This window comes from Cupressus sempervirens, chromosome 9, assembly GCF_028749045.1.
Source record: "Cupressus sempervirens isolate cs-2001-9-10 chromosome 9, ASM2874904v1, whole genome shotgun sequence".
NCBI classification, from domain to species: domain Eukaryota; kingdom Viridiplantae; phylum Streptophyta; class Pinopsida; order Cupressales; family Cupressaceae; genus Cupressus; species Cupressus sempervirens.
In genome coordinates this window covers 323104932-323249110 of record NC_143126.1, presented here as the reverse complement: position 1 = coordinate 323249110, position 144179 = coordinate 323104932, and the positions used below count along the sequence as shown (strand labels likewise).

Genomic DNA, 144179 nt, shown 5'->3' with positions numbered 1-144179 from the left:
TTATTACCATTGTAGAATTAGAGGAAGGAAATCCTTCAAAATCTTCCTTTCCTATCCTTGAGCTCTATTACTAATTATAGAGGAAAACAATTAGACTCCATGATAGAACAAGCTAGTCATTAATTTCTCTCAGATGACACTTTTATCAAATGAAGAGAATTCTACCAATTTGCATGGATAACTAACATTGGAAATTTTGAAGAAAGGTGTCATAAGAGTAAGGCATAGCATCTAGAAATGGAAGAGGTATTCACAAGGTCAAATAAAGGAGGAAATGATGCAAGAGCTTAAAATTTTGACCCCTAAAGAGGGAAGAATATTGATAAGATCATCTAGGGTTTTGCTTTTACCAAATTGGGATATTATAGATGCAATGATTTTTAATACTATTACCAAGAAGTTAATTGTTGAGGAAAAGGTAAGAAAAGAACTTAGAAGTGTTAAATTCAATGAAGATCATGTTGCCTTGGTAATTTGGTCTTTGAGAAGAGGATCTAAAGCCAGTTATTCTCATCTTGATGATACCAATATGATTGGAAACCTAATTTTTAAGAGTGTGGAAGATACTCCAAATGATTAGGCTACAGAATTGAATGTTGAAATAGCTAACCTTATGTTAGCTATAGCCAAGAAGGAGAAAAAGAAAAAATTAGAATTGTAAGAAAAATATAGACAAGTTCTAGATGCTTACAATAAAGAAGTAATAAAGAGAATTGAGCTTAAAAATAAGATGATAGGGTACCAAGGACAATTTGGCAAACCTAGGATTACTTATCCTCATCCTCAAATAGATATTTTTAAGTCAACTCCCCTCATACAGCTACCAGACACAACACAAAGGCCTCAATATTACATAGCAAAATATTTTAAAGAGGAAAAGAGTAAACTTTGGGCATTGCATGTGGAATTAGACATCTAGTATGAAGATAAACTAAGGAAAACAATTATGTACCTAGTAGATAAGATTTGTTGGCCTATGTTTTATGAAAAATTGGAAAGAATAATGAGCATATGGAGTGAGCTAAAAAGTAGTGAGGACGCTTTGAATACAACTATGAATAAATGTCATATCAAGGACAAGGATGTTACTCTCTTATGTTTCCATTTTTTTGATTACATAAAAATAGGTTTTAAAGGACCCAAAACCTTTTTAAAAGTATCAAAGAAATATAAACATAAAAGTTCAGATAATAGAGAGCCTTTGAGACCACAAAGAAAAATCCACAAAAATAAGATGCCAAAGTACAACTATGTTAGAATTGCTTTAGAATAACTCAAAGGGGGGGTTGAATCAATTATTCAAGGTCCAATTGTCCAATTCAAACTTTTCACTAAGTTTAGTGAAACCATTCAACCATTCATTCATCCAAGATTTAGTTTATCTAATGAACAAGTTACTATAAATCAACATGCAAGTATAACACACAAGAAATCAACAAATCACACAAAGATTTACGTGGAAACCTAATTTGGGAAAAAACACCAGTAACATGCTACTCAATTCTCACCCTTCTGAAGTGATGCCCTACAAAAGGTCTACCCTATTAAAGGCTTACAACACATTGTTAAATGTGACCTTGTTAGAGGATTTAAACACCATGTTAGAAGTGGGCCTAGTTAGAGGACTTTAGAACATTCACTTGGATTCCACCCTGTTAAAGGATTTACAAATGGTTGTTAGGCCAACCTAATTCCATAGGATTTTCAGATCTAATACAATTTCTAGAGAGTATTAGAAAATCTTGACCTAACTACAATATACAACTTATCTTGTAGATTTCAGATCACTTCTCAGCTCATACCCTTGCCTAGCCTTCAATCTTTGTAACTCTTATCACCTTGCCTTTTCTTTCAAGCTTTGTTTCCTTGAGTCTCCATACTCAATGTACCAATGCAATCATCTCTTCATGACCACTCGTAGAAGTAGAACCTTTGTGCTCTTCCTTCTCGTAGATGTCTCTTTGACACCCTTTCAACCACTTCATAGATTTGGTGTTTTAGCAAAAATAGTATCAGTAGCTCTTTGCTTCTTGTTCTGTGACTTCTTAAATAGAAGTCTTGGAGTTCCTTTTCCCACTCAATTATTCCATTTTTCAATTTCAATTTATATGGATTAGGTAGGATTCATTGTATCCAACCCATATTCTATTTCCTCTAGAAACTTCTTGAATAATCCTTTAGAATTTGCCCAAAAATGGTTTACATAAGATTCTATACCAACAACTCATCATCCTTATCTTCCAACTCATTCACAAAATTCAATGCAACCACTAAGTTGACTAGATTTGGAAAATTTTCATCATTTGAAATAGTGCAACAACTCAGAACTAATGAAATACTAGTGCTTGGCACATACTATGTTACTCGGCATCAATTGTGTTTTTCTTGATGCTCGGCACCTAAAGATCACTCAGCACCAACTGAAATTTTTTTGATGCTCAGTACCTAATCTTTACTTGGCACTTGAAATCACTTGGCACATACTAGAAATGTATGTTACTCAACTTCTTAAGAATTTTCTCGACTTCAACTGATTTTCTCAAAACCTAATAACTTTACAATCAACCTTGTTACAACTTCTTCTTCCAATGTATCTAAGTATGACCAACCTTTGTATCTTTGAGCATGTCATCAATACATTACTTAAACATTGTCTTAAATGATCCTTGCACTTCATTACAACATCATAACTCAACCTTTCCTTTAGGTGCTCTTGTTACATCTTGTTGATCAAATCCTCTTCATCAATCAACTGAGTGATAGTACTTGGATCTTATAAGAAAATATCATCCCTACAAATAGTCAGTTTGACATCAATGGAAAAAAAATGATTGAAAACATTCTTTTGCAATAATCTCCCTCTTTGATCTTCAACAACAATGAGCTTTTCAATTAGATTCCCAACAAACTATGCATAAAAAGATAGCAAAAGAAAAGAAAAAAGGACAACACCTAGATAGCTACAAGGTATTCAACATGTCCATAGCTTGATTTTTGTAATGTTCATGTTTACCACAAAAGCTTTCATATCATCCAAATTGTTGGCTTCCACTCCTTCAATCTTCATGGAGTTAGCCCTTGTGTATTTTCTTGAGCCCTGGTCCTCATTCACAATAGGGGAATCTTGGCCTTTAGTCTATTCCATCTTATTCAATAGGATATTGAAATTATCAACTATAGTCTTCAAAATAATGCAATTTTGATCTACTAGTTTATTGATTGTATTTTCCATGGTACTCACTCTAGCAACCAGACCATCCATCCTCTTTTGCATCTATTTTATTGACTGGTCAAGGTTCCTATTTTTGGTTTCAATTATTGGCACATGTTTCATCAAGTTTTTTACCTCTTTCACATTACCAACAACCTCAAATAGCCTATCAATGTGCTGACCTAGTGTACGCTCCCCCTTGCCATCTTGTTGAACTAATCAAAGTCCCTTCATAAATCCTATATTTTTTATTTAAGTGTGCCAATATCCTTCATAATTGATCCTAGGTCACCCATGATGCCCTTTAGGAACCCTTGTTCATCCTCTTCCCTTTTATCAAAGTAGTCCTCCTACTCCCCCTATTCGTTTCTATCTAGGTCCACCTCCTTGAGATCATTTTCATCCCTCGCATCCTTGGCAGCTCCCTTTTTTATTTTTCTTTCCATCCGTGTAATTAAGGGTTCATCATCAGAGGGGAAAAAATCCCTTTCCACAACCTTTCCCCTATTTCCTAAGACCTTTTCCAAGATTCCTCTCTTCTAAAAGCCCTTCCTCTACTCCTTGTAATCACTATCTTAATTTGATTCACTTTCCTCACCCTTCCTTTTCTTCTTGGAAGAGCTTCCCATATCCCCTTTCTTGTTCTTCTTTAAGTCAACCTCATCCACCTCATCCTTGGTATCCATATCAAAGTCCTCCTTAGAATCACTATCATCAGTCTCATAATTGAGCAATTCTTACTCTAGTTGGGTCACTCCACCTTTTTTGACTTTAGTAGGTTCATTATTAAAACCATTAACCCCACATGGCATGGGTTATCTCCCTTAGGATCATTTTTAAAGGCAAGAATATAATTACCCAGATATTGTCTGAGGTAAAAAGGAAAATTTATCCTAACCCTATGACTAAATGGTTAACCAACATGAAATGGTTACCATAAATCTTGGTGAAGCACCCATATAAAGTAAGATACCCAATAATCACAAACATCAAAAATCTCCAAGGGCAAGAAATGGAACTACGGCTAAAGTAAGAATTACTTATTTTCACTAGTCTATTACATTCCTTAGCTAAATCTGCAAACTCATCAACCATCTGATCTGAGAGCTTCCTATCCTGATAGAAGTTGATACCCTCCATATCTAGCCCCGTAGCTTCAAATATGATGTCTTCAAAGACCTCCATTCTTTGATTCCCCATCAAAATAGTCTCATCTTTCCATGTTGTTATGAAATGTCAGGTTATAGCAAGGTTTCTTCCATTCAATTTTTTCGTAAACCATTAAAATTCCCTTGCTCTAGAATTTCCTAGATTTCCTTCTTATTCCTCCGCTCTTTGCAACTTTCCAATTCAATTCTTTTTCTCCTTCCTTCCATCTTCTTGTCTCTAATACAAAGTTTCTTTATTCTTAGAAAAACCCTCTGCAATAGAAAACTATAGTCAATATCACAGCCAAGGAAATTAATGGGGAAAAAGACCCACAATCTATGTGGCATTAATTGGTAATAAACTATCCTTCTCATAATATCCCACCACTTCCCAATTCTACCCATATAATAATTACTCTTTTTTGGTGTATCCGTCATTACTAAAATACTTTTTCTTATTTCTAGCTTTGCCATGCTTAACCAATAAACACTCCTCAATAGGTATGATATCATTATGGTTCCATATTAACTTGTCATCACTCTTGCATACCACATTAGCTGCCCAGTCAGCAACATGGTTCGTTTCTCTATAGTTTTGAGTGACAACAAAAATTTCAAAGGAACTAATAAGCTCAATGACCTTACCTATAATATTATTAATAGTCCAGGAAGGAATGGAAACTTTATCAAGACAATTAATTATATTAAGGGAGTCCCCCTCAAGCCATATCTTATTCAAATTCAAACTTTTTGCATAGTTAAGACCATATAGGGCCACACTAGCTTCTGCCACATGGTTTGTTTGAGCTCCAATAGGAATGGTCATTCCACCCACTCTATCTCCATTCATATTCCTAATGATGATACCACAACTCGTAATTATTGGGTTTCCCTTCGAGGCCCTATCAAAATTTATCTTATACTAATCCATTGGGGGACAATCTCATCTAGCTAGATCCCTAAGGTTAGGACCACTTTGCACCAAACTGATACCATATAAATTCCAATTCTTAAACACTAATTCTTCACAATCATTCTAATGTCAGTGTCCTTCTCCAAGGGATTTGATATTCTCAATCACCAAATTCATAATCTTGTAAAATAACTTATCTAGATTAGATTTTAATCCCCTAAAAACCTATCATTATGTTCCCTCCATATGCCCCAGGAAAGGAATGGGAGAATAAAATCCCACAACCTAAGGTGTTAGTAGAGGGAGCTTTCCAACCATTGAAAAAATCTTGAATTGTAGCAGGGAAAACCCAAGTAATATTCAATATACCATAGACCTTTTACCATAACCTTCTAGAATAAGAATAGTGAATAGTCATATGGTTAACCATTTCAATATCATTCTTACAGAGATAACATCTATTAACTATGTTGAACCCTCTCTTCAATAAGTTATCCATTGTCAAAATTGTATCCTGCAAAAGAATCCAAAAAATATGTTAACTTTGGGTGTCATACCTTTAAACCAAGCTTTATCCTAACAAGGCTCATGATGCTCTTTAAAAGCATTAGCATACATTGAGGATACAGAAAAAAAACCATTTTGAATATATAAATCTATATTAGAGCATCCTCCTCATCACTTAAAAAGATAGAATTCAGAATCTTGTTGAGATCATTCAAGTTTCTATCCACTCTCTTGTGTTCCACCCAAATATTCTCCTCCCAACAACCTTCAACAAAAATCCTAAAGAGATTATTACATTACTCTATAAGACCATTCCATCTTTGATCAACACTAAGGGGGTGATCAAGAATCTAAATACCATCTCAAAAAAGAATAGTCCTCCAATTTCCCACCTTCCATCTAGCCCCTTTCTTAATAATCTGTTTATTTTTTTGAGCATGTTTCCAAATCATTGACCCCCTTGAAAAGTCTCATTGTTAAGAAAGTGTTTAAGTTCTTGATTCTCCATATTGTATTTATCTTTCCAAATATCACACCATTCACCTTCCTCTTTATGCCATCTCCATAACAACTCAGTAAGAAAAGAATCATTCATTGTGGTAACTCTTCTAAGGCCAAGGCCACCTTTATTAAAAGGCATACAAACTTTCTCCCAAGAAATCAAGGCCAATCTTTTCTTTTTTCATACCCGTCCATAAGAAAAGATTTTGAATGTTGTCAATTGCCAGAGAAAACTTTCTAGGGATCTTAAAAACACTCAAGGCATGGAGTGAAACATTTTGTAATATGGATTTGAGGATAATAACCTTACCAACCTAACTAAGGAAGGAACCTTTCCATCCTGCTAACTTCGAATGAATTTTATCAATCAATGAACTCCAAAAGATCTCAGGTGGGTCCATATAAAGGGGTAAACCCAGATAAGATCCTGGCAAGGTGCCAATATCACACCCAATAATTCTTTTAATTTTATTATGTCTATTATTATTAACATTAATGAAATATATCACACTTTTATTTTGGTTCATAGTTTGACTAGATGCTTGCCCATAATCCTCCAAAGCATTCTTTATGTTTCTAGCATTTCCAATAGAAGCTTCTCCCATCACTATTGAGTCATCTAAAAATTGTTGATGAGAAAAAATCAACTCTTTAGACAAGGGTTTGAGACCAACAAAATCCCCCATAGACACCATTTTTTCCACAAAGCTTCCCAAGAATTTAGCCATTAGAATGAAGAGGATAGGCAAAAGTGGATTGCCCTACATCAAGCCATGAGAATCTTAGAAAAAAGGAGTTGGTGAACCATTCACCAACATTGAGAAAGTAGGAGAAGAAACCAACATAAGGATCAAGTCCCTAAATCTTATATTAAAACCAAAAGTTTCCAGCCCTCTTTGCAAAAAATCCCAGTCCACCCTGTCATAAGCTTTGGATAGATTAAACTTAAGAAGAAACTCTGCTTTCTTGGATAAAGTAAGTGAGTAAATATTTTCATGCACTAAGATAATAGAATCCAAGATCTACCTACCAAGAACAAAACCATTCTACTACCTACATATCAAATTAGGAAGAAGAGACAAAATTCTAAGAGTTAGCACTTTCAATATAACTTTATAAAAAGAATTACAAAGACTCATTGTTTAAAACTAGTCCATGCTATCAGCACTTGGCTTTTTTGGAATCAAAGCTAGCAAGGTACCATTCAATTCTTTGAGAATTTTCCTAGAACCAAAGAAATCCTTAACCCCATTACAAACACTTTCATAGATGATATACCAATACTTATGGAAGAATAGGAAAGGAAACCCATCTAGCCATGGAGCCTTCTCTTCATTAAAGGAGAAAACAACCTTGGTAATTTCTTCATTAGATGGAATAGAATTGTGGAATTTTTTTAATCCTTAGATATACAATTTAGTATACATTCTAGGAACATATTCTTCTTCTCCTTGTCCAAATTGGGATCACCTTGCAATAAGCTATTGAAAAAATCTGGCTTCCCTTTTTATAATCTCTTCATCCTATGTAGTACCTCCATTAGCATTGAGTCTAAAAATTCTATTAACCATCCTATGCTTCAAATTAGTCATGTGGAATTATTTAGTATTCTAATCCCCTTCAAAAAAAAAATTCTAGATTGTTGCCTCGAAAACATTTCCTCCTTAGTGATAATATCATGTGACTCGGTCAATTTCACACTCTCTTCTTCCCTAGAAATAGTCTCATATCCATCAACCTAAATACTTTCTTGAATCTCTTTAAGCTCCTTTAGAACCTTCTTTTTATTCTCAAAAGTGTTCCCAAAATTATCCTTACTACATATTTTGATATTCTTTTTAACATTTTTTAGCTTACTTGCAATTTTGAACATGGAAGTACCCTCCACATGAATGTTCCAACATTCCTTAACAAGATTTTCTAGTCCTAGATGGAGAGTCCACATTTTTTCAAACCTAAAGGGATAATTCTTCTCAAAGGTTAACAGATCAGCCATAAGAAAAATGGGGTAGTGATCTAAGCCAATACGAACCTGAGTAGAAAAAGAGCATTTACATTTTAAAAACTAATCACTACTAATAAGACCTCTATCCAACCTTACCTGTATTAGGTCCTTTCCAGTCCTTTTATTAGTCCAAGTATAATCAATCCCATAAAAATCCATGTCATACAATAGTTGATTATGAATAAAATCCATAAAATCCAATTTGTTATCCAATTTTGTCTAACTTCCTCCCATCTTTTCATTTTCTTTCAAAGGAGTATTAAAATCCCCCATAATAATCCAATTTTCCTCCACAAACCTTTTTCTTTGATTGGAGATATCTTCTGATAGTGTTTTTCTACCCCATTTAGAATTTGGGAGCATAAAAATTAGTAAGCACCCATACAAAGCCATCCTTAGAATTGGTAAATCTATTATTCATCATATTTCTATTCTAAGAGATAAATTTTCCCTTAATACATTTATCATTCTAGTATACTACCATACCACTTGAGACCACATCAAAATCATTCCCAATAATCTTATCTCTCTGAAAAACCAAGAGACCTTCCACTTTATCCTTTAACATTTTTGTTTCTTGAATTAGTACAATATCTTGTTTTTTATCCCTAATCATATTTTTCATAATATGTTGCTTGTGAGGATTATTTAATCATCTAATATTCCATGATATGAACTTCATTTCTTATTAAAAAATTTCAAATGTAAGATAGTCCTTTGACTACCATCTGCTAAACTTCTATCAGTCTCAAAAATTATTCTCTACATATTAGATGGTTAATCTAATGATAAAGGAGATAGCCCAACATCTCTAGCCTTAATACATTTACCCATTGATGTTGTAGGTAGACAAAAATCCCTAGCCTTATTGCTCTTAAACTCACCTTTTTACTACCTTTGCCTAAAGGTGTGCTAGGGATATCTCCTTTCCTATTATTCCTATTTTTTAATAGAGCATTTTCTTTATTCTTTTTGGAAGAAAGATCCTCATTTTTATTTTTTTATTTATTGATTCTTTTACCCCCAACTTGTGCCCATTGTTATTGACTAGTTATCTTGTGGTTATATGGGAAAATCTTATTCAATTCAATGCAACTAGAATAGGTTGTATATCAATTTTCTATTTCTTTTAATTCAATGAATTAAATAAATACTTTAGTAATATAATAGGATTTCTAGGCAGTAAGAAGGATATGTGTAAGAATTAGATTTAGGGTAAATTGCTAATAATATTGATTGTAATGTAATCAATTAAGTCAAAATAATTGAATAGACTCTAAATCCAAATGAGTGAAGCACTGGTCAATTATTTGAGTTTGTATATGAAGAGATCATGAATAAGCATCAAAAAAAATCTCAAAAAATCAAATTAATTTTGCTTTAATGTATGAAGAATATCATAGCTAGTCAGTACTTGGTTGCAATTAATTTTTGTGTTTTGGTAGGCTATTGTTACCTAGAATTATATGTAAATCTAAGAAAAACTATGACAAAATATTTTCTATAGGGGATGAGTGTTGTAAAATAATATCAGTAAATGAATGAATTATGAAGATAATATCTAGTTTTGAAATCATTTTATCCCTCAAGTGCACCTGCCTTGGTTTTGCAAAACCTAAAGAGTAGAAAAACCTTGTGGTTTTGTTAAATTTGGACCCAAATTTGAGAGCTCTTTAGTTGAGCATAGAAAATAGCTAACCGGTATCAAACATTTTGTTGTTTGGTAGTTTAAAAACACCAACAAAATGGTGACTCTCCTAGGGAATTGTTTAACACATTCTTATGTATGAAAAGTACTATAGTCTTTGGGCATATAAGTATATGTGATTCTTTCAAGGAATTGCCTATGGTCATCTTGGATTTTTCTAGTGAAAAATCTTGAGAATTTTTTTTAAAAAAAGAGAATGACCCAATACCATAGGTGCAGGCTGATGTATACTACCCTTACAAATGATTCTCATATGTTAAGAAATAGTTGCAGTCTTGTATTCTTTTTTGATTGGTTTCCTTATGTGTCAAAGTTATCTCATATTATCTTGTAATTTTTTGTCTAGTTCAAAAGCTATTTCATGTTATATTTTTCATAGGTTAGAGTGGTGACTCAATCAAGGTTTTGAAACTAGTGCTTATTGACAAGTAATTTCCATAAATGGAAAACAAGAGAAAAAGTACACAAGCTTATACAAGAGCCAATCCAAAAGTACCATTATATATTGATTTACCCCAAGGTGGTAGGAAGAACCAAAATAAGAAGAAAGAGGATTTAAATCCTACTTAGAAAGCAAGGGATAGTATATCTATAAACTCTCAATACCAACCTATGGTAGGGAGAGAATGTTCTTTATTAAGTATTGAATTAGAAACCACGAGACTCTTAGGAAAGATGTTTAGTACCCCACTACAAGAAGAGTGAGCCTATTAGGATAAAAATGTGTCATCAGTGGGAGATGCATTGCATAGACCAAATGTGATAGAAGAAATGAATCATAGGCTAGCATATAAAAGTGTTATGGGAGAGCCTTTCAATCCCAGAATAGCTCCATATGTAGAAATGAATCTTATAGATCTTGATAATCCTATTGATTTAGAAGCAACTTCTATAGATCCAAAGAAGTATACTTAGAAATAGGAGCCCTAAACAAATGGATTGCAAAAGAAGAGGCCAAACATGTTCATTTGGAGAAGAAGAGAGAACAAGCCACCTTGAATGCTCTCATTGAGAGAGATAATTTGTTTAAAAGGATGGCAGCCCTAAAAGAGCAAAACCAAAAACTAGAAGAAAGGACTTCAATTTTTCATGCTGATGTTTTGGAGATGTAGATAGTTTGAGATCCAAGGTTTTATAACAAGAAAAGCTCATAAGCCAAAGGCAAGAACCTGTTATATCTCAAGTTCAACCCTATAAGCTTGTTTAACTAGACCTTGTAGATTTGACTATAAAACCAAAAGATAAAGGAAAAGGTAAGGTTATAGGGATCTAGATAAATGAACCTCAAGTTGTAGCAAATAAATCTAAAAACTCTCCTATGTCTAAGATGGATTTGGATCTAGAGAAGGCCAAAAAGGAAAGGGAGGACTTAGTGAAAGAGCTTAAGAAAGTTGAAGATGAAGCCAGGGTAGCAAAAAATAGAATGAAGATCCAATTCATTAAATCCAATTCTGCCTTAGCCTCATGGCCTAATTTATCCACCTAAGTCACAACTTCTATCCCTACTTGTGGACCAATATTCCCTAACCAAAATGTGTCTCAATCTACCCCTACTTCACCATCTACCACTAGTGCCTAGATTCTTGTTGTTCAAATACATTGGTCTTAAACCATTGTCTAGAACAAAACCAATATAGTAAGTACTTCAACTACTTTTTTTTTTCATAAGAAACCTATATACATGGATAGTTATAGACAAATTTCATTCTTAGGGATCCCTGGTTTCCCACATCCAATATCATTTAAACTTAGAGAGAAGGTTGTGAAATTCTTAGGAAATAATGTTGTAATAGGTGAGGAACATTTAAGAATTTTTATAGAAATGCTTAATGATTTTGAGGTAGAACATGAAGATGTGGTTATGAAGCTATTTGTACACTCATTGACTAAATATGCAAGGGACTAGTTTAGAAGATTACCAAATGATAGCATTAACTAATGGAATAACTTGGAAAAAATATTCAAAGAACAGTATGGAGATAACACTAATGTTGGTTTCATGTTGAATGATTTCAAAAACATCAAAATGAACCCTAATCAATCTATTTTTTATTTGAATGTAAGATTTTAAAAGGGGATATATAAACTTTTCAAGTAATGAGACATAATGAAGATGTATGTCTCACTACATAATTCAATGCCTTTGATAGTAAAATGGCCTATCATTTAAGAGACAAAGATTACAAAACCTTAATAGATGCTTACAAGATGGAAGTCAATATTGAAAATAATAGGAAAGCATCTGGTAGGCTAGGAAGAAGTAATGACACAAAATTATTCAACCCTAAGAACAATAAGAAGAAAAATGATAAGTCTCTTGTAGGTAAGAAACCTGAGGAAGACATAATGGGCCAAGTTTTTAGATTTTTTGAAAAAGATGAACCCAAAAACTTTTAATGCAAATAAATCTAATGCTGGTGAAAAATCCCTAGTGAACAACAATCATTTCAATAGGCAACCAAGAATGCAAAACTACCCATACACTACTCCGTGGAAATATGGTAAACCTATCCCCAACCAGACTCAAAATATGAAAGATAAGGGTACCCCTAACCCTCTGCAAATAAAAACCTACCAAAATGATAGATGATGTGCCATGGTGCATCATATGCCAACCATCTCATCCTTAGACTATTGTGTAGTAGCCCAATCATTTGCTGCAAATCAGAGTGTGAAAAATGAAGAGGAAGAAGAAGAAAAGGACCATGATGATGTAAGCTACAATATGGCTAATGTGTGTGATGATTATGAAGATTCTAATCTAGAAGAGCATGAAAATGATGTTGCTAATTAGAGAACTATTTACCAATTACAACATCAACAATTATTTTTAGATAATGAAGACTATGATAAAGATAAGGTATGTAATACATTATCTGATGTTGGTCATATAAATTTGAGAAATCCTTCTAAAGAAGAGGTTGATAGAATCATAGCAGAAATGATATCACAAGTTCATAACAGTTATAATTTGAGAAGTAGGACTCGTAACAATATAACTGGAAAGCCTTCTAGCATCATCATAAAAAATATTACTCATAATTTCAAGGATGATAGTAAGAAAGATAATGCAATGACAGTAAGGCTAAGAAATGGAAGCCTAAAAAGAAAGTCCAATTTAAGATAAATGAGATAGCTAAGACAAATGAACAAGAAAGGAATTAGAATTTGATGTTGATAAGAAAGTAGTGGTGCATGTTGTTCAAAAGATCTCAGCTCCAAGTATTCTTGTAAAACCCAATGTATATGATCCAATTGAAATAATATCTATTTTGTCTCAAATAACTATAAAAGTTCCTTTGTCTAAATTATTTAGAATAGATGAGCATAAGAGTAAAGCTTTATCATGTTTGAGTGGGATAAGTACCTGTAGTGATACTATTGAACAAAAAATCATACATCAAACCCTAGTAGTGGTTGATGATAGTGGGATCATTTCAAAAATTCCACAAATGTTCTTATATGACTCATTTATAGCTTACTTGTAGGATATTGATCCACTTTTTCTCAATTTGGTTATAAAGGGAAGAACTCTAAAGAATTGCATGATAGATTTAGGAGCATCTAGTACTATAATTCATCTCAAAGTTATAGAAGCCCTGGGTTTACAAGTATATAGGAAAAAAGGTAGATGTAGAGGCATGGATGCTAGGGAAGTGCTAGTTATAGGTACTATTAATGTATTACCTTTCAAATTAGTTGCATACCTTGATGTAGAATTCACAATGTTAGTCCTTGTATTTGATATTCCTCCACAGTATGGAACATTTCTATCTAGCAAATGGAGCACTGCTATGGGAAGTAGCCTACAATGTGACTTATCCTATGCCACTTTTCATATATGTGACAAGGTTGTTAGGGTAGATAGGAAGCCAAGGGAAAATCATATTTTTGAGGATTATGTTGATAAGGATTCCACTTGTGTAAATGCATTCAGAGCATAATTAATTATCCAAGTTGAAAAACTCCTAGCTATAATTACCCATGAAGTTGAGTGTTGCATGTATTCATAGATTTTGTGGACTATGTATTTTGATGGGGCAAGCTCTAGAGAAAGTTCAAGAGTAGGAGTAGTTTTTGTATCTCCAAAAAAGAACACTTTTAGGTATTCATTTACTCTAAACTTTTTATGTACTAATAACATAGCTAAGTTATCTTACTAGGATTAAGAGTTGCAACCCATCATGGAATAAATAAAAGTTGCATATTATTGGTGATTCTGAATTGTAGTCTCCCAAGTAAGAGAGACTTATGCATCCAAGAATAAGATATTGAAGCAATACAGAAATGTTGTATGGGACCAAATTGAGTTATTGAATGCCTTTGGTATCTCTTGGATGAAGAGGAGTTATAACAAGATGGCTGATATGTTGGAAAATGTAGCTATTAAACCAAAGGATGTATCATTTGTTGGGATTTCATTGACTGAAGTACAAAACTAGCCCTCAATCCCTAATAATATAGAACATTAGCAAGTTTTTGAGGATGATAGAGATATTCTAAACTTATTGTCAAATGAAGACAAGTATCATGGTCAAGAACTTGATTGTAGTGCTCTAATTGAAACAATGGATAGGAAGGAGACAACCTTTGGCCAATAAATTTTGTAGTTGAAAACTAGAAAAGTATCCAAAGGATTGGTAGTTTAAAAGCATGTTCAATAACCAAGATAGAAAGAAGTAAGGGGTTAGGGATCACAAACCACAAGAACTTGAAGAAATAAATTTTGGTACCTCTAAAGCCCCAAAAAAGGTTTATATTGATCAGAATCTATCTATTGAAATTACAAAGCCTCTAATTGATTTGCTAAGAAAGTATAGACATGATTTTGCATGGTCATATGATGACCTCAAAACCTATAGAGAATAATTGTTTTAGCATGTCATACCACTTAAGGAAAATGTCAAACCTTTTAGACAAAAGCAGAGACTAGTAAACCCCACCTTAGCTCCTAAAATGCAAGAAAAATTAGTGAAGCTAAGGGATGGAGGAATAATTAAGCCAATTAGACATTCTACTTGGGTATCAAACTTAGTGCCTTTCAGAAAGAAAAATGGAGACATAAGGCTTTGTGTGGATTTCAGGAACCTAAATATTGCTTCCTTAAAAGATAACTATGGTTTGCCAAATATGGAAGCCATGCTGCAACAAGTGACTGGTTCAAAATTAATATCTATGATGGATGGATTCTCGGGTGACAATTAGGTTCATGTAAATGAAAAGGAACAATTTAAGATAGGTTTTACTACCCCATGGGGAACATACACTTATTTAAGGATGCCATTTGGTTTAATCAATGTAGAAGCAACTTTTTAGAGGGCCATGGATGTAGCTTTTCAAGAATACATTGATAAATTTATGGTCCTATACCAAGATAATATTACAACATATTCTAAGAAGGTTGAAGACCACTGTAAACTTTTGGAGAATTTTTTTATTAAAGCCTTAGAATATGGAGTATCTCTAAACCAAAGAAATGCACATTTAGAGTAATAGAAGGAAGATTGTTAGGTCATATTATGTCAAAAAATGGGGTAAAAATTGACCCTAAAAGAGTAGCTTCCACTGATAAAGTTCCCAAGCCAAAAAATGTAAAAGGAATACAATCATTTTTTTGGAAAGTAAATTTCTTAAGAAGATTTGTTACTAATTTTGCTGAGATTAGTAGATCAATATCTAAAATTCTCAAAAAAGGAGCTATTATTAGTTGGGATGGTGGGCCTTCAGGAGATTTTTAGGAAATTAAGACTGTCATAAAAAATGCACCAATCCTTAGGACTCCCAATTATGCAAAGCCAATGCATATATTTTCCTTTGCATCTTTTCATACTGTGGTAGTAGTCCTATTGTAGAAAAATGAGTAAAGGTATGAGTAGCCTATTGCATTTTTTAGTAAGTCCCTTCACCCTATAGAATTGAAACATGAGATAAATGAAAAATAGGCTTATGCTTCAGTAAAAGTTGTCAAATCCTTCAAATGTTATCTTGTAGGTGCCATTGTTATAGAATTTGTACCAAGTGTAGCTATTAAGGATATTCTCTTTTAGTAGGAATTATATAGAGGAGGTTCAAATGGATTAATACATCCAAATTACAAAGTTGGTGAGAGGTCAAGGATTAGAAAAACTCATGGCTCATTCAAACTTAGATGCCAATAAGATAAACATGGTAGCAGATGATTTAAGGGTAGGTTTATGTGACATGGACCATTGTTAGTGGTACACCAATATCATATATTATTTGCAACTCATGGAAGCTCCACCTCACCTAACAAAAAATGAAAAGAGAAGCACAAATTTGTATGCAATCAAACACATTATTGATAGAAATAATCTATGATGGAGGACCTTTGAAGGAGTATTACTAAAGTGAATTGATCAAGAAAGATCTAAGGAAATATTAAATGAAATGCATTCATGAATATGTGGAGGACACCATATGGCTAAGAATACTACTCACAAGATAATGAGAGTTGGATTTTGGTGGCCTACTCTTTTCAAAGATGCATAGTTACTTGTCTTAAAATGTGACACATATCAGAAATTTGTAGGTAAGCTAAAGTTTTCTAGAAATTCTCCTTGAAAACTAGTTGAAGTTCAAGCACCTCTTCAACAATGGGATATGGACTTCATAAGTGAAATTTCCTCTAAGTCAAGTACTAGTTACTCATGAATTCTAGTAGCTATAGATTATTTTACAAAGTGGGTGGAAGCCATTCCTATAAGAAATGCTACCAGAAAAGTGGTGAATAACTTTCTTTTTAATAATATCCGTACAAGGTTTGGATGCCCCGAAAGGATTGTAACTAATAATGCAATGTATTTTAGGTTAGAAGAATTTATAAAATTTTATGATAAATACGGCATAACTAGGTCAACATCCTCACCTTATCATCTCCAAGGCAATGGACAAGTTGAATCTACCAATAATCCTTGAGCTTGTTAAAAGTCATAAAAAGGACTTTGGATGATAACAAAAAAGCATGGGATTCCAAGTTACATCTAGCAGTGTGAACTAATAGGGTAATAGTAAAGAAAGAAATAGGTGTTTCACCTTTTAATCCTATATATGGAATCCAACAAAGAATGCCCCAAAAAAATGTAACAAGTCTAAATAATTACATTTATATGTATAATGCAAATGTCACCAATGATATGCGAGAAAGAATGGATGGATTGGTAGGATTAGCAAAGACTAGAAAAGAAGCCTCTCTCAGAAATACAAAATTACAAGTACAGGTCAAACTGTTGTTCTAGTTTTCCACTAAAAATTGTCTTGATAAATCCTTGATGAACATTCCTATTCCCATTCAAAAATTAGGTTTTATATTTGTTGTTAACCCTAGAAAATCCCTAGTTTTTGTTAAGTTTTTTTTCCAATATTAAGTTTTTCCCCAGAAAGCCTTTAAATCACATTCACATGGTATGCCTTTTTTTACAAAAAAAAGTGCATGGGAAAAACTCTTTTGAATGCCCCTTTTATTTCTACCAAGTACCTTTCAAATTTGTTTGAATTACCTAACATTACCCTAAGTCTCCATAACTTTTTTAACCCAATATTTAATCTTAATATTTGTGTGGGTTACATATTTTGTTTGAAAATTAGTTAAATCACAATGACCCTTGATCTGAAATAGATCAAGGGTTGTCATTTTGTTATAAATGAAACTTATAAAGTTTTTACCCTTGGCAACATAGCAACATGGAGACACATGTCCATGGGACCTAGTGAGAAGCACAAGGGTTCAAAGGAAAATTTGCATCATTGATCAAATGGTTAATTAATGAGCCTCACTTTGTCACCAAAGAAATTTATGGCTCTTTATTCATTGTGACATAGTGATAACTCAACATGTGGAATATGGTGGGACTAATCTTTGCAAAAATTTCCATGGGTTTCAACTCATCAAAGGGGTGCCAAATGTCAAATTTCCAGTTTCCATGAGTGATATACTTTGACAAAGACAAGATGTTGGTACACACCATCAGATCTTTTCAATATTGATGGTGGTCGCTTTTTCACCAAAGGAATTTACAAAGTTTTTACCCTTGGTGACATAATGATAGATTGACACATTGCATAGTGAGCCACCTTCATAAAAGTTATGTACTATCATCTTTGATCATCCAATGTGCAAGAAATTGAGGGTTGTCATTATGTTGCCAAAGGAATTTTCTCGACTTTTATCCTTGGCAACATAGCGAGAACCTGACATGTGTTTGAATACATAAATGAATAATATGTAAATTTCTAGTAAGGAGAGAAAGGGTATGCATGGTAAATCTCAATTGGATTGAACAACTCCTAGGAAGGTTGAAGTCAATTCAAAATGCATTTTATTTCTTGATCATTGGATTTTTGTAAATCAATGACTTGTTTTCAAACTCAAAGAGGAATGCCACTCTATTTTTTCTCTACAACCCATTTATGGGAATTAAAGCTCCTCATGCAAACTAATATAAGGAATGTAGTGCAAATAATCAGGAATTTCATCCTATGAATATATTTTTTGATTTCAAAGAGCTTGAACCTTTTGAAGAATTTGGTTTTTTCTAATTAAGTCATAAGATTTTTTGTATCAATGATCCATTGCAACATTCAGAGAAGAAATAAGAAGAATAAGTAAGTATCTTCATCTACATATAATTAAAATAATTATGGTATCTCCTCATTGTTGTTCCAATATGCCTCCAAAAAAGGGTTTTTTTTGGAAAAATTGAATATGCTAGTAGAAATATTCCTGATAATTTTCTAGAGAAATTAAATGAGTCTACTAATGAATCTACCCAAATAAAGAAATTAGTTCCAATAAACCCTAGACTCTGAATTGCAGATGGTCTATTTGACAAAAGAAATTAGACTAGAAATGCCATAACTTCTAAAATAGAGTTATAATTATTTAAAAAGTGGTTTTTAGAGAGGAAATTGTTTGCCCCCCATGGATATATTTGGAATGTTGACCTGGGTAAGTTAGTAGTTCCTAGATTTTTTATGGATTTAGACCTCCTCACTGTTGTAGGCCAAAATTATGATCTAGTAACTAGGATGATGAGGAGAATAGATGGGGAATGTTTGATGAAAATTATTGTAGAATAAATACAAGAAGTTAACTAAATGGACCCTACCATAGATTATCATGAGGTCGTTGATTTACAAGGATTGGAAAAGGAATACTTATCTCACATGGATCAAATTAGTCAAGGGCATTAAGAGGAGACTTGGCCACAATTGGAAATCTAACTTTTGTTACAACATAAACTAAAGAGCCTTTCAAGAAATAATTTTCAGATCTAGGGCTATAGATGTCTATATGACTTTGTGTAGGGTAACAATTTGTACCAATAAAGTTTATGTATATGATGGTTTAAATTTCTTCTTTTGGTATGGATATTATTTTTTATTTTTCATCCTTTCTAGTAGAATTAATTTACATAGGTCTAATTGGAATTGAAAAGGGAAATTTTGAGAAAACCTTTGGTTTTTATTCTTTGTTGATGCATATTTTTTTGTATAAGGGGGTTACTTTCTTTGAAAAGGAAATGATGTTAACAAGAGAATATGACGGAGAATCTCTGTCAATTCAATTATGGAATATGGATATGACTTGGGATGTAGAATATGCTAGTTGTAAGGTTTTATAGATATTTTGCATTTAGATTGAGGAGTCTATTATCAAAAGATAACCCCAAGATACCTCAAGCACTCAGGCCTATGGATAACCCTAGTAGTTTGAAAGTTTCCCATAATTGGGTAGACATCATACCATATGTAGCATCAATAGTTTTCAAAGTATATGGATTCCAAGGAACCCCACATGTGCTTTCCTAGAAAGTAGCTCTTAAGGTGGGAGTAGCTGAGGTGTTATGGTAGTTAGGTGGCTTGGAAGAAGTAGAACTAACTGGTAGGTCAAGAGGCTCTCTTTTCCCATCTTGTACAGTTGCTCATCAATCTATAATCACAAAGGGTGGTTGGTTTTTCCTTTATAAAAATTTAGACCCATACAAAATGATTGTCTCCCATGCTCATTTTAATGATAGTGAAGGGTTTATTGAAATATTCAGATAGAGGGCTAAGACTAGTGCTCAAAAGCATCAGTCCTATTTCCCTAAATATGTAATAAGAAATGAATTTTCTCTCTAGGAACAAGAGATTAAAAAGAAAAATGGAGAGTCTCTTCCAGGGTCTTAGAATTTATTAATTGTTTTGAGAAAGATTATGGCCATTTGGAAAATGCAAAGACAACAACGAACAAATTGAATAAGTTGATGATCACCTTTTCAAAGATCATGGAGACCATGAATGAAAAGGAGACCCTTTTTATCAATTCTTATCCTGATAAGGCAAGAGAAGTAATGAAAAGGTTGTCTTTTACCCCTATAGTAGACTTATGATGATTGATCATTCATAGAAGGTCTAGCTATAACATCACCAAGAACAACAAGCATATAATTGATAAAGGGAACCAAATAGTTGGATCAACTAGTACTATTTTGGAAGAGAGGCCTAAAGAGCCAAGGCCCAAGAGGCAAAAGATAGAAGAAAGGAAAGTGTCCCAAATAGAAGACTACACACCCAATCAATCTCCTTTGCATATAGGAGATATGCAGCTCACTATAGAGCAAATAGAACAATTAGGATCCCATGGGGGATTGTTTATTACTATTATAGAATTAGAGAAAGAAAATCCTTACGAATCTCCCAGGCTTAGCCTTGAACTAGTTGTTGCTAATTATAGAGGAGAATAATTAGACCTCATGAAAGAACAAGCTAGTCATGAATTTCTCATAGATGACAGTTTTGTCAAATCAGGAGCATTCTACCAATTTACATGGAGAACTAACATTGAAAAATTTTAAGAAAGTGTGATAAGGGGAAGGCAAAGCATCTAGAAATTGAAGAGGCAGCTTTACAAGATCAAATATAGGAGGAAATGATGCAAGAGTTTAGCAATTTGACCCCTAAAGAGGGAAGAAGAATGAGAACATCATTGAGGGTTTTGCTTTTACCAAATTGGGATATTTCAAAAGCAATGGTTTTTAATACTATTATCAAGAAGTTAAGTAGGAAAAGGTAAGAAAAGATCTTAGAGGTGTTAAATTAAGTGAAGTTCATGTTGCCTTGGTAATTTGGTCTTTAAGAAGAGGATCTAGAGCCAATTCTTCTCAGCCTGATGAAACTGATATGATTGGATACTCCAAATGATGAGGCTATAGAACTAAATGTTGAAATAGCTAACCTCAAATGAGCTACAACCAAGAAGGATAAAAAGAAAAAATTAGAATCACAACAAAAATATGAACAGGTTCTAGATGCTTACAATAAAGAAGTACTATAGAGAATTGAGCTTTAAAATTAGATGATAGGGTGCCAAGGATAATCTAGCAAACCTAGGATTACTTATCCTCATCCTCCAATTTATCCTTTTAAGTTAACTACCCTCATAGAGCTATTAGATAAACCATAGAGGCCTCAATATTACACAGTAGAAGATTTTGTAGAGGAGTAGAGCAAAATTTGGGCATTGCATGTGGAATTAGACATCCAATATGAAGATAAACTAAGAAAAATAATTATGCACCTAGTAGATAAGATTGGTTGGCCTACATTTTATGAACAATTGGCAAGAAAAATGAACATATGGAATGAGCTAAAAGGTAGTGAGGACACTTTGAAACCAATTGTGAATAAATGCACTAATTGTGATAAGGATGTCACTCTCTCATGTTTTTTACTCATTAGTCTATCTTGTGAGCAATTACTTGACTAATGATCTTTCTAATTTTTTTAATAAAAGAATTGCATCACAAAAGAGAATCATAAACTATCTCTCAAAATATACTAGTAGAAACTTTGAGCTTTTTCCTCCTGCACTCCAAAAAATAGACAAATTAAAAGATAAAGAGGAATGGGTCAAAGAATTGGGTGACTTGTTATGCCTTAGACTCAATAGGGTTATAAATAAAAAGGGCCCATGCATGGTTGGAAAACACAACTAAGGAAGTTGTTAAGGTTCAAGTATTCTATGATTCTTTCAAAGAGGAATTTGTTGAAATAAATAAACTAGGAGAATATGTTTTGAAGAAGCAACATAAAGTATTAAGTGTTAATTGGCCAGATGATATACTTTTCAATAAGTGGATGGCAAATCTTGTACATTCAAAATAGTTAGTATTTAGTGAAATTAATGAAGATGAGGTGGACCAAGATGAGTTATAAGTAATTGATGCACCAATTAAAGAAGAGGAAGAAAAGGATTAAAATCAACTGTAGAAACAAGTATAACAATTTTAATTGATGACTTGGTAGCAAAAGGATCAATTGTATCTATTAATCTATTAGTATATGATGACCTAGACGGAGAGCCACAAGTTAAACTTAGCTTCCAAACATCATAACCTAGTCCATCATAGGAAAATCTAATGGTCCACACATCAAGGACTAAAAATTACATCAAGGTCAATCACAAACTCATCAGCAACAAAGAAGCTACAATAGAAGTGGTCACATAAAAGGAATATTCATGATGAAAACCATTCTATTGCACCAAATTTTGTCTCTTATGATAGTAACTTTTTGTAACTATCGTTTCGTCTTAAGGATAGCTGTCATTATTCTCTAGGCTTGAAGCTCATTGCATCTCATGCTATATAAATGAGATCACAAGGCTAGAGAAGGGGTTTGATCTATTATGTAATTTTTAGTTTTTGCTAGGTTTACTTTTAGTCCAATTTTCTTGATGTCAATTTTGTGATGTATTTTCAATATGAGAATACATGAAGATTCAAGGATCATGTTGTCTTGTCTTGAGTTGTTTTGAGTTTTGTTCCAATTTCATATGATGTTAAATGAAAATTAATAAAAAGATAAAATACCACCATATATGTTTCCTTTGAGTCTTGTTTGCATTGTTATTGACTAGTTATCTTGAGGTTGTATGGGTAAAGCTTATTCAATTTAATGCAGCTAGAATAGGTTGTATATCAATTATTTTTTCTTTTAATTCAATGAATTAAGTAAATGCTTCAATGATATAATAGGATTTCTAGGTAGTAAGAAGGATATATATAAGAATGAGATTTAGGTTAAATTGTTGATAATATTGATTGTAATTCAATCAATTAGGTCAAAATAGTTGAATAGACCCTAAATCCCAATGAATGAGACACTAATCAATTGTTTCAATTTGCATATGATGAGATTATGAATAAGCATTAAGAAAAATCTCAAAATATCAAATCAATTGTACCTTAATGTATGAAGAATATCATAGTTGGTCGGCACTTGGTTGCAATTAATTTCTATGTTTTGGTTAGTTGTTGTTACCAAAAATTATATGTAAATCTAAGAAAAATTATGACCAAATATTTGCTATAGGGGATGAATGTTGTAAAAGAATATTAGTAAATGGATGAAGTGTGAAGATAATATCTAGTTTTGAAATCATTTTATCCCTCAGGTGCACACACCTTAGTTTTGTAGAACCTAAAGAGTAGAAAATCCTTATGGTTTTGTTGAAGTTGGGCCCAAATTTGAGAACTCCTTAGTTGAGCATAGGAAATAGCTAACCCTTAAACTAAGTTTTTCCTCATCATCTTGGTATCAAGTATTTTGTTGCTTGGTAGTTTAAAAACACCAATACACAATACATTCTTCTCTCCACAAATTTCCCTTATCACATCCAAAACACAATATCAAAACAATGGCTTCAATTGAGCCCATACACGATGAAATATCTCTTCTCCCCAAGAGAAGAGGCTCTCAACTACATTATTGAGCCCACTAACCCCTTCACCCATGTCTTCTCTTCCCTCCAAAGGGTGAGTGAATCCTTCACACAAAAAAACAACATTCTTCTCAAAAAAAATCAAAAACATCAAAGTGCAACAATACATCATATCCTTTCAACACAAAAAAACAACAAATTGCACAATATGCATTCACATTTCTATGTTAACATAATTGCAATACCATTATTCTATTGGAAAATAGAGATGGAGTAACTGAGAGGGGAGGGGTGAATCAATTACCACAAAAATAAATCCATAGATCCTAAGATGTCTTAAAATATAGTTGTTGTTGATACTCAATAACCACACAAATGAATGCTAAAACTTGATAGATGTTCTATTAACTTATTGAACATTTAAAGTGATTAACATGTATGCATTAAGAAATAACATGAACACAAGAGACACCAGATTTAACGTGGAAACCCAATTTGGGAAAAACCACCAAGCAACTAGTTACCAATTTTCACTCTTCTGAAGTGAGCCCTATTAGGAGCCAACCTTGTTAAAGGTTACAAAACACACTGTTACGTGTGAGCCTATTAGAGGATTTAATCACCCTGTTAGAAGTGGCCTTGTCAGAGGTCTTTAAAACAATTCAACTGAATTGTCACCTTGTTAGAGGATTTACAAAATGGTTGTCAAGCCAACTCTGTTAAGAGGTTTTGAATTAGTGTTACAATGATTAGAAAGCAAGAATGAAGTGATCTAAAATATATGCAACTTATCTTTGCTAAATATAGATCTCTGTTCTGCTTCACTAGATCCTCACTAATCGAATGCAACTTTGCAGCTCCATAAGCATATCTAATCCCTCTTCAACATTTGCTCATATATTCAATATTCACTCATTCCATATCCATATATTCGCACTCTTATTCATCCACACTCTTACATCTTATGAATTCACATCTTGACCTTTCATATATACCTTACAGATTGTCAAGTCGGCTCAATTACAAGTTACAACAAATGAAAAACATTAAATTAGTCAGCTACACAAAACAATTAAACTTAATTCTTTAGAACAATAAAATTCTTCATTTCCCGACCTTGCTTGGTGACCACTGCTCTAGAATGCTTTCCCCAGTGTTAACCAAGTGAAGCTCGGTAAACACTGCAAACCTTGCAACTTCCTTCGGAGACTGAGTTAACTCGGTAAACACTAACCTTCCTTCTCTTACCAAGTGAGCTCGATAAAAGCTAACCTTCCTTCGCTTACCGAGTGAGCTCGGTAAAAGCTAACTTTCTCTTTGATGACCAAGTGAACTCGATAGACATTGAACTCGATAAACATTGACTTTCCCTTTGTTAACCTTGGGAGCTCGGTTAACATTAACTTTCTGCTACAAGATCCTTTGATGCTCGAGTGAGCTCGGTAAGGGATAACTTACTGTGTAATGTTCAAGAATGTTCAATAGACACTGTAAATTGCTTTACTGACTGCCTGAGCTTCGTAGACTCTATCTGATGGCCGATATGACATTTGTGTAACATCAAAGACAATTAACAATTAACAATTGTATCCAACAATCTCCCTCTTTGGCATTGATGGCAACACAACATGTCATAGCAGAAATGAAATTTGAAAACAGGTCTTCCTCTTATATGGCAACACAACATGTCAACATAATGATTCTCCCTCTAAGATAGAAAACTCTCCCTCTTACAGTAATCTCCCTCTGTGAAGGAATTACATAGCAAACTCTTTATATTTTGAACAAATTTCAGAGAGATATGACAGTAAAACTCTCCCTCTTTGACAACATGTGCCAAAGACAACTCAACTCAAATGAATTTCAGTGTACCTTTAGTACTGATTCATATGCAATATTTCCTGGTTATGCTGCATCAACTGATAGATCTTCAATCTGGTATGAGTTGATGCATCACTAAAACTTTATTTTAGTGAACTTTAGATAGGGGAGTGACCCCTAACTTAACTCTTAGATATAAGAATGCATCCTTAGGTAATGGTTTTGTGAATATGTTAGCAATTTGTTCCTTTGTATGAACATATTCCAATCTAATCTCCTTATTTTGCACTAATTCTCTGACAAAATGATATTTTATTGCAATGTGCTTGGTTTTGGAATGCATCACTAGATTCTTAGATATGTTGATTACGCTTGTATTATCACATAACATAACAACTGGTTCTTTGATTTCCATCTTCATGCCTTCCAACAACTATTTAAACCAAACAATAATAGAACAGTTTACTGCTGCAGCAACATACTCTGCCTCTGCTGTAGACTGAGATGTACCATTTTTCTTTTTGCTTGTCCAAGAAACCAACCTCTTTCCAAGAAAAAATGCACCTCCACTTGTACTTTTTATGTCATCAAGGTTTCCTGCCCAATTAGCATCAGTAAACACTTTCAAATCCAAATTTCCTCCAAACTTATACCATAAACCATACTCTTCAGTTCGTTTCAAATATCTTATTATTCTTTTGATTGCCATCATGTGATTTTCTCTTGGTTTTGCTAAAAATCTTGCTACAATACCAACTGTAAGGGCAATATATGGCCTAGTATGAACTACATACTACAACTTTCCAATCATAGATCTATACAATGTTTGATCTACTTCTTTTGATTCATCTTCCTTGGTAAGTTTTAATCCAATACACATAGGAGTCCCAACTGGTTTACAATCTTCCATTCCAAACTTTTTCAATATCTCCTTGATGTATTTTGATTGAGTAATGTAGATACCATTTTTATTCTGTTGAATTCGAAGACCAACAAAGAATTTGATCTCACCAAACATAGACATTTCAAATTCCTTATTCATTTGTTCTAAGAATTCTTTGCACAGATCATCATTCTTTGTGAAAACGGTATCATCTACAAATATTTCTGCCAAGACAATCTTATTATCTGGTCTTCCTTAACATACAAGCTACTGTTATCATTTGTTCTTTGAAAACCAATCCGAGTAAGATAGTTGTGCAATCTTTCATACCATGCTCTAGGGGCTTGTTTCAGATTGTACAATGCCTTGTGTAATTTTCAGACCATGTTCTTCTTATCTAGATCAACAAAACCTTCAAGTTGTTCAATGTAAACCTCTTCATCTAGTATACCATTGAGGAATGCTGACTTGACATCCATCTGATAAACTTTGAATCCTTTGTGAGTAGCATATGCTAGTAAGGTTCTGACTCCTTCCAATCTTACAACAGGAGCAAAAGTTTCTCCATAGTCTATTCCTTCTACTTGAGCATATCCTTTGCATACTAGTCCAGCTTTGTTTCTTGATACCTTACCATCTTCATCCAACTTGTTTCTAAATACCCACTTGGTTCCAATCACATTTTTATCTTTAGGCCTAGGTACAAGAGTCCATGTCTTATTTTTCTCTATTTGCTCTATCTCTTCATTCATAACCTCAATCCAACTATCATTTTCCAATGCATCTTTGACATTTCTAGGTTCAAAATCAGCAAGTAAACAAGTACCTTTCAACTTATTTCTTGTCATGGTTCCTTCAGATTTATCTCCAATGATCTGATCTATTGAATGATGTCTCCTAACATACTTAGCTAATACAGGTTCCCTGCCTTTTGAATGGATTTCATTATTATCTTCTTGCATTTCAACTTCAAGTTCTATCTATTCTAGCTCGGTAGATACTTGCTCGGTAGACACTTGCTCGGTAGACACTTGCTCGGTAGAGACTGAATTTAACTTGGTTTGTTGTGGCTCGGTTTGAACTTCCTGTAACTCGGTTAAAGATGACTCGGGAGTAGAAGTTTCCTGATTCTCTGATGTAACTGGTATTGTATTAGGTTCGCTAAAGACAAACCTTTTATAATCTTCTAATTCCCTTTTGCTTTCTTCTTCAGTCCTTTCTGCAAATTCATCAACTTTTACATGTGCACTTTCTATGACTTTGTAAGTAGACAAGTTCAAACATCTATATGCCTTACTTTTGCATGAGTATCCAAAGAATATACCTTCATCACCTTTCACATCAAATTTTCCTTTTCTAGATTCTTTCAAAATGTAACATTTACTTCCAAATACTTTAAGGTAACTTATATTAGGTTTATAGCCATACCATAACTCATAGGGGGTTTTAAATGAGTCTTTCTTCAACTGTACTCGGTTCAAGGTATAAACTACAGTGCTGATAGCTTCCTTCTAGTATTTGATAGAAATGATCTTTTCAATCATTAAAGTTCTTGCACAATCCATGATGGGTCTATTTCTTCTTTTAGCTATTTCATTTTGTTGGGGTGTTCCAGGGGCTGATACCTGTCTTTTGATTCCTCTTTCAATGCAAAAGTTATTAAACTCATGTGAAATGAATTCTCCACCTCTGTCTGACCTCAAGCATTTTAATCTTTTCCCTGTTTCCTTTTCTACTCTGGCCAAATACCATCTGAACTTTTTAAATGCTTCTGATTTGTTTCTTAGATACATGACTATCATCATTCTTGAGTAATCATCAACAAAAAGAATGAAGAATTTTTCTCTAGTATAGCTTTCAATTCCAATGGGTCCACATAAATCAGTATGCACAATTTCTAATATATCTTCAAACTGATAATTTTTACTTTTAAAACTAGTCTTTCCCATCTTTCCAATCTGACAATTTTTGCATAGACCGACCTCAAGTTTTTTTTATGTTAGGAATGCCTCTTACTTTCTTGAACTTTCTTATTTTTACCAAATTATCAAAATTTACATGACACAACCTTTTATGCCATAACCAACTTTCTTCTACTTGAGCAATGAAACATGAACATTCACCTAGTTCAAGATAGAACAAGTTACCTTTAGTTTGAGTACCTGATCTAATCAGCTTTCCTTTGCCATCCAACAGTCTTGCTTTACCATGCATGAATTCTACTTTGAATCCATTATTGAGTTGTTGTGCCACACTTAACAAATTATGCTTTAGTATTTCTACCTAATAGGCATTATCACATATAAGTTCCTGGGTTAGAGAGATTCTTCCTCTTCCTTTTATACAACAAGGTTCATTGTTACCAAATCTTACACTGCCACCATCATAGTTTTCAAAGTATTCAAACTTAGTTTTGTCGCCAGTCATGTGATGAGAACAACCACTATCTATGATCCATGTATCATTTTTGCTCATATGAGAAATGAGTGCCATTTCCTCATCATTATCAAATTCATCTTTCATAGCAATGTAGACAATTTCATCTTCTTCTTCATCATTAGAATCATTAGAATCTTTAGCTATAAAACATGTTTTCTTACCTTTATCCTTGAATGATTTGAAATCTTTCTTGCCATTCCATTTGTGATCTTTCTTTTCATCCTTATTCTGCTTGTTTGGACACCTAGCAACAATATGACCAACTTCTTCACATGAAAAAAAAATTAGGGGTACTTTACCTTTGTATTTTCCTCTGCCTCTAGAATATTTCCTTGCTAGAAGGGCTTCAATTACTTCAAGATCACTAGCTAAACTTTGGTCTGATTCATCTTCACTTTCTGATTGAGATTCCTTTTTCTTTTTGCCTTTCTCCTTGAGTGAAATTTTGGCTTCAAATGCTGATTCAATGTTCTTAGAAGCTGGAACATAGTTATCAAAGTTGTCAAGTTCAAATGTAGTCAATCTTCCAACTATAGCCTCTAGATTTATCTTGTGATTTGCTTCACATCTTCTTTCTTGAATTGTAGAAACTCTGATTGCATAAATGAGAAGCAGAGTTCTAAGAACTTTACTTATAACTATCTCTTCACTGATATCTCCTCCAGAAGCTTTGATTGCACTGGCACATGCTTTAACTCTTTCAACATATTTTGCAATGTTTTCATTCTCTCTCATCCTCATTTAATCAAATTGTTCTCTCAGACTTTCTGCTTTGGCTCTTCTAACATTATCATCTCCTCCATAGATTTCTTTCAGCTTTTCCCACATTTCAAAGGTAGGTTTTCAATCCTTAATATCATCAAATTCTTCATAACTCAGAGTAGATGCTATATCTATCATCATAATATTGTGAGTCTTCTTTTCAGCAATATCATTAACATATAGTGTACCAGCTGGTTCTGCATATTTTCATCAAGGTATTTTAGTCCTGTGTCTCCAATAGAAGCTAGATGAAGTCTCATCAACCCTTGCCATGCTAAGAAGTTATTTCGGTTAAGCCTTGGAATTTCCCTCTTGTAAGACATTCTGATCTTTAGCTTAGATCCTTCAAATCTTTCCTGCAAGCACCAAAAGCTCTGATACCAATTGTTTGAAAATAGAGATGGAGTAACTGAGAGGGGAGGGGTGAATCAGTTACCACAAAAATAAATCCACAGATCCTAAGATGTCTTAAAATATAGTTGTTGTTGATACTCAGTAACCACACAAATGAATGCTAAAACTTGATAGATGTTCTGTTAACTTATTGAGCATTTAAAGTGATTAACATGCATGCATAAAAAAATAACATGAACACAAGAGACATTGGATTTAACGTGGAAACTCAATTTGGGAAAAACCACCAAGTAACTAGTTACCAATTTTCACTCTTCTAAAGTGAGCCCTGTTAGGAGCCAACCCTGTTAAAGGTTACAAAACACACTGTTAGGTGTGACCCTGTTAGAGGATTTAATCACCCTGTTAGAAGTGGCCTTGTCAGAGGTCTTTAAAACAATTCAACTGAATTGTCACCTTGTTAGAGGATTTCCAAAATGGCTATCAAACCAACTCTGTTAAGAGGTTTTGAATCAGTGTTATAATGATTAAAAATATATGCAACTTATTTGAAATATATGCAACTTATCTTTGCTGAATACAGATCTCTGTTCTGCTTCACTAGATCCTCACTGATCGAATACAACTTTGTAGCTACATAAGCATATCTAATCCTTCTTCAACATTTGCTCATATATTCAATATTCACTAATTCCATATCCATACATTTGCACTCTTATTTATCCACACTCTTACATCTTATGAATTCACATCTTAACCTTTCATATATACCTTACAGATTGTCAAGTCGGCTCAATTACAAGTTACAACAACTGAAAAACATTAAATTAGTTAGCTGCACAAAACAATTAAACTTAATTCTTTAGAACAATAAAATTCTTCACTACTCGACCCAGCTCGGTGACCACTGCTCCAGAATGCTTTCCTCAGTGTTAACCAAGTGAAGCTCGGTAAACACTACAAACCTTGCAACTTCCTTTGGAGACCGAGTTAACTCGGTAAACACTGACCTTCCTTCGCTTACCGAGTGAGCTCGGTAAAAGCTAACATTCCTTCGCTTACCGAGTGATTTTGGTAAAAGCTAACTTTCTCTTTGATGACTAAGTGAACTCGGTAGACATTGAACTTGGTAAACATTGACTTTCCCTTTGTTAACCTTGGGAGCTCGGTTAGCATTAACTTTCTACTACAAGATCCTTTGATGCCCGAGTGAGCTCGGTAAGGGCTAACTTACTATGTAATGTTCAGGAACGTTTGATAGACACTGTAAATTGATTTGTTGATCGTCTGAGCTTGGTAGACTCTGTCTAATGGCTGATATGACATTTGTGTAACATCAAAGACAATACACAATTAACAATTGTATCCAACATATTCAAGATTAAATGGAAGAGAAATTTCATGGCATGAATCACCAACCTTGGTCCAAGAAAATAGAAATGAAAGATGAGTAGAGTTCCCTTTGTCCTTAGCTTCAACTTCTCCCATAACCCTAATTATCTTTGAAATTAGAGAGTGGGTGAATAGTCAAATAGTTTTTCCCAAGCCCCCTAAAAAGGCCTCAAAACCTCTAATCCACATACTAACTCAATTATGGGAAAAACATAAGACCCACTTTCACTTACACTAGTGCACCTTCTAAAAATGAAATCTTGGCCAAGTGTGATGGTGAGGATAATATTGTTGAAAATAATTGATTAATTATGTATTGTCTTTGATGTTATACAAAATGTCATATAATTGCCAATTAGTATATGCTAGCTCACATAAGCATTAAAGATTGTTTTGTGTGTCTATGAAGCATTCTTGTGTATGCCAAGTTCAAATGTCAGTGTCTATCAAGTTCACTTGAGAGACAAAGGAAATTTGGAAGATAATGAGTGCTAACCAAGCTCACTCGATTACCCAAGGTAGTTGACAAAAGGTAGTATCTACCAAGTTCAATTGGGAGACAAAGAAATTTGGCATGAGAACTAGTGTTAACCAAGCTCACTTGGTTAACAAAGGAAAATCTATTTTGATTAGTGTCTATCAAGCAAGGTCATCTAATGAAGGATTTTCTTGTTTTGGCATATTGAGTTCAATTTATTTATTTGTTGGTTATAGCTAACTAAGGAGATGAATATTAAGTATTCCAAGTTATATTAAAGCTGACTTAACAATGTGTAAGAAATACATATAAGGTCAAGTGGAGGATTGAATGTGTGCAAGTATGTGAGAGAAGACCGGAAGATGCCAAGAGGAAGCGAATTTGAAGGATAAGAAGAATATCCTTGTGGAGCTACAAAACTATATTTAATTAGAAAGGATCAAGTACTAGAGCCAGAATTGAGATTTGTAATCAGCAATTCAATTGCATCAGAAATCATGTCATCTCATTGTTACTCTCTAACCATTGTAGCAGTAATGTAAATCTCTTAATAGAGTTGGCTTAATAGCTATTTGTAAATCTTCCAACATGGTGGCATTTCTATTTGAAGTGTCTTGAAGACCTCTAACAAGGCCACTCCTAATAGGGTGACTAAATCCTCTAATAGGGTAATACCTAATAGTGTATTTTGTAACCTTTAATAGGGTTGGCTCCTAACAGGGCTCACTTCAGAAGAGTGAAAACAGTAACTTGTTGCAATTGGTGGTTTTTTCCAAACTGGTTTTCACATTAAATCTTGGTGTCACTTATGTCCATTCTATTTTTTAATAGGTGTATGCAACTAAGTTAAATTTAAGTTTAATCATAATCAAGCACATTACTATCAGTATATTCAGTTATTACCAAATTATAGTTGATTCTCAGTACTTGTCGAGTTGTAGTATTTGCTAGTGTTAACTAAGTGCATGTGTGTTTGTCGAGTAATAGTAGAATACATTTTAATGAAAGTTTATGCTTTGATTTGTATTGACATCTAATGGATCTAGGATTTATTTTTGTATTAACTAATTTAACCCTCCCCTCTCAATTACTCCTCTTATATTTCCAACAAATATTATTTACACAACTCAATTTTCGAATTGCTTAAGGAATGACTTATTTAGAGGGTCTCCAAAGTTATCTAGACATTTAAATGGTGTAATTTAGACCCCTAACATGTTATAATATCAAATGGGTGCCTTAGTTTCACTAAAATGACACATTAGGACCATTTTTAGGTCCTCTAAAATCACTAATGAGTTTGAATTCGAAATTAGACACATTCATGTTAACTTCTCCCAACACTCTTCCAAGAAGGATTAACTTGAATACTTTATGTAGGTTAAATTTAGGTCAAGTGACTTCGTGCTCAAAACCCTAAATGACATATCATCTACACATGGACAAAAAAAGTGACAAGTGACACCTTAAGATACATTACACATCACAATGGCATGTCTCTAATTGCACATGAATTTCAATTTACATTTACGAAATAAACACATAACGATGAGGTTTCAAATATTTCCAATAGATTCTACCTTGGCTTTACCATCTCTTGGTTGTCCAATTAAATTTCATGGTTCAATTCCTTGCAGACTATACTCAAGCATCATTAGTCCAATGGAAAATCATATAAAGATACATGTACATATGTGTACAATAGATTAACATTACATAACTGCATTCACATTAAACATGCATATTGATTTATTACAATTAGTTTTACTTTTCTAAATATTGTCATATGAAATACTTATAATATAAAAATATCATAACCTACACTTTAACATTAATTCCTAATTAAACATTACCAATTTAACATTTAGAGTGTCATCATGATTCATTTTCTATCACAATAGTGAAATACTAAAATCATATCCATCAAATCATTAAGCATATGAGGTAGTTCATAGTACACCAAATGAGTAATGATCATTAAAATATAAACATCATAAGTAAATGGGTAATGTAAGTCACTATCCAACCAAATCAAAAGTGTGTTAAAATATCGAGCCATAGTTATCAAAATATGAACTATAAAGTATCTATGCTATGATGGGTCGAGGTGAGGCTCACATAGTATAAAGTGATTTGTTAAGAATAGAAACTACTTTTCTTGTTGATATCTTTGTTCTTATTCTTTCATTTTTTGATCTCTCTCTTGGATCTTATTTCAATTTGTACTTTGACATGGTTTGTTAACAACTTCTTAGTTTTCCTTCACTATTCACTTCACTTAGCTCAACAACCTTATTTAACCTTCCTCAACTTCACACAATGATCTCTCCTTAGAAATATGATCAATTTTTTTTTTGAAACAAAAACCTAAAATTATATTGTTCTTCTCCTTAGATTGATTTCTCAATGTTTCCAGATCCTTCCATATTTTTCTACTTAATCAGAATCATCAATCTTATGTTTACAACAAAATTTAATTATACAATGAATTTAGACACATAGAAAATATAAACTTGCATATAAATTTTTGTCCATCATTATTCTTCATCAATTACCTTTGTCATATCCTTCTTGAATTTTCTCAGTCAAAGATATCACAACACACTTTGACTCACAATTTAGAACTTCTCAAACTTTCCATATTTTTGTCAAAAGTCAGTCTTAGATTCCAATCTTCCATACTTCTTCATCTAAATGTCACTCGATAAACATAAAATTTACTTGGGAAACATATAAATTGGTTAATACTGACTCACTTTGGCAAAGCTTCATTTTATTTCTTCCTCTACCGATTTCTTGGGCAATATTATAGTCTCTCAATGAATACAGTCTTGTTTCATTAACTTTGTAACTTAGTTAACCTTGTAATCTTCAATATATTTTAATAATACATTATTTTAAATCAATAAAAATATTAATATATTATCCTTGTCTAGCTCATTCAAGTACCCATTGAATAAGTTACATATCATTTATGTCTTCATCATACTTTCTTCAAATCATCTTCACCAATCTAATGATATGTTACTTTCCTAAGTCAGCATAATGTCTATCCAAATAAGAATTGACATCAATGACAATATAATAACTGATATGATTCTTTTACATGCATTTATAACATCATTAGCTAAAAATCTCCCACTATTAATTACAATATTAGTTGGGGCTAACAATTTTATCATCAAATGTACTCATCCTATATCATCATCAGCAAGAATATTCAAAATTTCTCCCTCATAGAATATCATATATTTAGTTTTAGCTTTTTCCTAATACATGCTTTCCCATTTTACTCATTCATCATTAGATACTCTTTTTCTTTGCAGATTCTCTTCCCTTTAAAATTAATGTCAAAGTTAACTATAAGTTCAAATGTTAAAATATATAAAACCTTGTGGTTTTACCTTGTACCTAGTGTTAGTTTGTGGTGACTAATCAAGAAAGTACTATACATACTTCATAACCCTAAAGTAGTTTAATACTTGTATAAAAGGGCTAAGGGTTAGGGATTACTTCATAGTTGTGATGTGGAAATTGGTTCTTGTGGTGGTATTGAGTCGTAAGGGATTACAAATTGTAATTAGGTTGTAATCACTAGATTGTAAAAATATTGGACTTGTTGTTTAGTGGACATTGCCCAAGGATTGGGTGAACCACATTAAATCTTGATGTCTTGTGTTCTTTTCTATGTGATCGATTATTTACTGATATTAGTTATATTTGTATGTAACTATTATTTCTATTTGTCATTTCATCCTAACTAGTGGTATTAGAGCCTAGTGTAATCACCTAAAAATGGTCATCTAGACTATTAGCCCCCTTTTCAACATTTTGGCTAAATTAATTTAATCATTTACCTAGACCAAATTGCTAATAATCAATTTATTTGATTATAACCTATAGTTTGACTATGCTATCCTAAGTTCATTATTTGATTAAAAGAACATGTCCCCTTTTAATTAAATAAAACACCCCATTCTTCTAACCCACTTAAAGTGCACACATAAAGTCCTTTTTCTATTTTACAATTAAAAGAAAAGGCTCATGAGACTTTTGTCTTATATGACAAGTCAACTTATATTCTATTGGTTGACTTGTGTGTGCACATGGATCACACCTATTTTTGAATTCCACCGTTGATCATCCACCATCTTCATCTTGATCTCTACCATCCATACATCTTTAAAAGGGAGAGAGCTTTCCCCCTCAATCAATCCTCATTTGAATATTGTTATGCTGCAGGTTTTCTAACAGGTTTCTTTGGAGCTTTGTGGAGAACTTCTATTTCTTGTCTACATTCTCTTATCCATTGCATCATGGAATTCTAGCTTAGCTCAGCTTTCATTTTTACATGTAGCTTAATTTCACATATCTTAATAATGGTATTGTAACACTCTCATCCATGCTTAGAATAGCTGCATTTTGCATATTCATTCTAGCTTAATTTTCATTTGCATTTCATCCTTGAGGAACTCCTTGAGACATTTGCATTCTTGCATCTTGTCTTTGGAACCTCCCATTGCATGGTTTACTAGCAAGAAGAGTATCTCTAAGGCTCATCTGAGAGCTTTCTTATTTTTGAAATATACTCTTTTTCACTCCATGGATAGGAAGCTCTAAGCCGGCATCCAAGCATTCCAACTCATGAAATCATTTGGATAGAATGGTTTAGAGTGGGACACTTTCGAGTGTACATTTTTGGTGCCCATCGTGGGGCTTGAATCAAATTTCTAGCTCTGTTTTCTTTCATTTCTTATCTTTTATTTTTTACAGCAGCATATTGGATCTAATCAAGTGCTTTTTTAGAATTATCACTTTGGTTTTAAGGCCAACCCATAAGTAGATTGGTTTGAAGGCCAAAAATCTAGTTGGTTTAAAGATTTAATCATATCTTTTAAACCGCTTAAAGTTTGCTTCTAAATTTTTTTTGGCAATTTTTTTGTGTTCAAAATATTTCAATCCAATTTTCAAAGCATTTTGATGTGATTTGCGAGAGTTCTGATTTTTTCTTTGTTTTTCATAAAAAGCCATTTCTGATCACAAATTAGTGCATTTTTCAGAAAAACTTACATTTTCAAAAATATTTTTTAATTCTAAGAGGGTTATTATCTTTGTGTTTTTATTTTTGAGGTCATATTAGGGATCAAAAACCCGATTTGATAAATCTAGCCTGTTTTGACAAAATTGGTCTCTAGGGCGCAAATGAAGAGATTTTTTTGAATTTTTTACATTTTTGAAAAGCTATCTAATTTTTATTAGGGGTCTCTTCTTTTCACTTCTATTTTTGGATCCGAAATCATAGCAAACAAGTCCAATCTTGTTGACTAGGTCAAAAGCAAAGAGTAAAAATGAGAGCATTTGTGATTAGTTTGCACTTTCTTTGCATACACTTGATTGGAAGATAACTTGGATATTTGAGGCAACTAACCACTTTTTATTGCAGTATTTTATGTTATTTCACATTAACTTGTGGTGCTAACAAGTTGTGATTGCAAGTTTTCATCCTTGTGAAAAAAAATTGAAACATTGCATAAAAAGAACGCATGTCAAAGCTTCAAATGCACAAGGGCTACTAACGATTGTTTGTAGGGTTGCCCAACGCATAAAAACCCAATTTTTCTTGTTCTTTACTTTTACATGTGCAGCATATACTAGTTTTTTATTTTTAGACACATTAAAACTTACAATTGGGATCTTTTGGTGATAGCAGAGTATGCTCTTCACCTTTGTGGTGAATCAAAAATCTTGACTTACCATTTGGTTTCAAGAGTAAGAGACAACTGAATCTTCCTGGCATGTTTGGGAGAAAATTATTGGAATAGGAGAGTATGCTCTTCACCCTTGTGGTGAATCAGAAATCTTGACTTCCGAAAGTTGATCCACTCTTTGTGTAGTTAGAATCCTTTAGAGGGTGTGCTCTCGGACAACCTGAGAGGAATGACCCAAGTGGGGACAAGAAAATTACCCAGCTCTTCCAACCCACTATAAACTCAAGGCTATCAAGGACACAAAACTTTGTAGATGTAGTGTTTGTCTTTTCCTAGTGTGATCACTTATGGGATTCCAACCATAGGGAGATCGCTAGGCAAGAATGCTTAAGGTACTCTTGTGGTCACAAGATTGGTTACTCATTGCAAGGTGAGGTGTCCCATAATTGGGAGCAAGAGGAACACTATGAATGGAAGCCCTATCTAAACACCCTAAGTTAGTAACTACCCTTTTTTTAGCCGCTCAACTTCTTGGTGCAAGGATCGATCCTAGTGGACCACCCAGATCATCCCAAGATTTTACACTCACCATATGTGTTCCATTGGTTGTGCTTATTGAACTTCCATGACAAAGCCAATATCTCTTGTGGTAAACCACTTGGTGTGAGGCAAAGGAGCATCAAGTGTGGGCCAAGTTGTTGAGTAATGAACCATGACTTCTAGGTAGATATTGCTTGATGTGTTCTTTAATGTGCTAGACCTATGAAAATCTTTTGAACATACACATGACGATAGTTCTAGGGATTTTTTTTTAAGACCTCACATATGCTTGTATCATGTAGGGTTGCTTTCTCCCTTGCTTGATTGTTTGAAGACTACTTCATGTGTCACTATCTTGCTTGGAAAGAAATTATTTTTGAACATCAAACTTGCTATGCTATTAACTATTGTCAAACTTTGTCAACCAAGTCAAAGCATCAAGTCTTAACATTTTTTCTTGTGTTGCTTGCTAAGGGGAGTCTCATCATTTGACTTTGATTTGCTATGTCTCTAGTTCTTGAACATGCTTAAAGTGGCTCTTTGGTCTTAGTGCTCTTGGTCTTTTTGTCTTCATGGTCTATGTCTGCTTGCTAGTTATCCTTTTGCTGAAATGGTTTCCTTGATTTCTTGACTACACTCTTGGGTTGGAGATTTGTTCACTTGTCACCCTGCTTGCTCTATCTATTTGGATATTTGGGCATCTTTCCTAGCTATTGACTTGAGTCATTCATGTCATAAGTTTCTTGGACATATTGTTTGACAAGTCGCTTTAATCTCTCTCTAATATCTTGGCAAGTGAACACTCTACATCCTATAGTTTCAACATCAAGTTATCTTCTAGGCTATTTTATGCTTGGCTTTGCATCTAAAACTATGGGATCTAAACCTTGTGCTACCAAAATTCAACCAAATATAGATGATCATGATATCCTCCATGTCACTAAAGAGTTTCAAGATCTATATGCACAATACAAAGAACTAGAAGAGACAAATGATCTTTCTTACCTTCATCTCTCTAAGCGCATGATAGAAATGAAGTCTAAACTTGAAAAAAGGTTAGAGGAGAAGATTTTATCATTAGATGAATCTTCCTTAAGGTCTTTACATGCATGTGAGTCACCTTCTTTGAGGTCATCCTCTTCTTCTAGGTCTACATGCTCTACTTCAAGACATCAAATGTCTTCATCTTCTAGATATAAAGACCTCTTTAGAGAACAAGCAAATGATACATCCTTGGAGCATACATCAAAAGTTCATGATAAATCTATCTTTGACCAATACAATGATGAAGACATGTATGCATGCTATTCACTTGGGAAGCAACCAAAGCACTCTAGACATACTTTTGAGAGAAATTTTACTCCCTTGGGGAATTCTTATGATGATATTTTGAGAAAACTTCTTGGCACCAAGCTCATCATGTTGCCTAAGTCTAGCTCCTATGGAAATCCATTCTTGGATACCTATTGTGCCTATCATCAATCTAATGACCATGCTACTTCTTATTGTATAGAGCTTAAACATAAAATCCAAGATCTCATTGATGATGAGATTGTTGATTTTGGAACCTCTAGTGACTCATGTGTTGAGGATACTTCTCTTGAGCAAGATTACGTTGATGAACCTATGTTTAGTAGTGGCTCCATTACATCTTCCACTTCTTCCAACACTCATGCATCTCCCAACACTTCAAATCTTTCCAACATGCCTCCATCAAATAAAGAACCTAATGATTTCCACATTGACTACGTGTATCCTCAAGGGCTACCTCTAAAAGAAACTCAAGCTAACCTTCACTTGGCTGCAAACCTTTTCCATGCTACTAATCCTAAAAATCCTCAACCTTCATGCACTACTATTCCTAATCCAAACACTACTCCATTCACTCTTCATTCTCCCTTGTCCTTAGAAGTGGCTCCATGTCAAGAGGACTCTCAAAAAGAAAAAGCTATAAATGTCAAGAAAGATCAAGATCAAGCACCCTTTCATCTATTTCAAGATTTTTCCCCTCCATATCCTATATCTTGTCCACCTCCTAAGTATGATGAAGATACCACTTCCATTATCTCCCTTGAGCTTACTGAAAATTATGAGAAAAGTTCTCTTCGTATGCTATCCAAAGCTACTTGTCAAGATCAAAGTGTCCCCTCATGTTCTACTTCTCCATATCCACTTCAAAATTGTGCTAAAGCTTCAAGTGCTACTATTAAAAATGTTGTTCCTATCAAAGGTACTCATGATTCTATTGATGGCTTTGACCATGTTGCTCATTCTAAAGATGTTGATATCCCCTCCCACTATCCCTTTGCATCTTCTAAATCTATCCTTGGTCCTAATCCATCTAAGCTAAAGCATTCAAACCTTCCATCCATATTGGGGCCTTATGTTCCTCCATCTCCTACATTCACTCCTAGCTCATTCCCTAGCTCTCCTATATTACCTCAAGATCAACAAAGACACTCATCCTTGATGACTTTTCACCCATCTATACATCTAAACCAATCATATCATCCTTATTCATCCACAAATCCCAAGTCCTTTGGAAGTGAGAATAAACATAAGAATCCATTGAAAAAGAAAGATCACTATGTCCCATCTAATCGACATGTGAATGCTAAGAAGGAGAATTCACAAAAAAGACTACAAAGGTCCACTATTAAAAAAGCTAAATCAAAGAAAATATGGGTTCCTAAACCCATTATTGAAGAAATGTGTTTTGAAGTATCCAAAGGAAAATCTAAAGCTATATGGATTCCCAAGTCTCTTTTAAAAGACTTGAATATTGAAAATAATTCAAAGTTGACATTCAAGCTTCTAAAGGCTTCCATTCCATCTTCTTCCAAAAATCTTTCTAAAAATATTCCAAAGCCTTCCACTCCACTTTTGTGCAAATCTCTTCTACCACCTCATACATCTAAACCTCAAGCTACTTCATCCATGATTCCTCCATCATTCCAATACCCTTCAAGGTGTGTGTCAATGTTGATCTTGTACAATATTTAAACTACCCTCATGAAATCCTCTAAAGCTTACACTAACTTTCTATACATGAACTATTATCTTCCATATACTCTTCCTACTACCATTTCTCTTTCATCACCCTATAAACATCTTTGAGCATACCTTTCTATGGTCTTGGCTTATCATGAATTATCTTTTCTATAGGAGCATTATCTACATTCAAACAGCTTCAGCTCTTTCTAAAAATTCAAAAAAGAAAAAAAAAGAAAAAAAATGTGAAAAAATGAAAAAAATAAAAATGTGCCTTGGTGAAAACCACTTCTTGTGGCACTTTGGTAGCAAAAGTAAAGAGAAATAAATTTATCCTATGGTGAAAACTACTTCTTGTGGTACTTTGGATAAGTATCATGATGAAAACCTGGCAAACAGGCATCATGTGTAATTCTTCCATCATCCATCTATCCCCTCTTCTCTCTTTGATCTTGACAATGTTGAGCTATCTTTGCATATTGGCTATCTTATCCATGATATTTTCTATTGTGCTCTCCCATTCACTCATAGCCTCCATCTTGAGCTTTATTTTTATTGCTCTATCCCATTGCTATCCTATCTAGTTGACCCCTTGGTCTTGATCATAATAAATCAAACATGGTTCTCATAGGCCTCTTGACATGTCTGCTCTCTTGGATTGCATGCTTTCATGCTATCTCTCTCATTGGCTTCCACTGCTTATCCTACATGCTATCTTACTCATTGGCTTCCATCGCTTATCTTATATGCAATCACACTTGTTGGCTTCACCACTTATCCTACATGCTATCTTTCTCATTACTTCCATTTCTTATCCAAAACATGCTTCATATGACTATTTCACCTTTTTACCTAGCTTGGGTACTCTTGAGGAGTCAGTTCTTGAGGATCACCTTCACTTGCTTCACATTCTTTTCTTATGCATTATTGCTTATCCACTGGCTTGTTTCTCCATCATGTCCTATACCTTGCTAGACATTAGGAGAAAATGATGTGATCTTGCTCGAGAACTAGTAATCTCTAAAACCTTCTAAAAAATCCTAAAAAATCATATATGATGCTGAAAAAATCCTAAAAACTAGAAAATGTCTTGAAAAAAAGATCTTCTTAGTGAAAACCTAGCAATAGGCACTTTGATGTATCACCAAAAAAATAAAAAATACAAAAATACAAAAAATTTGGAAAAAGTCCTGAAAAAAAATCTGTCAAGTGGTGAAAACCTGGAAATAGGCACTACTTGAAACCCTCTCACCTATGTCTATCGGTCTCAATCACCTATTTTGCTACACATTTCCTAGCTTGGAATTGTTTCTTGTCCTCATCTCAAGGGCATAACTACTTAGCCTTTTTGAGGTATTCTTGTGCATTTGGGTTTCTTTGACAACTCACAAAATAGTGTTTCTCAACACTTCCCCCACCTTGACATCAAGTGTTTTTCAACACTTTTCAGATAGTTTACCTACGGTCTCCGATGTCACAATCTTTCTCACTATCAGAATCAAGTCTTGAAGAAATGGCCAAGTGACTTACACACACACACTTTAACACTTAAACAACTAAGCTATGTTGATCTTTATCTACTTTGTGTGTTGTCTATGACAATTTATTTACTACATGTTCCATCCCTAATAGTCTTTCAAGGATGTCATTGACTAGAAGACTGGGGGCATGGGGCATGTTTTCTTGATTTATGCTTGTGGGTATACTTTGTTTGTCTATAGTGTTGTAAGCATTCGTTCTTGTCCTATTCAACATTTTGACTTACAAATGTATCATCCTTGACTATTGTGCAAGACCTCACTCAAGGTTTATCCTAGCGCTTATGCCTTGATACAAGTGTAATCTTGCTAAATTAAACTTAGGGAATCTAATCTTGTAGTTATCTTGACTTACATGTCTTTGATGCTTAGATTTGATTTCCACATACCTATCTGATATCAATCATATTCATATCCTCATAGTTATACTAGTGATGGTTGTATGATCTCATGATGTCCCTAATAAATGCTCAATGATGAAATTAAGAGTCTAAATGTTATGCACTTCTTGCTGGTAAACCACTTTGCATATTAGCTTGCATTTTAGGTTCATTTTCTAGCTTAGTCTTGCATTCTTGCATATGGGGAGAGCTCTCTCTTCATCTTTTTGTGGACGTATCAGCTAACTCCTTTCATATATTTTTTTACTTTCTTCTTGTTCATGTCTTTTCACCTTCTTAATCTTTCACTTCATCTCTTTTCTATCTTATCATCACATTATATAAATTTTTGACCTCTTAAATAATTTCAATGTCCTAGATTCATTTTCAGGATTGAAATCCAAATTCGAGTTCATCTTGATGGTCAAAATTGTCTTTTAAAATTCTACTTTCTTCTAAGCAGTTAGCTGACCTTTTGAGGTCTAATCTTCGAATCATCACTGGGGCATCTTCATTTCTTCATCTCTTCATCATTTTCATACTTCATATCTACTTCAATTCAATGTTTCATGTCTAAAATCACCTTTCTACTCATTTTGACCTAATTTTTATGCTATATCCTTCAAGGTTAACTCTAGTCAAACTAGGGCTTTTTATCAGTTTCTTATAGTCATTCTTGGGTTCTAATAATCTATCTGTCATCTTGGACATTGCTCTATTCTAATTTTCTCATGTCTAGCCAGTTTTTGCATCCCCTTACCTCATTTCAATTTTGATCCTAAGGGGGCAGAAATACTCTATTGTTGATTGTTACAGCTATCTATTTCTTAGGAGCATTTGTTTGACCTTATCATTTGCTCTCAATCTATTCGCTTTGCTAGATGTTAAAATTCTTTTTGGATCCTAACATCATCTTCCTAATGTTCAGTACTGCTGCTATCAGGCTATGCATTTAGGACTTGCTATCTATTTCTGCATTTCATTCTTTGAAATCAAATATCTATATCTATCACCGCCTACTTGGCTTTCTATTTTCTTTGACATAATGTGTTCCCAGATCGATCACACATTAGTCAAATAGTGGCAAATGTAATCACCTAAAAATGGTCATCTAGACTATTAGCCCCCTTTTCAACATTTTGGCTAAATTAATTTAATCATTTACCTAGACCAAATTGCTAATAATCAATTTATTTGATTATAACCTATAGTTTGACTATGCTATCCTAAGTTCATTATTTGATTAAAAGAACATGTCCCCTTTTAATTAAATAAAACACCCCATTCTTCTAACCCACTTAAAGTGCACACATAAAGTCCTTTTTCTATTTTACAATTAAAAGAAAAGGCTCATGAGACTTTTGTCTTATATGACAAGTCAACTTATATTCTATTGGTTGACTTGTGTGTGCACATGGATCACACCTTTTTGAATTCCACCATTGATCATCCACCATCTTCATCTTGATCTCTACCGTACATACATCTTTAAAAGGGAGAGAGCTTTCCCCCTCAATCAATCCTCATTTGAATATTGTTATGCTACAAGTTTTCTAACAAGTTTCTTTAGAGCTTTGTGGAGAACTTATATTTCTTGTCTACATTCTCTTATCCATTGCATCATGGAATTCTAGCTTAGCTTAGATTTCATTTTTACATGTAGCTTAATCTCACATAGCTTAATAATGGTATTGCAACACTCTCATCCATGCTTAGAATAGTTGCATTTTGCATATTCATTCTAGCTTAATTTTCATTTGCATTGCATCCTTGAGGAACTCCTTGAGACATTTGCATTCTTGCATCTTGTCTTTGGAACCTCCCATTGCATGGTTTACTAGCAAGAAGAGTATCTCTAAGGATCATCTGAGAGCTTTCTTATTCTTGAAATATACTCTCTTGCACTCCATGGATAAGGAGCTCTAAGCTGGCATCCAAGCATTCCAACTCATGGAATCATTTGGATAGAATAGTTTAGAGTGGGACACTTTTGAGTGTACACGTAGCTGTTTTTCAATTATCCTCTGTAAGAAAGTCTCACAGTTGAGTGGGAGTCTCATAGTTGAGTGGGTGTCTCATGATCAAGTGCGAGTAATGGCAGACAAGGGTAAGTTGAGGGTTGATAGGTTTAATGGGAAAAAAATTTAGTTATGAAAGATGCAAATGGAAGACTATCTTTATCAGAAGGATTTATGGAAGCTGTTGGAAGGCAAAACCAAGAATCAAGAATCTATGTCAAATGATGATTGGGATCTTTTGGATAGAAAGGAACTTGGAAGCATTCAATTATGCATGGCATCATTGGTGGCATTTAATATTACAAAATCAAAGACAACAGAAGAGTTGATGAAAACCCTAGCGACACTATATGAAAAGCCCTCCACTTCAGACAAGGTATTTCTCATGAAGCGTTTATTTAATACAAAAATGGTAAAAGGTGGATTTGTTGCAGATCATCTAAATGAGTTTAATACTATTACTAGTTAGTTATCTTCTATGGGTATCAATTTTGATGAAGAAATTAGGGCTCTCTTGATTTTGTGTTATTTTCCTGAAAGCTAGAATGGCTTGGTAGTGGCTATGAGTAATTATATTCCTAGATCTAGTACCCTAAAATATGATGATGTGATCAGTATTGTTTTGAGTGAGGAAACTCATAGGAAAATCTCAGGTTGATCTACATCAGCAAGTGCTTTGAATGCACAAAGCAAGGGCAGAATGACAAAGAATAGAACTAATTTCAAAAATTGTGGGAAATCAAGACAAAATTCAAAGGGGAGGAGGTCTCAATCAAGAGGACTGAACGACTGTTGGTACTGTGAGAAACAAGGGCACAAAAAGAAAGATTGTTCGAATTGAAAGAAGAATGAAGGAGATAAACCAAATAGAGACAAGGAGGCAAATGTGGTAACAAATCCAAAGAGGATGCTTTACTTTTGTCTTTAGGAAGTGTTGATGATTCATGGGTTTTAGATTCTAGTGCTTCATTTCATGCTACACCTCATAGAGGTTATTTCATTGATTATGTCCAAGGGGATTTTGGACTCGTTTATTTGGGGGATAATGAACCCTGTCATATTTTTGGAAAGGGAAAATTTAAGATTAAGTTGTAGAATGGCAATAATTTGCTACTACATGAGGTAAGACATGTTCCAAGGCTAAGTAGGAATTTAATTTTAGCAGGGCAACTCGATGATGAGGGTTGTGTAGTTACTTTTAATGATAAAAATTGGAAGGTTACAAAAGGTTCCCTTGTAGTAGAAAAAAGTGTGAAAGTAGGCATCTTATATCTTTGTACAGGTCATATTGTTCCTTCTACTTTAATTGTTTTAAACAAAAATGAATGTTTAGGAACAGTTGTTGCAGTTGAGTAGGGAGAACAAATAGCTGTTGTAAATTTTGATATAGTGTTGTGGCACAATAGACTTAGGCACATGAGTGAGAAATGTATGAAAGTACTTCATTCAAAAAATGTTTAACTAGTTCTGAAATGTGTTAATATGGATTTCTATGAAATTTGTGCATATCGAAAACAAAAGAGAGTGAGTTTTGTGAAGACTAAGAAGAAAAATAAAAAGGAGAAATTAGAGCTTGTGCATACTGATGTATGGGGACTAGCTCAGGTATCTTCCCTTGGTGACTCTCATTATTATGTTATATTTATTAATGATGCAACTAGAAAGGTATGGATTTATTTCCTTAGATAGAAATCTAATGTATTTCAAACTTTTAAGAAATGGAAATGCTTAGTTGAAAATGAGACTGGTAAGAAATTAAAATGTCATAGATTTGATAATAGTGGTGAGTATTTTAGTCATGAATTTGAAGATTATTTCTCCACCAATGGTATTCATAGATAGAAAACCATTCCAAGGACTCCACAAGAAAATGGAGTGGCTGAAAGCATGAACAGGACAATAATGGAGTGTGCAAGGAGCATAAGGTTGCATGTTGGGTTGCCCTTACACATGTGGGCAAAGGCTATTAATACTACTATATATTTTATTAATAGAGGTCCCTCTACTCCTTTGGGTTGTGGTATTCCAGAGGAAGCATGGACTAGTAAGAAGGTGAGTTATTCTTTTCTCAAAACCTTTGGATGTGAAGCTTTTGCTCACATAGATTCTAAAAATAGAACCAAGCTGGAATTTAAGTCAAAGAGATGTGTATTTTTTGGATATGGCATTAATGAATTTGGTTATAGGCTTTGGGATTTTGAAAATCATAAAATTCTAAGAAGCGGGGATGTCGTATTCAATGAGAAAGTGTTGTACAAATATCTATTGCAGCAACATGAGAAGAAAGAAGATGATTATGTAGTGCTGGATGACACTCCAAAAGATGATGTTCCAGTCATTTCTCATGATGTGCAATAATTGCAACAACAAATACCACACACACCAATGAATGTTAGATGATCAACAAGGCAAATTAGACCTCCAGAAAGATTTTCTCCCTCTTTGTATTCTATTTTACTTATTGATGTTGGTGAACCTGAATGTTATGATGAAGCTATGTAGGTGGATACTAAGACTCAATGGAAGTCTACAATGAAATATGAAATATATTCTTTGTTGAAGAATAAGATATGGGAATTATGTTAGTTGCCTATAGGTAAAAAGGCTTTATAGAATAAATGGGTTTACAGGTTAAAAAAAGAGGATGGAGGTAAGAAAAGATTTAAAGCCAGGTTAGTTGTAAAAGGATTTACATAGAAAAAGGGCATTGATTTTGATGAGATATTTTCTCTTGTTGTTAAGATAACTTCTATCCATAAGTCTTATGGCTACTAAATATTTGCATTTAGAGCAACTTGATGTTACAACAACCTTCCTTCATGGTGATCTAGATGAAGAGATATATATGGCTCAGCCATGGGGATTTGAGGTCAAAGGTAAGGAGAACTTAGTGTGCAAATTGAAGAAAAGTTTATATGGCTTGAAGCAAGCACCTTGGTAATGGTATCTAAAATTTGATAGTTTTATGCATGAGCATGGATACAATAGGTTTCATTCAAATCATTTTTTTTTTTTTCAAAGGTTGGATGATGATAGCTACATTATTTTATATTTATATGTTGATGATATGCTTGTAGCTAGGTGTAACATGGATCATATTAAAGGGTTGAAATGCCAGTTAGCACATGTATTTGCTATGAAAGATTTGGAGGCAGCAAAACAAATCCTTGGTATGAAGATTTGCAGAGATAGGAAGAATAGAAAATTGACACTATCTCAAGTTGATTATGTTGAGAAGGTGTTGCTATGTTTCTCTATGGAGAATGCTAAAGCTATTAGCACACCTTTACCTAGCCATTTGAAGTTGACTAAGGAGATGTGTCCCAAGACACAACAAGAGGAGGATAAGATGTCTAAGGTACCCTATGCTTCAACTATAGGAAGCTTGATCTATGCTATGGTATGTACCAAGCTAGATACTGCACATGTAGTGGGAGTTGTTAGCAGGTATATAAGTCATCCAAGAATTGAACATTGGAATGTGGTCAAATGGATTCTCAGATATTTGAGAGGAACATCCAATAAGTTTTTACACTTTGGAGGCTCTACTACTAATTTATAGAGCTATGTTGACTTGGATTTGGCAGAGGATATTGATACCAAGCAGAGTACTACAAGTTATGTCTTTACTATTGGTGGGGTAGTCGTGAGCTAGGTTTCTAGTTTACAAAAGGTTAATGCTTCATCCACTACAAAGGCAGAGTATGTAGCTACTAAAAAGGCAGCCAAGGAGATGGTATGGCTTCAATTCTTCTTGGAAGAATTGGGACACCCTTAGAGGGATAATTATTTATTTATAGATAGTCAAAGTGCCATTCATCTTGCAAAGAATTCAGCTTTGCATTCCAAGACCAAACACATATAATTGTGGTACCATTTCATTCAGTCAGTTTTGGAGGATGGACAATTAAAGCTAGACAAGATACATACAAATAATAATCCAATAGATATGTTTACAAAGGTAGTAACAAGGGAGAATTTGAACTCCTCTTCAGCTTCGATTGGTCTTCTAGATTGAACATGAATAAAAGAACAGTAGAGTCTAGGGTGGTTTGATCTAGTGGGAGCCTCATGGAGTAGCGATATAGCTATAAGATCAGTCTCCAAGTGAGAGATTATTGTTTAGTGTGGAGCCTGATTAGTCCCCAAGTGGGAGATTGTTAGTTTGTGGTGACTGATTAGGAAAATACTGTACATACTTTATAACCCTAAAGCAATTTAATGCTTGTATAAAAAGGCTTAGGGTTAGGGATTATTTCATAGTTGTGATGCAAAAATTGGTTCTTGTGGTGGTATTGTGTTGTAAGGGATTATGGGTTGTAATTAGGTTGTAATCACTAGATTGTTAAAATATTGGACTTTCTATTTGGTGGACATAGCCCAGGGATTGGGTGAACCATGTTAAATCTTGGTGTCTTGTGTTCTTTTTTGTGTGATCTATTATTTTTTGATATTGGTTATATTTGTATTTAATTGTTATTTCTATCTGTGGTTTAGTCCTAACACTTGGAATGTGCTATTTAGTTCAATTTCATTGCACTCATCTTTATAGTGTTAGGATACTCCTAAAGAGTGAACTCATGCATCAACTCCAAAAATATATTTCTATTTATCCATCAATTGATGCAACATGCATCTTCACTTAGTGGAGTTAGATAGGGGAATTATCCTTGGTTTATCTCTTAGATATCAAAAACATCCTTGCAAAGTGGCTTGGTAAAAATGTCTTCTATTTTCTCATTCACATATTCAAGCCTCACTTGTTTCTCCCATACTTTCTCCCTCAAGTAGTGATACTTGATTGATATGTTCTTTGTTTTTGTATGCATCACCAAATTTTTTAATATATTTATTGCACTACTATTGTCACAATAAATAGTAGTAGGCCCAATTATCTCTTCTTGTATACCTTCCAATAGTTTCTTAATCCATACAATGCAAAAACAATTTATTGTAGTAGAAACATATTCAACCTTAGCGGTTTATTGTAAAATACAACTCTATTTCTTACTTAGTCATGTTATCAATCTTTCTCCTAAGAAGAAAGGTCCTCCACTTACATTTTTTCTATCATTAACATTACCAACCTAATCAAAATTAGTATAGACTTTAAGTATTAAATTATCATCCTATTTTTACCATAGTCCATAATTGTCAATTACTTTTAGATATTTGAATAGCATCTTCATGTTATCTCTTTTTAATTAGATGAGAATCTAACAACAATACAATAACATGTGCAATATCTAGTCTATTATGCATAACATACTATAACTTTCCAATAATTGATTTATATTGTGTCTTATGTGTTTCAACTAGTTTAGAGTCATCCATTCCAAATGTTTTCAAAAATTCTTTTACATATTTAGATTGAGTAACATATATTTCATGCTTTATTTGATGAACATATAGGCCAATTAAAAAACTAATCTCACCAAACATAGACATATCAAATCCATTACTCATTTGATTAGAAAATATCTTACATAACTTGTTATTTCCAAAAAATATATATCATCCACAAAAAAATCAGCAATTAACACCATATTTTCATATTCAAATTTCAAATATAGATTTTTGTTCTTCTCTATATGATCAATTTCTTCATTCATAGCACTTATTCAATATTCATTTCCAAGTGCAACCTTAACTATTGTTGGTTTAAACTCCACTATCAAACATGTACTATCCCTTGCCTCACTTCTTTTCATTACTCAAATACTTATGTCTCCAATGATTTTTTTAGGTTAATGAGTCTTTTTTTTAAATTTCAGCAACATGGGTTTAGATCTTTAATTATTATAATTTTCTTCACTCGGTAGGGTTGCTACTTCCTACCTGGGTTGTACTATCTAGTACTCAGGTTGTAGTATATATAACTTGGGTACTACTATCTTGTGCTTAGTAACTCTTTATTATAACTAAGGTACTATGTCTAGTGCCTCTTCATAAACATACACAAACTTATTATAATCTTCAAGTTCTTTCTTTCTTTCCACATCATTCTTGTTATGTCTTGTCCAGGATCCTTGAAACACAAGGATAGAACATGCACTAAATTTTTTTTTCTTAAGATAATTACTTAACAATAATATAAAGTAACCAAGTGCTAGAATGAAAATCTAAATAAGATAATAAAATAGGGACCATGGCTAAACTCAAATGTCCACCTACACTAGCAAAAGTCTTACAAACACTTCCAAAGATCTCCATGCCCAAAATTGTTACTTAAAATATAGAGATCACACAAATCATGGGAATACCCAAAGGTGATCTGGATAACATCCATGGATCCCAAAAGTGGAAAATTTAACTATCAATCCAAAGAAAGGTGTTCTTTTTAAGCCGAAAATAAAAGTTCTTAACATGGTGAAACATGCAAGTCCATTTCCAACTAATCATAACATAACAAAGAATAGTAAGCATTGACTCTCAAACAGTCTTGCACAAGATGAGGGATCAAGGTTATGTCCACTCATCTATTGGACACCATGCTAAAAGAAAAAATTTGGAACCCTAAAATTGGCTAGTCTAAAATCCTGATGCCCTAAAATCTAACTACGACTAAAATCTTAAAGCCCTAAAATTCCTACAATCTTTGTCTTAAATTTAGGAGCGTTGGAACCTATCTTAAATGAATCAGCACATATCTAAAGTATAAATTAAGTATAAAAAATCTATTATATTTAATAATATATTTTATACATCTTGTCATTGATATGTTTTGATCCTAGAAGATGCAAGACCCAAATGGGTATCCAAAACTATAAGTTACATCTTCTCAAAGTGTGAGCAAACACTCACTATTTTCTATGCAAAAAAATAGCTTTAAAATTTTCACAAGTTAGGATGGACTCTTGTGCGAGTATTCTCCACAAGTCAGCCAAGTTTCCCTACTAGGATCATGTGAGATTTTTCTCTGACATCAGAGTATATACATACTCAAATCAGACTTCAATCTTTCATGTGACTATATACATACTTACGTGAGGCTTCACCAAGTGTCATGAGATAATTCCCTTCCCAAGAAACAAAAAATCAATAGCAAGAACATAATGCAAGAAGGAATGCATGAAAATATGAAACCTCCACACTAGGGAGTACTAGATCTATGTAGATCAAGGAATGATCACACAAAAGAATGAAAGTAAATCTAAGAACTTAAATGAAGCTAAAAGATACATTGTAGTAACATACATGCATCGAATCTACATCATCAATATAAAAAATGAACATAAGCAACATTGTGGTGAAAAGGAAAGAAGACACATGTGATATAACCAACTCAATTCAACTAAATAAAATCAATTGTTCTTGTTTCCTCCCCACCATAGTGGCCTCATGAGACCTCGAGGGACCTAACCATACCCCCAAGCATGAAACTCAATTTCTAACAAGATATTTGGAGCTATTCCATGAGATATTTCTTACCAATAAATCATCCATTAACATAACATAAAATAAGAAACATCTATCATGATAAACTACCAATGGAATTACTAATCTTAAGCAGTGGTAAGAAGTTTTCAATATGAAATGATATAACATAATGATAAAGTAATGCATCAAGTAACATAGTAGACACTATCTCAACATAATATCAAATGAATACAAAGAAATCCATAAATCATAAGGAAATATACTATGAATACATCTAAGTACCAAATGAATATCTAGCACCATCCTCAAAATGGAAGTATTTGTACATTGATCCCTAGTGGTGGTACAAGTAGTTATGCCTTCTAATCAGATGGTACCCATAGGCCCATACTTTTTATGCTCATAGAGGTAATGACTCGACTACAATCATGTAAGAAAATTACTCATTGTTAGCACACACACACCAATCAAGAACATGATTCCAACATCTATATGATCATGAAGATAATGTATTACATCAGGTCACTATTCAAATATGCTAAGGATAACTATGAAGGGATTAAAGTGCAATGTAATTTTCTTGGCATCAAAAATCCCAAGCTAAATTGGTATGGTAAATCAACTCCCTTGAGAGGCCACACATAGTGTGGTAACATCAACCCTAATAGGAGGCCACACACCGTTGTATGAGAAAATCAACTCCCTCAGAGGCCACACACCATTTCCCTTGTGTAGTATGGTAAATCAACTCCCTTAGGAGGCCACATACAATACAATTATCCTCTTATATTACCATTAAGTTTTATTCCCATTAATTAATTTGGTTATCACTTGTCTAAAACAAATATTACAAGGGTTATTTGTTAGAATTGCTTTAGAATAACTTAGAGAGGGGGGTTGAATAGTTATTCAAAGTCCAAATGTCCTATTCAAACTTTTCACTAAGTGTAGTGAGCCCATTCAACCATTCATTCACCCAAGCTTTAACATTTCTAACTAGCAAGTTACTGTAAATCAACATGCAAGCATAACACATAAGAAATCAACACATAACACAATGATTTATGTGGAAACCTAATTTGGGAAAAACCACCAGTAACATGCTACTAAATTCTCACTCTTCTGAAGTGATGCCCTGTGAAAGGTCTGCCCTATTAAAGGCTTAGAACATACTGTCAAATGTGACCTTATTAGAGGATTTAACCACTTTGTTAGAAGTGGGCCTAGTTGGAGGACTTTAGAACATTCACTTGGAATGCCACCTTGTTAAAGGATTTACAAATGGCTATTAAACCAACCTAAGTCCATAGGATTTTTAGATCTAATACAATTGCTAGAGAGTATTAGAAAAATCTTTGACCTGACTATGACATACAACTTAATGTACACTAGAAATGTGTCACACTGTAAACCATTCTATCCAAATGATTCCATGAGTTTGAATGCTTGGATGCCGGCTTAGAGCTCCCTATCCACGGAGTGCAAGGAGTTAGTATTTCAGCATGAAGGCTCTCAGCCAAGCCTTAGAAATGTACTTCTTGCTAGTAAACCATGCAACGGGAGGTTCTTTGAGACAAGAGCAAGAGTGCAAATATCTTCAATGAATCCCTCAAGAATGCAATGCAAGTATGGAAAATAAGCTAAGATGATAATGCAAAATGTAGCTATACTAAGCATGTATGAGATTGGTACAAAACCAAATATTTAAACTATGTGAGATTATTGCAAGAAATCAAAGTTAAACTAAAATGCAACTATGCTAAGAATGCCATATGATCTTATGCTAATGTGATGGAATGAGAGAATGAGACAAGAAATGAGAAGTTCTCCACAAAGCTCCAAAGAAACCTGTTAGAAAACCTGCAGCATAACAATATTCAAATGAGGATTGATCCTTTGAGGGGGAAAGCTCTCTCCCTTTTAAAGATGTATGGATGGTAGAGATCAAGATGAAGATGGTGGATGATCAATGGTTGAATTCAAAAATAGGAGTGATCCATGTGCACACACAAGTCAACCAATAGAATATAAGTTGACTTGTCATATAAGACAAAAGTCACAAAGCCTTTTCTTTTAATTGTAAAATAGAAAAAGGACTTTATGTGTGCACTTTAAGTGGGTTAGAAGAATGGGGTATTTTATTTAATTAAAAGGGGACATGTTCTTTTAATCAAATAATGAACTTAGGATAGCATAGTCAAACTATAGGTTATAATCAAATAAATTGATTATTAGCAATTTGGTCTAGATAAATGATTAAATTAATTTAGCCAAAATGTTGAAAAGGGGGCTAATAGTCTAGATGACCATTTTTAGGTGATTACATTTGCCCCTCTTTGACTAATGTGTGATCGATTTGGGAACACATTATGTCAAAGAAAATAGAAAGCCAAGTAGGCAGTGATAGATATAGATATCTGATTCCAAAAAATGAAATGCAGAAATAGATAGCAAGTCCTGAATGCATAGCTTGATAACGGTAGTACTGAACATTAGGAAGATGATGTTAGGATCCAAAAAGAATTTTAACACCTAGCAAAGTGAATAGATTGAGAGCAAGTGATAAGGTCAAATAAATGCTCCTAAGAAATAGATAGCTGTAACAATCAGCAATAGAGTATTTCTGCCCCCTCGGGATCGAAATTGAAATGAGGTAAGGGGATGCAAAAACTTGCTAGACATGAGAAAAATAGAATAAAGCAATGTCCAAGATGACAGATAAATGATTAGAACCCAAGAATGACTATAAGAAATTGATAAAATGCCCCAGTTTGACTAGAGTTGACCTTGAAGGATATAGCATAAAAATTAGGTCAAATCAAGTAGAAAGAGGATTTAGATGTGAAAAGGTGAATAGAAGTAGATATGAAGTATGGAAATGATGAAGACATGAAGAAATGAAGATGCCCCAGTGATGATTTAAAGATTAGACCTTAAATGGTCAGCTAACTGCTCAGAAGAAGGTAGAATTTTAAAAGAGAATTTTGACCATCAAGATGAACTCAGATTTTGATTTCGATCCTGAAAATGGATCAAGGACGTTGAAATTAGCTAGGAGTGCAATTTTTTCGCAATTCCAAGGAGTAAAAAAATTAGGTCAAAATGAGGTTAGAGGCTATAAAATGGGTCCAAGTGTCATTTTCACTATTCATTTGTCTTTTTGTGATTTGAGAGATTTTGTGTGGTCCACATAGCATCATGGCTCAGGCGAACATTCCTTTTCATCGACACCATTTCGAGCGCAGCCGGTTGCACAACCGGCCAGAGCGATATGGGGCGCCGGTAAGTGACTATCTTTTTGTTGCTTTTTCGAGCTTTTTGTGAGTTTTTCGCACATTTTCAAGCTTTTTTGAAAAAAAGTTGCACGATACTTTTTAAAGTATCGCACAGCTTCAGAAGTATTATCGCGCGATACTTTTTTCGAAAAAAAATGTCGCACTGCTTAGGAAAATGTGTCGCTCGAGGGACACCCAAATGTCGCATGACATGGTACGAAGTATCGCACCATGTAAAAATGTCACACTACTATTGAAAAAAGTGTCGCACTCTTATTTAAAATAGTGTCGCATGACACTGTTTCAAAAAAAAGTGTCGTACTTTTTTTTTAAAAAATGTCGTATAGATAGTTTTGTTATTTTTTTGAATGCTTTTTTCTTCGTCATGTGACTATTACTGATGATTGCTTGTTTTACCTAGACAGGAGATATTCCTGGCATTACAGATTAGAGCTCCCAGGGTGGTTGGTTTACGCGTTGTGCAGCATTTGAGCGATGAGGAGCAAACTGCGGTAGTGGCTATGGGCTTGCGCTGGGTTATACGGATGCCCCATATTCGGGCAAACCACGGTTTGTTGTCTGCGCTGGCAGAGAGGTGGCATAGCGAGCATAACACCTTTCACTTACCGACCGGCGAGGCATCGATTACTTTGGAGGATGTATATAGCATTTTGCGAGTGCCATGCCATGGCGAGCCAGTAAGTTACTTGGTTAGTAGTTTGTTGATTTAGCCATTTCAATGTTGGATGCCAGGTGTACTGATGTTAAGTTTTCATGATGGTACAAGTGTACTATGATACGACCCCGACAGAGGGGCGAGCGCGAGTGCAGGAGCTTTTCCAGGATGTGACCATTTTGGATCGTCACTTGAGTTGGGAGAGATTGATGACTGAGTATGGATATGATTATCCTTTGCCCAGCTTATTATGTTCTTTGGTAGCCCAGGCCCTGGTGACAGACCGAGGCCAGAAGGGCTTTCCACTAGGATGGGGTCGGCTGGTATATGATCTGATCTCCCAACCACGTAGGATGGCATGGGGGCCTGCGATATTCACATAGATGTACCACGAGCTTCATGAGATAGTATATCATGAGGGTGGATCATGGGCATGTGGAGTAGTGTTAGCGCAGATTTGGGCTTAGGAGCACATTTTTGTGATCCGACCACAGGTGCAGCCACAAGAGCGTAGCCAACCATACATTTTTTGTTATAGCGGTTTCATCCCACAGAGGCATAGTGGAGATGTGACCTATTATCGACGCATGTTTGATGAGCTGACATCATTCACATGGCGACCATACCGGGAGTGTCAGCGATGGTCAGATTCATGGGAGTTAGATTACATGCGGTATAGCAGACCACTGGTGGGTCGGAGCACAGACATTGTGGAGCGATTTGTGATTAGTCGCGTATGGCAACAATTTGTAGAGCGACAAGTGGTATCAGTGGAGACTACTACCTATGCCCGGATGCGCATAGATGAGGGATTGGGATGGTTGCCGATGTTGGACTATCATATAGCAGTTCGGGATACCGCAGCACTAGTGGCGACTCCCTGGGATTATCGCCCAGATGTGGCAGATGCAGGGGCTGATCTGGGGTATCTTTATGAGATGCAGAGGCACCCATTCCCCCAATTCACACATCTAGATGCAGCACTTGCAGGAGTGGGAGGTGGAGGTGGCAACGGAGGAGGAGGAGGCGGAGGAGGAGGGAGAGGGGGGAGGCAGATGGAGGGGGAGAGTTCTCGAGCAGGGCGGAGGAGGATGCGAGCGCAGGCGAGGCATGCGGCAGAGGGGTCCTCAGAGTCAGAGGAGGAGAGGGTGCCCTTGAGGAGGCGGCGAGCAGTGGGGGTGGAGGCACCTGCAGAGCAGCTGACAGGAGGAGAGGAGGAGGTGCCCTTGAGGAGGCGGCGAGGGGTGGGGGTGGAGGCACCTGCAGAGCAGCCAGCAGGAGGAGATGAGCAGTGTGTGAGGATCCGTGCCTTGGAGGCAGAGATGCAGGCACTTTGGGTGACTATCGCAGTATGGGATCAGCAGCTGATGGACGAGCGAGCATGAGCAGATGAGCTGCACCGAGAGTGGGATGCTGCAAGACGAGAGGCAGCGCATCATGGTGCCCGAGCTGCCTACTATTATGCTGCCTATAGGAGTGTGGTGCCACCAGGACAGGGTCTTCCTAATTATTTAGAGCGAGCAGGCAGATCAGAGGGTGCAGTGCAGGCACCAAATAGGAGACAGGCTCCTCCACCAGGGCCAGCACCAGCCGCGGAGGGTGGCAGTCAGACATGACATTGTGTTTTGATTTGTACCTTATGTATTTTTGAGACATATATCCAGATTTTGGATCTCACATTTGTATATGTACCCTGACACATTTGATATATATATGAGATACTGGGTTTATTGATATTCTTGTGTACTTGTCTCAAAAATGTATGTTTTCAGCTTTCATGTGATGTTTCAGTTTTTTTGTTTCCAGCTCATGCATGTGTATATGCTTATGTGTATTATTTTTGATCTCTCATATGGGTGGTATAGATTTAAATGTTTTTGTGAAAATGTGACACTTGGATAGATCGTATGTGATGATTTTTTTGGATTAACCCCTTGTGATGACAGGTAAAGAAATGTAGCGAAAGATTAAGAAGGTGAAAAGATATGAACAGGAAGAAAGAAGTATATGAAAGGAGTTAGCTGATATGTCCACAAAAAGATGAAGAGAGAGCTTTCCGCATAGGCAAGAATGCAAGACTAAGCTTAGAAAATGAACCTAAAATGCAAGCTAATATGAAAAGTGGTTTACCAGCAAGAAGCGCATAACATTTAGACTCTTAATTTCATCATTGAGCATTTATTAGGGACATCATGAGATCATACAACCATCACTAGTATAACTATGAGGATATGAATATGATCGATATTAGATAGGTATGTGGAAATCCAATCTAAGCATCAGAGACATGTAAGTCAAGATAACTACACGATTAGATTCCCTAAGTTTAATTTAGCAAGATTACACCTATATCAAGGCATAAGCACCAGGATAAACCCTAAGTGCAGTCTTGCAAAATAGTCAAGGATGATACATTTATAAGTCAAAGTGTTGAATAGGACAAGCATGAATGCTTACAACACTATAGACAAACAAAAGTATACCCACAACCAGAAATCAAGAAAATATGTCCCATGCCCCTAGTCTTCTAGTCAATGACATCCTTGAAAGACTAGTGTTAAAGTGTGTTTGTGTAAGTCACTTGGCCATTTCTTCAAGACTTGATTATGATAGTGAGAAATATCACGACATCGGAGACTTTAGGTAAACTATCTATAAAGTGTTGAAAAACACTTGATGTCAAGGTGAGGGAAGTGTTGAAAAACACTATGTTGTGAGTTGTCAAAGAAACCCTAATGCACAAGAATACCTCAATAGGCTAAGTAGTTGTGCCCCCAAGACGAGGACAAGAAACAATTCCAAGCTAGGAAATGTGTAGTGAAGTGGATGATTGAGATTGATAGACATAGGTGCAAGGGTTTCAAGTAGCGCCTATTTCCAAGTTTTCACCACTTGACAGATTTTTATTTTTTTTTCTTTTTTTTTCTTTTCTTTTGTTTTTTTTTTTTTTTTTTGGGTGATACACCAAGGTGAGGTTTTCACTAAGATGATCATTTTTTCAGAACATTTTCTAATTTTTAGGATTTTTTTCAGGCTCATAGATATATACAAGATAGTTAAGCAGCAAGCTTCTAAGCATAGAAGCTTCTAAGCATAGAACTTCTTCAAGTGTAGGATGTTGATAGGTTCCGCAAGTTCTTCGCCTTCTGAAGTAGACAACTGGTAAGCACCAGACCCAAATGCTGCTATGATAATGTAAGGACCCAACCAGTTAGGTTCAAATTTCCCTTTCTGTTCTCGATTTTGCTGATTTTTGGGATTCTCTCTAAGCACGAGTTCACCAACTTGGAACTCACGAGGGTGAACCTTTTTGTTATATTGTGTAGACATGCGCTTCTGATAAGCTCTCATGTGATCAAAAGCAGCCTTGCGCCATTCATCCAAAGTCTCTAATTCCTGTACTCTCATAGCTCTATGATCTTCATTGGTTATTAACCCATGTAAGGAGACGCGCAAAGAAGGTATCTCGACTTCTAATGGGAGAATAGCCTCAGAGCCATAGACTAGAGAAAAGGGTGTAGCCCCTGTAGGAGTACGAATAGAGGTTCTATAGGCCCAAAGTGCCAGATTTATTTGCAAGTGCCAATCTTTCCCAGACTTGTGAACTGTGCGGTGTAGGATTTTCAGCAGTGTTTTATTAGAGGCCTCAGCTTGGCCATTCCCTTGGGGATAGTAAATGGAAGACCAGTGTTGTTTAATTTGAAACTTTTTGCACAACTGTTTTAAGTCTTTATTTTTGAACTGTCCTCCATTATCTGTAACAATAGAGGATGGGATACCATATCGACAAATGATGTGATTCAGTATAAACAGGGCAACATGTTTGCCTATAGCAGTAGATAATGGTACAGCTTCAACCCATTTAGTGAAATACTATGTTGCTGTGATGATGAATTTATGACCGCTGGATGAGCTTGGATGAATCTTTCCTACCAAGTCAAAGGCCCATTGCTGAAATGGCCAATATATCATAGAAGGGATTAACTCTCGCCCAGGAGCATGTATCAAGTTACCATGGAGCTGACATTTCTGACAGGACTTTGCATAGCGCACAGCATCAGCTTGCATGGTGGGCCAGTAATAACCCGTCCTAAGCAATTTTCGGGCAAGTGCAAGGCCATTAGAATGCGCCCCACAAATGCCATCGTGGACTTCGGCAAGTGCCTTCTCGGACTCTTCTAGCTCTAAACACCTAAACAACATTTCGTCTAGACCCCTCCTATACAAGTCACCAGAGACCAAAGTGTAGTGTGAGGCATTATGAAGGAGTTGGCATTTTTGGTTGCGCGTGAGGGTTTTGGGAATAACCTGATCACATAGGTAGGAGAAAATAGCCACATAGCAGGAGGAATCGTGACCCACAATAGTGTAGATCACCTGGTTATCTGAAGAATCATAGGCTGGATGACGCAATTCTTCCACCAGGAACTCAAATTGTGATTCATGTTCTTGTAATTGTAGGATAGATGCTAAGGTGGTCATAGCATCAGCAGCCTTGTTTTCTGCTCTAGGAATTTGTTGGAATGTTACAAAGGTAAAATAGTTCCTTAGAGCATCTATCAACTTTTTATAAGGGATCAATTTATCATCCTTTGTTTGATATTCATTATTCACTTGGTTCACAACCAGTTGAGAATCCCCATAGATGTGTAGCTTAGTTATTCGCCATTCAAGGGCCATTTTGATCCCATTTGTTAATGCTTCATACTCTGCAATATTGTTTGTACATGGGAACAATAATTTGTAGGACTTTGGGATCGTATAACCATGAGGGGAAACAAACAACACCCCTGCTCCTGCTCCATTCTGTGTATGGGATCCATCAAAAAACATTTTCCATGTTCTATCAGCAATGTTCATGATTGAGGCATCTGGAAACTCAATTTGTAGAGGTGCTACATCTTCAAGTGGGAAGTCAACCAACTGGTCAGCTATGGCCTGTCCTTTGATTGCCTTACGTTCAACATACTGAATGTCAAATTCGGAAAGAATCATCATCCATTTAGCAAGGCGACCAGTAAGTGCAACTTTACTTAATAAATATTTCAAAGGGTCTATCTTGGCAATCAAGTGAACTGTATGGGCCAACATATAATGCCGAAGTTTCTGGGAGGCAAAAACTACAGCAAGGCATGCCTTCTCTATACTTGTATAATTTAGTTCATAAGCCACCAAAGTTCGACTAATATAGTATATGGCTCTTTCTTTACCCGTCTCATCACTTTGGGCTAAGAGTGCTCCTAGAGAAGAATCCGTAGCTGAAATGTACAGAATCAAAGGTTTTCCCAGAATGGGTGGCATCAAAACTGGCGGTTTTGCCAAGTAGCCTTTGATTTGGTCTAAGCTTTGTTGACAGTCACTGTTCCAAATATGGGTAGATCCTTTATGCAGATTTTTATTGAAAGGTTGAGCCTTATTAGCTAATTGAGAGATAAATCTTCTTATGGATTGTAGCCGTCCTTGAGAACCTCTAAGCTGACTGATAGTCTTTGGTGGAGGCATATCCATGATAGCTTGGACCTTTTCGGGTCAACCTCAATGCCTTTTGCTGAGATGATATAACCTAGCAATTTTCCAGAAGTGATGCCAAAGGCACATTTTTTTGGATTCAACCTAAGTTGGAATTGTTCCATACGGTCCAATATCAAACTAGGGTCTTTGAGATGTGTGTCTCGTTTCTTTGATTTCGCCAGTGTGTCATCAACATAGTCTTCCATGTTTTTATGCATCATATCATGAAAGATGGTTGTCATTGCTCTTTGATATGTAGCGCCAGCATTTTTGAGCCCAAAAGGCATGACATTTCAGCAAAAGGTACCCCATGCACATGTAAAGGCTGTCTTTTCTTGGTCTGCTAGAGCTATCTTTATTTGGTTGTACCCAGAAAATCCATCCATGAGTGAGTACATCTCATAACCCATAGTCATGTCCACTATCATATCGATGTTTGGTAGTGGAAAGTCATCCTTGGGACACGCTTTATTGAGATCTCTAAAATTAGTATAGACTCGTATGGATTTGTCATGCTTGGAGACAGGTACAATGTTGGAAATCCACTCAGCATAATCAATGGCCCTAATGAAGTTTGCATTCAATAGTTTTTCTAACTCTGTCTTGACCAGTAGAGCCACATGTGGATGCATTTTTCTTAACTTCTATTTGACAGGCTTGACATCTGGTGAGATTGATAAGTGATGCATGATGAGATCTGTATCAAGCCCTGGCATGTTAGAGTATGTCCATGCGAAGTTGACCTTCTTGTCTTGAAAGAACTGAGCAAACTGTGTCTTTTCTTTGTCTGACAAAGGTTGAGCTACATGGATAATCTGAGGACATTCTTTTGTTCCCAAGTTGATAGGCTGTGTAGGTTTGACTAGAACCGAAGATCTATCCTGGAAATAGATTGGCAGACTACCAAGTACCTCATCCGTAGGTGCCTCAGAGAGGTTTTCACCATTAGATACGTCTTTATTTTTACTTTTTTGAGGGTCAGACACCGCCACAATGTGGTTTTTGCCGTCTGATCACTTATTTTTTCTTTTATTTTTTGACTGAGGTACTTGAAATCTGATTCCGTCATGTTAACCGTGGGTTCGCTGGTGGAAGAAATGACAGGTTCAATTGCGTTTAGATAACAAGCGATATCATAGTCATTTTGGAAAGATCGTATTTTAGGTTTTTGATTTTGGATAGACCAATCTATGAGCTCTAGGTAAATTAGCGAGAGTGAGGGAGAAGTTTCAATGTGATTGATATGGAAGGAGTCATCTCTGGTGACCTGTGAAGTTGAGCCTATAGAAAATGTCACAAAAGAGTCCAGCTCAGGAATAGTCCTAGAGGAACTAGCGTGATCCATTGAGACATGTTGTGAGTCAAACTCATCTGACCTCATACTAGACCGTTCGACTACATCGGGTTGGGTTGCATAGGCATGAATGACATCCACCCCTAGCTCACAAGATGCATCAGAGAGGCTTTCCCATTCATACTCATGAGAATCTGTACTTTGACCCCTATTTATGAGATGAGCAATATTCTTCCTAATTCGTCCTCTATTTATGTCCTCAGAAGTAGACCCTTCTTGTTCCTATTGTTGGGAGGTAGAAGCTTCTTCATTATTAGCAGTAACTATGTCTTCTCCCCAAAGGAGGGAAGTGAGAGGAACAAAGTCTTCGTCTTGTGTAGTAGTAGCAATTACGGGAGAGTCACCATCCTCTGATTCACTAGACATGAGTAATCTTTGACTACAGTTTGGTGTATTATTGTCTAGCCCAAAGCCTAGACCAGTGGTGTCTCGAGCATCATGACCTTGAGTGTGACTTAAAGGTTCAACTAGAGCATTCTTACAACTAGTTAAGGACCCGTGGCCCTGGTAGCCCATTTTTGTCAAAAATTTATAGCCTTTTCCATATTTTTTGGTAGAAATAGGGGTAGTCATTGTAACCTCCTCGTCTTCTTCTTCTCTGTAGATCCAGTCCCTAATGGCTTGTTCTTCTTTCTCTGCTTCCAGTGGTATGGAAGATTGCACAAAAGTGCCAAAAAGTGTCATAGCAAAAGCATAAGACTTCTTTGCAATAGTTGGTTTTCCATAAGACCGAGGGGAAATTGGTAAGGCAGCAATAGAATCCAAAGTATATTTGCCCATACCAAGGCTCATCATTTTCAATTTTTGTTCACATTCTGCGAAGGATGGTGCTAGCTCATGAGAAGAGCGATTGTGCGGGACTAGCGTTTCGGCAGCAGATAATGTGTTGATAGACATGGAGTTGTCACTGAGGACAACTACTTCAGTACCATTAAAAGGAAACTTAATGCATTGATGGTATGTAGAGGGTACTGCTTGCATATTGTGAATCCATGGTCATCCCAACAACAAGTTGTACGCAAGTGGTATGTCTAAGACTTGGAAGACGACATTCTTCTTAACTGGACCAACTCTGATTGGTAGTACAATTAGACCTTTAGAAGGCCTTTCAACCTCATCATAGGCCTTTATAGTGATCTTGCGCTTAGGATCGATGGCAAATTCAGACATGCCCAATTGTTGGATTACATTGAACGAAATGATATTTAACCTTGCACCATTGTCTATCAGGACTCGACGGACGTGGGTACGAAAGATTTGAACTTCGATATGAAGAGCAAGGTTATGGGGATGACTGAGAGCTCGGTCATCTTCTTCAGAAAAGGTGAGATAGTGAGGCGAGGAGATGTGGTTAACCATAGCTTGGAATTGTTCTGCATCAATATCTGTGGGAACATTGGTAGTATGTAAAGCTTGCTCAAAGATATCCCTGTGCAAAGGAGATAATTCTAGCAATTCGAAAATGGAGATTTGTGCTTGCGTGCATTGCAGTTGGCTAACAAGATCATAGTTGGAGATTTTGGAAGTAATTAGTTGTTTAGACGATGAAGCATTTTTAGGATCATTAGCAACTTTTAGGACAACCTTAGATTGCCCCCTAGTGACAGCGTTGAGTGGTTCACCTTGAGAAGATGAAGACTCAGCCACCTGGAGTACCACCTTGGGTCTAGTATCAGTATGATTTTGAGGAGTGGATCGTGTCCTTAAGACCACTTTTGGTCGTTCATCTTCAGCATCATAATTTGGCCAGTTCTCATTGTTGGAGCTTGCCATACATACGTATTCAATGGGCTCAAGCATGCTTATAACATTATCAGTGTCAGCATAAGCATAAATGATTTTGGCGTCATGATTCTTTTTGGCAGCTACCCTTGAGGTCTCACCCTTTTCATATTCAAGTAATGGTTCTTGGAAAGCCTTATGATCAGTATTCTTAACAAGGTCATCTGTAACAAATTTGCCAGCTTCGATGAGGTCTTGAATTACATCTTTGAGTTTGAAGCAATTCTCTGTGTTATGTCCCTTACTTCGGTGATAACTGCAAGTATGATCTTCTCTCCACCATGGAGGTCTAACAGGTGGATCATAAGGACGTGAGTTATCTGGCAAGGTGACCAATTTGTTTGCAATTAAGGTTTTTAAAACCACTTCATAAGGTTCGACCATAGGTGTATAAACACGTCGCTTCTTTGCAAATTTAGAGCCTTTGTCAAAGGTTTGTGGTTTCGAACCTTCTTGTTGCTTTGCTGCATAGATGGCATTGGAAAGGTTAAATGTAGGTTCCTTAGTCTTAGGGGTGTCCACTACTCCGTCATTGACAACATACTTGTTTTTGTTCCAAGGTTTGCCTTTGTCTTTACTGTTCCCATTGTTAATTCTATCCTTGTTTATGGTAATATCACCTTTTTTGATAGCAACATCCTCAATGCGATATGCACTTTCTACCATGGCGTTGAAGGATGTGAATAACTATTTTCTTAGATCAAAGTATAATTTGGGTACAAGCGTGTTGACAAAGATGTCAATTTTTTCAGCCTCGGGCACTTGCCGAGGATACCGAGAGTATAAAGATCTCCATCGTTGAAGGTATATTGCAAAAGACTCTCCTAGTCTTTGTTTGATGTTGCATAAGTCTAGCACTATCACAGGATGTTGAATGTTGTAGGAATATTGCTGGATGAAATGTTGCACAAGTTCGTCAAATGTTTTAAGAGGAGGACTCAATTTTGTGAACCACTCCATAGCTTGTCCTCTTAGACTCCTAGGAAATAAACGCATAAGAAAGGTGTCTTCATGCATAAAGTCCATGCTAATAGCATAGAAATGTCTCACATGGTTGTGAGGGTCACCATTTCCATCATATTTGTCATACTTAGGAACCTCTATATCCTTAGGAAATGGTAGCATGTATAGACCCCTATCAAATGGAAGAGCGCAAATTGATTCAACAAATGATGTCTTAGGTGGCTCTTTTGAAGTTTGCAGTTGTGTAAATTGTTTTCTTAGTTCTTATATTTCTTCCCTTAAGATTTCAGCCTCAGTGGGCTCTCATTTTGGGATAATATGTTCAACATTAAAACCTTGAGGGAGTTTCCATCCCCTAGCTGCCATGTATTGGAAGTATTGGTCTCCATTTTCCTCTAAAGCTCTGAGCATTAGTTTTTGGGCAAAGCCATCTTGTTGAAATTTGATCACATCTTCGCTAGTTACTTCTTCATCACTATCATGATGAGATGGTTTAGGTGAAGGACATGCGCCGACGGCAACTCTAGGAGTCCTTGGAGGCGTGTGATTACCATCATTATTTTCAAAGGGATTTCGAGGACAAGTTCCTTTATATCCTTCGTAGCGTGCCTGATTGTCAGTTTCAGCTTGTTGATTTTCTCTCTCCATAGCGTATATAGCCTCCAAAGTCTTTTGGGTTTCACACACTTGTTCTTCTAAGCGATGTTTAATTTCATCAGGATGCACCACAGTGACTATACCACTTGTACCCTCAGGTGTCTCAAAGGGTGTACCAAATGGATTTTCGAAACTATAAAGTGGGTTGTGTCGAATGTTAGCTATTTGTGTTTGATCAAATTCGAGGTTCGTATCACAAAGTTGTTTGCGAGGACGTTTGGGTGGTATTTCCAATTGTTTGAAAATGAAAGGCGTGTGGCTATTTTTACCACCTTGATATCTAGTTGTGACCGGCATGTAAAGAGTTGTCTTTGTTTAGTAGGACAAGAAAAGTGAGCCAAATTTGAAGCTCTTACGATCAGGACTAGTCACTTGTCAAAACGTGATTAGATGGCTTGTTAAACAGTGCTCAAGATCTTACAGCACGGGTGACTCGAGCCAAGCGGACAAGCGAGAAGCTCAATAGTGGATAGCTAGAAAGATAATAGCTGAATTTTGACAAGTGATTTATCAAGACATTTCAAGACTTACATTCGACGGACTAAACCCATCTTTTCAACTTAGGATGAATTCTTCACACACTGATACATGACCAGGATCAAGGGTGACTAGCGTGACGCTCCTTAGACCAAACAAATCCGACGGCAAACTCTGTTTTTGACCCAAAATGACTCTGGGCGATACTTTTTCAAAAGGAGGGCGACATAAGTTCAGCAAATAATGTCGTGCGACAGAAATTCAGGAACAGTACGATACTTTTTGTTCAGGCGACAGATATTTATACCAAGTGCGATAGAATATTAGACACAGTGTGACATAATTTACTACTGACGTGGGACATAATTTTTGAAAAAAATGTCGCACGATATTTCTTGTCAAAGCGTGCGACAGAGTGCCAGTTTTGTGTAAAAAAAGTCAATTTTTTGGTTTGGGGTTCGTTTCAATTTGTCAATCAGACAGTCATTTCAATCAGACAGCGTTTCATCTTAGCTTGTATCAATAAACAGCAAAGTTTGCAAACAGTAAGTGTTGTAACATGTCTTCAAAAAAATTGATCAAGGGTAAAAACAACCTTGTCAATACGCACTTGGGATATCACAACAGCCTTTCTAATAACTCTTTATCGAAATGTTTATGTTGCAAGAACGTTAACATTGGTCAAAACATAGAAAACAATAGCCAAGCAATCTACCTTAGAGTCACGGTTCATTACTCAACAACTTAGCCCACGCTTGATGCTCCTTCGCCTCACACCAAGTGGTTGCCCACAAGAGATATTGGCTTTGTCATGGAAGTTCCATAAGCACAACCAAGGGAACACATATGGTGAGTGTAAATCTTGGGGTGATCCGGGTAGTCCACTAGGATCGATCCTTGCACCAAGAAGTTGAGCGGCTAAAAAGGGTAGTTACTAACTTAGAGTTTTTAGATCGAGCTTCCATTCATAGTGTTCCTCTTGCTCCCAATTATGGGACACCTCACCTTGCGATGAGTAACCGATCTCGTGATCACAAGAGTACCTTAAGCATTCTTGCCTAGTGATCTCCCTATGGTCAAAATCCCATAAGCGATCACACTAGGCGAAGACAAAAACTACGTCTACCAAAGTTTTGTGTCCTTGGTAGCCTTGAATTTATAGTGGGTTGAAAGAGCCAGGTAATCGGCTTGTCCCCACTTGGGTCGTCCCTCTCAGGTTGTCCAAGAGCAGGCCCTCTAAAGGATCTTAACTATACAAAGTGGATCAACTTTCGGAAGTCAAGATTTTTTATTCACCACAAGGGTGAAGAGCATACTCTCCTATTACAATTGTTTTCTCCCAAACACGCCAAGAAGATTTAGTTACCCCTTGCTTTTGAAACCAAATGGCAAGTCAAGATTTATGATTCACCACAAGGGTGAAGAGCATACTCTCCTATTACCAAAAGACTCCAATCACAAGTTTTATGTGCCTATAAAAGATGAACAATTTATTCAATGTCGCACATGGAAACAAAAAAAAAAGCAAGTTTGGGTTTTTATGCTTTGGGCAGCCCTGCAAACAACGTTAGTAGCCCTTGCACATTTGAAGCTTTGACATGCGTTCTTTTTGTATGCAAGGTTTCGATATTTTCTTCACAAAAAAAAAAGCAACCTGCAATCACAACTCGTTAGCCCATAAGTTAGCACAAAATAATCATAAAAACCGTGAATTAAACCTCTGTAAAATAGTTTAGAAATCTATTTAAAGACGACAGCAAGCCAGCTATGAAGAAATTTGATCAAATTCCTCAAGGAACGAGCAAAAAAATGTCAGGCGATACTTTTTGCTGAACAAAAGTCGCGCGATACTTCGCAGTATAAGAGGGCAACAATTTTTGTCTAGGCGACAGTATTTACATATCCGTGCGACATAATTCTGCACAGAGGGCGACAATATGCAGGTTGCAAGTGCCACACTATTTCCAAAAAAGTGTCGCACGACAGTACTGTGAACTGTCGCACGATACTGGAAAAATGTCGCCCAATACTGCGACTGTAAAAAAAAGGAAAATACAGAGTAGTATGGAAAACGTGAGCAAAAACAAGAAAAAATAGGGCGAAACATACAGTCCTGCCCCACAGTGGGCGCCAAAAATGTACACTAGAAATGTGTCACACTCTAAACCATTCTATCCAAATGATTCCATGAGTTGGAATGCTTGGATGCTGGCTTAGAGCTCCCTATCCACGGAGTGCAAGGAGTTAGTATTTCAGCATGAAGGCTCTCAGCCAAGTCTTAGAAATGTACTTCTTGCTAGTAAACCATGCAACGGGAGGTTCTTTGAGACAAGAGCAAGAGTGCAAATATCTTCAAGGAATCCCTCAAGAATGCAATACAAGTATGGAAACTAAGCTAAGATGATAATGCAAAATGCAACTATACTAAGCATGTATGAGATTGTTACAAAATCAAATATTTAAACTATGTGAGATTATTGCAAGAAATCAAAGTTAAACTAAAATGCAACTATGCTAAGAATGCCATATGATCTTATGCTAATGTGATGGAATGAGAGAATGAGACAAGAAATGAGAAGTTCTCCACAAAGCTCCAAAGAAACCTGTTAAAAAACCTGTAGCATAACAATATTCAAATGAGGATTGATCCTTTGAGGGGGAAAGCTCTCTCCCTTTTAAAGATGTATGGACGGTAGAGATCAAGATGAAGATGGTGGATGATCAACGGTTGAATTCGAAAATAGGAGTGATCCATGTGCACACACAAGTCAACCAATAGAATATAAGTTGACTTGTCATATAAGACAAAAGTCACAAAGCCTTTTCTTTTAATTGCAAAATAGAAAAAGGACTTTATGTGTGCACTTTAAGTGGGTTAGAAGAATGGGGTCTTTTATTTAATTAAAAGGGGACATGTTCTTTTAATCAAATAATGAACTTAGGATAGCATAGTCAAACTATAGGGTATAATCAAATAAATTGATTATTAGCAATTTGGTCTAGATAAATGATTAAATTAATTTAGCCAAAATGTTGAAAAGGGGGCTAATAGTCTAGATGACCATTTTTAGGTGATTACACTTAACTTGTAGATCTCAAATCACTTCTTAGCTCACCCTTGCTTGGCCTTCAATCTTTGCAATTTTAACAGCTTGCCCTCCTTTCAAGCTTAGTCTCCTTGCATCTCCATGCTCAATGTACTAGTGCAATCATCTCTTCATGACCACTTGTAGAAGCAGAGCCTCGGTGCTCTTCCTTCTCCTAGATGTCTTCTCCTTGACACCCTTCTAACCACTTCATAGATTTGGCTCTTCAGCAGCAACAATATCAGCCGCATTTTCTTCTTGGTCTATGACTTCTTAAATAGAAGTCTTGGAGTTCCTTTTCCCACTCGATTCTTCCATTCTTTAATTTAAATTCATATGGATTAGGTAGGATTCATTACATCTAACCCATATTTTGTTTCCTTTAGAAACTTTTGAATAATCCTTTAGAATTTGCTCAAAAATAGTTTACATAGAATTCTATACCACCAGCTCATCATCTTTATCTTCCAACTCATTTATAAAATTCAAGACAACCACTTTGTCAGCTCAAATTTGGAAAATCTTCATCATTTGAAATATTGCAGCAACTCAACACTATTGAAATACTGGTGCTCGGCACATAGTGTGTTACTCAGCATCAACTATGTTTTTCCTAATGCTCGGCACCTAAAGATCACTGAGCACGAACTAAGATTTTTTTGATGCTCAGAACCTAATGTTCACTTGGCACCAACTAAGATTTTCCTTTTTCTAGGCTCCAACTGAGAATTTGCTCAGCTTCAACTAGCTTGCTCAGCACCCATTGGTAAACTTAGTTTAAGCTTTGCAGTCAACCTTATTACAACTTATACTTCTAATGTTTCTAGGTGTGACCAACCTCTATATCTTTGAGTATGTTATGAATACATCATTTAACCATTGTCTTAACTAATCCTTGCACTTCATTACAACATCATAACTCAACCTTTCCCTTAGGTACTCTTGTTACATCTTGTTGATCAAATACTCTTCATCAATCAACTAAGTGATAGTACTTGGATCTTATAAGAAAATGTCATTCCTACAAATAGTAGGTTTGACATCAATGACAAAAAAATTATTGAAAACATTATGTTAACAACAAACTTCCTTCTTTGTAACAATCTCTCTCTTTGATCTTCAGCAATGAGCTTTTCGATCAGATTTCCAACAATCTCCCTCTTTGGCATTGATGGCAAACCAAACTGATCAACCATTAGACTAGACTATTCATCCATAGGCTAACTAGGTTAGAACAGTAAGTCAAATGCCAAAAAGTGATTGTATTATCATCAATTTTCACATCTTCTACTATTTTGATTACTTCACTTGTGCTTCTCCCTCTTGGTTGTTGTATCCTTGTTCTTTTTCTTTCTCCCTCTGTATTGCTAATCTTCTATTGTTTTGATCAACTTCTAATTACTTCAGTCAACTTCTCCCTCTATCTTCTTTTAATCAGTATTACCACAACTTCTCTTGTTGATCAATTTCTCACAATTTTTCCATTTTTGACAACAATGCCAAAGACATATTAGCAACTTAGTATGCAAGTGTAGCTTTTGCAATTTTAGTCAATTTCTCCCTCTATCACCTTGCTTGTGAATAATTTGGAACTTTAGCACTTTTATTACTTTAGGCATGAATCCTAAAGTAAACATCCTCTGCATCAATGTGTGAAATTTTCAACAATCAGCTCATTTGATGTAGGGCATACTTGCTTTTGCTTCAAGTAGCCTTAGCTAGGGGTATCACCCCTAACTTACCTCTAAGGTATTCAAAAGCATCTTTAGGTAGTGCTTTTGTAAAGATGTCAGTAATCTATTCCTTTGAGCTAACATATTCCTTCTTCACTTATTTGTCTCCCACCAACTCTCTTACATAGTGATACTTGATTGCAATATACTTAGTTTTAGCATGCATTACTAGATTCTTTGATATATTGATAGCACTTGTATTATCACAATAAAGTATCACAGGCTCAGTTACTTCTTCCTTCATACCTTGCAACAAATATTTGATCCATACAATATTGGTGCAATTTATAGCAGCTACCACATATTTAGCTTTAGTAGTAGACTGTAAGGTGTAGCTTTTCTTTTTGTTGGTCCATGTAATTAACCTTTTTCCCAAGAAAAGTGCTCCTCCACTGGTGCTTTTTCTATCATCAATGTTACCTCTCCAATCTACATCAGTGTAGGCTCTCAGTTCAAACTTTTCACTCCTCTTATAGTACAAACCAAAGTCATCAGTTCCTTTTACGTATCTCAATATTCTCTTTATTACCATTAAGTGATTTTCTCTTAGATTTGCAAAAAATCTTGCCACTATTCCAATAGCTAATGTAATGTCTGGTCTACTATGTACAACATATTGCAGCTTTCCAATCATTGACCTATATAATGTTTGATTTACTTCAGCAGACTCATCATTCTTGGATAGCTTATGTCTAGTTTCCATTGGTGTGCTAACTAGTTTTGACTCTTCTAACCTAAATGTTTTGAGTATCTCCTTGATGTAATTGGATCAGGTCACAAATATGCCATGTTTCAATTGATGTACTTGTAATCCAACAAAGAATTTTATTTCTCCAAACATTGACATCTCAAATTCATGGTTCATTTGATTAGCAAAATATTTGCATAGAACATCTTTTCCTCCAAATATTATATCACCAACAAATATTTCCAATATCAAAATGTCTTTACCTTTCAAAAATTTGATGTACAAGTTTCTATTGTCATTTTTTCTCTCAAATCATATCTTCACAAGATATTTGTGCAATCTCTCATACCATGCTCTAGGTGCTTGCTTTAATCCATAAAGTGGTTTGTGCAATTTGTAGACCGTGTCCTTGTTCTTCTCATGAAGAAATCCCTTTGGTTGTTCTATGTAAACTTCCTCTTCCAGTATACCATTCAGAAAAGTAGACTTCACATCCATTTGGTACACTTTGAAACCTTTGTATGCAACATATGCAAGTAATGTTCTTACTCCTTCCATTCTTGCAACAAGGGAAAATGTCTCTCCATAATCCAATCCTTCTTCTTGTGCATAGCCTTTACAAACTAGTTTGACTTTGTTTCTTGTTATTTCTCCATTCTCATCAAGTTTTTTTCTAAACACCCATTTGGTACCAATCACATTCTTATTAGCTAGTTTAGGAACTAGAGACCATGTTTTATTCTTCTCAATATGATCTACCTCCTCTTCCATGGCTTTATACTAGTCATCATCTTGTAGTGCATCTTTCACTATTTTAAGTTCAACCTTGCTTAATAGACATGATTCATTCCTCAATCTATTCCTTGTCATTAGTCTAGCATCTTTGTCACCAATTATTTGATCTTCAAGGTGATGTCTTCTCACATACTTGGCTAATTTGGGTTCTGTCCTTCTTTCCATGTTTGATCCTTTAGCTTCAAAGTCATTTTGTTCTTCTTCATCTGGCACTTCATTATTCCTTTCATGTATACTATTTTCAGAATCAGAATGTGCATTTTCTACATTCTGCAGATTAGCTTTTGAATGCAACTTGCAATTCATAGGCTGAGACTCAGTAGATACTGAAATTTGTTGTTGATTCCCAAGTTGATTTGTAGCATTGTCTTCTACAGTCATTCCTTCATAGAAATATACAAAGGATCTATAATCCTCTATTTGCTTGGACTCATCAACTTGGACTTCTACATGCTCATCAAAATTTACATTTGCACTCTCCACAATCTTGTTAGTGTTAGTGTTCAAACACTTATATGCCTTACTTCTAGTGGAGTATCCAAGGAATGTGCCTTCATCACTTTTTGCATCAAACTTGCCATTTCTAGTATCTTTGAGAATATAGCATTTACAACCAAATACTTTGAAATTTTTAACATTAGGTGAATGACCATACCACAATTCAAAAAGTGTTGCATTTGTACCTTTCTTGATTTGAACTCTATTCAGTGTGTAGACTACAGTGCTTAGAGCTTCTGTCCAGTACTTTAGTGCAACATTTTTCTCCATCATCAAGGTTCTAGCATAGTCAATCACTGACCTATTCCTCCTTTCAGCAATACCATTTTGTGGTGGAGTTCTTGGTGTTGATGTTTGTCTTTTGATACCTTTTTCATTGTAGAATATTTCAAACTCCTTTGATGTGAACTCACCTCCTCTATCTAACCTTAAGCATTTTAGATTCTTTCCTATTTCCTTCTCAACTCTGGCCAAATACCACTTAAACATTTGAAATGTTTTTTCTTTAAAAACATAGCATTCATTATCATGGAATGGTCATCTACAAATAGCATTATGTATCTATCTCCTAGGTAGCTTTGCACTTCTATTAGACCACATAAGTCTGTATGGACTAACTCTAGTACTTCCTTGGAAGTGTATGTTTTGCTTTTGAAATTAGACTTAGTCATCTTCCCTAGTTGACATTGTTTGCACATTGTGTTTTTAGGTTTCTTCAATTTGGGCAACCCTCTGGCCTTCTTCTTCTTGCTGATGCTAATCAGATTATCAAAATTAACATGACACAACTTTTTATGCCACAACCACACATCATCAAATCTAACAACAAGACATGTTACATCTTCCATATCTAGGTAAAATAGATTACTTCTAATTTTTTGACCTTTTCCTATCAAATTTCCATTAGTTTCATAGATCTTAGCAGTTTTGTTTCCAAATTCAACTTTGCAACCTACATTGCCTAACTATGATACACTCAACAAGTTGTAGTTCAATCCTTCAACATAGTATGCATTATCACATGAAATTTTCTCTATGAGCTTAATAGAACCTTTTCCTTTGATTTTACATAGAGCATCATTACCAAATCTAACACTATTTCTATCATATTGAGTAAAGGTAATGAACTTACTTTTATCTCCTATCATGTGATGTGAACATCCACTCTCTATGATCCACTTGTCATTCTTGTTCACATAGGTAACCAATGTTGTTGCTTCATCTTCATCTTTATCTAATTCATCCTTCATGGCTACATAGACTACTTCATCATCATTCTCATCAGAATCTTCTTCAACAATGTAGCATCTTTTTCCTTTCTCCTTGTAGTCTTTGCTATCATCTTCCATCTTGTTCCTATACTTGTTTCCTTGTTTGTAGTTCTTTTGTGTACATCTTGTAGCAATATGACCTACTTCATTGCAATTGAAACATATTATAGGGAGCTTACCTTTTAATTTACCTTTGCCTCTATGGAATCTCCTAGCCAGTAGTACTTCTAACTGTTCCACATCTTCCTCATCTGCGTTGCTATCACTAGATGCATGTTTTCCTTTTCTTCTCTTTTTGCATGATGTCTCCTCCTCAGTGTCTTTTATTGTCATCTTGGCCTTGAAAGTAGATTCAAGGTTCTTAGGTATTTAATTATCAAAATTGGATAGCTCAAATGTAGTAAGTCTTCCCGCTATTCCTTCAAAGGTTTGTGTGTGTCCTTGTACACACCTTAGCTCTTAGATGGCTAAAACACTAATAGCATAAATAGGGAGCAAAGTTATTAAGTATTTGTTGATGGTAGTTTCTTCTTCCAATTGACCACCTAGACTTCTTATTGCACTTACCGCCTCTTTCGTTCTTGCAGCATACTGAGCAGCATTTTCACCTTTCTCCATTTTCATGTCATCAAACTTTCCTCTTAGGATCTCTCTCTTTGCTCTCTAGACATTTTGATCTCCTCCATAGATATATGATAAGGCTTTTCACATCTTGAATGTAGTGTCACAATATTTGATGTCATCATATTCTGCATAATTAAGTGCAGAGGCAATCTCCAACATTACTTGATTGTGCTCCTTCTTTTTGTTCAAATCATCTATAGTAAGAGGTCCTGCCAGATTTACATGTTCTATTCCACTTGAGGTTTGTACATAGTCACCTATTGATCCAAGGTACAATTTCATCAAACCTTGCCATGCATAAAAGTTGTCTTTGTTGAGCTTGGGAACTTCTCTCTTGGACATCTTGATCTTCCTACTTCTAGTACCTTGAAACTAAATCAGTAGATGGCTCTGATACCAATTGTTAGAATTTCTTTAGAATAACTGAGAGGGGGGGTAGTGTGAATCAGTTATTCAAGGTCGAAATGTACTATTCAAACTTTTCACTAAGTGTAGTGAGTCCATTCAACCATATATTCATCCAAGCTTTAACTTTTCTAACTAGCAAGTTACTGTAAATCAACATGCAAGCATAACACATAAGAAATCAACACATAACATAGTGATTTACGTGGAAACCCAATTTGGGAAAAAACACTAGTAACATGCTACTCAATTCTCACTCTTCTAAAGTGATGCCTTGTGAAAGGCCTGCCCTATTAAAGGCTTACAACACACTGTCAAATGTGACCTTGTTAGAGGATTTAACCACCCTGTTAGAAGTGGGTCTGGTTGGAGGATTTTAGAACATTCACTTGGAATGCAACCTTGTTAAAGGATTTACAAATGGCTATTAAACCAACCTAAGTCCATAGGATTTTCATATCTAATACAATTGCTAGAGAGTATTAGAAAAATCTTTGACTTGAATACAACATACAACTTAACTTGTAGATCTCAGATCACTTCTCAGCTCATACCCTTGCCTGGCCTTCAATCTCTGCAATTCTGATAGCTTGCCCTCTTTTCAAACTTAGTCTCCTTAAGTCTCCATGCTCAATGTACTAGTGTAATCATCTATTCATGACCACTCATAGAAGCAGAGCCTCTGTGCTCTTCCTTCTCCTAGATGTCTTCTCCTTGATAGCCTTCTAAGCACTTAGCAAATTTGGCTCTTCAGTAGTAAGAGTATCAAAAATATTTGCTTCTTGGTCTATGACTCCTTAAATAGAAGTCTTGGAGTTCCTTTTCCTGCTTGATTCTTCCATTCTTTAATTTTAATTCATATGAATTAGCTAAGATTCATTACATCTAACCCATATTTTGTTTCCTCTAGAAACTTCTTGAATAATCCTTTAGAATTTGCTCAAAAATGATTGACATAGAATTCTATGCCACTAGCTCATCATCCTTATCTTCCAACTCATTCACAAAATTTAAGACAACCACTTTGTCAGCTTAGATTTGGTGAATCTTCATCATTTGAAATAATGCAGTAGCTTGGCACTATTGAAATACTAGTGCTTAGCACATACTGTGTTACTTGCCATCAACTATGTATTTCTTGATGCTCAACACATAAAGATCACTCGGCACCAACTAAGATTTTTCTAATGCTTTGCACCTAATCTTCACTCAGTACTCACTAGAATTTTCTATTACTCAACTCCAACTGAGGGTTTGTTCAGCTTCAACTAACTTGCTTGGTACTCACTGATGATCTTAGTTTAAGCTTTACATTCATCCTTGTTACAACTTCTTCCTCCAATGTTTCTAAATGTGACCAACCTCTATATCTTTGAGTATGTTATCAATACATCATTTGACCATTGTCTAACTGATCCTTGCACTTTATGACAACATCATAACTCAACCTTTCCCTTAGGTGCTCTTGTTATATCTTGTTGATCAAATCCTCTTCATCAATCAACTAAGTGATAGTACTTGGTTTTTATAAGAAAATATCATTCCTAGAAATAGCAAGTTTGACATCAATGACAAAACAATGATTGAAAACATTCTTTTAACAACAATCTTCCTTCTTTCCAACAATCTCCCTCTTTGATCTTCAACAATGAGCTTTTCAATCAGATTTCTAACATTATCATTAATAAATTTGATCATTAATTAATGTAAGGGTTGGAAGTGAGAAGTTAAACAAATAATACAAGTATAAAATCTCACTCAACTGGCCTATATTCGAGATTAATGAATCCCAATTAGGCAACAAAATACCAAATGTCATGAACTCACTCAACTAGCCTAAATTTGGAAGTATAGATTCTACATGAATCCTAATCATGGTATAGTAAAACTATGGTTGAATTGAAAACCTAATAAAAAGTGCAAATCCATGCACAAGACAAATGTAAGATAACACACAAAACAAGGCAATATGAAAACCACTAAAAAATCAATGTTGTTGAAAATTGAAACCTATTATCCAAATGGTTGCTAAACTCCAAAAAATCAAATAAAAATCAAGTTCTAATCTTGTATGCTAAGAATGATAGAATAACCACTCAAAACTCTAAATTAAAATACACAAAAATACTTAAATGCTCGTACCTATCCAATTGGGTAGAACTAAAATACTAAAATAGAGGGGTACACTAGTTCTTAGCCTCTAATAAATTTACTATAAAAAATGGAAACTAAAATAGAGAAAAAAATAATAAAATGAGAGAGTCCAACCTCATAGCCAAAGGGGTTGAAACAAGAATGGACACTAAAAAAATAATGAAACCACTAACAATAATGAAATGCTCAGCAAAGGAGTTTACTACTCTAAATCCAATGAGCCTGTCCTCTCAATGATCCCACAAGTGTAGCTCTCAAAAACAAATTTCTAAATTCTCACAAGAGAACTTTAGAGGATTTTCTCCAAAATCATAAATTTCCAACATGAGAAGTGAATAAACTCACTTTTAGCCAATATAAGTACTTTTTAAAAAGTGAAATGTAAATTAGACTATTTGAATTAAATAATTTAATTGGATCCCTTAATCCAAATAAATCTGCCAATTCTAATTGCTTGGAATTTAACTATGGAAAATTAGCTGATAAATTAAAATAAATAATTAAATTCTCATTAAATTATTAAATGACAATATTATAATAACTTATGTGACCACTGTGAAATTTTAAATGCACAAACACTTTACTAATCTAGTCATAAATGTATAATGAATCTAGATTTACCAATTAATATAAGGGTTTATTATTTTAATTTAAAAAGATATATCATCCATACTTGGTAGACATTGGATAAATATGAATAGTCAAATCACTAACTCTATACGACATTGTCAGGGACATAAGTCCTACACAATAAACAACCTGACCAAGTGTAGATGCACAATAATAATATAGCCGAAGCAACAATGTGCAAAATCACATAGATTATCATTTAATTTATTTCATTAAAATAATATATTTAAATATATTTGCACTATAATAAAATTTTATTGCAAGAACGATATAAATATCTACAACATAATCACATCACAATAAAGTTAACGATATCTATCAATAATCTTGAATATAATCTCATCAATCGAGAAAAAGCATAAACAACTAGCTAAAGCAATAATATAATGAAATCACCCCAAGGGTGTATACCACTCACAAGTCTTGATCATGAACTCAAAAACCAAATTTAGCATCCATCATGATTACTAACAAAAGTCAAATGTAAGAGGCACTATAATTATTTTCTACAAACTCATCAATTCTTACATTTGTACTTTCAATCATAGTGTTAGTATCTTTGCTCAAACATTTATAATCCTTTCTCTTTGATAAATATCTAAATAATATACCTTCATCTCCTTTTGAATTAAATTTGTCATTCCTTGTATCCTTGTGAATGAAAATATTAAATGATGTTGAGAGTACAAATGCCAATATTAATGGCTTCTCTCTAGAATATTTGTGGACCATCATTTTCAATAATCTATATCCTTTCACAATCCATGATTGATCTATTAGAATATATAGCCCACCTATATAAATGAGAGGGGGGATTGTGAATCAGTAATCCAACTATTATCACAATTATCAACCTTTATAAAACTTACCCATATAAGAAATCTAATCAAAAACCACAACAAGATACTCATGCACAATAATACTAGATATGTGAACTAGGGAAACCCTTGATCAAAGGGAAGCCCACAAGATGATGTACTAATATAAATATTCCTTATTAGAGGATGGACCCTATTAGGAGTTATAGAAGGTAGATGGACCCATTGTAAAAATAGCTTCAAGGGAAAGACCAATGAACCCACTATCCAAATGATCTCTATATTATTCCTTGTAGAATAATAGATTTGAATTGTACTTCCATCCTCTTTCTCTATCTTGTCAACAGGACCTTTCCTCCTTCTAATCTTGATACTAGATCATGAACTCAACATCCAATAATCTCTTAGATTTCTTGGTTGCATTCACCTAACACTCTACTCCTTTTCACACTTTGTATTCAATACTTGATACACACATACATAAAAACAAATAAAACATCTTTCCTTTATACCCTATCTTCGAAATAATTCCTTGAGTTGGCCTTGAGGCTTTCCCAATTAAGTATAATAAGATAATTAATTAATTCACAATTACAATAGCATTGTTGGCTCACAATATATACAAAACTTCACACGTGTGACTTTAGGACTTGTTAGTGTCACCATCATACTATCTTCCATCATTGACTAACTACATATCACCAGATTATGTCTCTTCTAGAAGATATAATAGGATCATTAGAAACTACTTTTCATGCACTCTGTCCATGCACTACTCTCTACAAATCACTTATAGCTTCCATAAATCTTTGACTTAGAATCTGTACATTTAACTTCATCATTAGTAAATAAGGTATAACATGTCCTTAAATAGGCTTCACTTGTACATCACAACTCTATCTGTACAAGCATGATCTCTGTCTGCTACTATGTCAGTCTTCAAAAACTTACTACTATGTTGACATCAATGACAAACATAATCATAAATGCAGCATGTCAATATGCTCCAATGCTTTGGATACTCCCCCAAAGGAATACCATCAAATTCTAAAAATTTCCCCTTTTGGCATTGACGACAACATAGGTGAAAAACATCCAAGTTCCAAGAATATCAAATAGTACTTTATTGTTGCTACTATATGTTCACATCTTTTCAAATCCTCTTCATCAATAAAATTTGAAAATCCTTTGGATCACTTCTTATACTGTATCTTCATGCTATATATATATCTCCCCCATAGAGATATTTATGAATCTTTCTAATTCTCCCTAATAAAGTAGATTTTTTTATGCACTCTTCTCCCTCATACACACTTAGGAGATTTTTTTTCATGCACTCTTCTCCCCCATTGACATCAATAACAAAGACCTCATTATGTCAATTGCTGCTCAAATACTTTAACTAGCTCAAGTGTCCAAAGATGTTGTTCAATAACAAAAACCAAGAGTCCTTTATGACTTTACTCATCAAAGATAGTCCCCCCATATAGGAAGTGTTAACATCTAATCTAGTCAAACAATAGTTCTCTATACCACTAGACTAATGCAATCTCTATATTATCTATGTCCTAGAAGTAGGTAGTGGCAAAACCCCAAGCACACCTCTCAAGTACGCAAATATATCTTTAGGTGAGGGATTCATAAAGACATCTGCAATATGATCTATAGTACTCACATACTCCAATATGATCTCCTTTTCTACTACCTTCTCTCTCAAAACATGATACTTGTTAGATATATTCTTAGTATTAGAATGTAATACAAGATTCTTAGACATACTCATTATACTTGTGTTATCACAGTATATGATAACAAGTTTTGAGAAGTCTATCCTAATGTCTTTCAGCATTTGCTTCATCCATATCACTTGATTACAATTATTTGTTGGTGCTACATACTCTTCCTCAATATACTCTATAAGATATAATCTTATTTCTTGCTTAGCCAAAAAACAAATCTTCCTCCAAGAAAGAATGCTCCACCACTAGTGCTCTTTCTATCATCCATATTGCCTACTTAATCCACATCAATATATGTACATAGAGTGAAATCACTCAATCTATAATACCATATTCCATAATCAGATGTCCCCTTCAAATATTTGAATATCTTTTTTACTAATACATAGTGATACTCCTTACGACCATCTTGAAATCTAGCTACAATCCCAACTACATTTTTTATATCTGGTCTAGTGCGAGTCAGATATTCCAAACCTCCAATCATGGATCTATACTTCTTCTACTCAATTGCAGTTGTCTCATCTTTATTAGATAGCTTGTGACTAGTTGTCATTGGTGTACCAATAGTATTACAACCTTCCAAACAAACTCTCTTAAACAAATATTTTAAATACTTAGCTTGTGAAATAAAAATTCCATCACTATTCTGTACAATCTACAATCTTAGGAAAAACTTCATTTCTCATATCATACTCATTTCAAACTCATTCTTCATTTCTTCAACAAACTTATTACTTGCTTCATCATTACCTCCAAATATTATGTCATCAACAAATATCACTATTATCAACAAGCCATTCTCTATTTATTTCAAGTACAAGTCACCATCTGCCATACCTTTAGAAAATCTAAGATTTTCCAAATAATTGTCCAACCTTGCATATTAGGTTCTAAGTGGTTGCTTTAGAACATATAGAGATTTCTTTAGTCTACATACCATATATGTTTCTTTTTTTAGAGGGAATCCATTAGGCTTCTCAATATATACCTCTTCTTCAAGTTCTCCATTTAGGAAGGTTGATTTTACATCCATCTGATACACTTTGATCCAATAATCATCCTTCATTGCTTGAATCCAATAATCATCCTTGTAGGCTTCATCTATACTCTTTGGTTCAACTTGAGAAATCAAACATATCTCTTCATTAACTTTGTTCTTTTTCATCACTCCTTTGTCTTTTCTTCCAATTATCTTCTCTAAAGGGTGATTCTTTTTCAGATTCTTGTTAGAGGTAGGAGTTTCTAGCTCAACTCTTATTTCTTCTCTTTGTTCAAACCTTCCTCCTCTTTTCTCAACAATTTGGCCATCATTTTTAGTCTTGAAGAAAACTTCTACATTCTATCTAACAATTCCAATGTTATCCTCTTCATTAGAACTATAATCCATCATATGTTCCTTAATTCCAAACTTTTCATCAACTTCTATATTTGTGCATTCAAGTATACTCTTAGTTCTATGGTTAAGACATTTGTTAGCTTTACTTTTCAATGAATGACCAAGAAATATACCAACTTCTTGGATCAAACTTACCAATATTATCATCTCTTTTTATATAACATTCACTTCCAAAGATTCTAAAATATTTTACTAAGGGGAATGACCAGACCATAATTCATAAGGAGTCTTATCCATACCTTTTGTGATCTGTACTCTATTCAAAGTGTACATTGTTGTATTGACTGCTTCTCTCCAAAATGTTTTAAATATATCATTTTCAAACATCATTGCTCTTGCTACCTCTACTATTGATTTATTTCTTCTTTCAGCAATCCCATTATGCTCAATTCTCTTAGGTGAAGACAACTATCTCTTGATTCATTCTCTTTACAAAACATGTTAAACTCTCTAGAGGTAAAATCTCCTCCTCTATCAAATCTCAAACATTTTACCTTAACACTAGATTCATTCTCAAATCTATTCTTAAATATCTTAAACTCCTCAAATGCTTCAAATTTATCGTTAAGGAATGCCACCCACATCATTCTAGTGAAATCATCAACAAAATCATGAAATTCCTTTCTCTATAGAATCCTCTTGTCCTTGACGAACCACTCAAATCTATGTTAACAATCTCTAGCTTCTCTATAGTAGTGAACTTCTTGTTGGGAAAAGATACCTTCTTCTACTTAGCCAAGATACATTATTTGGAAAGGAAAATTAGTAGGCTTTATTATCTTAGGCAGATCTATAACTACAAATGTGTTACTAACCTTCACAATGTTATCAAAATTTATATGACAAGACCTCATATTCCATAGCCAACTATTATCCACTTTAGGAACCAAACATTTTATTTCAGTAGGATTCAATTGAAATAAATTACCTATGGACCTTGTTCCTATTCCAATCAGCTTACCATATTTTTCTTTGATAATGCAAGTCTTCTCTATAAATTGGAATAGATAACCTTTATCTACCAACTATCTAACACTCAACAAGTTATGCTTTATTCCATCAAAAAAATTAACATCATCAGTGTTATTATTTCCATCAAGAATAGTAGATCCTATCCCTGTAATGGGATAGGTTGCAATGTTACCAACTCTAACAATACCTCCATCATGATTCCTGAATTTAACAAACTTATTCATATCACTAGTCATGTGATGTGAATATCCATTATCTATTATCTAATTAGATTTCTTTTCAACTTGGGAAACTAGAGCTTTTTCCTCTCTAACTTCTATGTCAAGATCATCTTCCTTAATGGCTAAGAATCCTAGCTCATCATCACTTTCACTCTGAAATTTTTCATCAAGTTCCTGATCTTCATTTGCATACATACAATTTCTATGTCTTCTAGGATTAAACTTTACCTTATACTTTTTTATCTCTTTTAGGTCATTTAGATGCATAATGGCTGAATTCATTACAAGTCCAACATTTAAAACTATTTTTACCATCTTTTCTCTTCTTACAAGAAGGGCTATACCTTATTCAATATTCTTATCTTCATCAGATCTAGTTCTACTACTTCTAGAAAAATCTCCATGTGTGATTGTGTTTCTTATCAGATTAGGCCAAACACTTAAAAGACTAAAAGCTATTTCAACTCTTGTCAATTATTCAAATGGTCTCAAACTTTCTTCTATTGATTCCAATCTTCCAAGAAAGGTTTCTCTAGAAAACTTCTTAGTACAAGGTATCATAATTTTAATCATCTAGGTTGCTTGCTTGAATGGTGGTGTCAAGGTTTTCAACATCTTCCACACAACCTCATCTTAGTCTTTAGATCCACCACATGATTTAATTCCTAGAACAATATTAGATATTCTACCAACATAACTTCTAAAAGATTCATCTTCCATCATTTTACCATCTTGAAATGTACAATTCTAATTTTGCAATCGTATTCTCTTCATATGTGTATCACCCTCAAAAGTAGATTCTAATGATTTCCAAATCTCATAAAATATTAATAAAAAATTTACTTCACTATATTCATTCTCTGGAAGGGCTGATAGTAAGGCTTCTTTTGCTCACATATTGCACATGAACAAATCTATTTATGCTTCACTACATTCTTCAAGCTTTTCTTCTTTTACAATTTCCTTGTTGCTTTTCATTAAAAGCCAATAACCTGGACCCATGCACAACATATGATTCTTCATCTTAACTTTCCAACTTTCATAGTTGACCCCCATAAAATTTAAGACTATCCTTTTTGAAAAGATTCACCATTGATCTCCCAAAGTTGTTAAGCTCTTTCTTGAAGGACTTTATGCTCTGATACCAATTATTTTGATTAAGTAAAAAAAAGTTTTAAAGGACCTAAAACCTTTAACAAAGTATCAAGAAGAAATAACAATATAACATGAGGAGTCTAAGATGAAACATCAAAAGTCCAACCACATAGAGTATAAACTAAAAGGCCCCATAGAAATTAGCTACCAACAAAAAGGAGGCAAGCCTAAAGTAAAGTTGAAAGAAATAGCAAAAGGACAACAAAAAACCAACACCTAAATAGCTACGTAGTCTGTAGCAAGTCAGTAGCCTGATTCACTAGGATGTGCATATTCTCTACAGTAGCCTTCATTTCCTCCACCTTGCTTGCATCCCCAACCTTCTTGGAATGAGCCCTTGTGCACTTACTAGATTCTTGGTTGTCAGTCACAGTAGGTGAGTCATGCCCTTTATCCTACTAAACCTTTTTTAGGAGCTTGCTAACATTGTCTACTACTATCTTTATATTATTGTTCTACTCAGCCATCTTCTTAATCATTTTTTCAATGTTACCCATTCTGGCCTCCACACTCTCCAGCCTCTTCTGAGAATCAATGATAGCCTTCTCCAAGACCCTATTTTTATCTTCAAACATAGGGACCTTTTTCATTAAATTTTTAACTTTTTCAGCATTACCAATTACCTCTGATAACCAGTCAATATGTTGGCCCAATGTGCATTCCCCTCTAGCTATCTTACTAATCTACTCAAAATCCTTAAACATTAATTTGTATTTGTTGTTTAAGGATACACAACTTCCTTCAAAATGGTCCCAGGATTTCCAATAATCCCTTTTGTAATCCCATCTCCCTCTCATTCCTGTTAATATCATGGGATTGATCCTACTCCCCCAAATTTTATTTTTCCAAAGTCATATCCTTGGTGTAATTCTCATCCCCCTTTTGAACCATAGTCGATTTCCTTTTCCTTTCCATTCTTTGTAAAAGAGTTTACTCATCTGAAGGAATCAAAACCCTATCATCATCCTAGCTCCTTATCCTCATGCCCTTACCTCCACTTTCTTTCTTCTGAGATCCCCCCCTCTATCCCTCCACAAAATCACTATCTTGATCAAAATCACTTCCCTTTTCTTTGTTATTCTTCTTCTAAGAACTACAACTAACACCCCCTTTCAAACTCATACTACCCCTCTCCACATCATCCTTAGTATTTGAATCATAGCTTTTCTCTAAATTACTACCCTCTGTATCATACTCAACTCCCTTCAAACTATGCCTAAGTTTGTCAACCCTCTTTGATTTCAGAAAATTCATTATGAGTACCATTAAACCCTCATGGCACACATGTTCCCCTTCCGGGTCCTTTTGAATTGCTTAAATAGAATTATTCAATGACTGTCTGAGATAGAAGGGAAAATTGAGCCTAATGCTATGCCAAAAATGGTTGGCCAACATAAAATGATAACCATAGAGCTTCATAAAGTGACCATCCGAAGTAAGGTATTCAATTATGACAAAAAACACAAATCTCCAAGGCTACGAGATAGAGGCAAGATTATAGTAATAGTTACCAATTTTCACTAGTCAATTATGTTCTTTAGCAGACTCCACAAATTCATCAATCGCCCTGTCTGAGAGCTTCTTGTCATGGTAGAAATTGATGCCCTCCATTTCCATTCCTATGGCTCTAATACCAATTGTTAGAATATATAGTTTACCAATATAACTGAGAGGGAGAGGGGAGCCCAAGGTTTAATTAGTTATCCAACTATTATCATAATTATCAACCTTTATAAAACTTAACCATATGAGCAATATAATCAAAAATCATAACAAGACACTCATGCACAATAACACCAGATACATTAACTAGGAAAACCCTTGATCAGAGGGAAAACCCTGGTGAGGATGGTACTCACAAGATGATGTACTAATATAAAAATTCTTTCTTAGAGGATGGGCCCTATTAAGAGTCTACAACAACATTAAGTACATATCAATCCCTATTAGGAGACTTTGAATTTTGTTAGGAGATTCCAACCCTATTAGGAGTTGTACTAACCCTGTTAGGGGTTGTAGAAGGAAGATGGACCCACTATTCAAACAACTTCAAGGAAAAGGTCAATGAACCCACTGTCCAAATGATCTTTGTATGATTCCTTGCAAAATAATAGGTTTGAATTGTACTTCCTTCCTATTTCTTTGTCTTGTCAACTAGACCTTTGCTCTTTCTAATCTTGATACCATATCATGAAATCAACATCCAATAATCTCTTGGACTGCTTACTCGCATTCGTTGAACACTCTTCTCCTTCTTGTACTTTGCATTCAATACTTGATACACACATACATAAAAACAAGGAAATGATCTTTCCTTTATACCCTATCTTCAAAATAATTCCTTGAGCCATCCTTGAGGCTTTCTCAATTAATTATAATAAGATAATACACTAGTACAAAAACAACAATATATAACTAAATAAACTACTACAAATTGTAGATATATGACCAATTTTGATCACATGATCATTGGTAGTTTATTGTTGGTCATTAATATCACAACCAAATTTATAACTAAAACATTTTAATCATTGATTTGGTCATCTTTTGATCATTGACTTGGTTGTTGGTTGTAACTAAATAGTAGTTTATTTGGTAGTTTATGTGGTGGTGTATTTGGTAATTTATTTGGTAGCTGATTATTATTAATAGTAGTTGAGTTGGTAGTATATTTGGTAGTTGATTTGATATATATTTGGTAGTTGTGTTGGTGTTTAATTTGGTAGTATATTTGGTAGTTTATTTAATCATTAATTTAGTCATATTAGAGCACGATGGAATCAAACCACCAAAAAATAATTTCAAATAGTTCACCAGGCTCTTGTTTGAATCTAGGAGCTTTACTAATTTTAATGTAATAAAATTTGATATTATTGTACATAATCTCATCTAATCAATATAAGGTAGGACCATTTTATGAATGCAACACAACTACTTTGAATCAAGAGGTAATGCAATTGGAACCAACTGAAGGTGTGAAATGCCAAGAGAAATGGTATTTTCATGAAAAATAAATCATTGTTTTTGTCATTTATTCACAAACAAAAATGTTACAAAAGCATAGTTTAAAAATAGAGGAGTTGATAACTATCATTAGAAAATTTAAATGAAAAAATACACTAAAGAACCCCACACAAACTATGAGATTAGCTCTAAAAGTAATGTAGTTGAAAGAATGGGTATAATAGTCAATGGGAAAAATATGGTTAGGATCCCTCATTGCTTAGTGGAAATAATAGATTGCCAAGATTGTATATGGATCAACCCCATTGCAAAATATGTCTTTACATTGACACACTTTCAAGATTGTAAAAATGGTGTTAAATTAGAGAAGAATTGAGAAATGAAAGATCATAATCTTGTTTTCATGATTGACTACCATACTGATACTTTTACGAACATTTGACAGGTTATAGAGTTGTATCACATTTCAAAATGATTAACACTATTTTAATTATTTGTAGCAAATGAATCTTCAATGAAATAAATACAAAAGACACAGATATTATAATAGAAAAAGAAGTTGCAACATAAGATAAAGCATAACATAAAAATTTTATTTAATATGTTGTGCAAGTTAGAATGATATTCATTTATATGCACATGCAACACTCTTTAGAGTAAGTTGTTAGATGTTGTATGAACAACATATATATATATATATAATCCATTCTCAATTTTTGAGTTTCAAAGTAGAAAAGCAAAAACAAGAGGAAATTTAAAGATTAATCGTAGACCTTTATCTAATTAAAATCACAACATAAGGGTAAACTCTCAAAAAATGATGATCTGGGTTTTTTTTCCAGAATGAAGTGATTTAGGTTTCTAAATGGGCAAAATTCACAAAATGTTAACAAGCAAAAAATTGTCTACGATTTTATAAAAGAAGCTATCTTTTGATCTAATGTGCAATATCTAAATATCATCTCATTAATAGTAAAAATAAAATAGTCATTAGTAATTAGTTATAGCATAGGGCTAATGTGCCTCACAAAAATGCACATTGATCAAATGAAAAGCTTGTGTGTTCAATGTTCATTCATGAAAATTTAGCTAGAGGAAAGGATTTATATCAATAAACTATAAAAAGTGATCATTTCCAAACAAAGTTGCTCCAATATTTAAAGAAAAGGGTTGTTAATGAATAGTATGCAATAACAATAATCTTATAATTAAAATAAAGGAAAAGATGTCATCCTTTTAGATTAATAGAATCAACTTGAGCTCCATCTAGGATATACAAACTTAATAGCATGAAAAATTGATTGGCATACAAATAAATATATCATGGCTTGAAAATAAGGAGATAACAAAAATGCATACCACAAGAGTCCAAAATATATAATTCTTTAGCATAGAGCTCATACAAAGAAATGTGCTAAGGAAATACAAAAGGAAAGCTACATTTTATTTTCAACGTTGAGTTCAAATCAAAAGCATAAAAGGGAGGAAATATAAAGAAATTATAGAATACACATGATGCAAGATCTTATTCTGACATAGTTGGATTCTTGGGACTTTGGTATTAAGAATAGCACGTAGTGAAGTATTCACATATTTAGTGTATAAATGATGGATATGAGTCTAAATTATTTACAAGAGCAAGAAAATCAAACCATATGGAATAATCAGTCTAAATTATTAAATATCAGGTCAGTTTTTTAATGTAAAGAAATCGCTAAATTTTATATTAGTATTTTTCATTTTTCTCTTCATTCAAAAATAAAGGAAAAGTGGTGCATTACAAGTGATGAATGCAACTTCAAAAAAAACAAGAATCAATAATTAAAGTTTTCATGGAAAATGATAATCACTTGTCCAACAAATGAAGTGTTGGTTGAGGGATATTTCAAACTATAAAATGGTAAACAAATACATAAGTGTTCAATGGGGATCTATAAGCATAGAAGTAATTTTTTATCAAAATATAATGTCCATTGTAATCTCTAAAAGAAAGTATAAATTCTTACCTCAAGATCTGAAAGCTAAAAATGGAAAACCATGTTACAGACTCTATCCATAGTGACATGAATTTTAGAGCATGTCTTTTAGCAAGTGGACCAACCCTTCTAAGGTAGGTTTTAGTAACCATGTATATGGAGGGACTTTCTAAATGAAAGAGAATGCTTATTAGTTGACTGACATGGGCTTCCATATTAGCAAGTGAAAGAAAAATCTTCATGTTGTACTAGTTTCAAAATTGAATTCAAATTTGTAAATTTTATTCCATTTCTTATTTAATATCGCTACAATTATTTAAAAAGAAATGCTAAATAAAATAGAATTGACTCAAAAAACCTCATTCTTACTTGGTAAAGGAAGCATTTCATTGCCAACTTCATTATACCGCTCTCTTAGGCATAAAACTTCAACACTTCACCATTTCTACTCAAATGCATATATATTTCTGAGTATGTGTTTTAATCATTATATATAGGAAAACTCAACTTATATACCCATGCACCAAGCTTGGGAGATTTAAAAAGAAATTGGATGGTGGTTTTGTCATCTATAAATGGAATAAAAAAGAAATATGTTTATTTAATTCCACTTTGGAAACTTTGCTTCAGTTTCTTATGTAAAGCTTAATTTATATATTGCTACAAAATTCCCCACTACCTCAAATATGGTAATGGAGCAGTGTTGAAATTATACTTATTATTTCTACTCATCTTTGGAAGCATCAAGTAAGTCTATAGTGTTCATAACTATTTTTAATAATGATTGACTTTTAGATTTTTAAATTATGCGCTTAATCTCTCTCTTGCTAGTGAATTCTTTTTGGTATCATCTTTGCCTATAATTTTAGGCATTCAATCCTTATGCTGCACATATATGTGATTGACTACAAAAAGGCTCTTTGGGCAACACCAATTAGGTATAATAGTAGGGAAAGGTGACCATTTTTTCAAGCACTTGTCAAAGCATCACTCTCTTCACATGAAATAAATTTTTGTCATGAGGTAAGTCTTCATGTAAGCTACATCATAAGATCAAGGAACCCCTAACTTGGATAAGGAACAACCATCACATGAGATGGCATTTATTTTTCATCTCAAAATTAGATACAAAAATTTATTTACCATGTGGTTCACTCCATTCAACTCCTTGTGCTTACTAGCGACATATTTCTACTCAAGACTTTCTCATCTTTCCATGCAATAGTATAAATAACTTGACTATAGGAAATGTTATCTAGACTATTTCTAAAATGTACAAAACAATTCTTATTATGGTGAATGCCATCATTGTAAGCTATATAGTTGATTGAGCATGTGTATATTTTTAGTTTTCATTTTTTATCTTCATGTCTAGCCACATAAATGTAGTAGATTATAAAGATTGATACACAATATTTTCCATAATATAGAATTTGTGTACAAAAAACACAATACATTTTTTTTTGGAAAGTTCATTATCCTTAATAAAACCAATGGGCCAAATACTATATCCTCCTCCTAATACTGTAGGAAATTCCATTATCCTTAGCTGACTCACTACATCTATAATTACCGATGGAATGCCTGAATCCAAAATATACTCCACGACATAGTTGCTACAAAAAATGGTTTTAAGATATTAGCATGGATAAAAAATATTTTCCCAATGTTTCTATAGTCATAAGAACATACAATTTTCATCTTGCCCAATTTGTCTATCTATTTTGAACCTTCCAAATTAACTAGGACTAGTTTGCTCTTTGTAAAAATGGGAGCACCAAGGCTCATGAGAAGATGAACACCATTTCCATTCTCATTCAACTAATGCAACTATTTATCATGTTTTCCTCATACTTCTCTCCATACATCTACCTGAGATAGCCAAAATTTAAAAACTTAAAAATACTATGACTAGATACATATATTTTCATGACAAACAAATATAAAACTCTTAAGATTTTATACCAATATCCAATTATACTCACCATCAAAGTCACATGACTCTGAGAAGATTCAATATTTAATTAAATATTCACTATAGAATAATTTTCTTCCCATGTTTGTAGAAATTCTAAAAAACTCTGTTGATCTCTGATTTCAACAATAATAGCTCCAGGCAAAGATACATCACTTGGCTTAGAGTCTTTTACAATGAGAATATTTTTATTGGCGAGATCTAAGAGTTCTTGAAGAGTTTCCATATAAAGTTATTATTGAAATAGAAGAAATCAAATAATCAACATGAATCAAATATTAATAATCCTATCACAAACTTAAACACTCTATCCTATAGATAAGCATTCACATTTCTAGCATTAAGGTAGATATAAAATCAAATAAAATTTGTTTGTAGAGCCTTTTAGAAAGAAATTGTGACACTTTTTTAATAAAATAACCATAGCATAACTTCCTAGTCTAGACCCCGCTCCATTTGCAAAAAAATCAATCCACGAGAACATCTTTCTTAGAATTCTCTAAACTTTATATAGCATGAATGAGCTCTGATCTCTACAGATCTAACCTACTTCATAGATATGAGTCAAATGCAAACAAATTACTTAGATGGATATATGAGAAATTCATATAATTTAAATCTCTCCACAAGAATATATGAAGCTCCCTCTACATTTAAGGATTGACTATTTCTTATCAATTAGTAGGTAAATAAAGAAGTCTATTCTTTGTAAGGGATGCATCTAATTATCAGAAAGGACATCTAAAAAATTTATGTTGCTTCAGGATGAACTATTCAAGCATATTTATAAGGTTGTCACTCCAATTATCAATTAGCTAAAGCTAAATAAAAGAATTTGAGTTGGTAATCCCTGCAGCATTGAATTGAGAATCTCATTGTTAGAATGTTCTAGTTGAGCTAGTTTTCTTGAGCATTAGGTGAATAGGAAGCTTCTAAATTTTATATATTTACATGAAACTATTTTTGGATATATTTAGTATGCACAAATGAGAAAATGCTCATGGTGACTATAATATTGTACTGTTATTCTCATGTTCTCTCCATCTTTCTAAATGGAGTACGCTTTTTCTAGGAGAATTTTACTGCAAGCTAAGTTGATTAAAATTACATGTGATGGAGTTAATTCTTTGTCAGGGATGCATTTAAATATTATAAAGAACATTTTAAATATTTGTGTTGCATCATGATGAAATTTTCAATCATGTTTACATGGTTGCCACTTTGATTATCAATTAGCTATAGCTAAAGGAAGAACTAGAAAAATTCAACTAGTAATTCCTGTAGGAGTCAATTGAGAATCTCATGACTAGAAGGTTTTAGTGTAGATTTTTTCTTGAGAATTAGGTGATGGCATATCTTGTAAGTCTTTTATATTTGCATGAAACTATTGCTGCATAATATAGTGTATGTAGTTATGAGAAAAAATGTACATTTGGTGACTTACATCCATACAAATATATTTGTCCCCTCGGAAAACTTTCATAGGGAGACTAATTTACACTCACCACAGACCAAATTGACATCTACAATCTTTATATGTTCTTCATTTTAACTATTTTGTTATAGAGGAAGGGATATCCATGGTGCATGTTTAATATTTGTGATAGATAATACTATTTCTATAAAATGGGTTAGCAAGCAATATTATTTTATAAAATAATGATATAACTCAAAAATAATTTTTGCATGCTTAAGCTAATAGTTGAAAAATAGGTGAAGGATTAGGATTGAAATTTTTCCAAAGCTTATAATAGATAAAACCATAATTACCAAGAAAAAGTAGCTAGAAAATAATATTTGCCACATTAATATCAGTCTTCATAATATTCTTGTGAAGTGCAAAAATTTCATTACTCATACTAGAAATAATGATCATTGGGTGTATCCCCACTTCCTATGAAACAATGAAGAATTGACCAAGTAATTAAAGATGAAATCCCACTTTGCTTCCATCAAGATGCATTTCAATAATTTGAACTTCATATATTGTAGTACACAAATATCTACATTTATTTTAGTTTGTGCATGTGTGTACAACCATAATTTTAAATTATGTGTGGAAACACATGTTCATATCTAAAATTAATCAGGAAAGTATATCTACTAGTTGAAAAGGTAAAATAATTTGAAAATATCTTTGAGTAGCTTGAGTCCAAAACAATATTCCCAAGTAGAATGAAGATCTCCTTGCCCAATTTTAGTGTACATCTTCTATTTCTTCCATCCAATTGTGCTTTTGATTCTGCAACCTCATGATTAGAAAATATCAGAAGTATAACACTTTAAAATAGCATAATCATAGCTCATCAAAATCTATGCTTAATTGGCATTGCATTCCTAGCAAAGAATAGAGGAGACAGAGTTATACCACTACATCACACCATTTAGCATACATATCCATCAATTATTTCATTATGTATGTGGCATAATTTTGTTACTTTATAAATTTTTTTAAAAATGTGAATCAAACATTCTTTCTAGGGAGTACCCAATGTACCACAAACTTATATAACACAAGCCATTACAACAGAGTCAGGCCTAACATTTTGAAGTTTTTTTTGGTAAGAAAGTGGGAGGGACTCTTTAGTATTCTTAGTCTACAAGAGAAGATGTCTCGATATCAATAAGACGTTTCATCAAAAAATTCTCATGAATCATATATTAAACATTTCATCAAACATTTATCATGCATCCTCATTCAAACATTTTATCAAATGTTTCTCATGTGTTTTCAACATATCCATATTGGGCATACATAACATGAGGGAATTCCCTACAAAAGCATGAGATTCTAAACCACTTCTTACAATATGGTAATGCAATTCCTTACTAATTTGTAGAGCTCACAACTTCCCACATTTGATAAAAAATAGGTGTGCATCAACTAAACCCCTTACCTCTATATACATAATTATAATCTTCGTAGCCAAATTGGAACATATTAGAGCACGATGCTTATGACTTAGAGGAGAAAAAATGTGCATGTTTCTATTGTCAGAAGGAAATGTTTAATGCTTGAAATGGTATGGAGAAATATGTGAGGTGGTCATTTATTACTTCTGCGTAATGCCAATCAATGTGATGAATTTTATGTTTGTCTTCTTTGAATTACAATTAATATGTTCAAAGGTCAAAGGACTATGGATATGAAACTCAATCATTCTCTAGATTATGACTCTCAAAGCATGTACAATTACATGTTAAAAGGGCAATTGAAAATCAAGTATAGTAGTATCCAACGAATGAACTTAAACCCACCATAACATTAATGCTCCAATTCTCTTGTAATTATCTAGATAGATAAGAAGATGAATTTAGAGTAGAATAAAAATGAGGAACCTAAGCAGAATAGAGATAAGGCCGATGAAGTAGAAGATCACATGGTGTAAGAGGCATCACCCATATTTCCAAGGAAAAATGGTTTAAATGCACTTTCTGCAAATGAGGGGGAACACTTGTGTGCAAGTACTGGAAGAGGTAATATGAATGCCCATCGTCAAGAAGGAGCCCTTACAATCCATCTTCACAAGCACCATGTGACCGAGGATATATGTTGAACATCTAAGAAACTTGTTACTTGAAGGGTTTCAAGGTCAAAAGTAAGTGAGCGATTTAATACATTTAAAGTTTGGTGTAAGAATTAAAGTGTGGAAGTAAGATGAACCCAAGGTACAAATATGGTGAAAAGTTGTGTGAAAATTCTAATAAGCTAAAGTAACATCTTAAAGAAACATCAACAAGGGTAAAATTGTGCCAAAAAGAAAAAAAGGATTTCTAAATTTAAATTACTAGAGAGGTGAAAATGACCCTATGCAACTAACATGCATGGAGTGGGTAAGTAGTGAAGGAGAATATTCCATAGCCAAGAATGAAAAAAAAAGAATGTGTTTTGAAAGTAATTGACTATTATAGACATATCATTATCCACACTCTAAACATACTTAATGATTTATCTTAATCTTTCTTATGGCATTTAAAATTGATTATTCAATGACTCCTTGAATTCTTCAAATTTATTTCCATCTTATGAGATTTTGTAGTTTTATCTTGCATCATTCTTTGACCTATTTGTTTTCTCTTGTCTGCCATGTCTTATTTGTACATAAATGGATTACTAAGGCAATGTGATTTATTTGTGAATGAGTAAATATGCTAACCAAATATTTTTTCATTATATAGAACTCCTTAATGTAAACCAAGTCAACCTTTGTTGTGTGTACTATACATATATAAATAGCACCTTGATTTAAAAAGCTAATATATTTTTTTAATGGACAAAATAATATATCCAAATTTTCAAAAAGATAAATGAATTCTAAAATTTAAATATATATTCTAATATAATATATTTTTACAAATATTTAGTAATATGTAAATAGTTCAAATTATATAATCTAATTATTTATGAATTATAATTATTTATTTAATAAACATAAAATAATATATATGATATAGTTTTGCAAAAATATAAAAGAACATTAATATTGTATTATATAAAAATATGAATACAAGTATGAAATGGTACAATATAAAATAATAATAATAATACATAAATTTGTATTATATTTAATATCATAATTTAATTTTTTATAAACTACATTTTTACATTGATAACAATAATGTTTATATTTCATCAATAGAAAAATAGAAATGGAAACATAATTATTTCACTAGATGTTTCTTATTATATAGTATATCAAACATCATAAAGTTATGATTGCCAAATCTATGATGCAATATCTCCTAATTATGAGTATTTAAATCTTATTATTCTTTATTTGGACAAACCTAAGACCTCCCCCATGAGAGGCTCATAGATTACCATTGTGTTGTAGGCTATTGCTTGTTTTTAATTGTAATTTTTAATTAATTTATTATATTATTAATAATTTAAAAATATTATATTTGTTCACTTTAATATTAGATTCATTAAATTTTATTTTTGATCAATTAATAGTTAAAATGTTAATTTATATCTTATTTTTCATTTTTAAGTTTAAGAATGTTTAAATAGTTTTAAATTTATATTTAAAACAATTAATAATGCTGTAGAATTTTATAACAATGTCTTAATTTTCTTTAAAAAAATTAAATTTTTATGTTTTCTAAGTTGGATTGGTTCTACAGTGGGTACTGACCTCCTCACAATTCTCACTACTTCAAAGGCTTTATGAGCATTGAGCATGGATGCCTAGATCCAATGGCTAGTGCTAATAATCAAGTTGTGACGTTCATTCATTCATTCACTCTCATGATGAGATCAGATGGGTTCAATATACATGTGAACCACAACTCATGAAACACATTATACATGTCAATAAGTTTAATAGAAATTATACATTGAGATTATAAAATGCTAAATTGATAGTTTAAATTATTTTGATATGCAGAGATAGACGTGGTGTTTTCCTTTGAGTGCATAAAGGGTTTTTATTTAATTCTTCAAGAGTTCATAGATAGATTTTAAGGAGTTTGAGTGTACATTGAGGTGATTTATTTGAGAGGATATTCAAGGAAGTTAATTGATAATGACGTATTTATGGGAGAAAAACTCCATTAGTGAATAATAAAAGTTATAAAAAGTTAAAGATTATATTAAAATGATAAAGAAATCATTGATCATTTTATTTAGTCATTTGTTTTGGTGACTTAGAATAATGGTTAAACAAGGTCACTAGTGAGAGGGTGCAACTAACTAGCTATGTGATAAAACTACTTTTGTGTGTGGATGATCTAATCCTAATCACTAGGATGACCAATGGTTTGAGAGGACACTTGAAGACATTGGAAACCTTTTCTCAAGAAGTGGGAATGCAAGTGAACGCCAACAAAACCAAAGTGACAATCTTCTCTTTGAAGAGAAATATGAAGCTCCCTCAAGAACGTTTCTTTTTGAAGGTAATCTTCTAGAAATAGTGAACGAGTGCACATATTTGGGAGTCAATCTTCAAAACAAGCTTAGCTAGGAAACATACAAAAAAAAAAGTTCAATGGGGCTGGAAAGTGTTGTATTACGTACAAGATAATTGTGGGAATGTACAAATAAGGGATTGAAAGACCAAGAAAATGTTGCTTTGTTTATTAGTCACCTGGTTGGTCTAGTACGGGTATGAAATTTGGGTTCAATATTATGTCATATTAGAAATGGAGATAGGTTGAAAGAATATAGTAATATTTTATCATTAGCAAACTCAAAATCAAAATAATTGTACCTTATGGGATCTTGCTGGCAGAAGTTGGCTCCTTCCCCTTAGAAGCCAAGAAAATGGTTCAGTTGCTAAGTTCCCTAAAGAAAACTATATTACAAGCTAGGGTTGGCATTGCACCAAAAGATCAACTTGTTAATGCTCAATACAACCACTAGATTTGTAGAAGATAAGAAATAGTTAAGCCATACCAAAAATCCCAAAGGGGAATGTTGGTAGTAAATCCAACAATCCTCCCCTCAACATTACCCAAGGAGATTCAAAATTATGACCGAACTTTGATACCATTGTTACAAGTTAGGGTTGTTGTTGCTCAAAAGATCAACCTATTAATGCTCGATACAAATACTAGACTTATAGAACACAAGAGATGGTTAAGTCATGTCACAAATCCTGAAGGGGAATGCTGGTGGTTAGTTTAACAAACTTAGGGTATGCAAATCCACTGTGACCTAAGTTAGTCACCGAGGAGAGGCTAGATAAGAGAAAAAGCACGTGGATGAAGCAAAACAAAGTGCCCGATTAGTAATGAAGAAATGAAAAAAAATTGTTTGTGAATTTTTATAAGTATTATATGGACAAGGCACAATAGATGGAAAATTTTTATTATATCAAGGAATTTTATCCTATAACAAATCATGAGGAAAAAGCATATATAGGAGTAAATATTAAATGAAGAGCAAAATATGCTCATATCCCAACTTAGAACTCGCTCTCATAAATTTAAATGTGAAACAAGTAGATGACTAGTGCCAAAAGAGGAATGAGAAAATAGGACATGCATATTCTGCGATACAAGAGCTATTGAGACGAAGCACCATTTTGTCATGGAGTGCTTGGTGTACAATGTCATCAAATCCGAATATGCAAATATTTTAGAGGAAGGCAACTTGAACTACATATTTGAGGAAAAATAGCTAGACAAAACTCCAAGCCAAATTATCAAAATCCAAAGTGACTAATTAATCAAGAAGTTACAAATTGCTTTTCTCCTCCCACTTTTACAAGTTTGCATAAAGGTCCATTGGAATAACTTTAGGGTCCATATGGTTGAATTGGCTTTTTCAAAACCCAGATTTGAAAATTTGTGCGTTTGTTTCAAAATTTGCAAAATGAAATTAGCATACGCAGCTTGCAATTTTGCCTCAAAACCAAGTTTTCCAAATTCCTACTAGTAGGCAGGAATTGAAAATCAAAACTTGGTTTTCTTTTTTAAGTAGTGTAAAAACAATAGAATGGACTACTTTTTGAAATTTGCCTTCAACTCCAAGCTTAGGCACTTCACATGCATCTTCCGAGTGAAACAAACTGTTTTAGTAAAATCCAAAAATCGGAATGAAGTTATGCAAAACCTTAATTTGGTTAAACTAAGGTTTGTAGAAATCCAGGTTATTCAAATTCCACCAACCAAACGAACAGAAATGCAATTAAAATCTTTCTTCCACTCATTCATTGAAAAATGGACAAAGGTTACTGTCCCATAGACCATTAAAAAAACCCTCCATATTTCAGCTCGCCGTTTCCTACCGAAGCAACGATCACAGATCCCCGTACTGGTTTGTAAGGCTATATTTGTTATATGATGAAAACAAGATGTTGAAGCCCAAACTTTTGCGGTTTGAAAAGAAAAGAGAAAAGAGGTATGTTGAGGCCACAGATAACCAGCATTTGGGTTAAAACGAAGCGATACTGGTATGCTGCATTGCCTCCCTCGTCTACCTTTTCATCAGAATTACGAAACCCTTTACATAGTTCAACAGTGGGCTGCGGAAGAGGCTTTTCAGATGATGAGGAGGAGGAGAGAGAGAAAGAGAAAGGGAAGAGCCTCTCTTCACGGTTGGAGAGGGTGCCTGTGAACGCTGTTTCGCTAGCATTCCGGAGTTGGATGGGCGAAGGAAAACCGGTTGGCAGGGGCGACATTTTTCATTCCATCAATCGCTTGAGAAGCTTGCTTATGGATCGTCGCGCCCTCCAGGTCTCCTTCCTCCTTACTTTTATTTCTATTTTATTTCTATTTTCCCTTGTCCACATGTAGTTTTCACACTCCACGAAAGTGAGAAAGAAGAATTTATGGGCAAACGTATGTTTTGTTTGCATCAGCGTTTTGAATTTTGATCGGATTGCCAAATTAGCTTTTTTAAAAAATGGCACGCTAAAGTGGAGTTGTGTAGACCAAGAAGCTTATTCAAGAATCTAAACATATGTGAAGGAGAGGTAAAAAACCAATTATGTTTATCAGTACTTTGCACCCCACACAACTAAAGGATTTTCATTTCTCTCCACAATGCCAGGTCAATCAGTATCACTAGTATGCAATATGGTTTGCCAAAGTTTCAAGCTCTACATTCCAAATATAGAGCAACTGGCAATGAGTATAATTTAACAAAATTGAGCTCAACTATTACGTGACCTGTTATACATATATGCAATAGAATTGATGAAAAGTTACTCGCCAATTTCTTGTCAGTTTATTGGCACCAGCATTTTCAGTTGCTAGTTGTTTGAATAGAATGTTGGAATTTTCTGGCTCGTTTCCTTGAAATCCCTAAGCATTAGGTGCCCAGCTACAGTTTCTTTTTCGCTCAGTGTCTCTTTTGCGGTACGATAATATGTGTGGGTGCTGGTACTTCCCAAGTCTGCTATAAGCACCTCGACATTAACTGCTTGTGCTCCATTATATACTCCATCCATCAAAGATAGTTGTCAATTGATTCTGTAGACCAATAAGATATTTTAGCATTTGAGTAAGACTTCTCCAGAACTCTTTCACTAAATTATCAGCTTCCGCCCTGGGGCTAGATTTTCCCCTGTAATATCCAGTATTGAATTTGGGTAGAATCATGGAGGATTTTGATATTTCAAATTCCGAATGAAATACAAAGACAAGACAGTGTCCATTTGGGACATTTGGGGCTGAAATAGGATGCCCTAACTCTGGAATTGAGCAGCTCCACTGTTGAAGCAGACTTCACGCAGCTGGGTGCCTTGCGTTGATTGATTGCTAGAGCATAAACCATCAATTGGTCAACTGTCCCGCTTTCCACAACTGGAGACTTCAGTTTCACTTTGTGTGTAAGAAAAATGTAACGCTAGGCATTGATTTTGACAAAATTGATGAAGTGGAGCCACAAATTGCGATGGACAAAGCACAAAAAATCTGGAGAGTTATGGAGCTCGAGGGATTGACTAGAAGAGCTACGCAGACGTATCTACCATTACTAGGCATTACATTCTTTTTGGGGTGCTCAACACTTCAACGCATACGCATGTGGAAGTGCTTGGTGAGGTGTTGCAGCAGTGTTGTCTCACTGTGGAGGAGAATTTAAATTCAGTGTACAGACAAAGCAGAGCAGCTGACAAATCCGTCGGTCCTCTGGAGATCAAAATAGTTGAAAGCAGGACATTCAACAAATTTATGGATTATGCCCTAAGCCGAGGGGCATCAGTCATATAAGGCACACTGTTGCGTGAAGTTTGCTCCAATAGTGGAGCTGCTCAATTTCAGAATCAGGGCGTCCTATTTCAGCTCCAAATATCCCATACAGACACCTGCAGGCACCGACTGGGAAACCAGTAAATCTTTTTTAATTTTAGAATCTTTGTCTTATTGCCTTGTCTTTGTTCCTTGTCCTTATTGTCAGCAGTATATTGCTATGTATTCCTCATTATAAGCATTAGTTGAACCAGCAAACCATGTTCATCAATTCTTCCAAGAAATCTCTTAAAAGTTCTTATGTTAGGATGGGGATCGACATTGTTCTACTCTTAGTAGCAAAAACTGTTCTTCAGAATAAAATGGCAAACCAAATTATAATTTTCTAGGGAAAAAATTTGGTTAGTGTTTCCCCAATTGCTTCTTTTGGTGAAAATCACAAAAAAAGATAAGATAAATTATTAATGTGAAAATCACAACCAACAAGAGGAACACCAAATGGTGTCTGGGGAAAGAAAGAACAACTAGAAGACAAGCGAAAAGAAAAAGAGATACAACACCTGGGGCCTTGAAGCAAGGAGAGAAGAAAGACAACCAAGAGCTCTCAGCCACCGAAAAGTACCCCAGAATAGAAGGTTGACTATCAGGGCATGAGGGAGTCTAGACCTTCCAGGAAGTGCCGATGCTTCACCTCTGTGAGCATCACCTAGATCCAGTGAGTGTTAAGTATTCTATTTATTCTCATGAGAGATGGGTTTGTGTGAACCACTACTCATGAAACATGGGTCAATGAGTTAGGCTCAAAAATTACACATCCTATCTTGATAGCAACATAACAATTTGACTTGCTGTGGAAAATACCTCCTACTTATCGCTTGATGAGTTTAAGGGACTTTCTAATGAATGGTTCATAAGGCACAACACTTGGTGAAGGTTTTGCAAATGGGGTTGGAAAAAGAGTGGGTTTAACCATGAACGATTTGTAGTTAAGTGTGCTTGAGATGGAGTAGTATTGGGATGGTTGATCTCCTGGGAAGTCCTAGTGCTTCACCTCTGTAGGCATCACCTAGATCCAATGAGTTAAGTATTCCATTCGTTCTCACGAGAGACGAGTTTGTGTGAACCACTACTCATGAAACATGGGTCAGTGAATTTGACTCAAAAACTATAGAATCCTGATTGAAATATCATAATTTCACTTGTGGAGAATATCTCCTACTTATCAGTTGATAAGCTTAAGGGGCCTTCTAATGAATGGTTCATAAGGCACATACTTGCTGATGGTTTTGTGCTGGCAGACATGTATGGAAAATATGGAAGAATTCACATGGCATGTAAATGCTTAAAATCTAAAATAAAAACTTGAACCTCAGTCTCTCAGTCTCATCGTGCCATGATTACAGGCCTGCTGGAGGTATAAACAACAAAAAGTATTGGAAACAAATGTAAATGCAAACCTGGTTGTATTTTTATGTGCACGTTTCACTCTTCTAGGGCACCTTTAGTGTTTCCAACAGCAAATGGAGAAGGAAAAGAATGTTCAACACGAGAGGAAACTTAGTTGGAGATGGGGAGATGGCAGTAGACTCTCTGACAAAAATCGAAGACTTTGGATGGATGAAAAGACTTGGACACACGTCTCCATCTCCAAGATGCGTCTCAGGGGGTGGAGATGCATCTCCCGGTTTCATTACTAATATTTAATCTCAGACTTAGATGACTATTTGGTGTCTGCCCTCCTTAAATGTTAACTGAATATTTGCATATGTAATCAGCAATATTAATATAAATGACAATTTTGCTTTCTACAATTCATGGGTTAAACTCTATTTTAGTTGCTCTCTACATCTGTATGCTATGAAAATGCCCTTATGTAAAAAAACAGTTTGTCTCCTTTTCTACAATTTTTTTATATTATTTTGTAAATCCAAATTTTTTCAGAAAAATCTTATATTTCAGTTTGCTGAATTTTTTACAAATGATTATTGCTGCTATAATTATATCTATCATGCATGCATGGACAAAACACTAAGAAATGCTGTATCAAGAGTTGAATTAAACTTGAAAGAAAAATTGCTTTGATATGCTTAAATGTTTTTCTTGTACAGAAACACTGAATCTAGAAGTCAATGCATACATGGAATTAGGAACATAAGACTTAGAAGGATCGAACTAAGGTTGCATAGAGCTACTACTTCTAACATTAGATACAAGCTATTGGACCATTTGCTTCTTTGTGTATGTCAAAGAAGCAAGTACAACCATTCTGTCTGTAAAAAAGACAGTGGCATTGATTTGGATGACTTCTTTGTCTCTAGTTGTAGGGGTTTGCCTCTCCTCCCCCTGTCACTACAAGCCTTGCTCTAGGGTTAATGTAATCAATCCACGCATGTAATGCTTCCGTAAATGCATGTTCAGTATTCTTGATGATGCTTTCAGTTAGATGCTGGTTCATATTTCTCCAATTCCGTTGAGGCTAATTTTTCATATCCCCCTAAAATCTACTTGTGGTGGAGGCACACATTGTAATGCATAAAGATGGGGTTATCCAACCTTTGCATTGACAATGCATGTTTTTTCAGTGTGTATGTGCTCAAACATACTCCAATTGTATTTGCAACCCAAAGTGCTGTCTAAGATAATGTCAATCTGAAAATTGGGCACCTTAGGACCAAGTTTTTCCACCATGCATCTATAAATTAAAATTTAAAATGCTTAAGCTTCACAAATCCTAAATTTGAACATTTTATTAGAGAAAAAAATATTTAAATTTCAAATTGATGTTCCAAAGAATGCAAATCATAATTTAGCTTAGAAATTTCCTACCATGCATCTATTACAATAAAATTAAAATGCTTAAATTGAAATATTTAAATGTCTAAATCAATGCTTTAATGAATGCAAATGTTAGCTACCCTAGAAGTGGCTTCAGAAAAAAAGATATCCCGTTCTTGAGTATAGATTTCAAAGTCAGTTGCGATCTTTGTTCTCAATTACATAGTTGGCTCCATAGCCTTTTTGATGCTATAGAGGCTTCTCATCTTTGTCGATGTCCTTATTTGTAACCTACTTGAGCACATAACCTGGATAGATGATGGTAAATACCAAGTTTATGCTGTTGAAGCTATTGTTGAACATTGGTTTGTAATTCATGTATTAAACCAAATTTAAATGCTAAGTATCAACGTTTTATTGATTTCATGTTATTCACCTGGGTTACAACTTTACAGACAAGCTAATGATTTAGTGTTTGTAATCATATGTTTTTGATTAAGTAAAATAGGTTTTATAGGGATCCTAAAACCCGAAAGTTTTTACAACATATTTGAAATAGAAATATAAAATAAAGTCCAGCTACAATGCATCTGCTTAACAAAAGCCAAACCCAAACGACAGGCCTGTAGCCAAGAGACAAAAAACCAACTACACTAGAAAAAGACGAGACAAAAAGAAAGCGCTAACTATTAGTTCTCCCTATCAAGAACCTGTAGGGTCTCTGTAGCTTCATTGGCCTTCCGGTTTTCTGCGCCTTCCTAGTCCTGGTTCTAAGCATCTGCTGGATCCTTGGTTTCTTTCAAATCATCCTCAGCCTGTCCAATGTCCAAGCTGCCCTTCTCCATCTTTTCCGTGCCAAATCCAACACTCATCAGTGATTCACCCAGACTACTAATATTCTCATTCAGGGTGTTCAATGTAGCAATCACCTAATTAGCCAAGTTTTGATGGGAGAACTCCATCCTTTGGACTCTTTGTTCAACCTTGGTGATTCTGTCCTCTTGGTTAGCATTGTGTCCTTAGACGTTGTTGTGCCATTGGCTTCCATCCTAGCTTCTCTTCTCTTCATTGTGCCTTTGGTTGCTGCTGATTCTCTGGCTTCCTTCCTAGCTTCTTTTCCCCTTAAGGTCTTCAATTTCATGGAACAGCCATTTGATAGACCGAAAATTGTCTATCATGCTGTTCTTTGCATTGTTCAAAAGATTAAGCTCAATTTCCCTCTTATTATCTAAGATAACGACTAGTGCAGGGTCTATGAGTTCATCAAAGTGGGCTTTGCCATTGTTATCTTCCATCACTTGGAGATTCATTGGCTCCCTGACTATCCCAAATTTCGCGGTTTTCGTGTTAAAATTCCTCCAAAACCTCCTCCTGTTTTTCGTTATCACCTCCCCACTCTCTTTCACCAGAATTTCTATCTTCCCCTCAGACGGAGAAGTAGAAGGGCCAAGGCTTGGAGTCTTTGGAATCTGGTCATTGGTTTCTTCTAGCAGTGAAGCCTCATCTGCTTTCCTTTTCTTGGGATTTCCCGGCATGTCAGCTAAATCCTCCTCCTCTTTTTCACTTTCCCTCCCCTTCTCCTCCTCCTTCTCATTATCCTCCCCCTTCTTCTCTTCCTCTGATTTTGTATCCTCTTCTTCATCATTATCCTTCTCCTCCTCCTGATGCTCAGACTTAGGGGGATTGGGGGGTAAGCCTCTAGGGCTCTTTTTGCAGGGAATGCGGGCAGAAGGAGTGACATTCCTTTCTTCCTTAGGGGTTTTACCTTTAGAGGAAGTATTATCCTCTTCTTTCGATTTTATGCTATGTACATCCTTTGAGTCTGAACTCCCAGTTTCTTTAGATGCATACCCAGTATCACCGAGGGATTTTCCCCTAGTTTGAGTCTTCAGATACTCATAGACCAGGAGGAGTAAACCCTCGTGAAGGGCTAGGTTAGCAGTAGGTTTCCTCTTAAAACCCTCGATACTCTTGCTCATGGAGGTAAAAAGATAAAAAGGAAAAGAGATTTTGATTCCATGCCTAAAATGATTAAGCAAAATGAAATGATGTGTTCTGATCCTATCAAATCTAGGGTCCAGAGACATGTATTCAATAATAACCCTTAAGACATACCTCCAAAACTTTTTAATTGACTCCATCTCATAATACGTTTCCGCCTTGATGAGTTTCTTCCTTTCATCTTCATCCTTCACAAAACCTTTGACAGCGTTAGCCGACATTTTCTTGTCTTTGAAGAAGTTAATCCCTTGCAGAGGGATCTCCGTAACCTGGGCTATCAATTTCACATTGACGTGGTGGGTGACCCCATCGATTTTTAACTCTCCCATTTTTCCAGGAATCCACCATAATCTTAGTTATCTCCACATCAAATTCATGGAGCTTCTCAAGGAATCTTGTGATACCGCCCTTCTCCAGCTTATGCCACACCTTTGGTTTCTTCTTCCAGTTCTCCGCCTCCCCCGACGGCTCCCTCCTACTTCTCTCCCCTACCATGGTTTCCTCAGGTTCAAAAAGCCCCCACCTGCTCACGGTTCTCTTACAAACTTCTGCCTCCTTCAAAATGTGAAACTCGAAAACATTTTTGCATTTATCAATTTTAATGGTTGTATACAAGACAACCCATGAAGCGTGCCATACGTACACGCTATGATGGTTTGGAAAGAGCTTCGCACGATTTTCATTAACTCCTAGTCCGACGTGCAATCTGGCATATCTTACCATTATTAATTTTGGATTGTTTTAGTACTTCCCTGAATGCGGTCTAGTAATTAAATCATTTACTGTCGTTGGAAAGTTGTCGCCGACATGCCACGTCATCGCTGAATTTTTGGCGACTGCTTCATTTACAAACCAATTAGCTGCTGAATTGGCCTCCCTGTACACGTGGCTGATATGGGTCTTGTTGTGATGCAGTGCAAGGTAGGAGAATCCCCAAAGGAGATGTCCTAGCCCCCAACAATTTAACCACGCAATAGAAACACAACAGCAAGAAGCAATAACACAAGATCTGATACCAAATCACAACTCTTTATTCATAAAATAACTGTTACATGCAATTTGCTGGGTTGTAAGGCCTTCTCGGTTACGGCCAAATACAATAGCAATTACAATAACAGTTCTACAAGATCCCTCAAGATCCAATTCAAACCCAAGCTAGTCTAGATCCACACTCTGGTAGAAACCTCCAAGATCTCAACTTGTGCTCGCAAGCCACCAAGCAACCTCCTTGTTTCTAAACCGCAGCCACTAGCTCTTCTCACAAACTCGCAACTCTACCACAATCCTGTTGTAAACTGCCTCACATTCGGCGCTCTGTTCATAGACTCAAGAAAACTCACTCCTCACTTCCTCTTTCTCTTCAAGCTTCTACTCCAAAACTTGATTAGAAATGCTCATATGCCTTGCTTAAATAGGCACTTACCACCCAATGCATGACTTATCCACAACCTTCTAGAATTCCACCTACACAATATCCACAACTTTCTAGAATTCTACCTAAATACAATTAAGCACCACCATGTGGCCCAATTAGAAAATTACATTTCTTTTGTGGATCACAACAAATATTAAATGCATGATTTAATGAACTTTCCACAAACTTCTAAGATGCCACCTACACACCTCGATTAATGGAATGACAACTATTTTTCTTACTTTTCTATTTATGCCACCTTTGCACCTTAAAAATAGAAATTCCTCTTTTCTCCTTTTTCTCTTATTTTATTTTTTAAATTATTTTTCCTTCTATTTTTCGTCACTTTCTCTCTCCTCCACAAATTATTTTGTTTTTTTTTTAAATTTCCCATGCAAGATGCTCTTGCATCAGACTCCCCTGATAGAGAGAAAAGTGTGTCCCACACTTTGATGCCAAAAAGAAAGATCTACAACCATCTTCATCTTCACCAAAGGCTTCCACCTCAACAGGGACAAGAAAACCACCATGCAAATCCTCTACATCTGCATTACTCTATCAAACACTAGAATCTCAACCATCCAATCAACATGCTCACTCCTAGGAACAAACTGAATATAATGCTTCATTAGCAAACTCCCATTCACATCAACAACTAGTGAATCCATACCGACAATAACAAACTCCGCATCAGCAGCAACATGTAGATCTCCATCAACACAGTCCAAACTCATAACACCAACAGTCTCATTGCTCACAACAAGATGCTCTACAACATATTGTTGTGAGGTTTTCACACATCGCCCCAAATCTTGGGGACCCCCTTTTTCTTTTAATCACCTCAGCAAATTTTTGGATTGCCCAAATTTTTTTGACTTTTGAAAATGTCACGCCTTGGCACCTTCAGGACAGATATGGGGAGGCTTAGCTTATTTTCACCCGGTTTTCTTAACTTGATTTTTCAGAGCTATCAATTTTATCCTTAGGCCGAATAATTTTCTAAGTTAATTTCAACTTGGCAGGATAAAATTGTGAATTTTGTACTTAGACGTTTTCTTTTGAAAATTTGGTTTTAATTTTGTAAATTTGGATAATTTTCAAAAGAGAAATTTTTATTAGACTTAAGTTTTTGGGAAAATCTCAAATCTTTTCTTTGGTAAATTTTTTTTAAATTTTGTTGAAATGAGGAAAATTGCAAAAAAATCGATTTTTGGTTCTAAATGCAATTTTAATTTTTAAATTTTAATTTTAGCTTGGCAAAATCGATTTGGTAGAAAATTGCAAAAAATTGGCTTTAATTGGATTAATTGCCTTGAAAACTTTTAAGTTTTTAATGAATTTGGTAATTTAATATTGAAAAAATGGCTTTTGGTTAGCCAAAATCCAAATTTAATGATGTCTTAATTACTAAACCCTCATTAAATGGAAATATTTAACACCCTCAAGGCCATTTAATTTCGTTTTGCAATTGGAGCTAATTGAAAAAATATAAAAGTGCAATTTTCTTTTGGCAAAATTTTTTTTTTTGAGCTAAGTATTTAATTGTGGGCCTTAACTTGAATTTAATTTTTGTTTTTTGTTTTCTCCTAGACCATGTAGGCCAGCTTTATGGAGAAAGAAAATTGGCTATAAAGGGAGTCTCCTCCCCATTTCATTTTCACAAATCATTTCTTCCTCTCCATGTGGGCGAATTTTGTGGAGGAGCAGATTTTTTTCAGACTAGGGCGAATTTTGTGGAGGCGAATTTAGTGGAAGGCAGTTTTTTGCATGCATTTCTCCATTTTCAGACCCTGGCGATTTTTCTTGTGGGCAAATTCTTGTATATTTTGGTGGTTTTCTCCTCCATTTTTGGGCTGCGATTTGTGCCCTAGGTAGCATTTTGGGCAGATTTCAGACTTCATGCTTGGGTGAATTTGAGACAAAGGCAAAATTTTTCATTCTTGGCATTTTATTGAGGCAGATCTGATTCTGATTTTTGAGCAATTCATGGTGAAGGTCTGATTTTTTCCTACTTAGGACTGCATTTTTATACCATATTTTGGCAATTTTTGTTGGGAGAAGAGATACATATGAAAGTTTGATTTTTGCATAGAAGGCAAGTGTTGGATAGTTTTAGGAGTGTAAATTTCTATTTGCAAAAGGATTTGAACTACTTGAAAGTCATATCCTAGGTTCCGAAAAGTCGCTGTAAGTTTATCGGTTAAGGTGAATTTTCATCATCTAGAGTTGCAAAGAGTGCTTAAGCTGACATCCATCTTTCATTCTAGTTTAAGGATTGCTTCGCTTGGTTCTTCTTGCCTTTTGGTCCACCACTCTACCATCCCATAATAGGGCAACGAGCATGGAGGATGATAGTGCAAGTAAGAATCCCAAGCGGGCAAACACTAAGAAAGACAAAGAGGATATGATGTCCAATACTTCCTTCTTCTCGAAAATGAAGAGAATAACTGACACCAATATTTGTACAGTGGACATGATACGGATGAGGGACAAACTGAAGGAAGGACAATCCCCCTTAGCAAAGAGGATTTACAAGAGTGAAATTGTACACGCAGCAGCCTTTTCTCCCACATTGCCTTGTCTAGAATTGATTATGGAATGTGCATCCAGATTTGATCTAAACAGTAATTCCATCATTTTTGATGAAGGGAAGAGAGTGTTGGCTAGCATCGGCGAACAAGCAATTGAAGAAACATTTAACATACCCCAGTACAAGGGCATGACAATTGTAATGATGGATCAAGCAGCTAAATCATTTCAAGATAACCAAGAGGCCTATTACACGCATCTAAAGCAGAATTGGATACGTGAGGGAAGAAAAGGAGTCAACAGATCATCGAGGCTTATAGTGGCAGATTTCAAACCAAAATATGGTGATCTCGTTGTTCTGCTCAGTCGGATCATGGGCCTAGCTCAAGGAATGAGATTTGAAAACTGGATTTACTTCTTCATTGATGAGATTGAGAAAGGGAAAAGAAGGTTTGATTGGGCCAAGATCATAAGTGAGAACTTAGAATTGCAACTCAGAACCATACAAAACCAAATGCAATTCTACATGAGCTCCTATCTGTTCTACCTAATTGCTAGATTGTACAAAAGTCCGGGACTTAAGGCCTTAGAAGAAGTTGGTAGCGGACCGGGGCAATATTTGGTACATGAATGCTATCCGCAACTCCATTTACACAATAACAAAGATTACAAGATATTTTGCGATGCCTTCGCCATGAAGACAGTAAGGGTATTACAAGGGACACCGGCTAAAAGACTTTCATCGGAAGCAGAGACAAGAATTAAGAAGTTTGGGAGTTGGTTCATCCAATTTCCGTAGTTTACATACATTAGAGTGGCAAGAAGTACAGTTTGTCCCAAGAGGCTTCCAAGGTACCCACTCGACAAAGTAGTTTTGTTAGAATTGGCTAGACAACTTGAACACTATGATAGAATATTGAGAAATGAAGAAAAAACAAGCATTTCATTCTCAATCATAATTGGCAATGATAGTTGCCCAAATCGGGCCTCCTTTGAAGCCGCAAAAAAGAAATTGGAATGGTATCATCTAGGATGGTACAGAGCAAGGCAAGGGTTTGACCCTAATAGTCTTATCAAGGCATCTCATGGAAACGAATTTGAGCATGTTCCCACCATAGAAGACTTTTGGGCCAATGCCAAAGATGACTTTCATGTGAGAAAGCTAGCTTTCTCAAGGCTGACGGTGAACATGATGAGGGCTATTAGATGGAGTGGCCTTGATATTTCGGATCAACTGAAGGATGATGGAAATGTGTTGAGAGAAGACTATGATACAGTAAAAGGAACAAAATTGAATCCAGTGGATTGGGATGACCATCAGGATCCTTCCTTGGAAGTAGTTACAAGGGTAGTGGATTTACATACCAAATCGTGGTATAATGAAGGAATCAGTTGGGCATAGGAATGAAGGAAATGGCCAGCAACAGGAAATAATTAGATATGGCAAGAAGAAAGCTTTGGAGGTAGAGAAGGGCAAAGAACATCCAGAGCCTCCAGCCAAGAGACAGTATGCAACGCCATCAAGAGAGAGTATAATTGAGGCTAGAGGCCAAGAGGTCAATTCAAATGATAAAGGGGCCGCGGTGGAGGTGAGCTCTGATTCGGAATCAAGTGGCTATAGTGAAAGCACCAAATACTCCCCTCTCTCGGAGAACCAACAAGGGAATGATATGGAAGAAACTAGTAGAGAAGAAAATGGACGAATCGACATTGAGGCAATAAGTCAGGAATCTGAGGCCGTTGGTGATGCTTTGTTAGTCGAACCAAATCCAAATTTGGGGAGATGCACTGCACCACTATGGTTAAGACAAATGCTTATGCCAAGAGGCGAGGTGGTAACGACCCATACAGCTGAGGACATCCAAGGGTTAATGGAAAAAGGTGATAGCGAGAACCAAAAACAAATGGCAAGAACGGTGGCAAGGGTAATCAGGAGCGACAATGATGATCACCGAAAGGTGCAGATTGCTATTCCAACAGTCAACAAGTCAGTGAATGAGATTGTGGCCCAAGAATATGAAATAGTGGAACATAGCTTGGGAAGGAATACAGGTGATATGGAGTGTGAGGAGGTCCAGGAAGGTATAGCATCGATCAGAGAGAGGTTAAGGAAGGCAAATGAAAGGATAGTAAAGTTGGAGGCCGAGAACAAATATTGGAGAGATAGCCAGCCCATCCAACAACTGTACCAGGTAGCCCTTCCTCAAGACATCGGGAGCAATTCAAGAGAGATATCAGCTCAGCTACACAAAGTTAGGGATTGGATCCATGATGCAATCCAAGATGGGCGAAATTTCTTGCCTTTGTCTCGACATTCCAGTCATTAGTGACCGTTAGAGACAAGTTCAGATTATTCGAAGAAGAGTGGAAAGGTTTCTTTCCCATCAGAGATTTGGCTATTCCTAGGCTACAGGCATTCATTGGGCTACCAGAGGCACATTTGCAAAGGGCCAGGTTGGTTGATGAGAGAGGTTTGAGTATAGTTGAATCTTGGTTTGTTGCATTGACTACCAGATTTAGAACACTTGAAGAGATACATAACGAGATTACACGACACAGTCCAAGCGTCAACACTTCTATTTCAATCATGATGAGCGACGTTGGGGTGGCACTTGATTTTGAGGATATCAGAGAAGAGGATGTCAATAAAACAGATTTCGGATCGAGATTGGATAGGTTGGGAAAGGTTGCTATCAAGAAAAAGCATCTGGGCACCCTTTCCTCTCTCAGTGCTTTTATTGGATTTGCGAAGAAATATGAGAAGGATCATGAAAGGATACTACAAGCAGCGAATAGCATGGCGAAATCAGCAGAACTCAAGGCGAAGCACACACCTTGCCCTCCTATGGAAGAAGTTAACGGAAGGCTAGCTAAGTTCATTTCCTTAGCTAAGAAGATGAAAGAAAAAGGAAGAGTTATATTAGAAGATCATTTGATGTAAGCCCAAGAGGCAAACTTCCCTTTCTTCTAGAATAGGACACGTGTCTATTTCTGATTGGCCACCATTTTGGTGCCTTCTCATTGGTTGCCACTTTTTGCACTTTTTTCATTGGTCCATTGATGAGGTGGCGCCTTCTCATTGGCCGATGGGGTGGCAACCCTAATTAGGGTTTTGAGGATCCAATCTGGATCGTTGATCTTGTTTTGATCTCCACTGTCCGTTGTATTTTTGGCCCCTATATAAGGCCATTTGCTCTCATTTGTAAAGTTGTCGGAGAAATTGTTGCGAAAATAATACCAAAATTGCTCTCTTTTTCATTGTTGCGATTGGCATGTTGATCAAGAACATTGGGTGTTATTGCATGTTTTCTACTTCCACTTAGATTTTTCTTTCAAGTTGTTAAAGTTGGTTGCATTTGAAGTTGTTTAAGTGAAGTTAAAGTAGATGAATAGTTGTACGGTAGCATTGGTAAATGTTTGATAGGGATCAATACTAGACCACTAGCATCCCAGCGGCTGGTTGGGAAGCTTTGTGTGTTAAACTAGTCTATTATTCCTTTGAATCATTACACTTGTGGAAGTGAGGCCACTGGTTAGCTCTCATTAGGTTTGATCCCCGTCCATTTGCTAACCTTCCATTCATAGGAGTAGGAGTAGTGAGTAGTTGGGTAGTCGAAGTTTAGAGAAGCAAGTTAGAGGAGTAAGTTAAGTATCAAAGCACATCCATTCACCTTCCACAACCATTGCTTTCCCATCAACATCATCATTGGCAGACACATCCTTCATCACCACCACCAACATTATCTGCCACCCGCACACTTCACAAACCGAGCCACCATCACCATCATTCCACAAAAGCCCAAGTCATCCTTGAATGAATAGCGTAAGGCCGCCTACGTGATTACCAGCAAATCACATCGATAAAACTGAATGAGTATCCACAAGAGTAAGGAACATTGGAGTTATTCTCATATCCCATGAGCAATAACTTTTCAAGAGAGGAATTGTATGTTTGATACTCCGTATCAAATGTTCAATTGCTAATATGTTATGTAAGTGATACAAAACTCGCATCAACACATACAAGCTTCCACCAACAACAACTGGATCATCCACGACTGAGTGCTCCACAATCTCCATGTCAGACTCAATCAACTGATCATGAAAACCAATCTCCATCCCAACATCAACAAGGTTAGGAATATCTTTAGCAACAACCTCAAGTTGCTCTGCAGGTTCTGTATTAGACTCCACAAGCTGATCAACAAAACCAATTTCTTCCACCTCAACCTTGCGATGCCATCTTCTCTCTCGAACATCCTTAACTCGATCAGCCAAGCTAGCTTCAAGCCGAGTAGACATCTTAGAAAAATTCCTCTCTACTATATCATGGAGTTTTGCAATTATCTTAGAAACCAATCCTCTCGGAGCCATCTTCCAAGATCTTTGTAAACCCTCTGCAACAAATCCTTCCCATGCTCCTTGTGACAACTTCGAATTGTTTGCAAGTCAGATTGCAAGCTGCCACCTCGCATGAACAATCAGGAACCACATCACAAGTCCAGCACTACGAATCTGCAATCCACAAGCTCTCTACGATTATGCCTCAACAAGTTTAGTTTTCCATCTTAGCATCCATTGATCAATGTGCATGTCCTCCCAAGGTCTTGGTGCAAACTGCCTCAGCTTCGACGATCTGTCTACACACTTAGGAACTCCCGCTCTGAAGTCTTGGTACAAACTGCCTCACACTTTAGCGATCTGCTTGTACACTCAGGAACTCCCGCTTTGATACCACTTGACGCAGCGCAAGGCAGGAAAATCCCCAAAGGAGATGTCCTAGCCCCCAGCAATATAACCACGCAACAGAAACACAACAGCAAGAAGCAATAACACAAGATTTGATACCAAATCACAACTCTTTATTCATAAAATAACTATTACATGCAATGTGCTTGGTTGTAAGGCCTTCCTGGTTACGGCCAAATACAATAGCAATTACAATAACAATTTTGCAAGACCCCTCAAGATCCAATCCAAACCCAAGCTAGTCTAGATCCACACTCTGGTAGAAACCTCCAAGATCTCAACTTGTGCTTGCAAAGCAACCTCCTTGTTTCTAAACCGCAGCCACTAGCTCTTCTCACAAACTCGCAACTCCACCGCAATCTTGCTGTAAATTGCTTCACATTCGGTGCTCTGTCCATAGACTCAGGAAAACTCACTCCTCACTTCCTCCTCTCCAAGCTTCTACTAAGGAGGGATCACACCTTGAAGCCTTCACACCTTCTAGCTTTCACCTTGAAGCTTGACTTTCCAAAGCTTGATTATAAATGTTCATATGCCTTGCTTAAATAGGCACTTACCACCCAATGCATGACTTATCCACAATCTTCTAGAATTCCACATACACAATATCCACAACCTTCTACAATATCCACAACTTTCTAGAATTCCACCTAAATACAACTAAGCACCACCATGTGGCCCAATTAGAAAATTACATTTCTTTTGTGGATCACAACAAATATTAAATGCATGATTTAAGGAACTTTTCAGAAACTTCTAAGATGCCACCTACACACCTCAATTAATGGAATGACAACTATTTTTCTTATTTTTCTATTTATGCCACCTTTGCACCTTAAAAATAGAAATTCCTCTTTTCTCCTTTTTCCCTTATTTTATTTTTTAAATTATTTTTCTTTCTATTTTCGTCACTTTCTCTCTCCACAAATTTTTTTTAAAATTTTTTTTTCCCATGCAAGATTGGCTTTGTACCAATTTTCAGGGGGGAAAAACCACCTAGCCTCCTGTCTTTTCCTGTCCCTGTCCTATTTCCTTTCTCTATTGTTCCCACTTTCAATGTTTCCTTCCTTTGTGATGGTGAAGTTCTCCTTCATTAATCCTTCAATTTTCTTAGCAATAACAAACTTAGGGGATTCCCTATCTCTGAAAATTCGGTTATTCCATTCTATCCAAATTCTCCAACAGAAGTGCGGAAGGGACCAGGAGCAAATTAATTGGGTTATCATACCAAGTGTGAGCTCTTCCATTGGCTGAAGAAATCTTGAATGTTAGCCGGGGGACACCAGTTGACCCCAAAGTCCCTAGTCAAAAGGTTCCAAACTTTGGAGGAATAGGGGCAATGAATAAATAAGTGATTGACCGTCTCCAAATTGTGCTTACATAAGCTGCACCTGTTGGGGATAATTTGACCTCTCTTAGCCAGATTGTCCAAAGTAAAGATTTTGTCTTGGAGCAGAAGCCAGAGGAAGATGTTAATTTTTGGGGTAAGGCCAAGAGTCCAGGCCTTAACCCAAATGGGTTTCTCCATTCTATCCCACAATGAGAAATACCCATAGGCGATAGAGTATTGCCCATTCAAGTTATCTCCCCAAATGACTTCATCCCTCTTGTTATTAATGATTATAGCATTCAGGCTAATCATCAAAGAATTAAGGTCTGGGGATATCATAGACAGGTCTTGCCATCCATGACTAGTTCTATAATCACTGACTTTCAGACCAAATCTTCTTATACATGGCTCTGTCCATCTTCCATAATAAGGGTGATCAATAAGAGGTCCCTGGCTCGTCTAATTGTCCTGCCAAAATAAGATATTTTCACCTTTGCCGACTTTCCATTTAGCCTTAGACTTAGCCAGGAATTTTGCCTTTAGTATTCCGTTCCATATGTAAGATCCTTGAGGAATCTCAGTCTCATGAAGCAAAAAGCTGAGAGACTGCCTTCTCAGGTATTTATCAATCATAATTTCCCTCCATTCTCTGGTGCTCTGAAAAATGCGTCAGATTTGTTTGGCTAAAAGGGCATTATTGAGGTGTCTGATTTTTCTAATACCAAGACCCCCATAACATTTGGGGAGGCAAATATGGTCCCAAGCAACAAGATGATATCTCTTGTGCTCTTCAATCCCTGTCCAAAGAAAGTCCCTCTGAATCTTCTCCATTCTGTCAGCATGCTTAGTCGATATCCTAAAGAGACTTAAGGCATAAGTGGGGAGATTTTGGAATATAGATTTCACCAAAGTGCATTTGCCGGCCAGGCTGAGGGTAGCACCTTTCCAGCGAGCTAATTTCTTGTTGAATCTATCAATGATGTTGTTCGAAAAAGAGTCCAAGGGTTTGGACCCCAAATGCATACCAAGATAACTTGCTAGAAGGGTCCCAATACCACTTCCTAGGATACGAGCAATTTTCCTCTGTCTCTCCAGCAATGTATTGTTGAAGTAGACCAAGCTCTTATCCCAGTTAATTGCCTGGCTAGAACCCCTAGTGTAAGTATTCAGCAAACCCTTAAACACACTGGCCTCCTGGACTGAAGCATCCCCCCCCAGAATAGTATCATCCACAAATTGTTGGTGGGTGAAAGAAAAATGCAGACGAAGGCTTGAGACCTTGCAGACTTTGGTCCTGCCTTTTTCTCATAATTAGCCTTCCCAAACATTTTGCCAAAATGATAAAGAGAACAGGGGATAGGGGATCACCCTGTCTCAGCCCTCTCGAAGGGAAAAAGAAATTTGAGGGGGAATCATTAACCAAAACAAACAAAGAAGGGGAAGAGACAAGCTGAAGAATAAGTTTACAGACCTGGGCATCAAAACCAAAAGCCTGGAGGAAAGCCATCAAGAAATTCCAATCCACCCTGTACTAAGCTTTAGACATATCCAGCTTGAGTAGAAAACCTTCCTTCTTACCAGCTTCAAGAGAGTAAATCACCTCATGCACCGTGATAATAGAGTCTAGAATTTGTTTCCTTGGGACAAAACCAGTTTGTTATGGGGAGATAAGTGGATGAAGAACATTGAGGAGCCTAGTGGTTAGGACTTTGGCTATGATTTTGTAGAAAGAGTTGCAAAGACTGATGGGCCTGAACTTATCCATCGAATCTGCCCTCAAAATTTTCGGTATGAGAACCAAAAAAGTGGCATTGAGTTCTTTCAAAAGGTTTCTGGCCCTGAAGAATTCTTGCACAGCCTTTACAACGTCCCCTTTGACCACCTCCCAATAGACCTGGAAAAAGAAATCCGGAAACCATCCAAGCCAGGGGCCTTGTCACCCAGAAGGGAATTGAGAGCATGAAAAATTTCCTCCTGGGATGGGATAGCTTTCAACATAGAGTTGTGGTTGGCTTGCAACAGTGAAGGAATAGCAGATAAAATTTCCTCTTGATCAGGCACCGAGAGAGAAGGATCCTTAGTGAGAAGAGAAGAGAAAAACTGCACTTCATCCGCTATCTCATCTTCCTTAGATAACAAAGTCTGTCCTTTTTTGATGCTAGAAATCCTATTATTGGCCCAATGTTGAAGGGTGGACAAATGGAAGAACCTGGTGTTCTGGTCCCCTTCTTTAAGCCAATTAACTCTTGATCTTTGTTTCCAAAAATGTTCTTCCCTGGAGATGATGTTGTGGAGGTCAGAGAGAATAAATCTTTCCTCCAGCCAATTTTGGTCATTATATCCATCTTGCTGAATCTCTTCCTGAACTATACGGAGCTGATCAGTCTTCTCATCCTTTTCCTGGAATATGTGGCCAAAGTCCAATTTGTTCTAGAATTTAATATTTCTTTTCGCATTCTTCAATTTTTGGGCTACCTTGAACATTGCAGTACCTTCCACCTCAATTTTCCACTATGAAGAAATCTTGGTTTTGAAAGCCGGCTGGGAAATCCACATTTTCTTGAACTGAAAAGGGAAAGTACGTTTAATCATTAAATGGCAAACAGAGAGCGATATGGGGGAATGGTCCGATCCCACTCTAGGGAGAAGGGAGAGTCTGCAGGAATGGGTTTGCAACCAAACAAGGGAAATAAGGGCTTTGTCAAGACGGACCTGGATGCATTCCCCCCCAACTCTCTTGTTTGACCAAGTGAATCTACCCCCTAGGAGATCAACATCCATAAAAGCCAAATTGTTAATGAAATTTGAAAGGTCTAACTTACTTTCCTGATCCGGGGCAAACCCTCCACATTTATCATCATCAGAGAGGGGAGAATTGAAATCCCCCATTATAATCCCTTTGTTTATGTTATTAATGCTAATAACCTCTAGAATCTTAGCCTAGAAGACCTTTCTCTTCCTTTTAGAATTGGGAGCATAAAGATTTAAAATAAACCAAGAATCATCACTATGAATATGGGACACCTTACATAGGAGGTCATTACCTTCATTATAGATAATAGAAATCTGATATGCCTTGTTGTTATAGAGTATCAACACCCCTCCTGCAGCTCCCTTCGAATCTGTGGCCTCGCTACTCATGCTTTTGTTGAAAGAGAGCTTGCCTACCACATCTTTTCTCATTTTGGTTTCTTGAATCAATAAAAAATCTGGTCTTTGATCTCTGATCATATTCGTAACTGTTTCTTGTTTATGAGCCCCATTTAGGTCCCTTATATTCCAAGATATGATCTTCATTTCTTACTTCTAGAGTATTCCTTGATGGTTCTCTAGCTCCCATCTGCCAAGTTTTTTTTGGTCTCTTCTTGCAATAACTAATACGGATTTTTCCTTCCTGGAGTCTTAGGTTTTACCCCGACATCAGCCTTAACCCTGCTTCTGGTTGTCGCTGGTGACAGTGGAGGGTTTTTTTAACCAAACTCCAGCCATTTTTACTGTCTTGAGAGCAGCTGTCAATCCAATCTTCCCATTGTGAGATTTGATCTGGAGAAGAGTTGTTGATAAGCTTTAGTATCTTTGTCCCTAGACCTTTGGATGTTGGCAAATTCGTTAGAGGAGCAACAAGACTTCCCTCCTGACCCGACTCATCACCAGTGAATCCATCACTTTGATTGTGATCCTCCACCCTCGACAGATCAGCAACACCACTATTCAAGGGTCCTGAGTTAGAGACCCTTATACTCTCCGACCGGGGGGTCTCCTGCCTTCCTACATTCTGCTCTTTCTCAATTAGCACATTGTCTCCTGCCACTTCTATGGCATCAACTGTTGGGCCCTCCACAACAGGCTCCTTTGGCACTATATCAGTACTCTGGACTCCTTCCTGCTTTTCTGAGTCAGAGTGGGTGGAACCATTACCACTTTCGTCGCCTTGAACTCCGTCTTGCTTGATAGCATTCTTCTTAACCTCCCTACCATCTTGGTTCTCAGGCTGCTTAGCAGGTTTTCGTTTCCAGATCAATTTCTTCTTTCCCTTAACAGAAGTGCCAGTGGGCTTGGATTTCTTCCTTGCTTTGGCAGAGGTAACAGGAGCTTTACTTTTCTACTTCACAGCCCTAGGGCACTGATTTGCCTTGTGACCGACCTTTAGACAAAGGAAACAGGCAAAACACACAGTTTCATAGATCAGTTTTTGAACATGCACTCCAAGTTTGGAGCGAAACGCCACAGTTTCTGGCATGTCTGTGCCTTCCCTAACCCCTATGCATATGTGAGCATAGTTGAGACGTCTTTTAGAGGCTGTGATCGGATCAATAGACAAAAGTTCTCCAAAAGACCTGGTTAGCCCCATAAAAACATCTTCATTCCAAAATTCTAATGGCAGCTCGGGCAGTCTAACCCACACAGGGGCTTGAACAAAGAATGAGTCATTTAGATTCAACTTAGATGTCCACTTCTGGAGAACTAGAGTGGAACGATCAATAGCCCACTGACCTTCACAGAGAATGTTAGAAAGGTCTTCCATGCAAGTGAATTCAAATGACAGAAAACCCTTTGCCATGGCCGTGACCGAAACTTGGCCTTTAAGAGCCCATTTCTTCTTAATGAAAGTCCTCACATATCTATGTTTGGTCTAGGCCCCATAAATTTACCAATCAAGGTAGAAGCCATGGATCGAATGCTATGATCCACGATTTCGTCCGGGATGGCAATGGCACAAGAACCTTTCTCCGTCTCAGGGAGAATCTTAACAGACGGGAAAGATGACATACGTGAGGGCTTGATCCCAAGAAGAGATGACCATTTAGTGGATCCTGATTGACCCATTTTGGGAATCGAAGGAGTCTTGACCACTTCCTTGGGGGGAACATCTGGGTCCTCATCAACATTCTCCGACTAATCCCTTGTAGCTGAAGAACCTCGACCGTCCCCCTTTTGCGGCCCATGCTCCAGACTAGGGTTCTGATTCCGACATTCCAAAGGAATCCCGCCCTTCTCTGAATTCAAATTTTGAATCCCTCTCCTGCCTCCGCTCGCGCTCGCCATTTTTTGTAATCATATGTTATAATTGTCATTCCTTTCAGAATATTGTTGGTGTAGAATAGATGGTTGTTTTAGCTAGTAAAATGGTGTTGTCCACGAGCTTGATCAGTAGTTCAATTCTTTTAAATATCTAAAAACTTCCATTTGCAAGACATGACTATTAGTTGTTTGGTGCATGAATTTAAGGCAAAAATATTCGTAGGGAGTCATCTCCTTTGTGTAAACTGCCTTGGGGAATCATGAATATTGAGTATATTGTTAGGCCAAGGAATAGACTGTCAATTGAAATGAAAAATTTGTTGGAAATATAATGACAAACAAGTGATTGAGAGGGGGGGAAGGGGTGCGGGGGCTGAATTAGGAACCACTTAAACTTTTGACACTTAGAATACTTTTGCTTTACTTCTTTAGATTGTAAAATTTGATAACCCAGAAACCCTCCAAGGAGAAGGTAAAATTGGGGAAGGGATGACACCCACAATGCTTCACTACTGCAGTAATAAAGTTGGCCTGTTAGGGCTTACAATTGATCACTTTTGCTGATCTACTCTTTTAGGAGTATGAAGGACTACTAGGTCCACCTTGTGAAAGGATTTTACAATACAATGAAGTATGTACTTTTTTAAGAGATTCAATCCACCTTGTTAGAGGATTTCACCAATGCACTTGTTAGGATGAATCAACAAGTTGATCTCTGCTTCAAGTTGATCTCTGCTTTGCAACTCTGTTTGCTAATGTAGACCCTTTGATAATATGATCACCTGGCTGTGATAGATAAGTCTTTGCTTTTCCCTTTATACTGCTTTGTAGCCTACTTACTCAACTTGCTCCATATTCGCTTCTTGCCTTCACATATTCATGTATATCACTTATTTTTTCATCTTAGACAAACTAATTTGCCTTCCTTATATATCCATCAAACAATAACTTCATACCAAGTCGGCTCACATAATAACCGAATTATACCTATAAGTCAGCCAAATGCTGATGCTCGAGTCTCATTGTGCAATTTGGTGTTCTGCCGATGCTCGAGCAATATAGTGAGCTTGGGTGATACTATGGCACTCGGGTAACATTGGATGCTTGGATAACACTTTAGTAGTTAGGTGATATTGGAGCATATAGACTTGAACTTGCTAGCTCGGTTTATATAATTAATTTGGTGAGAACTGTGAACTCGATTCACATTGGGAGTTTGGTTTCCACTGATAACACTGATTACTCGGTTTATACTATGAGCTCAGTTAACACAATATATCCTTGAACTGCTTGGGCTACACAGGAATCTACTGTTTGATGGAAAGCTCGGTTGCAGTATTAATCGACCTTCCTAGATAACTTAAGTGGTTTGTCATTAATTGACAATATATCTTGCCTTAGGGTCAACAATCACCCTTTTTGGCATTAGTGACAAAAACACTTATCTTGTGTAGTTCTATCATCAATCAAAAATCTCTTGATCAAAAGTTTCTATCAAACTCCCCCTCTCCCCCTTTTCACATGCTTGGTTTTGCAACTCGGTTTGAACTGAAAACTGTGGCTTAGTCACAACTAATTTGAATTTGGATTTTTCAAAAATGTTTTTGTTTATCTGTACATCTGATCATCTGCTTCATATAAATTTTCCTTGTATATATGCCTCTATACATTTCCTCGACTTTATACAATTCTCCATTATACATATTTCCCCCTTGTTTACATATTATATTTTCCCTCTTGTTTTTGTTACAAATGCCATAAAACATATCTTTACAAGGTAATACCAAAATGAGTGAGGAAATCATGATGCACTTTCAAAATTAAAGACAGTGTTTATTTTCTTGCAATACCTTCAAAATGTGCAATTCAATCTAAAGTCCAGTTGATAACTCCATCATGAGATCTGCAACTGAGAAGTTTGTGTCATGAAATAGTGTCTTTGCATGTGCAAGATGTTTTTGCATCACATCCATGTGAGGAAGTATCATACTTTGAATGTCTGATATTGTTGCCCTAATTCTGGCTTCCTCCCTCAACAATTCTGCCTGCAAATCTGTCAAAAATATGACTTTTACAAAATGATTAGAGCTGGAACTCAGGTCAAGTACTAACCAACTAGCACTGTTCTTCAAGTCTTCATCAATCTTTGTTAGTTTTTCCTTTATTTCCTTGGTGAAAATTGAAGTATCACATAGTTTGTAAATAAGGAAACAACATTATTTACAACTCTTTCTAGAGTACCAATGAGAGTGGACAATTCCACTTGATCAATAGCAATCTTCTTTGCTACATTCTCCAAAACTTTATTTTCGAATTTTCTTTTTGACATTTGCAGAAGTTTATCCTGGCCATTTATATCTTTATTGAACTTATGTACAATATCAACTAACTGCTCAATAATGGGGGCCTTATTATTTACCTCAATTTGCATTATATCCAAAAATATGTCCTTGATGTCTTCAAGAACCTTTCCTCTGTCCTTTTCAGCTTTCAATTTTCTCTGCTATGCTCTTTTCCTCCATAAATCACTCATAATGTCCATCTGTTCAGCAATGAGATTCTGTTGATCCCAATTTGGAATCACAATCTTAGTGTGAAGATCTATTTCTTTAGGAATCTTTTCCTTCTCTTTTCCTTTTGCAGTAGGAGAAACTATGATTTCTTTGCCTTTATCTTCATCCTTCTTCTCTTCTCCACTCGATTGACTCTTGAATTCTTCTTTACTTTCTTTGTCAACCTTGTCCTTATCCTTATATGATTTCAGCTTGGTTAAGCCTTGCCCAGAAGTAGTCAGAGATTGCTGCTCGGTTACTACTTGGATGGATGCGGGACTTTGTTTCTCCTTCTCTATCTTCTCTACACTTGATGAAGCAATGGCTTGGCTTGGAGTGGAGTTAGAGAGGCAATCACAGTAGCTGCCATCATTTCTGTATCTGACTCTTCTATAGGCTGTAGTACTCTGTACATCTTTCTCTTCATCTTTTTCTATCATATTTTCTTCCTCAAAAATTTTTCTCCACAGCTTTGTTGTGGACTAAACAACCTCTTCAATATTATTGGACAAAATTTAAAATGCCTTGAATCTAGGAGCTTGCCTATTTTCATGCTTTGCCATTGCCTCCTTGAGTTCTTCTTTTGTGAAGTTAGGCATGATGCTCTTCGAAGTTTGTTATCTGATGTCCCTCTCTGTCTTCACAACATTGTCCATCTTTGTGTAACTGCCTTGAGTAAGACATCAAGTACTTGGCTCTTTAGCTCATTTGGATCATACTTCCATTTGGCCATCTTTTCCACCAAAGCATCTTCTATTTGCTGCTGCTCCTCTAATTCTCTGGATTCATATTTGATGTACTTGAATCCTCCCATGCCACTTCCTTCTCTCAATCTCTTCAATTGCTGCTCAAAGGTTAGTGGGAGCTTCTTCAGTTGAATGATAGGAGTGTTTTCCTCTTCATCATCATCATTCTGAAGCTTCAATTTTCTTTTTCACTTTCTTGCTGTAGTGATCACAGGGGTAGCTACTTTCTTAGGTGTAGCTTTCTTTGGTGCAGTTATGATCCCTTTCCCCTTTTTCTTTGGAGGTCCTTCCTCTTCTTCGTCTTCCTCATCTTCTCCTTTTCCCTTAGTGAGCATAAGAGAGTCATCTTTCTTTTCTAATTTCTTCTTGATGGTTTCCATTCTCTTCTACCCTCTCTTCAAAACTTGAGGAATCTCTATTTCTAGAGATATCTTGGTTTTGACTTCTTCATATGTACCAAAATATGTTGCTTTGGGGTCAGCTGGCTCATTCAAAAGAGCCTCAATGATATCCTTAGTATCATCAATGTTTACCTCATACCCCAAGGGTCTTATCCATGCAGTCCTAGAAATGACTGCTTGAATGTGAGTATTGTCACAATCAACTAAGAAATAGATGTCTTGTGCATATTGTTCAACCAATTGTTGGGGAATTATATACCTATTCTACATCTTTTCCTTGAAATTCTCAAAATATGTGTCCATGATACCATCAAAATTTTCTCCCAATTCATTTATGAAGTCATTGATCTGATAAATGACCGGTCTATCCTTACTCCAAACTACACCATGCTTGGATGGAAAGAACTTTTGTAAATAGAAAAATAAACATAAAAGGAGAGAGCCAAACTTACATTTTTCTTTGATGCCCAAATGCTCTCCATGTTTTTGCCTAGTTGGCTCAGCCACAACTCGGCAAGGTCAAAGGATAAGTTATTCTACATGGAACACTGTTCGGCCTGCTTGAATTGTAGATCTTGTGGGCTATCACATGAATCCTAAATTTGATCTCCATGTTAGTGGCGTTCAATTTCATTCCCTTGCCGTCCCATTCTGCTAGGGTTTTCTTAGCAAGCTCACCATGAGCTAGTGTTTTGGTTGTCTTGGCTCTGTCCAACATTGGATAGCCTGTAACTCAGTGAATCATCTTCTTGGTGATCTTCACGAGTTCCTCTAGCCATAAGGACATGTCTTGAACCCTACTAATGACATATCTGATCCATTTCACTTGGAAATTCCATGACATGTACAGGGCATGTATCAAACCCTTGACTTCCATCTAGCTACACTTCTATCTAATAGGTGGAAATGGTGACACCGATAAACTCACACCAACTCAAAGGCTAGTTAAAAGTGTACCAGTTTGGCTCTAAGTTCTGTTTTAACCTATTCTGTAAGAATAACCTCTACCGTTGGGGCACAAAGACTTCCAGAAGTAGGGAATTCTAACTATTTTTCATGAATTTGAGATGGTAATACAAGCTACAGTCAAAGCTCCTAGTCTCTGTATCACCACAATCACTCTCAGTCAAAGCTTTGGCTCCGATTGCTTCTTAATTCATTATGCTCTATTATTGAATACACAATAATAACATGAATGAAAGATAATAGGCACAAATTACAGTCAAAGCTTCTAATTTGCTCTAGTCAATGCTTCAAATCCAAGTGCTTCTTTTATTCACTATTCTCCTAAATTTGTACTACACAATCAAAGTTATGCTTGTATAAGTTTGGCAGAGCTTTCTTGTATATAACGAAAGATGAATTTTACAATGAGAGGGCACTCTTTTATATAGGCAAAAGAGTTGAGAAAAAGATGGAGGAAAAAGTGGGAGCAACTCAACCAACTTTAACCTAGTCTAACTAATGAGAGAAATTATTGGATTACATGTCATAAAGACATGCAAATCACATTACATGTAATTACACAATTTCATGCAATACATTCTCTCCAATCTACAAACATGAAAGCTAAAGAAGAAAGAAGACGAAAGAGAGTTAAAACAATCCTAAGGATTGTTTCGAAGGGCCTTGTACTTGGTGATGCTTACAGGACCAGGGATTCTTGTATTCTGCACCACTACATCCTCTTTGATTAGTTTCTAGTTGTCATTTGAAAACTTGATGTGATCAAGCTTTTTCTCGTTCGAGTTGTCATGAATTCTCCTTTATAGATTGACACATTATGAAATCTCTGACACTTTGAAAACTTTCTCAATGATGTTTGAATGTAAACCTGGAACAACTTTCCCACCAATATTTGCAACTTTTTTAATTTTTGAAGCAAAGTGCTTGGCGCATTCCTATACAAACTCAGGTCCTCAGACAACCTCTAGAAAAGTGGAGACCAAATGAATTACTGCTTCCTGAGGATCAAAGCATATCTTCTCGACAGGATGTCTGTTCTTTGAAGTTCTGACATATCTTGAAGAGTGCGCCGCAACATGAAGATGAAAGCATCATTTGATGAGATTGGATTCATGAAAACTTTGGGATTTGAGTTACAATGATGAATCCATGAAGGACGAGTGTTTGAAGTATGGATTAGATACTTATGGAACACATTTGATGGCTGGAAATGAACCAAAAAGCATATGTATTTGGGTGAAAAAGATCAAAATCGGACTCTCAAGGGTACAATGCATGTGGGCAAAGATGGACTTTTATGGGATGACAAAGAATGCAAGTTGGGATGCATATGGATGTGTGCAGATGGCGACTTTGGTGTTTAAAGAGTCACCTTCTACCAAAGTTTGATTCTCTGGATGCAATTAGATGTAAAGTGATTTACATGTAATCATGTAATTAGGTATGAAGGATGAGATTACATATAAGCGGGTTTGGAAAATGGATTTATATGTAATTCCATATGAAGGAAATTGATGCAATATGCTTTGACATGAATTGGTGGGATATAGAAAGATGTGATGCATTTGCATGGAACGATGGAAAGTGAAATGGATGCAATATGCACTTGCATTCTTGGGAAAAATTCTTCAACTTTCTTCCAAAACAAGCAAGCAAACAAAGAAGCAAAACAAAAACATACCCCTTGCTCCGACTCAAACTTGATAAAATATCAAGTTGCTCTCCTATATGCAATTTCAATATTGGAATTTGGAGAAATTCCAAACATGTGAAAATGAAGGTTTTCATCTTATTTAAAAGAAAAATGCACTTTTCATGGCATATCTTTAGATAAATGTGTAATAACAAGCCATAATATGCAAAAAAATAGAAAGATAGGCATGCATTAATGAGCAAGATTGAAAATGTCCACTTGTTTGGGGATCAAAGAGCCCAATTAGCAAGATTTAGACTTGAAGACCAATTCTCCTCAAATCCGGATCCACAAACAACTAACTTGACTCTTTCTATCTTGCAAGTGATGGATATTGATGAGCATTCTATGAAACGTTTTTGTATGCAAATGCCAAAAACATGATCTTTAAACCCCCAAATGCAAAACGTTTTTGATGAAATACATCAATTGGGATGTGTTTGCTCAAAAAAGTGCCCTCCAAATGCATGTATGTTAATTGTTTTTGACTTGTGAATGCAAAAAACAACTTCCCCAAATGATAAAACATGGATCCAAATGCAAAAATGTGGATGAAAAACTCAATTTTCTGGGCGTTTTTAGCAAAAAAAGTGGCCAAAAAATAGAAGTTTTTGAAGTGTTTTTGACTTAGGAAAACAAAAAACGGGTTCCTCAAATGCATTTGCATGTATTGGAATACAAAATCAGGGTCTATGGAAGCATTTGCATGTTTAAAATACATTCATATGATGGCTGCAAGTGCAAATCACACTCTCAAGACCTCATTACATATTTAAAAAATGTAACACAGGCCATGTATTTGAACGTTTTTGGATTTGGAGTGCAAAAATGACGTCTTGGAGGGTGATTACATGAGTTTTGAATGCAAAATTGGATTCTCCAAGACACATTACATATAAAATCCTTTGGTTGGAGGTGCATTTACATGTAAATGGACTCTTAGAAGTCCATTGCATATTTCAAATATGCATTTACATGTTTAAAATCAGACTCTAAACATGCATTTGCATATTTACATGTTTTAGTGTAAATCGCACTCTCGAAGGTCATTTGCATGTTTTAAAATGCATGGGACTTGGTCTCTTATGCAAATCGCACTCTAGAAGTGCCTTTGCATATTTAAAAAACTTGTCAAAATAAGCCTTTAGTGCAAAATCACACTCTCCAAGGGTCATTGCATATTTTAAAAAGGCTCCAAGATGCAAATCGCACTTTTGGAGACCCATTGCACATTTTGAAATGCATGCATTTACATGTTTAAAGTGTTTTAAAATGCCTTTTTAGAGCAAAATCATGGTCTCTAGAGACATTTACATATTTACATGTACATGGGTTGAAAGACATGTATTTGCACAACTTAAGTGATCAATTAAGCACATGTCTAATTGATTTTTTAAGAAAATATCACTTAATTGGGTCAAAAATAATATGTACATAATAGAATTAACATATTATGTGCAAATATCATTTCAAAAAGTAATATTTAACTTATATGTTTTAAATAAAACATAAAGTTACTTCAAAAATAAATCAAACTATATAGTTAATATAGTCATTTAAGTGAAAAATTAAAAAGCAACTCAACTTAAAAATATAACATAAAGTGCACTATAGTTACTTGAAGTGATAAATTTAAATGATAAAGTAACTTAAAAACATAAAATAAAGTGATTTAATGTTATATATTTCAAAAAGTGAATGTCAACATTAAAATATAACATGATATTTGAATTCGCGCACTTGCACTTGGAGAGTTCACTTTTTAGGCACTAAAATGGTCATATCTTTTGATTGCCAACTCTGACTAAGCCCTAAGATCCGAATCAACGTGAAAACCGAAAGCAATGACTTGAGCAAAACCAAAGGACCAAAAGCGAACAAACACACTCAAAAATGAGAAAAAGCCTAAAGGACATTGAAGGCTTCAAAAATCAAGCATAGGCTCAACAAACAAAAAAACTAAAAAGACTTGACGAAAGCCTTCAGTAAAAGGATTCATTATATCAATTAAAATCGATTAGTTGATCAATATAATCAATTAAATAATGAATTTAATTCAGAGAAATGCGAAACTAAATCGGAAAGTTTTGTATTGTTACCTACATTTTGTGGTGGCAAAATGTAGAACAACAATGCAAAAATACAATCATGACCAGATTGCAAGACTTCTTCAGAATAATAGAAATCACAGAACGCTGACTTCTGATAATCACCTAAACAGGGCTACAATCTGAATTCTGATAATCGCCGAAACTGGACTGGACAATAAAAAAAACCTCCTCATAGAGAATAGAATGCCATGCGCACGAATTGAAGAGTCTTACAGTTCACCAAAGACAATCAAAGACGTTTTCAGAAAACCACGACATTAAAATAATAAGAAAGGATGTAGTATAATGAGAGTAGAGAATAATAAAATAAGAGCCGATGCTTATAATGAATACACGATATCTTCAGATTATTGAAAATTATCATAAATTCCCAGCACCGCCAAATATAGTGCCAAATCAGTGAAAGAAATACTCAACTCTGCTGAGTCAGCATATCCAATAAAATGAGATACATATAACCTCATGATAATGCTCAGAATTGCAAGCTGGAAATGAAGGCAGAGCACAACATAATAGCAAAGAAGGAAGAACTTCTTCAACTTGACAGGAGCAGGGGCAGAAATTAGAATAAGAAAAACATATCATCTGGCATATCATCAGAGGTATTGAATCTCTATCGCAGCCACAACCTCAACAACAACATGGTACAATGTGTCCTTTCCAGAAGAAATAAGTGGGATGTTGCTTCAGATGTAAAGTTTATTTTGAAGTCCTTTCTTTACCACCACACAAGGAAGATCCAATCAATCATCAGGTAACAAAGACTGAAGTCTTATATTTTACAAGTTATAAATTACAACTATCTATAACATATTATTTCCTTACAAACTCTTTAATATGTTATTTGCAAGTTCTTTGTTGCAAGATTGGAATAGAAGCCCTCTAAATTTTATTTCAATGTTTTGGGCTGTGAATGCAACTGAGTTAATTTGATGCCAATCACATAAGAAAAGTACAATATGTTAACCTAAGTATACCTTGATGACATAGTAATTGTGTAATACAACCTTTAGCTTTGCCAAAAAGGGTGGAGGACAAATCCAAGGAGCTTATTGATTTGGATTAGATCAATCCTTATAGTGGTTGGACCACACAATATGAGGAGCCTTCCTTGTTTATAAAGGATGTGTTAGCTGATTCTTAGAGGTAGGCTATGGCAGATGTGGTTTCCGAAAAAGTAGGAGATATTGGATTGGATGACATTGATGTGGCAAAGTAGTCATTGCTATCTAGTAGCATAGTGGATCCACATGTGCAATTTTCTAGGCTGGCTGATACGCCATAATTGTTGGGAGGAATAAACCCTTTCAATTTTTCACCAGAATAGGGAAGAGAGAATTTGTAATTTGCCTAGATATGCAATTTATGATGATGATTTTCAATGACAATCATCATAAATTCATAATAGTTATCATCCAGCTAATAATGTGATTTCATACTCTTCATATTCAAATCTATGAGATAACACTTACCCAACATTTTATAGACTCATTAGCTGCATAAAGCTTGTGTTATTGAAGAAATTAAAACAATATTTAAAGTTGTTGTGTTTTGTTAAGTCTTTATTGAGTATTGGCTGAGTTGGAACTCTTGGTCTATCGAATCCTAGTTGAGTCCGAGTTAAACTATGGTTTGGGGTACTTATATTTGACTTTGTTATCAACCTTATTTTCTATGGGATAGAAGTTCCTACAAATTAGTTTTCAAAATAGTCCTTATTACAAACAGTAGGTTTCTTTCTTTGCTTACAACTAGTAACATAGGTTTTGCAAGATACAAAAGCACGACTCACCATTCAAAGGCATGCAAAGCTAATTATTGGTGCCCCATGTATCATATGCCTACTAGAATATATTTCAAGTTGTTTAATATTTGGCATTTTTTTCCTTTTCTGTTTTTTTTTTTCCAAAAATCATCTTCTTCCTCACCACTTCCAAATTTTCTTGCTAGTACTTTTATTACATGCTTTTCTTGTTGTTGCCTCAATCAGTGTCAATTTTCTATATGGTTTTAATTTGTAATTCAAGTGCAGTTAATCTAGCAGTTGTGTCATCCGTGGCTTCCTTTTAAGCTCTTGTTTTCAGTAACATACAAACCTTCCTCAAGCCCACAAAAATAGCAAGCTGTTTTGACACCAAAATGATTTATAATTTTAGAAACTTGTATCAGACAAGAATTAAAGAATAAAAAATTATGAAGTTAATTAAAGAGAGATGATGATATTGTCTTCAAAATATAAATAATTCATGCAAGAAAACTTACCTAACACATATTATTTACCCTGGAAACCAGAGGGGTAACCAGTTTTCAGCAGTGGCAATAACCTTGCCTTATTTCTTGGAAAGAAAGAACTACATCAAGTGGGACTGCATTGTCGGATCTACTTCTGCTATCTCCTTCCTTCGATAAACAATTGAATCCTATGATATTTCTTCTATTCTCTAAATTCATAGCAATGGTTTACTTTATTGTAACTTCCTATTTATAGTTTTGTATAACAATAGAGTTCTGGGCCCTGGAAGATTTCATCAGTGCACACAAGGCCTAATAATGACTGTATGGTTCACATTCCAAGTTTCAACTAAGCTATTATGGAAGTGATTATGGTGCCATACACTTGCAATCTGCTTCATATTCCATGTTCTGCTCCTCTTTTTGAGTTTGGATTCATTGTACTGTGCAAGTTTATACACCTGCATGCATTTTCCAGATTCATTTTGGATCATTTATCTCCAAATATGACAGATTGTAGCATGCCTTCGAAAGCTTTTGGACTCAATAATACAGCTAGGCCACCAGTGCTGTCAATTATGTTAATCTGGTCTTTACAAAGGAAAATCTGCTTCAAATTCAATTGGAAGTGATTTGACAAAACACTTCGTAAGGAATATAATACTAGGTCTAGGGTAATCTTTCCAATTCAGCTCTATCCAGTTTTTTATTTCCGCCATTGCTGTCCACGTCCCAATAAGTTTACAAATAAGGGCATTCTGATTCAATTCGTCCCGAGTACTATTCAAATCTTCATCCCAAATTTCAATGTTTGGAATGGAATTTAAAATCTTAATAAGAGTTTTCTACAACTGCAATTGAATGCAAACCCATGGTTGCTCCCCTATCAAATCCTGTTCGTTCTCATTCGCAGCACCATTTTAAATTTTCTATTTTGTCATCCTTTTCCCTGGTTGGCGTTTCATCCTAGAAAAATGTTCCAAATGCATTCTGGAGAAGAGCCAAAATTCTCTTTTTGAACCCAAACTGTATTCATTTGTATTGTCCCCGGAATATAATATCTGATCTGAACACATCAATCCCGGCCTCATTTGCACAGCTTTCACCTCTTTTATCTCTCACCTAGTTGCAGGCCACAGAAATTCCTTTGATCAAATCATTTTGAGTTCTTCAGGTGTTAGTCACCACTAACATCGTCATCTACTTTGCCTCCAGCTGCAGTTATGGTAGTTTTTCTACCAGACAAACTGGCAATTTATCCACTGGTAGTGGTTTACTGATTGCGTCTTCTTATTGCTTTTTTCATTTCCAGATCTCATCTTTTCTGTTGTGATCATATAATCTCTTCCTTAGTCATCTCCCAAGATTTATTTTGGGTCTTGACCATTTTTATTGTGGTACCAATCCTGAAGGTTGGCCCACCTTTTTCTTGGGTCAAGTGGTGACAACATTGCTAAAAATCTCAAAATGTTGGTCTTTTCATGTGTTCTCTCATGCTTATAATTGTCTTCAATATATGTGTAAACCTCGAAAAATAGGCTGGCTTACCAATTTTCATTTTGCACCACACTTTTGAAGAACTTCATTAATGTATAGTTGGAATGTTCAATTTCCGCTGCTTGAGGCCAGATTAAGCCTAGAAAATGGGTCTTGTGTCATTTGAAAATTGAGTCTATATACAGGGATCTTATAAAGGGAGAAGATTTGTTACGCTCATTTCATCTTATGTCCATCTATTGTATCTTGTACATGATAATTCAAGTCATTCTCCAGTTGTTAATGGAGTCACCAAAACCTAGGTTCACTTTTGTAGCATGATAGTAATAAAATGAGATTTTATTATAGTAAAATATCATGCCATAAAGCCTAACATTTTAAAAATAATAGTAGGTGTCAAGTGAGTGGATGATAGATATATAGCACGGTTTATTTTTGCGGTGGCAATAGCTGTGATGTAAGCAAATCTATGCATAGTAATATGTTACTGGTTGCATTTTTCATATAACGTATAAAATATCTAAATCATTTAAAAGCCTGATATCTTTTTACAATTTGATATTTGTGTCTAGGTAGCAGAGTGGGTGGTAAGGGAGAGGCCATACAAATTAAAAGAGATAGATTATTCATATCTTCTGGAATTCACAGCAAAAGTGCATGGAATGGACAGAGCAGAAAAATTATTTATGCATATTCCTCCTGAATATCAAAATGAGCTTTTGTATAACAACCTGGTTATGGCTTGTTTGGAAAGAAGATTAATTGGCAAAGCTCTGCAGTACATGAAGAAAATGAGGGAGCGTAGTCTTCCCATAGCTCCCATGATATATAATCAGTTGATCTTGCTTAATGAGTCATTGGGTCACAAAAAGAGCATTGATAGCATTCTTGTTCAGATGAAGGCAGATGGTGTGGCTCCAAATACCCGCACTTACAATATTCTTTTAAAGATAAAATCACGGGATTATGATATTGAAGGGATACAAAATGTATATGATAAGATGAACAAGGCTAATGCCACTCCTAATGAGATAACATATTGTATTTTAGCACGTACATATGCCATCGCAAGATTAAATGCTGCCGCAGAGTCCTTTGTAGAAGCAGCAGAAAAGGCAAAAACAGGTACTAACTGGTCTACGCTGGATATATTGATGTCATTATATGGTTCCTTGAGGAAGGAGGAGGATCTGCAACGAACATGGCAGCTAGTGAAAAAGCTTCCAAATATTAGAAGTAAAAGCTACATTCTGGCAGTTGAAGCATTTGGAAAGACAGGCTGCATTGATAAGGCAGAAGAAATATGGCAGGAATTGATGTTAAAAGGACAGAAATCAACTGAACATTATAATGCAATGATTTCAGTATATGGGAGGCATGGTCGAATCCAGAAGGCTGCACACATATTTAGAGAGATGAGAGCATCAAGATACAAGCCTAATGCTATAACATTTCGCCATTTAATTCTGTGTTGTTTAAAAGCAGACTTGGTAGATGAAGGGTTGAAGAGCATTAGCATGGCAGAAAATTACCAGCTCAACAATCGAGTGCAATTGTCTACTCCATGGCTTGAAACAACTCTTCTTATTGTGGAGGCATTTGCTAATAAAGGCAATGTAGAATTTGCTGAAAAGTTCTTTACAGATATTACAAAATCCAAATACAGTAGATATACTTTTGTTTATAATACTCTCCTAAAAGCATATGTAAAGGCAAATTTATGCCCTCATGATTTTCTCAGGAGAATGATTCTAAGTGGAGCAAGGCCAGATGCTGAATCGTACACCCTTGTAAAACTTTTAGAAAAGTCAAATACTGGAACCGTTTAACATTTATAGATTTTCCATATTGAGAGAAAGGTAACACTGACCGCCACTCAATCAAAAGGCAAAGTGATAAAGGCTATGAAACAGCATCTGAAGTTTTGATGTCATAAAATCTATCCAGTTTCTTTTATTCAAGAGTCCATTCTTTGTGCATCTATATCATGGAAAAGATCCAGTACTAATTAAAAATTTATAATTCTTAATATTTTGTTTTTTGATATCTCACATTTTAGTCACTAAATGTATTTCAAATATATCGTGAGATCCAATGAAATTCATTTACCTTTCGTCATAGAGAGTAGGAAGTATATATATTTGGTGTAATATGCAATTTGAACTTATGTACGCAAGCCTTGAATTTCATTATTTTAGCCATTCTTTAGATGGGCAAGGTGGTTTGTGAAAGTAATTTTCTACACCATTGTGTAGTACTCAGTGTGACCTTTCCCAGACTTGTTATTTCAAGTCTAAGGTGATGGAAATGCAGAGCTGAGCCATAGACCTGCTCTGTCTCAGGGTAGGACTAGTTGTCTGCAGAATCGCTTGCAGATTTGACAATTTTGTAGGGCTTGTATTTAACTAAAAAACCGCTAAAAAATACATAATCCTTACCCCTAAAATATGCTAACTCCCATTTTGAGCTTATTTCACCTTCCTATTTTCTTTCAAACTATGTTTACTTTTGTTCTCAATTTTTTTATTGTAGGGTGCTAAATGTTGGCACAAGGAGCTGATAGGATTGGATTAATGATGGATATGTGCAAAGGAAGAACTTGTAAAATGCCTAGGAAATGAGTCATATATTTTCAATTTCTTATTTGCATCTTAATTTGGCTTCACTGTTAGCATTTTTTGTGTGTTAAACCTCATTTCCCCTCCATGATGTTGGGTTCACTATTTTAATGTCTATAGGGTTTACTATTTTAGTCTGCCAGGACCAGAAAGAAAAAACCTTGCTTGGAAATATTGAAAGTAGTGTAAAGATGTAGTGTGTAACCCTTTACCACTTGACCCAAAAACACAACCCCAATCTGATTTTGCACAATGCTGATCACTCTGATCAATTACATATTCCCAGATAACTCATCACAAACTCAAATGTTGTTGCAGACTCTAAATGTAAAGTGCAAGAAACAACATAAGCCTTGTTGGCGAAACATCCATAAGTTATATTGGAAACCGACTTAAACCATAATGCGGCACCAAAACGATTAACCACTAACATGTGGACCACATAGAAATGTTTTTTTTTTCCACAAAAATGAATGATGTCATTAAATATTTTATTTATAATAACTAATTCAAAAAACTCAGCAGGGAAACAACTAGTAAGAAAACCCTGCTTCCTCATTACATTACAAAATACAGGAGGCTACTAATTTAGCAAGAAAGAGATAGGTGATCAGACATGTAAATATCAAGATTAATCAATTCCTGAATTTGACTATTTCAGTGTTTAATCTCATCCCGAGATAGTAACAGTATATGCTCTCCGTTGCATCCCCAATTGGCAAGTTTGTCTTCTTTGAAGATATGTGAAATTTGCACATCTTGAATTAAATCTATTATTGGCCAAATCTGATTCAAAATATACATAAGTTTCCAGTGAGCGGTAGTTCTTTTAATACATAAATTAATTATTACCAATGAGTCCCCTTCAATGTGAATGTTTGTGAAATCACCTCTTTTTGCTATCATCAAGCCATGGAGAAGAGCAATTGCTTCTTCAACATTATTATTTCCTGGCGAAATAGAGCATGCTTTGAATGTAATGCAATGTCCTTGGTGATCATGCAAACAAATGCCAATGCTAGCCTTCCCGAGATTTCCTCTTGACGAGCCATCAAAATTAATTTTGATATAACTTTGAATAGGTGGTAGGCATTGAACATGTCTTCTATCCGCAGATTTGAACATCCAATATCATTCCCAAAGACATCTTTATTCTTTTCATTGACTAGAGATGCTACAACCATTCTGATATAAGCTTGTTCATAATTAGAAAGTCATGAAACACAGTTATGGAACACATCACCAAAAATCTACTTGTGGTGTAATTCATCACCTAATATCTACACTGAAACATTATGATGGAGAGGGATTGATGGTTTGCTTCTAAACAAGGCTTTAATCAACCAACAAGGTCATACTAACCATCCAATGGGCTCTGCACTAGTGGCCTTCACAAGGACCCACCAAGGACTCATCTAAACCTTCACAAGTTTTCTATACATTGCTGTCAACATTTCACAGGTGCCACAACTCCCTAATGTAAATATTTCTTGTCTGATTTCTATCTAGAAATCTGAACGCTTTTGTTAGCTCCTCTTCTCTACTAACTCCTGAATGCCGTTCCTTCACCGATTGCATTGAACACCAGAAACCCTTGCAACCTCGTGCAATTGTCCATTAGCTTTTATGCAATCCAGTTGATATCTTGCAGGTGCAAAAATTTTCTTTTGTAGATTATCTGCATTAGAGGGCATCTTCTTCTTTAGAGACGAAAACAGACCTGAGAGTATCGGCATGGGGTTTTTATTAATTTTTCCACTTCATTTTCAGGAGGGATGTTGTCTTTTTCTTGTTGTGACCATGGGACCAGAGTGGGGCTAGTGCTGTGGGGCTAGAGACGTCGTTTTCAAGGCCAGTCCACTCTCCTTGTCGAGAGCTGTGATTGTCGGAGTTGTGTCTGCGTGGGGCCAGCCCACTCTGACTCACACTCACTCTCTTGACTTGAGCTACAACTATCAAAGCTTGCCTGTCATGCCCTTGCTGCTTGTAATAGAGGCGTGCCATAACACACGGGTTGGGGGAGAAGGTAGCGTTTGGTTCTTTGCAAGGGAACTATTTGACAGAATGTCTAACTGGTGCACTAGGCCTCTGTTCACTGTTGTGTGGAGGTATTTGGTGGCATTGTGATAGATGTTTGATAGAATGTCTAGTTTGTGGTAAAGCTGTGAATTTTTAGGAGCACCCTTCTTTATAAGCTATGGCACCCTTATCTAATCCAATTACACTCCAGCAGCTCACTGATCCCTTGACTACAATAGAGTCTGTCAATGTTGTCATGCAAAATAATGTTGCTCAGTCAACTTCACTCTGTGTTAAACTCGCAAAATAGTTGACTTTGTTGGAATTTTTGAGAACCACACTCTACGAGATACAATACAATCTCTAGTTGCCGAAAATACAGGCCTCAAGGCTAATCTGGACTCCATTACCATGCAACTTAGGGAGTTGGACACTATCAAATAAAAACAATAAGAGATCGTGGATAGACATTCTTCACTATTAACAAAAATTGAATTGAAGGTGAAGTCTTGGGCTTCTTTATGCAGCTCTGCGGCTAAGGCTCCTCTTTCAAGTGTTGAGAAGTTAGTACAAGGGAAGATGGACGATGAGTAGGTTAGGCGGATCCATGAGCTAAACCTACGAGTCTGTGGTCTCCCCTCCATTGATGATCCCTTGACTGCCAGATACTCTTTCCTCAAGGATCAACTAGACATTTCAGATATCTTTCTTAACAGGTGTTAGTTAGGCCCAAATGGTACTCTCTTCATTTGGTTCCTCTCCCTCTTTGACAGGTTGCAGGCTCCTAAGGAAAAGAGAAAGTTATTCTCTCTTTCCCTTAAAATCTACCTAGACGAGGGCCTCACCCGATCATAGATGGCAGAACTCAAGCAAGCTCATGACCTCATTATGGTAGCTAGACAAGAGGGTAAATATGCAGTCATCGAAAATCTTAAAGTAGTAATCTGCGACACCTTTCCTACTAGCTAGGTTTTGAGGGCGGCCTCTAAGGCCAAATGACGGGTTCAGCAGTAGTTAAGCACATACTCTTTATGCCTCAATTGTTGGAACAGTAATGGTATCCTCTGGTCTATGCTTGGCTTACTTAACAACGCTATTGGTTCTGTCGACCTTCTTTTTATTATAGAGACACATGAGAGTCCCATGCGTCCTCTTCCTGGTATTTCTGGCTATCAAATGGCTCTCCTCTTTTAGAGATGAGGTTCAGTGCTCCGGTGGGGTCAGAGGTTTTGGTGGGGTTGCCTGTCTTATTCAGGGCCAACTTTTCAATACTATTTCCATGGTTCACTTCGACAGCTATGCCAAGTTCATGTGGATTAGCATTGATCGAGGGACCTTGCTCTATAAAGATACCTATATCGCCGTCAGCTACTTTCCGCTAGCATCTTCGTACTATGCAGTTCACAACACTAAGTGGGGACCCCTATGAGGACCTTCTTGAGCACATTACCAGATTCTTTGCCATGGGGGACATCATCATTTTGAGCGACTTTAACGTGCGAACCAGAGACCTATAGCCTCCCCTCCATAATTGTAAGGCTAATCCCATATGTATGACTACTTTTGATCTTGGTTTTGTGGGTCTACATCGACTCTTCGAGGATCGTTAGGGGCCCTTCACTAGGTATGGTCGAAATTTACTTTAGCTTTGTGAATCATTTGACTTAGTGATTTTGAATGGGCTATCTTGCTTTCTTGACTTTGAACTCTTCACTTGTTGGCCACATCGTGGTGGTGCTAGTGTTGTGGACTATGTTCTCTCTATGACCTCTTTCATCCCTCTCATTTGCCACTTTACCATCTCTCGCCTTCCTCTTACTGACCATGCCCTCCTTAGCATCACCCTTCAAGGACCCCTGACATCTCCTCTCCCTTACTTATATGCTTCTTCTTGCCCTCATCTTCTAGTAGACTCCCCACTCTCCCCCCATGCTTGTACTTCTTTTCACTTCATTGATGATGACGCAGAGCCTTTCATCCATCACCTTAGACGACTTCTTCTACATGACCCCTTCTCCGACTTCGAGGATGTCACCTCCATGTTCCACTCACTTGTGTTTGCCTTGTGGGAGTCTGCCCTTCTCTCCATTCCCCACTGCACCTATTCGCTCTCTCCTCGCCCCACTCGCAAATCTTGCCCCATGAACCAATGGTTTGATGAGGATTGCAAATCCTTTTACCACATGCTTCGCTTTTCTCCACTCACTTCTTCCTCCTTTTCCTCTTAGTTGAGGCTCGACTACCATTGCTTTCTTTGCCATAAGAAACAAAAGTTCACTTTGCTGCAATGTAGATCTCTTTGTGCCACGTTCTTCCAGTCTACAAATCTCTTTTGGCGCACCATGTCCTCCCCCTCGCCCCCACTTTGGACCTTCACTCCCTTGCCTCCCACACCTCTACCCTCTATGATATTCTTGGCCAAACCCCTCTCCATCTCATTCTCCCCCCACCCGTTGTCACCTCTTCTCCTTTTCCCACATTTCTGAGGCAGTTAGAGTTATGAACAATAGCATAACTCCAAATGAGGAAGGATTCCAAGCTGAATTCTTCAGGTTGGGTATCTCTGTCCTGGGTCCCTTTCTTATAGTGCTCTTTAATCAAGTGGTTTGTGTTGGATTTCTTGACTCTTGGTCACAACATACTATCTATCCGATCCATAAATTCGGGCCACCTTCTAACCCTAGGAACTATAGGACCATCATGGTTGGCTATACCTTCGCCAAACTCTATGCAATTGTGCTAAATGGTATCTTGTCCAGAGAACTTTATCAGCGACATTGTCAGGCTAGAGATCAGGCTAGGTTTCGTATAGATTTTCAGATCACTGATCTTATTGTGACCTTACGAGCCATCATTAAGGAGGCTCACCATTGCTTGGCAAAAATTTACTGCTTTTTTGTTGACTTTCACAAAGCCTTCTACTCTATTCCTCGAGCGTCTCTTTTTCAGCATCTTAGGGACATCAAGATCTCAAAGATTCTCTTTATAGCTATTATGAAGTTGTACAAGTGTGTTGTGGGAAGATTTAGGACTCCACAGGCTTCTGTGACCCTATCCAAAGCACTATCGAGGTGAAACAAGGCTGCCCTCTCTCCCCCACTCTCTTTGGCATCTACATCAATGATCTTGAGGCATTTCTCCATGATTGCTCGCTCCCTGGTGATGGTTGTTACTTGCATCAAGTATTGATCTCTATTCTCCTATTTGCTAATGATGTGATTTTCCTAACATCTTCCCTTGATGGTCTTCAATGACTCCTTGATGGCTTGGCCTCTTTCTGCAACTCAGGCGAGCTTGTTGTAAATTTGGGCAAGACTCGGGTTATGGTCTTCAATTGCTTGAGGACATCACACCTCCATTTTTACTTCTAAGGTATTGAGATTGAGATTGCATCTTCATATACTTACTTGGGGGTTAAGTTTTTTGGACCTCAGTTTAGCCTGAGACTAGCCATGTAGCCCAAAGTCAACAAGGGGCTCGGTTCCCACACTATTCTTAAGTGATAGTGTTTTCGACACCACTTTTAGGGCACCACGACTAAGATTTCCCTTCTTGACTCCCTGGTCAAGCCGAATGTCCTCTACAACTCTACTGTTTGGGGCCCCTCCCTCTTGGAGTCTAACTGGGCCTTTGTTGAGAGAGTCGAAACTCTTTTCCTTCAACACATTATTAGGTGTCATCGGCCACACAACACAACATTTTTATAGCAGAGTTTGGTGCTCACCCTTTTAGATAGGGGACCATCTTTGATTTAGTTTGGCTTCTTCACCAACTCCAGAGCTGTGCTGATTCCTCCAATGGTCGTCACAGATATTCCTACTTGGCTTACTACTCCTCTATGGAGGTTGTGGGTTCATACTTTGGACATAGGTCTCGTTGCTAGCACACCTAGGTCTCTGCCCTCTTGGGTTTGATTGGCATTAGTTTGGATCATCTTCCGCTCTTTCAGTTTTCTTTAGATGCTCCAACCCACCTTAGTGGGAGTTGAATGAGCATGTTAGACTTGACATCTACAGATAGTATGTTATCACGACCTAGAGGAATCCCCCTAGTGGGCTCCACCCGTGTATGGCCTTCTATGCCAAGCACTCCTTTGATATCCAGGATGACATCATCCTATGCCCCTGATACCTCACTCGTTCTTGGACTCACACTCTTCGCATCTCCTTGGGATCTCACTGGCTATGTATTTAGACTAATCACCAGATCGGCAGGGAGGACAAGATTTATCGGCTTTATTACCTCAGGGAGGTTGAGACCGAGTCTCACTTTATTTTTCGTTGTCCCATTTGCTATGAGATCCAAGGGAGATTCTACTATTTTTTCAAAGTGTGTCGGTCTCTTCCCTCATTCTTTAGATATATTGACCAATACTATCTTGCACTCTACCTTCAGGAGACCATGCAACTTTGTGAGCACACTATACAGCTCCAGCTTTGCTCGACATCGACCCCTACACAACTCATCACCTCTTTCTTCAGTCCTATAGTCCCTGCCTAAGGATTGAAACAACCTCCTTGTACTATCTCGGCTCACACCAGACCTGTGAGATCTCGTAGGTATCACACTCGACAGTGACCTTCTAGAGTACCTAATTGCTCTAATGCCCACCTTTCCATTATGGACTGCTACTCGCTTGTGAGGAGTTCTTAGTTGTTTTTCATTCCTTTTCTTGGTTGTTTTGTTGTTTTGCTTTCACATTCTTTCTTGTTGTTTTGTTGTTTGGTGGTGTTTTCTCTTTGTACTGTTTCCAGTCCCTTAGGCCCTTGTTGGTCTCCTGTTGGACATTAATAAATTTATCTTATCTTATCTTATTCAAACAATCCAACTTGTCTTCAAGTTGCAACTTCCACAATGTGATGAACCTTGTAAACTGCTCCTTCCAAAGGCTCACTATCACAATCCCTCCACCAACTAGAATCTCAATGCTTCCACAGTGCTCATGTCATTAATTTGGATTTCATTCCCTTTGGTCAATGGGTAATGGGTTATGCTCCAAGAAACTCACTAAGCAAGTTGCTATAGGAAGACCTAATAGGCCTTAGGCAATTAGCCTTGCTAATTGGGTATTTTGCTTTCAACTCTCCAAACTCTTGAAGAACCCTTACAAGAAATCGTAGTTCTTGACATCCCCTTTTGGGAACTCTACACAATATTCAAGAATGGCATTTGGGTTTCACTCTTAACTATGACAACTCGGATTGAGCAAGAATTGTCCTAATTGATAGTTTTTTGACCAACTATATAACTTATTATCAAAAGCTTCATCGATTCACTTTTCTTGGAGTCTAGGCATTTGAATGGGGTCTGCACATGTTTGAGGGATCCCAAAACAACATTAGATTCCACATTCAATCCTCTATTCACAACAATTAAGCTTTCTTTTGCTCTTCCTAGCTCACCACATCCTAGTGATTAGCCTAGGGCATCATAGTAAAAATAACAAATTGATCTTGGCAAGTCTAAAATCAAAATAAATATATTCCAAACAAGCTATCCTAACATTCCAAGAAGGCATTTGGAATTCTTATTGTGAAATGCTAGAAAAAAACCCATTTAAACTTCAAACCCTAGGTTTGAGCTTCAAAAATCATGACTCTTGGTGCACAAGCAACCTCAAAACCTCAAACCAATTTCTCTTGGAAGCTAAGACACTATGCTTGATGATCTAATCAATTGCTAAACTA

At 35.6% G+C, this 144179-nt stretch overlaps 1 protein-coding gene and 1 pseudogene across 1 annotated transcript; both read left to right on the top strand.

The window, feature by feature from the left end:
- Positions 1-99857: 99857 nt before the first annotated feature.
- LOC149538668 (Tetratricopeptide repeat (TPR)-like superfamily protein) lies at positions 99858-135838 on the top strand. Its single transcript, XM_089799997.1, has 2 exons — positions 99858-100379; positions 134428-135838. Exons 1-2 carry the CDS (start codon positions 100047-100049, stop codon positions 135682-135684), a joined length of 1590 nt encoding a protein of 529 aa, XP_089656123.1. The 5' UTR covers positions 99858-100046; the 3' UTR covers positions 135685-135838.
- LOC149538669 (indole-3-acetic acid-amido synthetase GH3.6 pseudogene) lies at positions 101274-103648 on the top strand (annotated as a pseudogene).
- Positions 135839-144179: the final 8341 nt, after the last annotated feature.

Bases quoted from the DNA above. Each gene is read 5' to 3' on its own strand.
- LOC149538668 (XM_089799997.1), top strand. From the start codon at position 100,047: ATGTTGAGGCCACAGATAACCAGCATTTGGGTTAAAACGAAGCGATAC. The intron at 100,380-134,427 runs GTCTCCTTCCTC...ATTTGTGTCTAG, and splicing joins TGGATCGTCGCGCCCTCCAG to GTAGCAGAGTGGGTGGTAAG.